The 144,179-nt window shown below is 42.5% G+C and overlaps 1 protein-coding gene across 4 annotated transcripts; it reads left to right on the forward strand.

Moving 5' to 3' along the window:
* The first annotated feature begins 36,951 nt into the window (after positions 1-36,951).
* Tnc (tenascin C) lies at positions 36,952-120,887 on the forward strand. 4 transcript variants are annotated; one of them, XM_032902931.1, is made up of 27 exons: positions 36,952-37,014; positions 60,967-61,548; positions 62,717-64,126; positions 65,880-66,143; positions 66,990-67,105; positions 67,794-67,950; positions 71,279-71,548; positions 72,333-72,518; positions 72,797-72,886; positions 74,566-74,829; positions 81,221-81,493; positions 82,005-82,277; positions 88,802-89,074; positions 92,950-93,225; positions 97,001-97,273; positions 98,789-99,061; positions 104,151-104,273; positions 105,392-105,535; positions 107,736-107,855; positions 109,756-109,899; positions 110,621-110,751; positions 113,512-113,644; positions 114,173-114,324; positions 115,149-115,245; positions 116,053-116,214; positions 118,620-118,783; positions 120,134-120,887. In XM_032902931.1, the coding sequence occupies exons 2-27, from the start codon at positions 61,092-61,094 to the stop codon at positions 120,242-120,244; spliced, it is 6,336 nt and encodes a 2,111-aa protein (XP_032758822.1). In that variant the 5' UTR covers positions 36,952-37,014; positions 60,967-61,091; the 3' UTR covers positions 120,245-120,887. The 4 variants fall into 4 exon arrangements, with proteins under 4 accessions (XP_032758822.1, XP_032758830.1, XP_032758839.1 ...); XM_032902939.1 differs by lacking the exons at positions 81,221-81,493; positions 82,005-82,277; XM_032902948.1 differs by lacking the exons at positions 81,221-81,493; positions 82,005-82,277; positions 88,802-89,074; positions 92,950-93,225; positions 97,001-97,273.
* Positions 120,888-144,179: the final 23,292 nt, after the last annotated feature.

Consider the following 144,179-nt stretch of genomic DNA (forward strand, 5'->3'; position numbering starts at 1 on the left):
CAAGAAGACCAGAAATTCAAGGTTATCCTCATCTGTATAGTAGGTAATGAGGATAGCCTGTGCCACATGAGAGTCTGTTTCAAAAAAATAAAGGAAGGAAGGAAGGAAGGAAGGAAGGAAGGAAGGAAGGAAGGAAGGAAGGAAGGAAGGAAGGAATTCTTACCTCCTGGTACTTACTATTTCTTTGTAGGATGAGTGCAATGGATGCTACATTTTAGGATTGTAATCCATCTGTTTCTGTTTTTTTGTTTTCCTTTTTTTCTTTTTCTTAAGTAGCCTTAGGCATGCCACATTGTCCTCTGAATCTCTTCACCACAAACTCACAGACAATATAATAGCTGTAAACAGCTTAAAAGTCTGTGCCCAGACTTTACCTTTCTGTGAAAAGACATACACACTTCCTATTTCTGCAGGTGCCTGAATTTTCTTGGTGTCTGATGATTGAGAATCCTTAGAATCAAGCATTGCATCTTACTGATCTCTTATAAAAAAAAAAAAGGAAAGAGGAGGGAAATCATGAATGTTTAGGGGCAGAATGCTCATGAAATGACGAGTGTCAACTTGGTCTTCTTTTCAGCTTCAACTGATTTGATTAAAGGAGAAGTTAAGAATCCCTCTCACCCCCAGGACTGGAGTTGGCATCTTAATGCTATGTAGGCAGACGGAAGGAATTTAAACTTTCCTCCGGCTTAGGAATTCTCTCAAGGTTGAAAGAGCTAAATCAAGTCAAACCGTGTCACCATCAAATATTTAAAAGAAATAATTCCCATCATGTAACTCGTAAGAGAACACTGCTTCTCTGCCATCTTAAGAAAATATCTACAAGAAGGAATGAAGTCAAGAGGAAACAGCAGACATAACTATAATGGGAATAAGATATATCGAGGATCACTTTAAAGCTTATTATTCAGCTAGAAGTGGAAGTTGAGACTTAACATTTGATGCCTATAGGCAGAAGCTAGCTATTGAATCTACTCAGGACAACAGACATCAGCAGTTATGAAAAGCAAAGTCCAAGAGTGGATGAGAATACAGTGGTGATCTCAAGAGGCAAGTGCAAAGACGCAGCTTGCAAAACATGACAAATATAAGGAGCAGGGGATGAAGCATCAGAGTGGTTCAAGCAGGAGAGTGGTTCAAACACATGCAGAGTTTCAGCCAGGACCAACAGCCCATTTTAGTGAGGACAACTGTAAAGGAAGAATCAGAAACATGGGCTCTGGCTTAACTTCAGTGAGTATAAGCATAAGAGAGGGGAAAGGGTAGGAAGAAACCTTAGGCTAGAAAGTGACAGTGAAGGAAATGAGATGAGAAGGTAAATATAGACTTTGAGGTAAGTTTAACAGAGCCTGGAGCTGGATAAGTGATCAGAAACAGAGAAAAGTGAAAAAGAAAAAGCCAGAGAAAATGGAGAAACATACATACAAGGGTGAGAAGAAAGTGTCATGCAGGGTTGAACAGACCATAAAGAAGCTCAGGTTTCAGGGGTCGGGGGAGGTGTCTTTTAGGTGAACTAATGGTTACGCCTTATTCCGGGATGCATATTCATGAATCCAGACAGGAGCCGGAAGGGAACAGCTCACAGGAAGGTCTCCTTTCCTTCTGGCCATAGTCTTTGTATCTTTGGCACATTTTCTCTTCAGTCTAAATATTTATGGAGACAGCTTTGTTTGCAGTTGGATGCACCCCTGCCTTGACAGGATATTAGCAACAATGATGAAGGATTAGAGAGATGATGACGACTGCAGGATGTGTGGTAGAGGGAGTAGGAATGCTGAGGTCAGGGGTGAAGGGGTGAAGGGGACTCCATTGTCTGCAGAGGTGATTGAAGGAATCTGATTTAAGACCAGGAATATATACATCGTAACTTGTCACGGCATCTCCAGATGTGCAATCAGAATAGTTCACACCCAGCTTGGTTTTCTTCTGGGCTTTGGTGTCACCGGATTGCCAGTGATGCTGACCAAGGAGAAAGTGGGGAAGTTTTTCTCCATTTTACACTAAATGTGTGGGATACAGTGTGAGACCTGGCCTCTTTTATATGTCTTTCTTCATTGGTTACCTTGGAAGCCCTTGAACACTCTATCCAGACATACTTTAATAAAGTTTTAATTAATTGTCTCTGTAGGTATTTTTCCTCTATGTATGCCTGTACATCATATGCATTATAGGTGCACAGAGAAGCCAGAAAAGGTCACTAAGTCCTCTAGCATTAGAGTTAGATGGTTGTGAGCCAACATGTAGATGCTGAGAATCAAACACAGGTCTTGTAGATGAGCATTAGGTGCTCCTAACAGTTGAGCCATGTCTTCAACCCCAATGATTTAATTATTTAAATTCTACATGCTGGGTCCTGATTTAAGACATTGGATCAATCTTTCTCTCTACCAGGGAACAGTATCAAAAATTTTTCTTCTTTGCCACCTTCTTTAGTTTTCATATCAGAAGCCATTTCCTGAAGTAGGCTTCCCCGGACACTCCTGTAAATAAATCCTCAGCCAGATAGAGCACATATCTGAAATCCTAGCATGTAGGAGGCTGCGGTGGGATTCTGAGTTCCACTCCCTCCCCCTCTTCTTCTCCTTTTCCTTCTATCTCTCCTTCTCCCTATCTTTTTCACACCCAAACACCACAAAATAACCTTCCAGCTCCATACCACTTTCTAGATACTTTCCTTACTATATGCTCCATCACTATTACTACTTTGAATAAGATTCTGTTATGAATACTGTATCTCTCAAATACAGTGAAAAGAGCTTTTGATTTCCAAGTGGATTATCTCTAGCTTATAGAAGAATTCTAAAAGTTCACAACCCAGGAGTGATCTGTTTGCATCCCTCATACCGTACTGTTCTATGAACTGGCTGTAGAGGTCGAATTCTGATAGATACAAGCCAAAAAAAGTGTCAATTAAAAAGTGGATTCCTAAGAGAGAGAAATGATTCTTCTAGAAAAAAAGAAAGTGCAGTAATATATTACATTTTTAAATGAAAATTTATTTGTCTTGAAAATTTATATATCAGAACTGCATTTGCATCATTTTCTTCCTCACTTGCTCCAACTTCTCTTATGTCATCCTTCTCAAATTCATGATTTCTTCTTCTTTAATTGTTATTTATACCCACAGGTACATACTATGGAGTACATATACTGTTACTCGGATGCACATGTATTTAGTGCTGACTACTTGGGACTGGACAACCCATCAAGGAGCTTGTTTCTTGGGGAAAAAAGAACCATCCCTCCTTTCTCAGCAGTTATTAGTTGCCTGTAGCTCTTCAAGTGGAGGTACAGCTTTGCTTTTGATCAACTTCTCTTGGTATCCACTCAGAGTTACAGACCCAATTAGGAATATTATAAACCGGTTTCAGTCAAGCTCTACTCTGGGACTGGCCTTTGTATGTATCTTCTCTTGGTCTATTCCAAATAGTACAGACAAAAGTTCTGACAACCCTGGGATGCTTAAAGTTTCTTCCAATCTTCATGTACCAGGATTCTACACATCTAGACGTAGATAATGCAATGGAAGAGGGAAGTGTATACACAGACTATCCCTATCCTTCAGAGAAACAACTGTGTATGAGTTGGGGTCACATACAGTTGAATGTCCACTTAAACTGTAACTTAAATTTTAATAGCTTGAAAAAAATCTCATGCTCTATGAAAGACTCTATAAAATATTAATAATAATTCCTAGTCATGTGCTTAGAAAGAATTCCTCCCTTGTGTATCTCACATCTAGTCTTTTCAGCCAAGCCAACTCAAGCTTCAGAAAATAGTCTTACAAACACCATCCTAGCAATTTGGGTATCCCAAATGCTGTTGCTGCTTCAGCTGCCCTCAACACAGGAGTGGACAGCCTCTCTCTCTAGACAGAAGTTTTCCAGTACTCTGCTTTGGTGTCTCTGAGCAAAGATATGTGTCATCCAGGAAGTCTCTCAAGCCTTTTCTTTTTGCTAGAACTCCACAGTAAACATTCTTAGAGATGACTTACTGCCTGTCACAACTTTCTCTTGCTGCCTTTCCAGAAAGAATTCCTACAGAATGAGGTCAGTAACTTACTAACCATGAGTTCCATTTTTTTCACCCCCATTTGGTCTTTCTGATCAGATGCTGAGCAACTGTTGCCAACGGCATCAATGGGTTGCTTCCAAGAGCTATGAGAGCAACATCTTCCAGCAGTCCGAGACAAAGCCCAGAAGATCACAGGAAGAAGCATGGACTCCAAATCTAGTCAGAAGGCCAATGGGGAAATTTCAATCTGGTAGATCCTATAACTGTGTGGTGGAGTAATTGAAAATTTAGATGTGATTCTAAATGGTTTCAAGTAGACAGTATACAAAGGTCAATGTGCTCCCACTGTTTTAGTTAAGGTTTTACTGCTGTCAACAGACACCATGACCAAGGCAAGTCTTATAAGAACAACATTTAATTGGGGCTGGCTTACAGGTTCAGGGGTTCTGTACATTATCATCAAGGCAGGAGCATGGCAGAGTAGAGGCAGGTGTGTAGAAGGAGCTGAGAGTTCTGTATCTTTTTCTAAAAACAAACAGAACACTGGCTTCCATGTGGTTGGGAGGAGGATCATAAAGCCCACACCCTCAGTGACACACTTCCTCCAACAAGGCCACACCTCCAGATAATGCCACCCCTGAAGCAAGCATAATCATTCCACTCCTTTGCTCCCATAGGTTTATTCAAACATATGAGTCTATAGGGGTCATACCTAAACATAGCATAATGAAAAATACCTTTAGTCCAACTTTAAAATTCTCCATTGTCTATAGTAGTCTCAACAACACTAAAACTCCAAAGTTCAAAGTCCCTTCTGAGATACATCCAGCCACTTAACTATAATCCTCAAAACTAGACAGGAAAACAGCTGGGCAAACTCCAAACTCAGTATCTACACGTCTGATATCAAAGAAGTCTTCAGATGTCCAACTCTTTTTTGGTCTCTGTTGACTACAGCAAATCTCTTTCTCCTGGGTTGTTTTCACTCCCTGTTAGCAGCTTTCCTCAGCGGATATTCTATGGCTCTGGCATCTCAAACATCTTGGAGTCTCCATAGCAACTTAAACATCACAACTTTTTTCCCCAGTGTCTGGAATCCACATAATGATCTTCTAGGATCCTCCAAAGGGCTTGTGTCAGTTCTCCAGCTCTGCCCTCTGTAGCACTCTAAGCCCTTGTTGAATCCACTTCACTGCTACTGCTGTTCTTGGTGGTTATCCCATAGTATTGGAATTTCCAATACACTGTGGTCTTTCACTGCAACTTGGCTTCACCAATGTCCTCTGATAGGCTCTCTTCATGGTTCCAAGCCTTGACTTCTTTGCATGACCCCTTCATTCCTGAGCAGTCAACTGTAATCGAGACTGCACGTTTAACAATGGCCTTCCCTGGCCTTTCACAGGGCAAAGCCTCCATGACCCCTTCATACCTTCAAAACCAGTACCACCTGAATGATTCCTGCACATTACCAAATCCAGCTCTAACTTAAGATTCAACTTTGGCTACCTCTGGGACTCAGCTTCTTTCTGCTCTCAGAAAACACTTCCCAAATTTTACCTCAATAATGCTGGTCTCTTCTTAATTGCTGCTAATTTCTTAGTTCCAACTACCCAGCATTAATTGTCCCAGTAGTCTATTCTATTCTTGACTCTGAAGCCAGAGCCACATGGCCATAGCTGCCAAATTCTGCTGCTTGCTAGGGCTGGAACATAGCCCCCCTTATTCTATCACCAGCTTTCTATTTGCCAACTCCCTCACTGCCTAAGCTTGGCTGTACTGAAACTTGCTCTGTAGACTGACCTTGAACTCAGAGATCTGCATGGCTCTATCTCCTGGATGCTAAGATCAAAGGCATGCACCACCATGCCTGGACTTCAGGTTTTCCCTATTTGGAATTTGTTCTATACCAAGCTGACCTTGAACTCAGGAATCTGCTTACTGTGTCTCCTGAAATTAAAAGTGTGTACCAGGAACCTTGGACCTAAGCTTTCATGTCCACTTTTTCTCAAGATTCAGATCAAAAGCCCGTGTCTTCCAGCCACAATATCTAGATCACAAGTGTATCCTCCATTTCTAGGTTGCAGTTCATTCCAGATTAAAAGTCCAAACTATTTCTTGTTCAACTGCAAAGACTAACAATAAGCTTATCTAGGTGAGATCCTGTCCTGAGATCACCAATCCATTAACCTCTTTATCTCCTTGACCACAGGATTCAGCTCTATTTCACTTCCTGTTGCCCCTTTATTACTTTAACCATACATTTTATATTTTTCCTTTCTCAGTTTCCTCCTTTCTATTAAAACACTCTTTATAAGACTGAACCAGAGAACACAGTCTCTACTGAGCTTTATTGAGAATTCCTTTGTCAATGTAACAAATATAAATCTCTTTACCTTAGCCTCTCCCAACAAGGGCAAAAATCAGCCACATTCTTCACCAAAATACCACAAGAGTCTCTAGGCCACAGACTGAAATTCTTCTCCACTGAAACCTCTTGGGCCAGATCTGAACAGTTCAAGTCACTCTCAGCAACAGTCTTCCATATTCCTACTAGGATGGCCCAATAAGCCCCACTTAAAGCATTCCATTGCTTTCTAAATCCAAACTCCCCAAATTGATACTGATCCAAAGTATGGTCTGGCCTATCACAGCAATACCCAAGTTCCTGGTACTGCTGTGAACATATACAATGACCAAGGCAACACTTATAAGGACAACATTGAATTGGAGCTGGCTTGTAGGTTCAGAGGTTAAGTCCATTATCATCAAGGCGCGAACAGCAGAGTCCAAGGCAGGCATAGTGCAGGAGGAACTAAGAGTTCTACATCTTCTTCCAAAAGCAAACAGTAGAAGACTAGTTCTGAAATGGTTAGCCCATGCCCACAGTGACACACTTCCTCCAGTGAAGCCACACCAACTCCAACAAGGCCAAACCTCCAAAAGTAATTTCCTCTCCCTGTCCATAGGCCATGTAAACACCCTTACTGTCCTTAGGACTATGGCAGGTCTCAAAGGATTTCGCAGTGAGCACCCAGGCATTTACTCACCTTCATGGCAGTCTCAAGTTGCTGAACTATAAAAAGTTCACTAAGCCACTTTATCTTTCCTCTTTCATAGCTGAACTGGGTGAATAATGGTTAAGAAAATAAGGGTTTCTACATTGATAGAAATAGACTGTTGGATAACCCTGATTTATATTGCCACACTTATTCCCATCTTCAGTATTCACCTCCCTATGATTTCCTATCAAAATGACACTTCAAAAAGAGTCACATTTTATTCAATCAACCAATCTTCTATTCATGTATCTCATATATCTCCACAAGGGCCCTAGGAGAAATATAAGTTCTTCAGTTACAGCATTAGAATTCCAGCCTCAGTCTTTTAAGCAGGTTGCATAAGCTCTCTAATGCTCAGTTTCCTAAAGAATAAAATGGCAAAAATAACAGAAACTATACCCCAGTGGACAAGGTGATTAATGGTCTATGTACACAAAATTTTGTCTAGAATCAGAAGCTCTCTGGTTACAGGTGGTATAAATGAAAAATGCGCAAGTAATAACAGAACTAGTGGAGTAATGGTAGAGATATAATACTACTAGTATGGTGATAGTGATGTTCATACAATTGTACTAATAGCACAGGCATTCAGTTGTAACAGTGGGAAGAACAATAGAAACCCAGTAATAGCAACAATGTAGTGGTTACTATGGTGAGGATAACAGAAGTTGAGTGTCTGTGCTAGTATAAGTATCACGTTAGTATAGATACAAACTGTATTCTACAGAATTCTAATTAGAGAAATAGGGTTAGAACAATATTCAAGTAGAGTTAGATTATTTGGAACAGATGTTGTAGCATGATATCAATGGTAATAATGCTTGTCAGACACCATGTACAAGACATCCTTCAAACTCATGACACTCCTAGACCCACCCTTCAGATTTTTTGACTATATCAAGTAAAAGGAGGCTTCAGAACTCAGAGAATATGAGATCCATGTTATACAGATAAGGTGACAAATATGAAAAAAGTGAGAAACATTACCCATAGACCTACCCTGATCTTCTCTCCTCTAATCATATAAGATAGTAAAATCCCCAAACCTACTATGCCCTCTTAACCTGCCTACTTTTGCTTATTTATTCTTTCTACTCTTATCTTGAAACTTCACTCATTTTTCAAGACTAGTCCTCCTTTTAAATGTCTTTTGAGGGTTGGGACAGTAGTTAATAGTGTGGTAAGGTTTTTGCAGAGGACCCATGTCGATCACAAGCTGCTGCTCAGGTAGTCTAGTACTTTAATCACCCAAGGGCACTTGCAGTCACATAGCCCTAACACACACACAAACACACACACACACACACACACACACACACACACACACACACTCACTCACACTGCATGGGAGGAAGATGTCTTGGTGATTGTATGTCCTGTTTGGGCTGGAAGCATGGAATGGTTGGATAGAGAAAGAGTTGGAAGTTGTGTAGGGTAGAAGTGTAAAGAAGAACATAGTTAAACCTGGGAGAAGTACACAGGCAGAAGCACAGGAGATCACAGAATGAGACGAACATCAGTAATTGGAAGAAAGAACACAATGATGATACCCCAAGAGGGAAGCACAATCATCTGACAGAGAGGTCTGAAAGACGTGTGCCTCAGCCAACCAGTGCAGTGACCCAGGAGCTCTCTGAGAATGGGGTTTTATGGGACCTTCCAGTACCTTCCTCACATCCACCACCATGTCCAACACGGAGAAAATATTTAGCAAGCATCTGCTAAATAAGGGCATGCATATTATTTACCCAATACCTTTGGGGAAATCCTTTCCCTTGCTTTCTCACTTTTTCATTTTTTAGGAATCAGGGCTGTAGGGGTAGCTACAATTACAGAAGATATTTTCATCCCCATATACCACAAATGCCACCTCTTTTTTGCCCAAATGGCAATCTGTTTGGGATCTTTCTAGAACCAATTGCTTCAAATTTTCAGTTTTCTTTTTATTTATTTATTTATTTATTTATTTATTTATGTTATAAAATGACATCCTTAGACATCAGGAAAATGCAAATCAAAACAACCCTGAGATTCTCCTTCACACCAGTCAGAATGGCTAAGATCAAAAACTCAGGTGACAACTGATGCTGGCAAGGATGTGGAGAAAGAGGAACTCCTCCATTGTTGGTGGGATTGCAAACTGGTATAACCACTCTGGAAATCAGTCTGAAATTTCCTCAGAAATTGGACATTCCACTGCCTGAGGACCCAACTATACTGCTCCTGGGCATATACCCAAAAGATGCTCCAACATACAGCAAGGACACATGCTCCACTATGTTCATAGCAGCCTTATTTATAATAGCCAGAAGCTGGAAAGAACACAGATGTCCTTCCACAGAGGAATGGATACAGAAAATGCGGTACATCTACACAATGGAGTACAACTCAGCTATTAAAAAAAATGACTACATGAAATTCTTAGGCAAATGGATGGAACTAGAAAATATCATCCAGAATGAGGTGACCCAGTCACAAAAGAACATACATGGTATGCACTCACTGATAAGTGGATACTAGCTCAAAAGCTCAGAATATCCAAGGTATGATTAAAGACCATATGAAGCTCAAGAGGAAGAAATACAAAAGTGTGAATGCTTCAGTACTTCTCAGAAGGAGAAACAAAATAGTCACAGGAGGAAAAATGGAGACAAAGTATAGAGCAGAGACTGATGGAAAAGCCATCCAGAGACTGCCACACATGAGGATCCATCCCACATGCAATCACCAAACCTATCCACTATTGGGGACGCCAAAAGGTGCATGCTGACAGGAGCCTCACATAGCTGTCTCCTGGGAAGCTCTGCCAGAGCATGACAAATACAGAGGTGAATGCTCACAGCCAACCATTGGACTGAGAACTGGGTCCTCAGCAGAGAGTGGATATTAGCCCAAAAGCTTGGAATACCTAAGAAAAAATTCACAGATTATATGAAGCTCAAGAAGAAGAGAGACCAAAATGTGGATGCTTCATTCCTTCTTTCTAAGAAGGGAGAACAAAATATCAGGGACAAAGAGTGGAGCGGGAACTGAAGAAAAGGTCATCCAGAGAATTTTCAGTTTTCTGATTTCAGATTCAAGACACGTGTTTGGTGTTCCACTGATGACAGAGGAACAAGCAGATTCCAGAGAGGTGTCAAGCTGAGTCCAAATGATAAGAGAAATGCTTAGGGAAGGAAGAGCAATGAAACATTTTAAAATTCTCAAAATGCATAAATCATCCTGTAACCATACTGTCCTGATTAGAAACCCAAAATAGAAAAAGAAAGCTCTTCTGTGCTAATATTTCATCATAACCAGCAGCTCAATGCCCAGGGGAGCCAGTGTTTGCAATTCTTTTGAGTTGGGACCTGGAAGGACTGACTCAGAACATTACTATGCCGCCAGTTCTCAGTAAAAAAAAAATCCCAGCATGGAGTGTTGGCTTCCAGAATCCTTGTGGTAACTTCTCATTTCAGTTGAATTGCAAAGAAGAGGCAAGCCTTCCTGGGGGGTTGGCCAACAATAGAAAGAAACAACTAAAGGATAGACTCATATCAGGCCTGATGCCAAACCCCAAGCAGTTCTTGAGGTCACTGCCAATGGTCTAGGCTGTCAGGGAGGCTGTCTCTCAGTCATGGTGCAGCACACTCTATGTCTGTGATGATATGAGGTCACTGAGACCACACTCCTACCAACATATGCATTGGGGTAGGAAAAATGAGAAGTTCTTCAGTAATATTGACATAGAGTCAAATGCTGGTGTAATCTAATGTGTAGAGTAACCAAACTGAGCTCCAAAATTCTTATTTCAAATTTAAAAGGACAAGAAAAAAAACAACTGTCTTAAGAACTAAGTAAAATTATTCAAGTAAAATAATCTGTAGACACAACGTAACCATGTTAAATTTTAGTCCCCAATCCTACTATCTCATGGTATAGAATTAAAGTTCTCTTAGATTTTTACTTGTAACTCTATTCAAAGAGCCCCAAATATGGACAAATATATAAATCTTAGCCATACTGACTCTAAGCAGATAGATAAAAAGTTATACATGCTAGTCATTTGGAGGCTTGTTTATTTGGACTAGGGACAGAATGTATACATCTGTTGGTTGTATCATGTTTACCTTGACATGTCAATGATCAGTCTTCATGCTTGGAAAATGTCCCAATATTTTAGACTTTGAATAATCAAGAATTCTGCTCCTTTAGGAGATAAGTTTGGGATCCACCAAGCCAAAATGAAAGTCTCAGATCAACCAATTGTCAGATGAGTGGGTCTAGAAGTACTGCTTGCTCTGTGACTCTCAATGTCCTTATCCATAGATGAATATAATATTTCTTGCAGATTATGCATCGAGTATGCATCTCGAAATTGCCTAAGACAGGCGGTGCTCATTAACTTCATTCATTCTACAATGCACACCAAACCCATCCAAAGTACCAGGAGATACTCCACACTTGATCTTAGCCAAAAGGCCAAGAAGGGATCCCAGGAGATATTCTAAAGACAAATGATACATCATGAAATAAATATCACTGTATTGTGGAGCCTTTGTCATCTAGAAGAGAGAAGCAATTGATCAATAAGCAAACAGAACTTTCTGGTGAAGCAAGTGTTGTAAAGAAATGAATTGAGTAATGGGATGGACAGTAATTTTACATAGTGATGCTAAACAGCTGCCCAAGCTTCTGTCCCCTGGTTTTCACATTTTACCCCAGCAGATCTCCTACCTACTGAGCATGGGCCTCCAGTAAAAAAGAATAGGAGTTGTACTCTGTTAAATTGAGTCATCTGACAAACTTTAAATGACACTGTGGATAGCATAACAACAGTATATGTTTATCAGACAGGATGGACAAAAGTGGGTGTTGCTTTGGAGACCCTTGGAAAAGAATAGCTACACTGTCTCCAGGCTTGTCACAGTTGAAATGACAGAGGCAATTCTTGGGGAATAAGACTTCTTCCCCAAAGAGGGCAAACATCAACAATGCAATCTTTGTTGCAGAAGTACATTGCTGACCTTGTTCTGAGTTTGGTCCAAGCTGAGGAAGAGAGGAGAATGGCCAGCTGTGAAAAGATCAATTTGCTTCCAATCTACTATTCTTATAGTCAGAGAGACTGGCTCCCTACAGTGACTGTGTCTGTCAGGGGCATATGCCAAGTAGGGCACAAACTGAAGAAATACTCCTGTTCCCACTGTGGTGAGAGCATTCAGCCTTGAGTGGAATCTGTTCCCCAGATACAGTGCTTTCTGGAGACCCATATTGAGAGAGCCAATAAGGAGACTTCAAGTCTAAGTCCAATTCAAAGTATGCAAACTCTTCATTCATTCATATGGTACTGAAAGTACCCAGTGTTGTCCAGATGTGGGAAAGCAGGCATTCCCATATATCACAGTTGGGAGGATAAATTGGTATGACCTCTTCAGGGACCCAGCTGGCAGAATCTATGGAAACTGAATGTGCATGGTTCTTTTGTTGTAACTAGCCCTCTTCTAGGAATTTATCCTCCAGAAAAGTTCTCAGAAATGCACAAAGATGAATGTTCAGGAGAGACATTTATTACAGTGTCATTTATGATAGTATAGGTCTAGAATGGCTGAACATTACATGTTATAAATTAAATTTTGAAGCAGATGTATATAAAAAGACAAAAAGAAAAGGGAGATAAATGTTATTTCCTATGCATGGAGAAATCCACTTATATAGGAAAAGTGTGGCATTCTATTTGTATGCATGGCCTACTGTCCTCTGCTTATACTTGTGTACTCCTGTGCCAATCTCAAAGTTTGGTGATAACGAAATGACAAGAGTATGACATAGGCCCCCATAGATTTGCAAGATTCAAAGGCTGAATGGTAAATACAGAAGCCTGGAGCTCATAAGCCCCCATCTGCTCTTCTCTCTCAATCTGTGTTCCTAACCTAGAGTGGAGTAGAAGCAATAGACAGATGTGTACAGAGTTGCTTATGTGACTTGTGGTTTTTCCGGACCTTTATTTGATGGGCATGCTCAGCATTATCCATTTTTCACTGGTTTTATAAAATGGATGACCCATTTCCTCCCTTCATCAAATAGCACAGAGAACAAATGCAAAGAAAGTCGATATGCCCCAAAAGAAATAGCAGTTCATATTTTCACAATAAAATAAAATAAAATAAAACATTTGTTCCTTCCTATCTCTATCTAAAACATCCCCAAATTTTCCATTTTCAAATATTACTAGCAAGTTCAAAATGAATACCAAATGTTGAAGGACAAAAGAAAAGTAATTCTACCCATCCTGCCACTAGTTAGCTGTAGAATTGTGGTCAAGCTTTCTGCTCACACTGGGAATGTTTCCTCGGCAGTCCAGATGATAAGAACTATGTGTCCTTCAGACAGCTTAGGGATAACAAATGCAGAGCACTGAGACCCATTCCTTTCAGCTTCCCGTAATAGGCATAACTAATTAATCACCACATTCCCAAACAGTCTAAGAAGAGTTGTCTGAGTCCTTCATGGCATGATACTCTAAACCGTCACTAACAATTCAAGTTGACATAAAAAGCAACCCTTAATTTCATTCTCTAGATTAGGTAAGATCTGAAGTTTATTTCGTAGTATTCCAAGAATTCAACTGAATTGTAGCTTATTTATAAAGACCATCTAGATCATTAAAATACAGACTGTAGTATCCTGCTTCTGAAGTTTAGAGACTGGTCTACATAAGTCCATTTGAACATGGCTTCTAGATACTCACAGATCTATCTGCATATTGTCTATCTGGGAGAAGTAATTTAATCATAGAAAATTTCAAAGTATGGTTCTGTACTGAAAGTTCTCTCAAATATGGGCCCAGTCGAGAGAAGAATTTTATGGGAATTTTCTTCATTTACATTTACACTCTCTAAGGCTAGAACACATTTTCATAAATGCTTTTCTCCCGTGACAAAACAAAGCCAAGTCTCTCATTTATCTTGAGTTGCCTTGGGGTAAAAAAAAAATCAAACAAAGATAGAGTTTAAACTTCTGTTAAATTTTTGAGAAAGAGAATGAATGTTATATGACCAGAGAACAGATTATTTTGCAAGTCAGATGACTACCAAGCTTTTGTTACAATGAAAATGATCTGAAAACTAGCTAAATATCAATGGAGACATTAATAGGATGTGTTGTGAAATACATAACAACCGTAGAGGATAGCCAGCCTGTGTGCTGCAGAAACTTCCTATGTAACTGCATTCGGGTACCCACTAAGTTTCTGAAGGTTCTCAATTCAGAGAAATGAGAACTATTTGAGATAGAAATACCAGCTTACCATAACTTAATTATCGCAAATTTACACATACCAAGTTATTGTCCCAGACCTCATTAACGTGTTTAAATATGTATAGATTTAAAATATTTTAAAATGGAAATTGACATAAAACTTTTTTCTTGGAAGTTAATTCCGAAAATATAACATTCCACTTCATTTTTTAAATGAGCAGAAGATGGTTTTTGTAATAATCTATCCCTTCTGATTTTTGGCACATGACAAGTTATAACTTGCTATAACAAAGACTCTTCTTTCCCATTGACTTATTTTTGTGGGTAGACTTTATTTTTCAGTGCTTCCAAACAAAAACCAGAAAGTAGGACTAGAATTCAATTACCATAAAATAATTACAGGCATTATATCCCAATTCTAGTTTATTGACTACACTTAAAAACCCAAACAGTTCATTCAGAGAAGCATTACCAAAATAAATTTATGTTTCATTGCATATTTACCAAAATTTAATAAATGCACAGTAGATTAGCCAATTGGGTACAACTAGTAATTCTTGTGATGACTCAGTCTAGAAGAAATTATTTTATATTTGAATGTAATACTTACAGACCATTAGAGATGCATTGATATTGACTTATAAACATGTTTTGTTTCAAAGGAATGCAACAAAGCAATCAGTGAAAGAACATCAAATATGAAAATGAACTATATTAGCGCCATACCTTATGGACATAATATTCTTATTTTCTTTTTACTTAGTTTTTCAAATAAAGCATGCAAGTAAGCAGAAAGGATTGAAATTGATCTCCATAGTCTTCATGAGAAAGTGATGAGTTATTGTAGCCTGTGCTTAGAGATGGAAATGGTGGAGACGGTGACCCCTGGAGAAGTCAGCTTAACCATCTTGGTGAGAAGAATCCAAAGAGAGATCCTATTTCTGAATTTAAAAAAATGGTAGAAGGTGCTCTAGGAGACTGGCATCTGATGCTGTATTCTGATCTCTTCCTCATAATATATATATGTTGATATCTTTTTTCTGGAGAATACAACAGAGGGTTGCCCAGCTTCCTAAGTGATCCTTTTCTTCTTTGATCATTTCCTGAAACATTCCAGATAGATTGCTGAATATCTCTGAAGACAAAAAATGGTGGAAGACAAAAAGCTAAGAGAGAAGAGGATGAAGGCAGAAGATGGAATAGCCTAGATGCCCAAGATGTGCCCACACAATGACACAAAGCTGCTTAAAAGCAAGGTTTGGCAAATGTAATCGTGGAACATTCTATAACATCAGCAAAATTCTATCACACCAATTCACAGAACAATACACATTTCTTATCTTGGGATACATGCTTAGAGGAAGACCCCAATATATTTAAATCTCTGATTCCTAAAATACACCATTGCTAAATTTTTCTAGTACATTTTTCTATTATAAAACTTGGATGGATATTGTACTACTTGAGTCAGAAAAAAGGAAGCCAAAGATTTCAGTGAAAGTTACCCTATTCCTACTGTAACTGAGAAGTTGGTAGAACTTGAGACTAGATAAAGACATACATTTTTAGTACTCCAGGTGCTTAAAATCTACAGTCTGCCATTGACTCATTTTTAATATGGAACCATTAACATCTGTTCTAGTCTTTTAAAGAAGATTCTGTGAAATCCAACATATAAAACAATTATCTCAGTACCTGACACATAAAAGCTTGTAATAAACGTTTTTCTCCTCGTTTTTATAATCACATGAGAGGATGCATATGGAAGCTATTATATAGGATCCAGGCAAAGTGGGGAAATCAAGGAGTAGAACTACAAATAAAGGATGAAGCAAAGAAGCAAAGAAGTGCAGGCCGACAGGAGCCCGATGTAGATCTCTCCTGAGAGACTCAGCCAGAATACAGCAAACACAGAGGCGAATGCCAGAAGCAAACTACTGAATTGAGAATAGGACCCCTGTTGAAGGAATCAGAGAAAGAACTGGAAGAGCTTGAAGGGGCTTTAGACCCCATATGAACAACAATGCCAACCAACCAGAGTTCCAGGGACTAAGCCACTACCTAAAGACTATACATGGACTGACCCTGGACTCTGACCTCATAGGTAGCAATGAATATCCTAGTAAGAGCACCAGTGGAAGGGGAAGCCCTTGGTCCTGCTAAGACTGAACCCCAGTGAACGTGATTGATGGGGGGGAGGAAGCAATGGGGAGGGTGGGGAGGGGAACACCCATAAAGAAGGGAGGGGGAGGACTGGGGATGTTTGCCCGAAACCGAAAGGGAATAACATTCAAATGTAAATAAGAAATACTTAAAAAAAAAAAAAGGAACTACAAATAAAGCATTTGGAGTTGAAGATTGAGGAATGATTTAAAGGGCAGGTGATGCTTGGGTTGTGTACCGGAAGGTGAGGTTGCACTTTAGACAGCATGAGAAGGCGTTCTTCCCAGAATGGTAAGCTACTATGGCGCATCACTGGAGTGTGGAAAGAAGCACTTCCTGGCTCCGCTCACTGCCATTGTGTCATTTGTTAACATTATCAAATCTCTTCCATGTGGCTCTGCTTCCTAGCCAAAAAGGGATTACAGAGGAGCAGCTGCCGCTCTAGTACCCACTGCATCCTTTTCCCGTCCTCGTTCGCTCTCTTCCACAGAAGCCTATAGCTAGAGGGTACCAAGCCTTCAAAGAACGACAATGCCACAATCTAAACTTCTCTGCAAATTAGAGGCAGCCATCAGTCTCCTTGGGGATAGAAGAAGGAAAGACATAAGTGTATCGGAGAGTCCTTAGCAAGTGAGAGAATGGCAGAGAAGTTTTCAGTGTCCATTTGGCATTTATCATAGCGACTGAAGATTAGAATCGGTAGCAGAGAGTGTATGTGGAGTACAACTTTGAGAAACAGATGCTAGTGGAATCCCTTCACATACTGGCAAAAGATGTCACTTATGATGCCAAAATCACTACGAGAGTAACAATTTCTCATCGGGCCCAACTGTGGGCATACACAAAACAATGGAAAAAATGCCCAAAAGGACATTGTTATTTGGAGAAGGTTCCAAATGCCACATAAATGCAAATTACTCCTTATGAAATCTTATAGGCTCCTATGTCCCCCGAGTTCTGAAAAGAACTCCTGATTCTGTCCCACACCTGCCCATCTTTGCGCACTCTAGACTGCCCGCCAGAGCACCCTATCCAAACTGCTTTGCTTTGAGCATTTCTGCAACGTCCACAGATGTAGACCAGCTAATCCTTGTCACAGATTGGGGGTCAGTCCTACCTCTTATCTCCCTAGGCTCTAGGACTTCTCCTGGATTGTTAGAGACCTATTCTGTCTTACATGCTTAACCAAGATTCTGAAGAGTAGCTACTACTGGTGTAGGTCCCAGTAGCTAGCTTTATAACCAGAAACAGAAAGTGACAGCCTCAGGTACGCAATCAGACAGGCATGCACAGATGCCTAGGTGCCATTGGAGACCTTTGAAACTAACTTGTATTTGCTAAGTTAGATGCCAAGAGGACTCACTGAGGGATAGTGGCATTCCTGCAGCTGGGAGCTCTTGCATTACTCATTCTTTCTACAGATTAGTTCTCAGCTCAGTAGAAAAGAAGGAAACCACCTTGTAAGAGGCAGCTTATGGAGTATTAAAAACTAGATCTGGAAGGGAGTGAGACTCAAGTTGGAAAGCTATCTTTTCTACTGGTGCTACGCCTCCGTTATTAAGCCTACTTCACTGAACCTCCATGATATCAACTCTGAAATTATAGCAATCTACAGCTGCTGCTTGTGGGTTACAGAAAAGAGTATGCGGCACACTTAATGCAGTACTGAATGGATTATAGCTGCTCAAAATTTTAAGATTCAGGGCTGGAGAGATGACTCAGTGGTTAAGAGCACTGACTGCACTTTCAGAGGTCCTGAGTTCAAATCCCATCAACCACATAGTAGCTCACAACCGTCTGTAATGAGATCTGATGGCCTCTTCTGGTATGTCCAAAGACAGCAACAGTGTACTCAAAAATAATAAATAAATAAATAAATAAATAAATAAATAAATAAATAAATAAATCTCTTAAAAATTGTAAGATCCAATGTTAGTCTGTACATTTCTGTTGTCCCCTTCTAAGTTTATATCTGAAAACATCATCTCCAGTGTGCTATCAGAATGTGGGGCATGCGAGTGATGCTTAGGTCGTGAGGACAGATCTCTTGTAAATGGGATTAGGAACCTTGTCATTAAAGCCTCAAGGAGCTTATTGGCTCCTTTGGTCACTGTGAAAGCAAATGAAGAGATGACTGTGTGTGAACCAGGAACGGGGATCCTCATCAGACCCTCTGCCAGTGTTTAGAATTTGAACTCTGTAACCTCCAAAAGTTTCAAAAGTAAATCACTCTTTTGCAAAAGCGACCAATTCCCTGGCATTCTCTTGCAGCAAATAGCATTGACTAAGACATGCGTGCCATAAAACTCCGTGGAGATTCCTATCATTCGTATATTTCTTTTAAAAAGTTGCTGAATATGTATTACCTCTAGGGATAAGAACAAAGCATGAGCTCACAACTCTGCTCTCAACCCAGAGTCCCGGCATCCTTTTTGCTTTGTGCATTTCTCAACCTCTTCTTACCTTAGGATAGAAAACTACAAACAAGCCTTGCCCAGTTGCCAATCCACATCTGGAAGGTAAAAAAGCCAACCCAGATCACACCAGTCAACTTTAGTCGCTCAGCACCAGAGCCCTTGGCCATGTAACCGGATCTGGCGGTAGGGAGAGTGACTAAGTGAAACTCCATCTGCAACAAGGTTTCCCTGGCTTCCCAGGAGGGTCCTGAGCAGGATATGAGGAGGCGGTGGTGGTGAGGTGAGAGGTCTGCACGGAAATGGTGAGGATCTTTGCACAGAGAATGTCTCGCCACAGCAGGCGTGGGTCTCCCCAGCATGACATCATCCTGGCGCTCAGTCATGCTCTAATCTCTGTACACTGCTCCTTTCGTGGAAGCAGAGAACTAAAAGTGTGCCTGGCATGTGGATATGTGAGTCATTCATGCTGGTGTGCATCCACACATGAATGTTGTACATGCGAGTGCACATGTATGTCGTGACAGAGAGTATAAGTCAGGGTTGCAAGATCTTGCACTAAGGACATTTTTTCTGCTGGCCAAGTGAGCCTGTTCTGTCAATTGTGGGTAGACGACAGCAACTCTGATCAATCTGTCTAATTGGTATTGGCACCTCTGCTCACTCCTACCTGTTACAGCTTAAAACATTTCCAGTTAACTCTGAATTCTCCTTGTGAGGGAGATAAAAATCGTAGCCAGTTAAGAATCCCCAGGGTGGAACAAATTAGAACACCTTCCTATTAAAGATCAAGGGAAAACTTGAGGACACAGTAGACTACAGTCTACAATCCCTTATACTGTTTTAGACATGAAGTAAAAACAAACTAAGCAGGGGTGAGGCAGACAAGGCAGTTCCTAGAATCTCAGCCCTGGGCAAACTGAGACAAAAGAGTGCCAAAATGTTTGAGGTCAGCCTGCTTTACATAGCAAGTTCCTGGCTAGTCTATAATGCACATAGCAAGACCCTATCTCAATAAACCTAGCTGAGTGACTTTGATTTGAGGGTCAAATGGCATTTGTTAAAAAAGAACAAATCCAGAAGGAATGAGGACAGAGCTCCTAGGTACATCCTGTCCTAAGCTCACAGAAGGAGGGACTGCACACTTATCTCCACTTTATACATGAAGACCAGGGCTCAGCTGGAGGACATTCTTGTCCAGGACATATAGCTGATAAGTCCCTGAGATTTGACTTGGATCATTGTAGATAGTTTATCAAGTAAGACAGTTTGTTCTGCACGTATGAGGACCTGATTTCAAATCCCCAGGTATCTACATAAAGTGTTGGGCATGGCTAGAAGTACCTGCAACACCAGTGTGGTGAGGGTCAGGGATGGTCTTGCTAGCCACCCACAGAGCTCCAGGTTCAATGAGAACCTGATTCAAGAGAATAAGGTAGAGAGGTAACAGAACTGGCCATCCACTATCCCCCTCTGACCTCTGTACATGCATGTATGTTCATGCAACACACACACACATACACACACACACACACACACACACTCACCACAACACAAACAGCACATCACAAATAAACAAGATAAATAAAATATAAATAAACATAAAACCTGATCTTCATGATTTAAGTGGCAGAATTCTGAGCCACTGGATTCTCTTAGTCTTTCACTTTGGTGCCTATAACCAATGCTATAGAAATAGCAAAGTTTATTCAACTAAGTGTTTTATCAAGGACTTTTGCATTTAATGTCATCTTCAACTGAAGTGAATGGGCTTGAGTATGCAAATCAGGGTTTCTAAGTTCTCATCTAGACAGGATTAACCCACACTTATGAATCAACATGAGATAGCACCAAAATTAACCCCTGAATGAATGACACATGTTGGGTGGATAAAAATCATGTGTGTCCAGTATTTTGAGCTTTCCCTGCACGGGGTTAGAGGAGAGCTGTGCACCATGAAATTCAGTACACAGATTTATTGAGCTTGAGGGTATAGACTTGGCTTTGGACAACCCTGGGTTCTAATCCCCAATCTACCACTCTCCCTGTTGTATAACACTGAGAAGACAACTCATAGTAGGGATTCTCAGTTAACTCCTCAGCAAACTGTAGATTAAAACCCTCACTTCTTAGAGTTGATTGGAATAACTAAAACCAGATCCTGAGAATTAACATGGAGTATTCACCACGCTGTTTTGGCTTTTCCTCTTAGGTACTGTCCTCATGGCTATGACCTAATGTTTAACCAAAAGCAACCTCAAAAAGGGTTTACTGTGGCTCACAGTTCTAAGATGCAGCCCATCATGGCAGAGAAGGCATGTCAGCAGGAGAAAGATGTTGCTGACCACAGTGTGTGTGCAGTCAAAAAGCAGAGAGCACACAGAAAGTGGAACCAGGCAAAAGACTTCACGGCCCATCACCCTCCAACTGGGCCCTACCACAAGGCCCAGCACCAACTGGGGACAAAGAAAGTGTTCAAACACATGATCCCATATGGGATATTCTGCATTCAAATAGCAGCACTCCTCGAATAACATTCATCATTCTGCAACTATATGTATGCTTATGTATCTATGTGTATGGGCCTGTGTGTATGTGTGTGTGTGTGTGTGTGTGTGTGTGTTTGCATGCATACGCACACGTGCATGCTTCTGTATTTCACATGCTTCTGTCATGTCACTTCTGAGTCTGAAAGTTCTATGATTGAGAGATCCTATTTCTTTTAATATTCCAAGCTTCTGTGATTCCTGGGTCAGCTAAAATATGCTCAGTGAATATAAAGAAAGTGTTTGAACATACTCTCTTCCCACATTCTCACCTAATATAGTGAGCTTTCAGATAGTAAACCATTTAAGCAAAGAAAAAAAATTAAATTCTCTGTTGCTCTATGCTCCTCTCTGCCTCTATCAATTATTTTTGCTACAACACCTATCACATTGTTTTTGCATTCACTATTTCTATGGTAATAAACTCCTTCATAGCAAAATAGCTCACTTGTCAATCTGTATAATTTGATTTCATTACATGTACTCAGGGTATGATACCTGTCTGTCTCCAATAAATGTTCATAGAATTCAAAACATTGATGCCTTAGGGGGCACCTGTCCACTAAGTTGGAACTCAGACAAAATTACCCTTCTCATATCTCATGACTCATAAATTCTAACTGCTATCAACTCTCCCTGTACCTCTTCTGACCAACAGGAACCAATAGAAGGAAATGGAATTATTTTTGTTATCCCTGAAAAAAATTAATAATCAATAATTCTCTATTAAATTGGATGCTTTTTAAAAGAACTATGAGCCATATTTCCATATCCAATTAGCACCTCAAGACTTATCACTCTCAATCACTCATACATATAAAGAATATCTGCTGGGAGGTTGTTAAGAGTCCTGAGATGCTCAAGATTCTACTTAAAGCTTCCTGGGTCTTTGAAGACTTAAAGAATGAAGCTGGAAAAATGGTTCAGTGATTAAGAGCTGTGGCTAATATTTCAAAGGACCCAGGTTCAATTCCCAGCAACCCCACACCATGGCTCAAAAACCATCTGTAGTTCTAGTCCTACAGTATCCAATGCCCTTTTCTGACTGATGCCCTCTTGTGGCCTCCAAGGAACCTAGACATGCATATGATACACATATGTACATGGAGGCAAAGAATCCATAAACATTAAATAAATTATTTTAAAAATGATTTTTAAAGAGAGAATGTAAGAGCACTATTCTTACTTACCAAAAGGAAATTCCAGCTGCTCATATCAGATTACTTGGTGCAGATAGTCTCCGGAAAAAATTCCTTTTCCACTGTTCTCAGCACCATTGGTGAAGGGAAACTCTGATACACAAAGGAAATCGTCAGTAAGTGAAGTCCAGAATAGAATGCTTAGAGACTGGAAAGTTTGGTACACCTGTGGACATCATCTCCCCAACCAGCAGGAACATCTCTGAAAACAGGAAGAGCCACCACTTCATCTGTCATTGTTCTCCACAGGAAAGAAGAGGAAAGCTAGCTATTGTCTCTGCCAGTCTAGCTGTAGTTAGGAATGTTCTACATGTATCCCTGTCAAAGGTTCATTCCGAGACTAAGGACAAGATGGATCTAGATTCTTTGCTTCTCTCATCAGGCCATTTTTCTGAGTTTCATCCTAAGAGATGCATAGTGAATTCAATCTCATTTTGTGTTGTGAGTTGTTCCTCTTGCCTACTGTTAGTATTAATAAAGTATTACCATTATTTTATTATTATTATTATTATTATTATTACTATTCAAGAAACTTAGATGGTCCAAGACATTTGGGGACCATTTGCTGTCTTCTTTCCTTGCCATGTCAAGAATCCTCATTGCCTGGGCTTTTAAATCTTGAATCAAGCAGTTCTGCCCCCCCCCTTTAAATCCAGCTCTGATGCTAGGACTTTAGCAAGGCCTGGGAACATCAGAATGCATTTCACACTGAAAAAGAATAAGAAAATCTCCTCACCTATCAGAGTAATATATTGCAAGAAGGTCACCTGTTCCACATTTCACAAAACCTACAATTTCTCATGCACAATGTCCCATGGAAAGTCTATAGTTAAATTTTTCCCATGGTCCTGTATGTTGCAATATGAGATTAACTTCAGGTCATTCCAATAAGAGCTATCTGATAATTATCACAATCTTGATCTCGCTGTTTGCTAGATCAGCATTATTCAAATTTGGAACTAGTGACATTTTGTGCCAAATAGTTTTTCATGCTATACCACCGTGTACATTATAAACTTTGCACAGAATCCCTGGCTTTGGTCTACTTGATGCTAATAGCAACTTGAAAGTGTGTCAGCTAAAATATCCTTAGGTATCATGAAACATCACTGGGGATCAAACTCACCCCTTGCAGAGGAATATCCTGGAAGATAACAATCACAAGAAAAGAGATTGTGCCTGTCCTGCCTATAGCTGTATTCTCAACATTTCCTAGGACCTCTGTGTTCCAGCCATGTGTAGAGACTGAACAAGCAAGTAAGTGAAAGAATGAATCAGTGCAAGTATTATCGTGTTCTCTTCTGGTCTCCCTCTCCACTTAAATGTGTGTGTGTGTGTGTGTGTGTGTGTGTGTGTGTGTGTGTGTGTGTGTGTGTGTGTGTGTGTATATAATGAATAAAATGAAAACATACATAATATTTAGGAAGCCATAAGAAATAGAATCCAACGCAAAACTAATAGAGTCTTAAATCCTAATCACACTTCTGACATCAGATATGGCTATTATTTTTGGTCATATAACTTCTCTTCCTCAGGTGTCCAGGAATTTTCTATGAGGATTAAGTTAGTTTTGTATAAGTAGTAAAGTTCAAAAGATAAAACCATAACAAATGATAACTAAAACAGAATATTAGAAATGATAAGGAAAATCTAATTTTCCCTGTGAAAGTCCTTTTCTAAAGCCACTATCCTTCCACATTTTCTAGTGCTTGGTCCAAGGAGACCACACCTTCTTCCTCTTGCTCCAAGCTCATTGCTGTGGCTTCCTATGGCCTATGTTTACCCTTTAATACTCAATATCACCTTTTAGGATCTCCTTGATTCGTGTAGTATTAGTACCATTATAATAAGACATGCCTGACACAGACTAGTGATGAAACAAAAAGAGGTTTAACTTGCTTTATATTTCTAGAAGATTGAGTCCAAGACTAGACAATCTCATTGGTTTGGACCTATACCCAAGGTAGATAAGATGGCAGAAATGTGTGACAGAGAGAGTGCTCAGATCTTAGGCAGGAAGCATAGACAGAAGCCATAGTGTCCCAATTCCTTTTGAGGGCATATCCCCAAGAAATCTAAGGAAATCATACAAGGCTCCATGCCTTAAAGATTCATAGCACCTACTGACACGGCCACACTGAGAGCCAAGCCTTTGCTTACAGGTCATGGAATCCCTTACCTGAAACAGAGCAGCCACCTTTCTGTTCTTCCTGCTTTCTGCAGGCAGTTCAGGCATCAGAGAATACAATCAATTAGTCATGTCTCTCAAAACAGTATGAGCTGAGGCACCTCATTGCCCTTCATGACTTCCATGACAAGACAGACAGTGGGAACAAGTCTTAAAACTTGGTGAAATTCCAAGTGTGGAATTTATCTTTGTCACAGATTTGTAAATACAGATCAGAATGTCCCACATTTAACTGTGTTCTTATGGGTCAAATATACTGTTCAAGAGCAATTTATTACTAGTTATTAGATTGATGTCAATAAGATCACAGCTTCAGTTGTGTTGTATCAAAAGCAGTCATTGACTTCTGACACCAGCACTTTACACCAGGCTCTCAGCAGGTCTTGCCTGGCAATGCTTTTTCACTTAGCTGGGCCCCTGATGGAATCCACTTCAAAGGAAGCTCCTTAGTTGCTCTTACCATGCAGCTGTCTCCCTGACTTATCCTGGCCCCCCTCTCCCCCTATTCACAGGGATTATGGAGGCTTTGGTGTCACTTCCTTATAAAGCATTTCCACAAAGGGAAGCTTCTATCATCTGTCTCAAACAGTGAGTCATCTTTCCATCCCCACTGCAGAGCACTCCCGTGTACTTCTCATCCATAAGTCAAGTCCGATCCTAGCCTAGACAGGTGTTCCCAAGGATCTGGAAAGTCTTTAAACTCCTTGTATGGAGGGTGCTCCACAAGATAGTTTCTGAAAAGCTTACTGGGTGTAAGCAGATCTCCACTCCCCAGATACCGCAGCCACATCTGCCAAGGTTGCTGTTCTCAGTGGAAACCAGAGAGAAACTGAAGAGAAAGATCAGACCTGTGGGCTGTCTTCAGAAGTACTAAGGGAACAGGGAGTCTGGCATGGTTTATATTCACTCCTCTCAATTCCCTTTTGATGTTTACCCTATCTAGTAGAAGCAACCAGATGTGTGAGAGGAGTTTAGAAGCAATATATGAGCAGAGTTTGTATAGTTCTTATGAAAATCTTGGCTAGGTCCTTTCCCCACATGGGATGCTGAGTCAGGATAAGCGGACATGGATGCAGGCTTAGGCTGTTCCACGGTGGGTGGGACCTGCAGACAAAGTTCTATGGCTCTCTTTCTTATCTCCGGCTTGAGTATAATCATCTCTTAGATTTCCAGCTTGACAAAGTGTACTGTGGACGAATCCTTAGAGTTAATTGATGAGCAGCCATTCAGATAAAGCCTGACACTTTCTGGAATCAGGCTGTCCCAGGGATGATAAGGAAGAAATGTGTCAGTCCAGATTTCATCTTTCTTCCTGGCCTAAATCACTCAACACTGCAAAGCTCCCACATCAACAGACCACAGAAAAAACTGTCAGGCTGAGGGTGAGGGTTACAATTCCCAGGCAACATTTCTGTTCCTCCCTGTCCTCTGACCCACCCCATGAAATGCAACAAAAAAGAAATGTCATTCCAAATTTCAAAGAAGACTGATCCCATCTCTCACAGATAATCTGATATATTAAAAAACCTAGAAAGTTTAAAGCTGAGATCATGGCAATATTATGGAGTACAAATGCTCTAGCAGTAGTCTGGGAGGTGATAATCTTAACCTGTTTCCATTAACTTAGAAAGGACATTTACTTTAACTTGGGATTTTATAGGCTGAAAAGTTTAAGAACTAGGAACTTGCATATTTGTTTTGCTTCTTGTGAGAGCTTTGTGATTTTGATACTTCCAACAAGGTGAAAGGCAGGAGGCTAAGCAGCCCTGGGAAAGAGGAAACTGGTTGAATCCCTCCCTGAGTGGCTTACCTATCCCCATGTTAAAAATCAAAATGAATCAATTTATGAAGTTTTTACTGCCATGTCCCAAACACCTGCCAACACTGGCACAGTACAATCAGATTTCAACATGAGTTGTAGGACAGGAGTGAAAAAATCATAGTCAGTATAGGTAAGGATGCTTAGTCAGAACAGAGGGGCCGGTCTAGGGTGCTCCCCACAAGGAAGAGGGGTGATTTGTATAGCTATATGAAGCTAGTCCACCAACCCCAGGTCCCGCTGAGGGTGATTCTATTTTCGAGTTAGCTGAAATCATCTGACTATGAATGGGGGAATCATCCTACTCAGAAAACAATGAAAGAAGAGTGATCTTGGTCTTGAATCTCTGCTATTTCTGTTGCTGTTGGAGGGCAGGCAAAGGGAGTTTTATTTTTCAAAGGCAATTCATAACATTTCTCCCAGATATTAATCTCTCAGAGCAACACTGAACATCTGTACAGGAAAAGTATTCATTTTTATACATTCTTGCCTCTGGTAAATTGCATGAGCGTGTGTGTGTGTGTGTGTGTGTGTGTGTGTGTGTGTGTGTGTGTGTATGTGTGTGCTGTGTAAAAAAGATGGGGAATTCATGAAAGCTGTGTAAGAAAAGTGATTACTACAAATTGGCCATGCAGTGATCTTTGTAGCTTGTCTGAAAAGGAAATATGTATATTTTATTTTCTTGTTTTATTTATTAACCTTTTATACTTGAATGAGCACATTCCTGAAATGTATGTCTAAGATTATCTTTTCCAAGTGCAAATAAGGAAAATAGAAAAGGATAAAAGGAAACCCTCAGAATAGACTAAGTCCCTGGTTTCTAATGGTAAACAACCCCAGAATACAACAAGAAACAGCATAGGCATTTGACAGTGTTGTTTTTTAACTGTAAGAATAATGTCAAGTAACATCAGTTCTTTTTGTTACATTTTACAACCAAGAAATCTAGGAAAATGAATAATTCACCTTGAGTCCCCTTCCTATTCAAGCATAGTAGTTGAAATAGGATTGGAACTGAGATTGTGCTAGATAACCATACAATTTCATAATTAGCAGAGGAAGTCATTTTGCTGTCTCACGTTACTCAAGAGGCCAAAGCAACATAGCCAAATTCCTCTTATTAGATCACCATGCTCAGACTCCAGAATCACTCCACATAAACTACTTGAGTCTAAGAATGCCACCATTTCCTTTGGCTGATTGTCAATTAAGTATTCATTAACATACCCCCAATATTGTTAAAAATTTGTGAACTGGAATCTTCTTGGTGGATTTGAATTCTTTCACATCTTTCCCCTGTACCACAGTATTTTCCTCACAACTTGAATTTGAAATGAGTAGAGTAATGATAGAATCAATCCAATGGGCTCAGAGTAAAGAACTGAAGATTTAGTAAAAACAGTTCAAGTAGTGCCTAAATCATGACAAGAATAACAACTCTATAAATGTTAACCACCATTACCGTTTGCTATTCACAGAAGAAATCTAAGAAAAAAAGTAGGAGAGAGAAAAAGTGACAAATCACATTTCCTCATGTGTATTCCATCCAGCTGTGAGAAATCAAGCGAAGAACTTTGATCCATATTGATTTCAAAGGTGCATTCCTATGACCTACTCTAAGCCCAAGACTCACTTTTGACTCACTTGTACTCATTGCCACAACCCAGGTTTAGACCAATGGACACCACCAAAATCACCTCCCACCTGTCTCTGTAGGTAATACAGAACTCTACAATTTCTGGCTCGATCTTGCCCAACACTGGTCTATTAAAGTCTTACTCTCTATCTCCTTAGACTCTCAAAAAAAAAAAAACTGTCTTAAAGTGTGAACAGGATAGTACAATGGATTTCAACTCCCTTCTCCCCGCTATTAATCCATGCAAAGCTAAAATTGGAGTCGCACATTCTTAACAACACAGCTATGCCCAAGGATGCTTCAACTAAATTTTAACAGGAAGTAAGGGGTCAAATACATCATTCAGCATCAACATCAAAACCCATCATAGGGCACCAGTTTGCAGAGTGTTTTCTCTCATACAGCTTTATGTGATCTTCATACCAACTCTGGGAGGTACTAAAGGTGTGGGGTTTTATTTGATTCTCAAAAATAGAAAGAAAGGGGGTTGGGGATTTAGCTCAGTGGTAGAGTGTTTGCCTAGCAAGCGCAAGGCCCTGGGTTCGGTCCCCAGCTCCAAAAAAGAAAAGAAAAGAAAAAAAATAGAAAGGAAGGAAGGAAGGGAGGGAGGGAAGGAGGGAAGGAGAGAGAGAGAGAGAGAGAGAGAGAGAGAGACAGAGACAGAGACAGAGACAGAGACAGAGACAGAGACAGAGACAGAGAAAGGTAGGTTGAGGGAGGGAACATGTTTTTCCTTGAGATGATTTACCTTCTAAATATTCAAGCTGAATGGAACCCACGACTGACTGTGCCAAACTTATGTCTTTACCATATTTGTTATAATAAAGCCAGCCAATTAGAGTGCCAGCCAATTGGTGTGCCAGTCATTTTTGTGGAAACATGAATGGACTTCCTGTGGTTTGGGCATGTACAATAGGAAAATGCTGCCTGCCTTAGAGGGGCTGTCACAGAATAGTTGAGAAAATGGACAAGGAAATCAGTGATAACATTCAGCACTGTAAGCATCAAGAAAATAATTTAAACAATGGTTTTGTTGTCCACCTCCAAATTATATGATATGTACTATTCTAAACATGGATGAAATGCAAACTTATTAACAAATTATTAATAAATATCAGGACATTGGCCATAAACAGATGCTAGTTATAAACAACACTGTCAGTAAACAGACATCAAGATACAGTGCCTACCATAGGTGTCTGTGGTCTAGCAGAGCAAGAGGCCAAAGGAAAGACTATACATGTAATGTGCTAACAAAGAAAATGGTAGTGTAAATGAGGGTAGAGGAGGAGTCTCCTGTCTGGGCACAAGAGTTCTGAAAATATTGTCAGAAGAAACACTACAAAATAAAACTTAAAAATATAATTTATCATAAGGTAAAATATGGTTCCTTCTAGCAAATTGGATGAACAAAGGTACTCAGACTTCTAAATTATTTCTTCAAATTTTAATTTAAAATATTTGAGTTTCTAATGTCCTTAGCAGGTGCCCATTTAATACCAAGGCATAGAGAGCTGGGAGGTGCAAAGGACATTCATAGAGTCACACAGTCAATAAGCCACCCCCGGAACAAGAACTCAATACCAAACCAAGTTCTTTTTATGCTGTTCCAACCACACAACTGACTTCTTGGTTACCTGTGTACCTGACCTATGCTGTTTTGTCAGGCAAGCTCCCATCTGTCTTGCTTCTCACTCAGGAACATCTTTGAGAGATTGGGAGTTTTGATTTTTTTTGATGAGTGGTTGGTGGTTTCCTTTGTTGTGTGGAAGAGGGAGAAAAGGTAAAATAGAGAATCAATGAAGATGATGTGTAGACAAGATGGGGAAAGTTGATGCTAAGCAATGATTTTAATTGGATAACTAACAGTCCGCATTGGATATAAGTTCTTTCCAATTGTTTGAGAAGACTTTTGGCCACTGTAGAGTTACATGAGGCTTTGAGATGAGTTTTGACATGCAAAATCACCATACTCAGACTACATAACCATTTGGCATAATCCACTTGAGTCTAGAATGTGGACAAGGCTAGGAGCAGCAGAGGGGAATATTACCAGAATTGGAAGCCAGAGATCCTTACAGAGGGTGATCACTTGCCTTCCCCAAGTTAGCTAGTTCCAGCCAATACTCTGCTCACTGTGTAGTCCATCTGGGGAAAATAATGTAATAGACCATTAAGACAATGAGAATGATCTCACCTGGGGCAATCCTCCATACTCCCTTTGGCCTCTAATCATGGCCTCCACCAGCAACTCATGAATGAGAAGAGCAAGCAACAACAAAGTCAGTCCTTGGCAGGAATCGATGTGCAGAGGTGGTGTTTACAAGCCTTCTTTCTACCCTCTCACATGGAAAAAAAATTCTCATAGTACTGAAAAGAATATACCATGCAAGATCAGATGCCAAAGATATGATGTCCTTGCCAAATGAGAAGATTAGTGGCTATTAATTTCCGTAAGCGTCCTCTGCCTTAATGTCTGGTAGATTTTAGAGACTCAGTTCTGACTAAAATGACCATGGACCACAGCCATAGTGACCTATGGCTAGTCATTTCTCCTTGCTGAGTCTCCTTTCTTCATGTGTGCAACAAACGTATTGGACGTTATAATCCAGCACCCCCTTATGTTCTGTGGATAGAAAGAGAAAAAGGCTAATCATAAAATATAGCATGTCAAATATTCATGTGTCCCTTCATCACATCATATAGACAACAACTACTTTCTGAGCTTCTGCAATGTCCAAGTCACTTTACTAGACACAGAGAGAAACAGCCCTGATCACAGACCCACAGGAAGCCTAGGGTCTAGGAAGGAATATTAGGCATACAGGTATATACAGGTAGAGACCTCCACAGTGTGAAAATGATGACTACACTGACAGAGCTGAGCTATGTGTGTGGAAGCATTTTTGCTGTTATTTATATTTTGTCTGTTTGTTTTCAGAACTGTTAGTAGCTGGTTTTTGTCATCTTGACCTAAACCTACACATATCTAAGAGGAAGAAACCTTAATTGAGAAAATGCCTCCATGAGATTGGTCTATAGACAAATCTTTGAAATATTCTCTTAATGATTGATGTGAAAGAGTCCTCACCACTCGAGGCAGTGCCACCCCTGTGCAGTGGGTGCTAGAAGAAAGCAGGTTGCTGCCTGAGGATCCCCATCCCCTAACTGGGCTGCCTGGTTTGCCTAGTTTGGCCTCAGTGGGAGAGGATGCACCTAGTCCTGCAGTGACTTGATGTGCTGGGGGCAGGGAGTCGAGGGTGATGCGGGGGTGGGGGGGGAATCCCCCTTCTCAGAGGAAAAGGGGAGGGGAAAAGAGGGAAGGGCTGTGGGAGTAGGACACTGAGAGGGGAGGGGGACTGCAATAGGAAGGTAAAAGTGAATAGATAAAGAAATTAAGGGTAGAAAAAGAAAGCAGGCTACTAGGCACTGATCAAGACTAGGAGCCTTTCCTGGTTATAGAAGATGTCCAGTTCACATTCAGTATCCCCCATTGCTAGGAGACTTCACTAGGGTCACTCTCACAGTTTCCAGGGATCCACTGTACTAGGTTTCAACATCACCATCCAAATGCCCCCAAATTCCAGTCATGTCTCCCAATACTTTCTCCCTCCATCCCTCCTATACAGCCCACCCGCAGCCTGATCCCTCCTGTTCCCATAACAACCCATTCCCAGTCAACCTGAAAAATCTATTCTATTTCTTCTTCCCAGGGAGAACCATGTGTCTCCCCTTGAGCTACTCTTGTTATTTGGCCTGTCTTTCCTTCCCTTCATATAAAAGAGGGATTATTTGGGTTTGAGGATTGAGGCATGATTATCTTTTACTTAAGAGCTAATGTCCACTTATGAGTACATACCATGGTTTTCTTTCTGGGTTTTGGTTGCCCTACTCAGCATGATATTTTGCCTATTTGTTCTATCCATTTGCCTGCAAATTTCATGATGCCATCGTTTTAAAAAAATGCACAATTTCTTTATCCATTCTTGGGTTGAGGGACATCAGAGGGACATCACCTGACACCTAATGGAAGCAGATGCAGAGACCCACAGTCAAATACTAGACAGAGCCAAAGGAACCCAACAGAAGATGAAGGGGAAGGATTATAGGAACCAGAGGGATAGAGGACTCCATGAGAACAGAATCAACTAAGCGGGATTTATAGGGGCTCACAGGAACTGAAGCAACAAACACAGACCCTGTACAAGTCTGATCTGAGTTCTCTACATATGCCTTAAGGGTGTATAGCTTGGTGTTCTTGTTGGAGTCCCAACAGTGGGAGCTGAGGGTGTCTCTGACCTGCTTGCCTGTGCTTGAGATCCTTTTCCTTCTTCTAGGTTGCCTTGTCCAGCCTTAACATGAGGGTTTGTGCCTAGGATTGCTATAATTTATTAGGCCATGTTTGGTAGATATTCCAAGGAGGCCTGCTCTTTTATATGAAGGAAAACAGAGGAGTGAATCTGGAAGAGATAGGAGGTAGGGGGATGGACTGGGAGGAGGAAAGGGAGGGGAAACTGTGGTTGGGAATGTAATAAATGAGAGAAGAACAAGAGAGAAATAAAAGGCAGGCTGAGCAAGCCAGGGAAAGAAAACCAGTAAGCAGTGTTCATCATGGCCTCTGCTTCAAGTCCTACCTCCAGGTTTCTACTTTGAATTGTGTGACCTGAGAGTTGTAAAATGAAAGAAACCCTTTATTCCTTTTAGCCATGGTATTTTATAAAAGCAAGTGGGGAACTAAGATAGACAAGGTTTTACTACATAGCCCCACTGGCCTGGAACTTGCTATGTAGATGGGCCTCTAACTCTCAGAAGTCTGCATGCTTCTGCCTCCTGAGTGCTGGGTCAAAGGGATAAGATACCACACCTGGCTTGGAAGCATTTTTAATTAAATAAATATTACAGGAAACTTCCAAGTGAAGTTGGATCACAGAAGCAGGTGGTTAATGGTTTCGAGAGGTGGAGATGAGGAGATTAAGTAAATTTCAACAGAAGTCTTATGTCTAGAAGAGCACATAATCTATACGGACCCCTTTGCACAGAACAAAAGCTCCAAAGGGAATTTGAGGGCCATTAAATGACCATGAAGAACTGCAGAGCAAATAGAAGCGTTAGTTACCCAAGGGAAAAAAACAACCTATGGCAAAGGAGAAAATCCTCACTGACTATCTTCTTACAGGAATTAATATCCATAATGTATAAAAATCTTTTAAAAATCCAAAAGAACAAATTCAATCAGCATATGGGCAAAAGAACTAAACAGACAGTTCCCAAAAGAACAAATAACTAGCAATAAATACATGGGAACAGCTTAGCCTACTTCTCCATCAGGGAAGCAAACATCCAAATTGCTCAAAGGATCTATTTGACCCCAGTCAGAATGGCTGTCCTCAAGGAAACAAAACCCAACAGTTGTTGGCAAGGGGGTTTTATGCTGCTGATGGGAATGTGAATTTGATTAATCCAATAACTATGAAAACCTGTCTGGGGAGGTTCAATAGATGGAAACTAAGGCTGACATATGATCCATGTGGTATTTAGCCTAAAATAGCAGAGTCAGCTTACTGTGGAGATTCTGGAATAGCCATGCTGATCATGGAACCATTCACAGTTCATCTCCATGTCATCAACAGAGAGGAGGAGGAGAAAGCTGTAGTGATACACAGAGGAATTTTATTCAGCCATAACGAAAAATACAGCTATGCCATTTGCAGGAAAATGTATGGAACTGGAGATCACTGTGCTAAGTGAAATAAACTAAACTCACACAGGTAGACAAACACTGGATATTTCTCTTACATATGCTAACTAGGAGAGAATAACAGTAAACAGAGGACTCTCAGGGAATGGAGGGCAAGTGTAGAAAAGGCATTAGAAGACTGAATATCAAAATATATTATGCACATTATGGAAATAACACAACAAACATATCACTCAGTATAATTACTAGATGTAGAAGTATAAATAGTCCAGGGGAACAGAACAAGGTCTAGTCTGAGCAGTTGTCCTCACTGCAAGGCCAAGGTATAGCTAGAATTATGATGTTTTGCAGCATTTTTGGAGAAAACTTTTTTTGTTGGTAGTGAAAGGGTTTCTTGCCCTTGTTTGTTCTTGTGGGTTTTGTATGGTGGGTTCTGTTTGTCTTTGAGAAAAGGTTTCAGTCTACAGCGCAGGCTGGCCTCAGACTCATGATGATCCTCACTCCAGGATTACAAAGGACTGAGCCTCTATAACCTGCTGAACATTCATTTTACAAGTAGATTGCAGTAAAGCAGAGACTGAACCATCAGCCAAGGAGATAGCATGGGCTAGACCTAGGGCATAAGTAGCACATATGTACCAGCAGATGTGCAGCATGGTCTTCATGTGCACCCCTCCCCATAACTGGAGCAGAGGCTGCCCCTGAATCTGTTTCTTGTCTGTGGATCCCATTCTTCTAGCTGGGCCACCTTGTCTGTTCTCAGTGGGAGAAAATTCACCTGCAGAGACTTGATGTGCCCAGGGTGGGTTGACACCCAGGGTCTGCCCACCCCTCTTTCCCAGAGGAAGGGAAGGGAGGCATAGGGGTGGGAGCTGTGGGAGGGATATTGGAGGAGAGGGAGACTGGATATTGGGATGAGAAGTGAATAAATAAATTAATGGGAAAAAAAGATGTGTCTACAGTGTCGTTTGACACACTTCTATAACAGCTGATGGCTATATTCTTAAGTGTCAGGATCTCTGGCTGTTTCCCCTCTCAGGGCCTCCCATTTGGCTTTGCTTTCCAGTAATAGATTAAGCAGTTTGTGGTAGCTGTGAATTCATGATTGACTATAGAACACTAAGAATTGTTGGGGACCAGGGATCTCAGGTCTGGAACATTCTTAGAAGAAGCCCTATTAATCACACGGGTTTTTAGCAGACACTCTCAACTTATTTAAATGCCTTGTTCAGGTCTATATAATTAGTTACAAGTAAATTGATCATATATTGTGTATAAGCGTAGCTCATGGGACACAAGGAGTAAATAAGCGCCTGCCTAACACTTTATTTGCTCACTGAGAAGAGGTAACCTGGGTCCACTTAGCAAAGCCTAGAAGCGTGGAAACACTCACTACTGGTAGAAAGGCAGGCTCGTGCCACTGAAATATGTTTTGGCTAACATGCAGAATGAAAAAAATTCCCAAAGCTACCAGCATCTGAATCAGCCCAAATGGTTTAAAAGTTCAAATGAGTCGTTTTATGACATGACTATTTATGGATGTTTTTGATGTCTGAAGGGGGTGGGGTGGGGTCACTTAAGCTGAGAATCTTAGAGTCCTGGAATCAGTGCTACCGTAGGGAGAGCCTAATTTTGACTAGCTTTATTCTACCACAGAAACTGAGACTAAATGTTATGATAACGGCTGAAGGATGGTATCAACTGTAGTGGAGAGTTGAAATTTCCGATACTGGTTGTTAATTAAAATATCGTAAGTCTCTTCTAAATTACAGAACAGAGAGATGTATTTTCCACAGTCCAACAAAGCAGCTGTGCTTGTACTAGTGTGACAGTCTCACTCACTGTTTCTGATCACTAATGTGTCATGGAGCCATGAGCCAATGCTTCCCAGACACAGACCCCTGATGGCTTTTAAACTGCTTCTCTAAATTGCAGGGTACAAGCACTGTCCCAAACAAGCCCAGAAGTACCACGAGTTTAGCCCCAGGTTCCCCGAGGATAATATAACATACTAACGGAGGACTTCAACCTCAAAGATGAAGTTGTTACGGTTTAAAATGTATTAGTGCTTCTCTAAAAGAAATAAAAAGTCACTCAGCACCTAGGTACACTGGGAGCGCAGGAGGTTCAGGAGCCACCGGACTTAGTAGACCCTACTAAGTGGAAGGCACTTAGCATATGGCATAAACAAAGTCAAAAAGTGACTCCTGGGGGACATTGGGATCTGTAATGATTCCCCCAGGCAGCTGGGCACCCCGAAGAGCTCACTCTTCTAAGCTCCCAAGATGGTTCCCACCTGCTGAGAACTAATCTTGGGTTATCTCCAAACTAGCCGAGAGAAACCTGAACTGCCCTGGCTTTGCTCAGCTCTCCTCGAGCTCCTCTTTCCAGGAACTGGGTTCAGCCCTCGGGCTTTCTCTGAGGTGCCACCCCGCAGCTGCTGCCCAGAGCCCAAGGGAGCCCAGGTCGTGTTTCCAGCGTGCTCAAGTCCAGGAGCAGAGCCAGGATCCAGTTCCCTCTCATCCCTGCTCTCAAGGCTTCGGTTTCACAATTAGAATACGCGTTTGTGGAGCAATGCAAAAATCACACTTCACTAACAACTACTCTGCGGGGGCGGAGGGAGCTGAAATTCCTACTTTTTTTTTTCTTCACTATAAATTGTATGCAAATGGTCCGTTAGCTGGCTGAGCGCCTGGAGTGAGTGCGTCTTTCATGAGCTAACCCTGTTCCGCTGGGAGGGCTGTGCCTTTAACTCACCAACTGAAAAAAAAAGTGGGAAAGGATGTCTGGAGGCGAGGCGTCCCATTACAGAGGAAGGAGCTCCCTATATAAGCCTGCCAAAGCTGGCTGCTCCAGCCACAGCCTGCTTACTGTCACGCGTCTCTCCCGCGCGCTGAACACACACCCTAGCCTCTGGTGGGCACAGACAGTGGCTGGGGAGACGCTAGGGACTGCGCGCTTGGGAACTCGCTGTGGCTAGCCCAGGTACTTCTTCTCTGAGCCGGTGCACCCAGAGACCTTGATTTCTCCGACCTGGAATAGGTGAGTCTGTTGATCCCATCTCCCAGGGTTTTTCTAGTGTGCTCCTGGCATTCCCGGTGCCCAGGACAGTGTGGGTTTGTAACTATAAAACTTCTGTTTTATTTCCAAGCTGGGTAAAAGAGTGTTTCCCGGGTGTGATCTGATGCGCCCACCCTGGTATTCCCTACTTTGCTCTCCTGCAGTCTTGTATTTGGTATGGATCTGTCACTAGTTACCATTCAGAGGAACTTTAGGTAAAGTTTTTGTCTCTGCCTTTCTTTGGGGAAAAAGTCTTACTTTTCCTCTTAACCTTTGACCTAGTTGATTCTCACCTGTGGATTTTCCCCTTTATGAGTGTTAGGGAAGTAGCATTTTATAGCGGCATTTGCTCGCAATGGTGCGGTGGGACGAGTATTAAAGCAGGGAGAACACAACTGCACATCCACAGTCTTAGCACTTGACAGCTTTCGTTCCCCTCCCGCTCCATTTGATCCTCAGTGTCCATTCTGGGGAAAGACAAAAACTGGGATACTAGAGCCAGGGGATAAGCTCTGGGCACAGATGAACAACTCACAGGCTGTAAGATGAGACCGGTGGGCACGTCCCTGGGTTCTTGAAGCAGGGTGACAACCTCCTGATTCGCAGACCTCAGGTAGAGCATGGTTAGAAGGTTTGGAGGCACCTGAATCCCATATTGCTCCCAAATCGGGCTCCCTCCTCACACTTTATCCCAGAACCCCAGTAACATCTTCCCCAGCTGGGGGAAGCCACCTTCCCTGGTGAACTTCGGAAAGACCCCAGAGATTCCCCTATGCCATCTGTGTTACAGGGGGATTATGAGGTTGGGGTTTGACCCTAGAAGTGACTTAGGAGGCATTCCCAGGAGCGCCACCACAACATAAATGTGCCAGGAAAATATGTAACCTCTGTGGACCTTAGTTTCCACTTCGCTAAAGAGGGGACAACAGCTCCCCTTATAGTGAGGAGCGAGTGAGGAACAAAAAGATCAAATTAGCAACTGGGCGATCTCTGTCATGGCCCAAAGCTGCCATCACCCTGGAAGTGAAAAGCACCACTTCCCCAGTTTTGGAGTGTGTCTGCTTACCCTCCCCTTTTTATCTTGCCTGATCTCAGAGTGCCTGCTCTGCTAGCCTGGCATGTATTTTACGAGCAAGGGGTTGTGTTGGCACCGTTAGGAGGAAAGGTGGCAGCCTGGGGCTTGGTGTGAGTGTGGAGTTTCTGACTCCAGAAGGTCCTCAGGCATTCACAGGCTCAGGTGCCTGGCTATGGACTGCTGTGTGGCTGGTGGTTCTTTGGAATCCGATTCTTTGCATCAGAGGGTGAACTGGACTGGGAGCTCTCATTAAGAGTGAATGCCTCTTTCTTCTGTTTTTGTGAACCCCCTTTTCTTGGTTTTATAGAGCTTTCCCATATGTACCTTAGAAATGAAAACTGCCCCCCCACCCCACCGCCTGGTCCTGAGATATAACAAAGCTCACCCAGGCTGGTGAGAAGTGTGCTCGCTCTAAAGAAGCTGATGGAAAGCACTCCTGTCCTGTGAACCAAGCCTTTCGCAGGGCATGGGTGGCAGTATGCCTTGGCTTTGTACATTCCAAGAATGTGACCCTATCTGGGGAAAGAAGCTGGTGCAGGGTGCGAATATCCTCTGGGTTACTCAAATGGTGTGAGCAGGAGAAAGAGCGCTGAAAAGGGTGTAGCCAAGCTCCGTAATCACCCACCCCTCCTTTGTTCAAAACACCCAGTTTCATGCTCTTGGCCTCTCTTTACCCTGTCTCAAGAGGTGACAAGATTTCCAGCCATCAGCTTTGTCACTCCTACAAAGAGGGTTAGGAGTTAACCTCTCCTGGGTCTCTGTGGCATGCACCTCATATAGATATGACTGGCTCTTGACACATCATAAGAGGTCAATAGACAGAGACATTTCTGTTTACCTTGTTACTAGATCACAGATACTTTCAAGGTTAGTGTTCTAAACAAATGTTTGTCTGCTTTAACAAGAGAGGCATGTATTAATAAATTACGAACAAAACACAAGTTTCTGATAGGTACGCATGAGGCTGTATGCGATAACATGGGGTTAAAAGGCCCAAAGCCATTATTCATCCCCTGAAACATTTTCACCAGATTTCAAACAACAGGACACACAGCTCCAGGACTCACAGTTAGGCAGTGCCTATTCAGGTCAGAGTTCTGAACTCCAGCAGCTACAGGAGTAAGGACAGTTCCCTAAATGAAACAGGAGACAGAAATTTTAGAGGCTTAAGAAAGGTTGGTTATTTCAATCAAGGTCAGTAACCACCAGGGCCAGCCTAGAGTTAACCAGTGCATATGCTATAGGCTCTTGATGCTTTCTTGGGCGTCATGGTACCAAATGATCATAGTGTGTCCCTGGATCATGGGTGTACTTGTGAGACAAAGAGATGCCCAGAGCAGAGAGATTGGGTCTTAGAACTCAAGTGAGGGGCCAGAATCTAAACCCATGTCTTTGTTTGGAGGCTGTGCTTCTTTTCAGTGTGTCAGCTTCTTGAATAGCCCTCAGAAGGAAAGCACTTCCTTTCTGACAAAATATGCCCCTCTGGGCAGACTGTGGCCACCCATAAATACAGCAATAGCCTGATCGCATAACCCGAATAGAATTTGGTAAGGCAACTCAGGCTGACAGAATGAAAAACATACCCCCTGAATCCTATCCGTTCTCATGTTCGCAGTGAACTAAAAACACCTCTTTTCCAGCATTTCCATGAACTTACAAACTGGCTTGCACAAAGCACAAAGGCTGCTCCATACTGAGGCTATTTAGGTTTGAAAAGTAGAGCTTATGCTACAAACATTTAGTTGGCTCTCCATATACAGTTCCTGAATGGCAGTCAAACACTCACCTAAAATAGCTAACAGTGAGGGCTGACAACAGGACACAGTGATGGCAAAGACTGTCTACACCATCTCACTTAATTTTCTAATACTGCAAATTATGAATTAACAGTTCTACTTAATAGAAGAAACTGAGGCCCAAGGCAGTTGAGTAGCTCAGCCCAGGTCTTCCCACAGAAGAGTCAGAATTGGCTGCAAACCCAAACTTTCTAAGTAAAACCCCACAGTTTTGTCTCTTGTGCCACGCTGCCTCCTGACGTCAGGCTTGGCTAACCCTGCATGGTGTCCTCTGGGGAATGGCCAGAGGAGTACAGAAGACTCCAGCTGGCATCGGAGCCTCTTGATTTCACAGAGGAGCCCGGCAGCTATCGTTTTTCATGGTGCACAGGAAAGGTTAGCTGGTGGTAGTGCTTAGAAACGGAAACATTCCAATTTCAGCTGAGAGACAGGGTCTGGGGATAGAAAGGACAGAGAGATGGGGAGAGAGAAGACAAGTATACACACACACACACACACACACACACACACACACACACACACACACACACACACACACGGGGTTGCAAGGTTGCAGCCATGTCCTTCCCAGTGATTTTCATGACATCAGCACATGCTTCCCCCGGCTGTGTGGGTGGGAGCTACGAAAGGGAGAACAAAGCTATACCTTCGTCTTCTAAGGTATAGAAGAGCTGAATGTGTGCTTTTCAAGGGGGCTGCTAAGGAGATAAAGATGAGGCTATCCCCGGTCTCTAAAGACAGTCAGGGAACAGTTATAGACTCCAAGCTATAGATGCTGCCAAAGTGTCAAAGAGAAAGGTTATGATTCAAACACCTCTCACTGCATGAATATAGCTGGGAATCCCCTTGAATCCCATCCCAGACCAGTCTAAGCATGGTCAGCATGTGGGAAACATTAGATGAAGGCCCCTTTCCAAGAAGGAAAACCCCCTTAATATATAGTGAGACTGGCCTGCAAACTCCAACCCTTTCCAACACAAGACACACTGGTGGCTTTGCCTTCTATGGGATCTGTAAACACCCTATGATGTCTTGTAGAGGAGAGATCACTGCATAGTTACCTGATTCCAACCCCGGTGCTCAGACTTTTGTTCAATTAGACCCTTAAATCTAATCAACTGTGTTCTTTTTCTTTTCTACCATATACACTTCCTAGCTCAGTGGTTCTCAACCATCCTAATGCTGTGATCCTTAAACACGATTCCTCATGTTGTGGTGACTCCCCAAAATAAAATTATTTTTTGTTGTTACTTTATAACTGTAATTCTCTACAGTATTGAATTGCAATGTAAATATCTGTTTTCTGACCGTCTAAGGCAACTCCTGTGAACGAGTCCTTCAGCTCCCAAAGAGGTCACAACCCACCTGTTAAAAAACACTCTCCTAGACTTTAAGAGGCACCTGGAGTTCAGTGCTCTCGTTGCCATTCTTGACTCTCCACCAGGGAACAAAAGCAAAATGCCCACACTCAAAGTAGGTTGTGAATGGAAAATCCTTTCCATGTGTACTTTTACTCTATTTGTGAGTGGAAATTTTTAAAAGATTATTTCATTCCAAGTCGTCTCAGATGTTTGAAATTTCCTGAAGTTCACAGGTCCTGAAATGTGTGCACTTTAACTCAAATAGTTGTGGCTGGTCCTTGAGCCTTCCTCAAACAGACTGCCAAGAGACAAAGGTGTTTCATAAGCCCTGATAGCCTGCTTCAGAATCAGCCAAAGGTCACCTCTCACCCTAAAGGAGGGAAGGCGGCTTCTGCTAACATCTCTAAGGATGTGTCCAAACTATTCTTGATGCAGGCAGATGAAGGATAACTGTAAAATTAATTGCACTAGTTTACTTTGTTCATTGTCATCAAGACAAAATACCTGTCAGGAAGCACCTTAGGAAGGAAGGCTTTCATTTGGGTTACGATCTGCAGGCACACTGTCTGTTCTGGCCGAGAAGGCATGGTGGCAGGAGCCGGAGTTGGCTGGTCGTACTGCATCCATGCTCAGAAGCAAAATGATGAGAGTTTGTACTCAGTCGGCTTTCTCCTTTGTATGGAGTCCAGAACCCCCAGTGCATGGAATGATGCCACCCACACTTAGGGTGAGGCTGCTCACGTCAATTAATGCAATCTAGAAAATGACTCATAGACATGCCCAGAGGTTTGTTTCTAGACCCATTTTCCAACCCTATCAAATCAATGATCAACATTAACCAGCACACTAAATGTAGTCACCTGCTCTAGCAATACTGTGCCATTTTACCATTTCTTATTATTTCCAACATCATTGCCATTCTAATGGTGTGAACCTGAGGTGAATCAATATCAGTAGTTTATTGAATATCATGCAGATAGATGATAGGGGATACCTTAACAGAAACCTAGGTCCAAGTCCCTAGAAGGTGGTAACGGCCTTTAGGCTACACCGGCCATGCTCAGCACCCTGCCTCTGCTCATGCTGCCTTGGGGAGTTCATTATCCCCAGAGTCTGCATGCCTTCTGCAGACATCAGACCCTCAGAATATAATGTCTGTGAAATTCTCTGCTGTTCCCAACACAACAGGGTTTGACTTCTACAGGTGTGCTGTGCAGCCTGTCCATGTTTCCTGACAAGTTTCCCATGTGCAGGACAGACTTCCCAACATGGCATATGCATGATTCAGCACGTTTATGAAATACTCCTAAGCACACTACCTTGATGTACTCCCAGAATGTCTATATAACAGCTTTGTAGGAAGGTAAACTGAGGCCTTTGTTACTTGTAGAAAATAGAAAGAAGTAAAGGCTTTCAGAGCCCCTTCCCAGGATCAATTCCACAAAGTTTGTTTCCCTCACTATGCTAAAGGATTCTAAAAGAATTGACCCAAACTTCTACATACAAAACAGCTTAGAGATGACAGGCTATTTGCTAGATAAATATTAATATTTTAAAGATTCATTTTGTGTTTAATTGTGTATATGGATGTGTGTCTTTGTTGGGGTAGGTGCACAGGAGGACAGTTTCTCTGGGAGGTCAAAGGAGAGCGTCAGATCCCTGGAGCTGGAGTTACAGGCAGTTGTGCACACACTCCTACTTAAATGCTCAGAATCGAACTCATCCCCTCTGAAAGGACAGTATAACCCATCTCTACAGCCTTATATTTACATTTTGAAAAGATAATTAGGTAAATCAGGCAATGCTTAGCTTGATGAGTGAATTGTCGGCGAGAGGCTTTAGACAAGTCTGTGGATTCTGTGCATTGGAAGAATCAAATGTTATCACCCAGCAGGTGTATAAGACAGTTAAGATAACACTTGCTGAGTTAAAAAGTGGAAGAGACTCAAGACTGTTAGGAAAAGTATTGGTTTTCTTCAAAATGTTAAGGCTAGAGATAAGAGATCTCGGAATATTGCATAAAAGGACCGTGTTAAAGGAGTCCAAGCAGTCATGCAACATGACACCACTGCATGTCACCTGAAGAAGCAACAGGTTGTGACCAGAAGAAGATAACCCAAAGCTGCATTAGACCGTATGCCAGCCAGAGCCCCTTGAAAACACCGAGTGTAAGCACAGTATATGGAATGAGGATACCTTAAAAAATAAAAATGTATACATCTAATAATAAAGTCACCTATGGAGGTGGAAGTCTGGTGGAGGTAACTACAGAAGGAACGTTGGCACAGCAGAGGGAGTCTGCTTGCTGGGGAAAACAGGAAGCCACACAGCTTCTGCAGTGGGCAGCAGCATCTTGAATAGCCCATGTCATTGGCAATCATTCAGAAGTAGCTGGAAGCAGGGATGTTACGGGAGAGCGTTCTTGCAGGCAGGTTGCTTTCACTAGAACTTAGAATGTCAACGCTGAAAAGGCTGATTGATGGGCAACCTCAAAGCCAGGAGCTTACAGGCCAGGTTCAAAGAGATCCAGAGATAATCCAGGAGCTGCCATGGAGAGAAGGGTAAGGCAAAAGTCACATTCAACCTCGTTTCAACTAAGGCCCCTCTTCGTTTATGCTTGTGCATGGAACTTCCACATGACACAGAATTTGCTGAAGGACTTCTCTGGCACAAAAAGAAGAAGAAAGGAATAGGAAGAGGAGGAGGAGGATGAAAATGTTTATAGGACTCACTGGCCGACTTTAACATCTTCATTTTAAAGATGGTGAAATTGAGACATGGGGAAGAGAGATTTTTTTCTAAGATGTTATGCCAGCTGGCAGTGGGTCAGGGCAGAAACTTGGGTCTCCTGACTCTGCTCTTAGAATCCAGGGATAACATAAAAGTCTGTAGTTAATATATACTCTTACAAAAGAAAAACAAACTGTCCTATCTTCTGAATAGTATAGCATATGTGGATTTAGCTAACAATTCTAATATTTACTTACCTACCACAAAGCATACTCATTTAAAACATCACAGGTAGTGTCTTCTGGATTCTATAGGTCTGGAATCAAAGCATAGCTGAGCTGAGGGAGTGAAGCTGAACTTTCTATGATCGGTTGTCATTAGCCTGGGTTTAGATCATAGCTGAAGGCTTGACTGGGGACCAGCTCTCTTCCAGGCTATATCTGATGGCTGAATTTCTCAGGAGCTTCTAGACTGAGGCTTTCAGTTCCATGCTGCCTTAATAACTTCCCACATGGGGCATTTCAACAAACCCATTTACCTCCTCCAAGCCAATCACACACACACACACACACACACACACACACACACACACACACACACACACAGAGAGAGAGAGAGAGAGAGAGACTCTTCTATAAATGAATTTTGCTTGACAATGATCACCCAAAGTAGTTTTTTTCTAAATCTTATAACTTTCTCATTTTTTGTCATTTTTTGCAGCACTGGCCTTTATGCATGGCCAACAAGCACTCTGCCAGTTTAGCTACCCCTTCTGTATTCTGAGATCAGGTCCTAGGCAACTGATGTTGATTTTCAACTCTGTCTGTAGCCAAAAATGACCTTGAGATTTCTCCAGCCTCCTGCTTCCTAGCACTGAGATTACTTGCATACACTACCACACATGGTTTCAAAAGTCGTCCATTGACCCAATTTGATCATGATGAATTTGGGGCTATTGAGAGCTAGTATCAATACAGTCATTTTTGAGTCAGCTGGCTACAATCTCTAATAATCCAATATCACTGTTCTCTGGCATCATAGCTGACAAATTCACTTTTGCCACCAGCACTCCAGTCGATGGGTAACCAGTAATTGTGGCAACTACTAAGGCGTGATCTATGTCTTAACTCCTCAATCCATTTATATGATCGTTACCGTAGATCATCTGAGTGGACCTGATTTCTTTCAAATATCACCCCCAAGGCAATATTTTTCAAGACAGTTACTCCAAAGTATCAGCCAAGGTTCTCAAAAAGCAGCAGAACTGATTAAATATCAGGAAGAGTCTTACTGTATTGGCTCACAGGATGCAGTCTGAGTAGTCTAACAATGGCTGCCTCACCCTGGAGAGGCTGAGAATCCGGTAAATGTTGAGAACACAAGACTGACTATCTCAGCAGTCTGATGGGTACTGAAGGCCTGGAGGATTCCTGGAGCTCTGCTGGCCTCCAGGCTGTGCTGGAATCCTTAAGAGGTTGCTTCTATTATTGGTAAAGGGATGCCTCGGCAGCAGAGAAGATGAACATGCCAAGAAAAGTGGACATACATGTGGTATGTGTTTGGGGTCCAGCTGTAGCTCTGTGTCCTCTGATGCTGCACACGGGGCTAGAAGGATGAAGCAGAGTCTGGAGTGGTTGGGGTTCTACAGGACCCCAGTCTGGCTGAGAATGGGTATGTGTGTGGTAGTGGTGGTGGGGATGGTGTGGGGGTCCTAACGTTACAGCTCTTTCAGACAAAGGACTTCTCCAATGGTCTACAATGAAACAGCTCTCTGAGAGGACCTTAGCTTGTGCCCATAAGGTTATTTAGGCTGGGTTTGTATGCATATGCTTTATTCAGGGTGAACCAAGGCTATATATGGACCTTGGAGAGTAGAAAGGAGTTTTCAGGGTAAATGAAAATCATTGGCTGGAGTTTAAAGTTCTGTGAATGCCTCATTTGTATAGAGAGGCATTCCAGGAATCCCAGGTACTTAGGAGGAGGGTTCTTATTGGGGTGGGGAAAGGAAGTTGAATCTGTAGGTCTGCCAAGGACTACTCACCTTCCCCAAGGTAGAGGGTGTGAGAGGCTGGGCTCCCCAGAAGAAGTCAAAGAAAGGGAAGCCCTACTGTTAATGGGAGTCCTCCATTCTCCACTGAGTTCAGATGATTTAATAGGTCATGGTAGATGTTAATTAATAGGATTTCCTCACAGACAAGCAGGCAAAGAAACAAGTTTCCTTGATTAATGGTCTTTCATGTAAGCTGCCATCAGAAGTCGCTATCCATATTTAAGGTGGGTCATCTTGCTTCAAATAATTTGGTCAAGAAAAGCCCTCATGGGAGTGCCCCTTGCTTAAATTCCAGATTCAGTCAAATTGACAAACAAGATTAGCCATCACACCAAATATATTTTACTGAAAGGTAAAGTAGTCAGGGTGGAAACTCAAAGTACTTGTTTTTCTTATCACCACTCTAGCTCTCTCAGCATATGAATTAAACTTTAGAATATCACTTTTTCTTTCTTTCTTCTATACCACATACAGTATGGTGTATCTTCTACTACTGTAATAGTTTCTTAGGAGTTTCCATTGCTATGAAGAGACACCATAACCAAGGCAACTCTTAGAAAGGACAATATTTAATTGGGGCTGGCTTACAGGTTCAGAGGTTCAGTCCATTATCATCAAGGCAAGAGCATGGCAGTTTTTAGGCAGGCATGGCACAGGAGAAGGAGCTGAGAGTTCTACATCTTGTTCCAAAGGGAACCAGGGAAAAACTGGTTAACCCCACCCCTTACAGTGACACACTTCCTCCAACAAGGCCACACCTCCTAGTGGTACCACTCCCGGGGCCAAGCATATTCAAACCACCACATTTGGTTTGAATATAAAATGCTACCCAAGGTTTGTTCTTTCCATGCTTAATTCCCAGCTGGAGGAGGTATTACTCAGGAGACTATACATTCTATAGTCTGATAAAGAATTTTCAAGAGGAGGGTCTGGGTGAAATAAGCGATAGGCCTTAGGTTTCCTATAATCGAGATCCCTGGCCTCCAAGCAGACTCTGAGCCTCACCTAGCACCATGCTTTTGGCACGGACGTAGCTTTTAGACTTTGTTTTTCTTGCAAATGTTATTCCCTCCTACATAAAATGGCATTCTCTATGTTTTACATCTAAATCATCTTCTTTCTTCAGTTGTCAGTTCCAACACCACCTCCTCCAGGTACAATAGATGCTCCCCTACTGTGTCCTTTGGCACCATCCCTTACACCAAACTGTAACTATTCTACAGTAGACCAACCCTTCCAACAAAGCAGTTCTCAAGAGGATCTTTGTACCAGGTTCACCTGAAAATCGGCAAGACTCAAAATTAATCTTAAATACCTGATAAAAGTCCTTATTTCCAAAACTCAAAAATCCATTTCTGGTGAGTCTTGCTTGGAAAACCTAGAGTTAGAAGTTATCTCTGTGTTTCGTTCTCTGGTGTCACAATTACGCAGGGTGATAACACACCTTATGACAGCAGGAAGCTATTCGGGCACTGGGACAAAAAAAACATGTCAGGACACAGACTTCAAGGATTATCTTTGCTTTCAAAACCAGTCCTAAAAATAGCTGCCATCATTTACTTGGGATTTGGGAAAGGCCAGTACCAAGGACAGAGGACATCTGTCTGGAGATTTGAGAATGAGTCAGAGGGGGTTGTTGTAACAAGATTGATCAATCACCGACTAGTGGGAGGAATGACTGGTCTCAGGGAAGAGATGAAGACAAGGATCTCTTTGTCTCTGGATATGGGGGAAATCACAACCCATTGAAAGAAATGAATCATGATTAAGAGTGTGGCTTTGGTATCTGAGGAGTCTGGGTCCAAAATGTTTTTGTTTGCTGTGCAAGCTTGACAAAATATCTGCTCTAACTTTAACTTTCTAAATATATATAAAAGACACAATATAGCAATACACATTTTGGAAGATCACGGTGGTTATTAAATAGTATTGTGTATTACATTTCTTCAAAAAAACTGGCATGTGACACAAATAGTTATGGTCATTCATGCTGACACTGCTTTTGGGGCAGTTGTTGGTGATAAGACTACTTGGTAAGCAGTGCTCAAATTGTCTCCTGTGAAACAGATCCTTACTGAGAGTCACTTAAAAAGGGTTCTATGGCTGGTAAGTCTGGAAACACTTGACAACATCTTGGAAATTCAGGGTTCATATGGTCTTTTTATCTACAGTCCCCAAAGGCTGACAAGTGGTAGAAACAATAAGGTAATATTGTTATATTATATTATAATAATGAATTATAGGATATTACCTTATTGCTATTGCTAAGATTCCTATTTTATTCTATGTGGGCTTCTATGGCAACATTTTGTGTACTAGGTAGTATGGAGACATGAAGACTTTGATCTTAAGAATAAAATACCAGTAGATTCCATGTCTTGAGAGTCCCCATATCCTAGTTCATGGATTGAGATTTACAGCTGTGCCTACACAGGTTGGAAGAGACAGGGAGGTTCCTTGGGGCATCATTTTGAAGAACATTGATCCCACTATAGAGAGTTCTATCCACATGACCAGTTACTTCCCAGCAACTAATAGTATCATATTGTTAGATTTCAATATATGAGTGTTAGGAACAGCCACAAATATCCAGAAAATGCCATGAGGAAAGAGAAGTAGTAAAAAAAAAAAGGGCCAGAAAAGTGCCTAAAACCTTCAGAATGGAATATGAAACTGAGAATGTAGGCAATTCTTAGGACACCAAATATCCCTGTTTGATTAGAAACTCACAGAATGTTTGATGCAATCAAATTCAGAATCTGAGAAATTCTGTCCAGCTCTGGTGAATCCATATCCCTAATCTGATGAGACCGTTGATACTCTTATCCATACGATATCTGCCTTAAAATGTGTTGGACCATGATCTTGGAAATGATACCAGAGCACCGGGCTCCACAAATCCTTAAGGGAACTGTAAATTTGCCCTCACACATTTAAGTTGACAGTTAAAAGGGCAAACATCCCACTTGAGCCAAAACAGGCATGCCCAGGTCAGGAAACCTAGCTGGAGAGGCAGAGACATGCAGAGTGTCATCCCAATTAGCAACTCTTTCTGGCTAGGGAACCCAGTGAGCCCAGCCAGACCCCAGCAGATTCTGGAACCCTGTCTAAGCCAAAGAGAATTTGCCAACATGTACCCAGGAGTTAATAACCACTTGCAAACAGTGCACCTTGGCTTCGGTGCTCTCCAGAGAGAAAGCGTACTAAGTAGGAGAGCCAGCCAGAGCTCAAAGAGGACTGCAGAGGTCAAATACTTCCGGACTTACATGTGGAGACCACTTAGACAGCTGCTAGGGGGTCTGGGAAGCAGAAGATGAAGAAATCGTTTCTGCGTGCCTAATCTCTTCCCTTACTGAGCAGCTCAAATCCTAAGTTTGTACTTTTATCAGAACTGAAGAAAGTTGTTTGAGGAGCCATTCCAGTGTGGCACAATGGGATTAAAGGGGCAGGCTTCAAAAGCTGCATCTGTCTCACGAACTAGTTCTTAAGCTTCCTTGAGTCTTAGTTTAAATTCCAAGTCGGCATAGTAATACTCAGCTCACTTGCTTATTGTGTCATTAGTAAGATTAATGAAAAACCTAAAGCATAACATTTGCCACAAGACAAGTTTGTTTTAAAGTATATGGGTGCGCGCATGCGCATGTGCGTGGGTGAGCATGCACACGATCAGGCAAAGGTATTTGTGGATGTCAGAGGAAAACTTAGGGAAGTCAATTCTCTCTTTCATATTGGTCTCAGGGATTGAACTCGGATCATAAGGATTGGCGACAGGTGCCTTTTTATTCCACAGGCTCACAAAACAGATTTATAGTAAATAACAAAATGTTAGTTTTCCTGCCAATCCAGCTCTATTTGGGTCTAGAACAGCAACTGTAATGGTCCCTATTCTCCGCCAGGGGTCAGCAAACTGTGATGTAGCCGCCCATTTTTGTAAATTCTTTCATTTTAGCACACAACCATGCTCACTTGCGTATTTTCTGACAGTGTCTGCTACAATAGTAAAGTTGGATAGTTACGAACTCTATTGTGTCTATGCAACCAAGATACCGGACAGAAGCACCATAGAGGAAGAAGGGTTTATTTGGGCTTAGAGTTTCAGAGTCTTACTCCAGGATGTCAGGAGAGGGAGCTCAGGACTCAGCCTGAGGTGTCAGAAGCATGCAGCCCGGGCTTGCTTACCTGGATGACAAGGGAGCGTGGGAAATTAGACTGGAAGGAGATTGTATAAACCCACAATGCCCACCACCCACCCTCTGACCTCCTTCTAGCCACCAGGCCCGAATTCCCAAAGGCTCCACAACCTCCAGATTAGTCCCACAGCTGAGGACCAAGTGTTCAAACGCGGAATCCAAGAAGATGATTCAGATTCAAACTCAAGAGTAAGAAGTGATCCTACAACACATTTATCTCAGGTCATTTAAGGAAATATTGACTGACCCTTCCAATCAGTATGCCAAATTTTCATATAGTTTCCAGACACTGTGACCTTGGCAAGCCATATACTATTATACACATAAACCAAGCTAAAAATAAAAGTTTATCTAATAAGTTTTCCCAGCACAGGTAGGGGCACAAGGCTCTAGAGATCTTCAGGAGATTTAGACCTTTACTAGACATTTTACAAGACAGAACTTTAGAAGACTGACAGACACTACTATGGCCCATCCTCCCTTTATCCATTCTGTACTTTCTTACTCTCTTACTCTGTTTGCTCCTTCCCTTCCCCCTCCCTCCCTCATCAGGCCCCTCTCCCTCTCCCAGCATTCTTCTCCCTTTCCTTCATCTATGGTCTTTCCTAATCCCATTCCCTCTGATTAAATATTCTGATTTCCCCACCATATGCTTAAATAAATAGCTGCTCAATTAATGTAATCAAAACAAACAAACCCACACCTCATCTGGACAAGTCCTCGTTGAGATTTTCTTCCCAGGGGACACGGTTGTGTCAAGTTAACAAGTCCAATGTAAAATTCCAAAAGAAAGTTTTAAGTTTCAGGGTCTCTGAAGTCTGAGGCCCAATTTTCCAGGACCTATTGATTTTTAAACTCCCCTGTCTGCCTCTTCTCACTTTACCATCCTCTCATTTATTAGCATTCTCTCTGGGCCAAGCTGAAGGAGAGCAGGCTGTTCTCCACCAGCTCTAGAGATCTGTAGGAGATTTAGACATTTTACTTCACTTGGCTTCATGCCCTCTTCTCAAGTCCGAAATGGTAAATAAAACCGCCATGCATGTACCAGTTTCCCAACTTCATTCTCCCTCCATAACTCCAACAACTGCATTCACAGTAATGACGCCAGCATTTAACTATTACATAAATGTTAATTTCTGAAACCAAACAATACACTTGTTTCAAAAGAAAAAAAATCACTCAATAGAACAAAAGAAGCCTAAACTCCTGCGGAATGAGATGAGAGGCATCACCCTTACTTCAGCTTCCAGTTGCACTGACTGGATAACTTACTGAACTGTCTCCAGCCTGTGCTTCTGATAGCAGGAAAATATGAACAGTGTCCTCCGATTGCCTAAGCTTGGATCACGATGAAAAGGCATCTGCAATGGGCCAAGAACCAAATAAATAATACTGATTTATCTCATTTTAGATTCAAGTTGCTTGAGCTCTTCCATCCCGGGGCTTCACCCTTTTATGACAGACAGGTCCTGGCCAGGGATAGCATCATTGTTAATGTGTAAGGACTGAAAAGAGAAAGAGGGTCAAGGATTTGTCCTGACCTGGTACTTGCTGCCCTTGTGTGCCATCAAACCCAACCTGTGACGTACTTCAAACACAGAAGAATCAAATAAGTTTGGGGAACACACTCTAAACAATCTTCTTCTTGGAGGTTTCTACAAACACATAAAAGACCCTGGAAAATCCTGAAGTAAAGAAAGATGTGTAATTTGTTTGGCTTAAAATAACATTGGCTTTAAAAATAGCCTTTTCCAAACATGATTAACTAGGAAATACTTTTTGCTCCGCATTAATACCTCAACATGCAACACGTTAGGAAATAGCTATGGCTAAATTAAGCCTAATTCTGAGTTAAGGTTTACCTCTATTTTTTGGCTCTTGTGTAACTTCATAAAGACTTTTTACACTGTTGATAGTTTTCTTGGGAGGGGGGACACGGGGGACCCAAACTCAGGCTTTTTTGAAGTTAAGCCTGTGAACTTAGTCATGCAAACCAGCCTTTGGTATCAGTAAATTGCTGGAGGAAAACCTCGGGTTAAGAATGCTGCCTCTAACTGGTGAGTCAGACCACCTAAATTAAACTCTCTTCTCCTCTTCTAGCTATGTGACCTCAGTTTCCCCATCCTCAGGGAGGGGAAAAATAAAGGAAGAAATGTCAGGGATCTTAGAGAAAAAAAAAACCAATGAACTAATCCATATGTGGCACAGAAAGTACAGATGTTTTCAATCAGGACTGGTTATTATTGCAGCTTTGAGGTGATCTCGTTTTGAGAGAAGAAAAGTAGACACTACGTGTCTGCATTTCTTTTCTAGGCACACTAATTAATAGCTGGAGTGGACTTAGTTTTCCATAGTGTCTGGTTTCTTGCTACCAACCTCAGAGATCCATTTTTGTTTCAGGGGTCAGCTCCTATCAAAGTGCATCAAGGCTGGCCGGTCTTGATGCCTCCCGGGTTTGGGAATTGTCAGTGTCTCTATCTGGCTGCATCTAAGAGCAAACCTCAGGCCAGCAGAATTCCACTCATTCGAATACCAAGACTGTTGTTTCAGAAAAGCTTTCCAAACACTCTAGTTTCCAAATGCCAAATATTTAGCACATGCATTCACACCGTCTTGCTCCTGTGTTGCTCTCTATCCATAACCTGTCCCTCCTGAATAAATACCTTTAATTCTTTAACCTTGGCTCCATCATTTGAGGCCTATGAAAGAGCCAGCTGCATTTCTTAAAAAAATCGGATGGAAATACAAAATAGAGGAGGCTATTGTTCCAGGAGAAATGAATTCAAATTTGTTTTTGAAATGATTTTCCAGAATTTTATAGGAATCTATAGTGTTGCCATTTGGTCAAGCCCACTTTTTATTTTCTTTTCTGTCTAGGCAAGGAGCAGAGGAGAGCAAACTACTGCTCTGCAGAAATTTTATTTCAAAAATTGAAACCAGACGATCTCGAGGTAGCTTGTGGTCTGAATGTATCAATGGATCTAGTATTTTTCATCAGAGCTGCTCTTAGGGATACTGAACCACAAATATGAATCTCATTATTGTGTCTAGATGGAAATATTTTATGGATTAAAATTTGGGGATTTAATTTGGCTAGTAATGAAACTTCTGTTCAGGGAAACGGAGGAAAGGAGCCTCAAAATAACACCAGTGATTCATCCAAATACCTGAAAGGAAAAAAAATCAATATAATATCTGGATCCCCTTTGTATTTAACGTTGGCCATTTTCCTTGAGTTTAAGTGGAAGGCTAAATTTGGTTTGACAGGACTATTGGCAGATTAGCAGCAGGTCACAGATCATTACAACCAAGAACATTCTAAAACTGGGCTTCGTTGTATCCTTTGGTACAGTCTTGGTACAGTGTTGGGTAATACCAAGTTAAATGCCTCATATAACTTGCCTTTATGAAGCCCAGATCCCTATATAGTCTAGCTATATATGTGATGCATAACTAAATCAGCCTAGCATAAGTATGAAATAGACCTGTAACATTTCCAGACATCAAAATCGTCCTTAAGCAGTGCTCATTCAGAAGACAGAAAGGAAGATAACCAACTTCCAATAATGGATTGTTCTTTTAGTTTCTCTTGAAGGATAGATTAAGTCTGTCCATTCGAGCGGGGCAAGTGGGCTTTCAAGACACCAAGAAGTCTCTCTAAAAGTAATTTAGATTCTGCAGCATCTCAGAGGTGCCCAAAAACCTGCTTCACTCCACAGAAGCACCATCAGATTCTGATCACATGTAACTGATAGGTTCCCTCGGCCTGCTGTTTGAAGGTCGGATAGACAGAGCAGCCATTGCTCTCAAATACTAACTCCTTCCATTGACTTCCGGTGCAAAAGGCAGTGAACGGTGATGGACTCAGAGAGACTTGGGTTCATATCCTTACTCCTTAAATGACATTCCAATTTGCACATGTGACTTAATAACTTTATGCCTCAGTTTCTTCATCTGCAAAATGAAGATAAAATTTTTTACCTTGTAACTTGGAAAGACTTTAGAATCTTGTGTTTACAATGCTTAGGGCAAGCTGTGGAAAAAACACAGTATCTTTCGTACTTCTATTATCCTTGTTGGTATACTTCTCCTTGAACTTCAGAGAACTATTCAACCAGTACCTGGGCCTTTCCTCCTTCAGTAACACCCCACCACCACCACGAGCTCCTTAGCCAAGAATACCACTTCTTTCCTTATTGTTTACTGAGGCTGTCACTGCTAATACTGTTGTGCGTGCATAGTCTCCACATGCATTTCCACAGTGACCTCTGGGAAAAGGGCACAGCTCTTACTCAGTCCCTCCTCCCCAGTGTCCTGAACACTGTGAAGCCCACAGTGAGTTAGAAGTAATTATCTCTTTAAAGAATCTAAGCCCTTTCTGTTGGGCTAGGACCATGTAACATGTTTCCCAGTTTGTAGAGGCACTTGAGAGGAAGTATGACCATTTAAACCAGTAATAAGTGTTAAAACAGTTACATATGAGACTGTTCGGGAGATCATTTTAAGCCTTCTTATTAGAGGGAACATGTTTGTTTTGGCTACAGTTGTATCATTCATGCTTAACTAGAGGCTTGGCACATGGTGGGTATTTGATAAGGATAGAGGGATAGATAGATGAATGGAGGATGGATGGAGGGCAGGTGAATGGATGAATGGGTGGGTGGATGGATGGATGGAATAAAGACATACAGAATTAAGAATTCTATAAAGTTCTTAGCACAGGAGTCCTCTCAGTTCCTTTCCCTTATACTTCTCTCTGGAGACCATTACAATGGGCTCGAGCTAAGCATTGATGGAAACTTTTCATATGTATTTCTTTTTTATCATTTTTATTTTATTTTTGAGATTATTATATAATTACGACATTTCTTCCACCCACTTCTTTCCTCCAAGCCTTCTCCCTGCTATCCTTCAAATCCATGGCCTCTTTGTTCACTAATTGCTAGTACATGTATACATGTATATGAATATACATGTCTATTCCTAAATATAGCCTGTTCATCCCTTATTACTATATGCTTATATGTACATTTCAGGGTTGATCTTTTAGCACTGGACAACCAATTCTCCAGAGAGGACCATCTCTTCCATTACCAGTCCATTACTCAGTTACCTATAGTTCTTTGTGTAGAGTTGAGGCCTCATAGGCTTTCCATGTCTACTTTCCCATGTGTTGGTGTTATCCTTATTTGGCTCAGATGTGATGAGTCAAGTTGGTGAGACTTTGTGAGTGTAGCTCCTGATACCACCAGGAGACACAGATTCATACCTCCTCAATCATCCTACACTCTTTTTACCCCCTCTTCTACAATACCCCCGAGCCTTATGTGTTTTGCAGACATCTCCATTAGGACTGAGTGCTATAACTCTGCATTTTGATTGGTTGCGGTTTTCTGTAGCGGTCTCCATTTGTTGCAAAGGGACATCTCCTTGGCCTTATTTTTATTTTTTCCAGCTTTACTAAGGCAGAATTGAAAAACATATAATGTGATTATTAGATAGACAGATAGATAGAAATGGCAACCAGATGCAAGATAAGAACCAACATATCTACCACCACACATAGTTGCTTGGTTTGAATAGGGTGAGAATAACAAATATCTACTATCTTAGTAAATCCCAAATATACAATGTAATATTATTGATCCACTTTACCATAATGGCTCCCATAAATAAGTATGTGCTATGATGATTGTATATGGCTATCTGGGGTAATTGATGCAGCATAATCCTACAGTTGGACTTTCTCATAATTGTGTCATTAATTTGCCTGCATGTGCACAGTGCGTGGGTACCACTGATTTACCACCTCTGGACTCAGTGATCCTCTACTGTTGGTTGTAATCCTTGCTCAAGTGGGATTCCGATTTTATAATCTGATTTCTGACTGCATATGGAAAGCACTGTGAGGCTGGGCCAAGTGTTTTCCATTAAGAGAACAGTTTTGAAAGACTAAACCACAGACAGTCTGTTCTGAAGAAATAGCTGGCCTGGTGTCATGGACAATCATCCCAGCAGCAGCTCTCGGCCTCAGAGAAGCCTTGGCCAAAGTTCTGACCTCCCAGAAAAGAACTCCACCCAACTCATTCACTCCCTTGTTCCTGCTACTGAATTAGAGCAAGGCTAAGGGAATCCTAGGTCTGGAGCCATAGCCTTGTCATTTTCCTAAGGATTTCAGAATGTCCCTGATATCAGACTCACTGAAACACTGAGGACTGAGATAATTTATGTAAACCAGTTTCTTAGCTAACACTTAAACAAAATCAGATCATGTGTCTAGTAGGCATGATTGCTTGTGTCTTGTTTGAAGAAGGTGGTTAGCCAAAGACTACTTTGTGACCAAAAATAAATTCTTAAGGTACTGTTGAGAAGACTTTCCTTCTTTCCAAACCTATTCATTTTTCCTTAAGCTCATTGTTTCTTTCTCTTTGCCCCTCTTTCTATTCCCTGAAGCTTCTGGAGATAAAGCCACAGTGGGAACTAGAAAGATAGTTCAGTAGGCAAAGATGTTTACAAAGTAAGTCTGATGACCTGACTTCAGATCGCTGGGATTCATGTAAACAACCAGATGGATTATGACAGTACGTAATCCCAACATCCCTACAGCAGGAAGAGAAGCAGGGACAGAATCACCTAGAAGTGCATGGACCCACCAGTAAACTATGCTCAGTGCAATAGAGAAGAAGCAAAAGAGACCTGCCTCCAACAAGATGGAGGATGATAACCGATTCCCAGCAGTTGGCCTCTACCTGCTATCTGTACACACATGCATGCACACAGACCCACATGCACAATTAAATAAAGCTTAAAAGAAAAAAAGGGGCAGAGTGGGAAAACATGCCTCTACATAAGGTGTAATTTCTTTTAAGCTTAGAAAGTGGTTTACATAAAATATCTCATTTCTCACATGTAGCTGGTATTGATGTTGTCATTGTACAGATGTTAACATAGAGGCCCAGACAAGCAATATTTTACATCCACTGCCATAGTGACAAGAGCTGTGTGGAATTGCTGTCACCCACCATTTTTTATCTAAAGACAGTTTGCAACTCGCTGTGGTTCATACTAATAGGAAGAACAGAGTCAAGCTGTAACAATATTTGACTGCCTCTAGAGCGGATGGTCCCAAACACCACATAGTCTCTTCCAGGGCATTTATCCATTTTAGCATTTATGATTCCTCCCAGTGAAGATCTGTTTCTATTGCTGCCTCCTTGACTGACCTGTGACCTCATTAGTATGAACACAGAGATGTCCATTACTGGTCTCTGAAACTCTCTACTAGCCTATGTCTATCCCAAGGCCATAATCACATCATTCAACTCATCTCTAATGGGAAAGAAAGAACAAATCATTTTTAAGAGACAAGTCTCTGGGACAATCAGCAGTACCACTGACATGTTACTGGACACCAATTAAGAGCCCATGATCCTATCTCAAACCGATAACAACTTGCCAGTGCTGAAATTCAGACCCTCATGGCTCAGAAGGGTCTTTGGCTTGTCAGTTTAAGTTTTCTCTGTGTTTTTTTCACCCAGAGTGTCCTGGACTCACTCAACTGAGGGGATCAGATGTCCTTGGAAAACAAATCTACACTTAAGGCTGTTTCCTGGCTCATGGCTCTTCCTGACACATTCCAAGAAGGAATTTATGGATGTTGGGAGGGACGAGGAGTGAGGAATTTGTAGACCATTTTAGAAGCCTGTGTTAGCAGCCCCATGCTTGACTGACCCAGCACAATAAAATTTTCTTCCCTGTAAGCCAGAAGAAAAATTTGCCGTAATACCTTAGATGCCAAAACGATATGGAAACAAGTTCATCTGCTTTTTAAAAAATGGAATCATTGTTGTCTATCCAAGTCCGGGATATTCCATGTATGTGCCTGAGTCAAAGAGATAAACACATTCCATGAGCTACTAATCATGATGTCACAAGTAACTAACTCAGAAGTGTGCCTCCAACCACATAAGGCTATCCAGACGAAGTTGATACATGTCTACAACTAAAATCATGTTTTGCTTGTTCTCCAGTTACGGCCATGGAAAATATTCAAAGAATAACTCCTTTATCTCATAAGAGTCTCCAGCCTGTGGAGAGGTGACTAAAGATAACCTTTAATATACCCCATGCTTCTTATAGGTGCTGAAGTGTCCAAACTTGTCACCAATCCAGTCATCCATAAAGAACATATACAATAGCACTTGTTCTCTTGGGTACATGAAGACAACCCCGCATCTCCTTCCCTGGGATTGATATATGATAATATTGATACACTCCATGTTAGCTTCCTCAGTTATGAGTGAAGGAACACAAGTCATCAGCTTCCTAGAACACATTCTCCAGACCTTTCTTTCTAGTCACTTCCCATAAATATGAGTCCAGGGCACTGGAGAGAGGAATCTGTGGTTAAGAGCATTTGCTGCACTTCCAGAGGACCCAGATGTGATTCCCAGCACCTACATGATGGCTCACAACCATCTATAACTTGAGTTCTAGGGAGCAGGTTTCACTCTTCTGGCCTCCGCAGGCAGCAGGCATGCATGTAGTACACAGATATACACACAGGCAGCAGGCATACATGTGATATACGTACAGAACACATGTAGGCAAAAACATTCACACATAAAATATGTTTTCTCAGTGATAATCTTTTATCTGTACTTTTTATGGTCTTTGTAAACTAAATTGTTCATCCTAAAATTATAACAGTACAAGCTATCTGAACTTGACTCCCTGTGACCTCAGTCTCCCCTCTCTCTAACTGAAATCTCTCAGCTAATTTCCCCAAAGTCTGCCCTCAGAAGAGACATAAATCAGCCAGTTACCCGCATGCAGCAGAATACTTTGCTTCGCTAGTGTCACTCTTTCTCCCCAGTTCCACCCACTCTAGAGCACATATTTCTCTTTCTAGCAGATCGATCTTCACAAGACTTAGTTTCTCATACACAAATGACTTCTACAGAGTCTCTGATCCAGGTCCAAATTGCCACTGAATTTGGGACTAGATTCAACTAAGGTCAAAGCAAACAAAAATGCTATTGTTGTAGAGTCTTGCTGGGTTGTGATCCTGAGAGTGCAATACAATGTCTTGTCCTGTTGATTGAGTTCCTATAATGTACCAGACAAAGTTCTGAAGCTCTAGTACAGACCTCTAATACTTAATTCCCCCTTGTGTGTGCGCACGTGTGTGTGTGTGTGTGTGTGTGTGTGTGTGTGTGTGTGTGTGTATGGTGTTTGTGTGGGTGGTAGTGGTAGTGGTAGTAGTGGTGTTGCAGAAGTCAGTAGTCAGCATTAAGTGTCTTTCCTCAATTTCCTCCAGAGCTATCAACCTTGTTTTTTGGGGGGGGGTTGGGTTATTCTTTTATTGGGATTGTGAGACTGTGTCTGCAAGTCTGGAACTTGCAGATTACACAGAAGCATGGGAGAGCTATAAGCATGTGCTCCTATGCTCACCCTTTAACATGGATTCAAGGGACCAAACTCAAGTCCTTGTGCTTTCATGGCAAGTACTTTACTGACTGAGCCATCTTTGAAATTGTTTCTGACCCTTACTTTATAAACAAGCCCAGGGCTGTGGATTAAATGATAAATACCTTTCCAAGTTACAGAGCCAGGAAGGGCTTAAATGTTTTATAATACAGAAGATGTGGATGATCAGAGCACCACTCCCAATCCTCAGACACCATGAGCTGATGTGAATGATAACCCTCAAAAATATCATTCCTCTCCTGTGGACCTCTTAACTACACGATGAAGTAGCTTCCCTCCTCCCACATTATCCTTAAGTCTTCCTTTGGGTTCTCGACCAACAGCTCAAGTGTACATCTTAATGAAAGAAGACCGTAGGTAACTTTCTGTCAAGTATTCTGTCAAGTCCCAATAGAGTCCATGCTTGGTCTTATATCTATTTCCACCACCCACAGAACTTTGGTTGCTATAGAACATTCAGTGTGAATTCTGTCAGTACTGGTCAATCTGAGAAGAAACTAGAAACCCGTGGACAACTCTTAATTTGGGTACTTGATTCAGAAGTGCCCTGTCAAGTTCTTCTAAAGCTTAGACTGTGGAATGTTCTGGATAGATAAATCAAGGGGAAGGGACTCTTGAGGTGCAAAGGATGGATGCTATATAAGAGCCTCATGACTAGAAAGGAGCAGTAAAACCTCATTTTCCCCTGAGTTCTTTGTTCCCTCCCCCCCCAGGCTCCTGCAGAGAAACAGCAGGTTTATTTCAGCTTGAAGAATCACTAATTACAGTCAGGAGTCATTAAATATCTCCTGGGGCTACACTTCACATCACCATAAAAACTCCCTCAGAAGGCGTGGCTAGTAAATTCTGAGGGACAATGAATGATCTCATCATATCAGCCTGTCAACCCTGCCATTGGCCAGGATTTTCACTGTACAAAATGAAATAAGGGGGAAAAATAAGTAACTTACCCATGTGCCCAGATCTGAATCTGAGATACAACCCCCTAATGTTTTGCCATGCCTTTCTTTTTCTACTGTCTCCTTACATTTCCAAAAGTTGAATAGTGAGTAATGTCATTTCTTCAAAATTGCAAGATTCTTCTAGAGACCATTTTCTGTCCTTGCTACCGTATATAATGAAGGAATATCCAGAAAGCTTCAGACACAGGGAGCAAGAAGGCAAAAATCATTCCAAATTGTAGCCACTCCACAGTGTGCATTAGTGACAGAGCCTAATAACTATTCTTTTTCTTTACTTATAGATCTTTCTTCCATGAAGACTGGAGACGTCCAACTGTATTCTTTTAAGTACATCTAAATACCAAAATCTACTGGAAGTTCAGGCACCCTACAGATCTAGAGACACCTAGCCAATCCAACCTCTACCATGGGGGCCGTGACCTGGCTATTGCCAGGCATCTTCCTAGCTTTGTTTGCCCTCACTCCTGAAGGTGGGGTCCTCAAGAAAGTCATCAGGCACAAGCGAGAGAGTGGGCTGAACTTGACCTTGCCAGAGGAGAATCAGCCAGTGGTGTTTAACCATGTCTACAACATCAAGTTGCCCATGGGTTCTCAGTGCTCAGTGGATCTAGAGTCAACGAGTGGAGAGAAAGACCTGAGCCCCTTACCAGAGTCCAGCGGAAGCTTCCAGGAGCATACAGTGGATGGGGAAAATCAGATTGTGTTCACACACCGCATCAACATCCCTCGTCGGGCCTGTGGCTGTGCCGCAGCTCCAGATGTGAAGGAGCTCCTGAGCAGACTGGAGGAACTGGAGATGTTGGTATCTTCTCTAAGGGAGCAGTGCACCATGGGTACAGGCTGCTGCCTCCAACCTGCAGAAGGTAGGCTTCCCAGAAGGCATTAGGGTTCGTTACCCCGTCTCTGCATAAATGAGAAAATTATGAGCTTAAAGAGATCCAGGAGTAATTTTTAATTCTGGTTTCCTGGGAAACTAGACAGACAAGGTATTCACTTAAAAAACAGACAAAGGGGGAGGTTTGAAGGTCAAGTAAGGTGGAGAGTGCAGGCATTTCTCTTCTGTTCTGGGAAGTCATGCTAATAATAGTTCTCGCACTCTTTCTAGCATTTGAAAAATCTGCTTCATAAAGCTCTATTTCACTTAATTATATCTGTTAGATTATTGGTCTGAAGAGTTAGCTCAGCAGGTAAGAGCACTTGCTCTCTCAGAGGATACACATTCCATTTCCATCACCTACATGGTCACTCACAACGTCTGTAATTCCACTGCCTGGGTGATTCTAACGTGATGGTACACAGTGTGATAATGGGACGGTGGTCGGTTCAGGGCTGTGCATACAACCACCTGTATGTACCAGACACAGTACCTGTCTTATATGATCCTACCAACAACCCTTTAAGGTAAGATTTAACATCTCTCCGTGAGTCTGAAATCTGAGATTTTAAAAATGGGCCAAATGTCACAAGATGACTCAATGATAAAGAAGGACATACACAGACTTTGGATGTGCCCAGGTACTTCACTCTCTCTGGAGGACACCCTGGACCCTTGCACATCTATTCCAGGAATCCTGTTGCTTAGGAGTTCATTATCTCCATCCCCTGAGTTCCACAGAACTACAGAAGCATTTGCTTCAAATCTGAAATGAGTATCTGTTTCCACCACTTAGAAAATACTACCAGAGAGGGCACTGATGATGATTTCAAGGATGCACCAGAGTACTGTATGTAGGGAGTACTGTGGGACTCAGACTTCTAAGGCAATTTTTGAAAGTTTATCTTTATTAATAAATCAATTCATTTTCTCTCTGTCAACTCCCTTGGGGAAACATGTAGGTGAGAAGACATAGTGGGTTTAGTGTTAGTGTGGCTTGAATACGACTGAATTCCATCTATTTCTCCACTAAGCTCCTGCTCTCCCCAGGCAGTTGATACCTAAGGATGCAGCTGAATTTGGGTCAGGGCTTTTCCATGGGAATAGCAAAAACTGCTCTCATGAATTCAGCTAAATACATGTTCTCTTCACTGCAGGCCGTCTGGACAGCAGGCCCTTCTGCAGCGGCAGGGGTAACTTCAGTGCTGAAGGTTGTGGCTGTGTCTGTGAACCAGGCTGGAAAGGCCCCAACTGCTCTGAGCCTGAATGCCCTGGAAACTGTAATCTCAGAGGCCAGTGCCTTGATGGACAGTGTATCTGTGACCAGGGTTTCACTGGGGAAGACTGCAGCCAGCTAGCCTGTCCCAATGACTGCAATGACCAGGGCAAGTGTGTGAATGGGGTCTGTGTGTGCTTCGAAGGCTATGCCGGCCTCGACTGTGGCCTGGAAGTCTGCCCAGTGCCGTGCAGCGAGGAACACGGGATGTGTGTGGATGGCAGGTGTGTGTGCAAAGATGGCTTTGCTGGTGAAGACTGCAATGAGCCCCTTTGCCTCAACAACTGCAACAACCGTGGGCGGTGTGTGGAGAACGAATGCGTCTGTGATGAGGGCTTCACGGGCGAAGACTGCAGCGAGCTCATTTGCCCCAATGACTGCTTCGACCGAGGTCGCTGCATCAATGGCACCTGCTACTGTGAAGAAGGTTTCACAGGTGAAGACTGTGGTGAGCTCACCTGCCCCAACAACTGTCAGGGCCATGGCCAGTGTGAAGAGGGACAGTGTGTTTGCAACGAGGGCTTTGCAGGGGCAGACTGCAGTGAAAAGCGGTGTCCCGCAGACTGTCACCACCATGGCCGCTGTCTCAACGGACAGTGTGAGTGTGACGATGGGTTCACAGGGGCTGACTGCGGGGAACTCCAGTGCCCCAATGGCTGCAGTGGGCATGGCCGCTGTGTCAATGGGCAGTGTGTGTGTGACGAGGGCTACACCGGAGAAGACTGTAGCCAACGGCGATGCCCCAATGACTGCCACAACCGCGGTCACTGTGTACAGGGCAAATGCATATGTGAGCAAGGCTTCAAAGGCTTTGACTGTAGTGAGATGAGCTGTCCCAATGACTGCCACCAACATGGCCGCTGTGTGAATGGCATGTGCATCTGTGATGATGACTACACTGGGGAAGACTGCAGAGACCGCCGCTGTCCCCGGGACTGTAGCCAGCGGGGGCGCTGTGTGGACGGACAGTGCATTTGTGAGGATGGTTTCACTGGTCCTGACTGTGCTGAGCTCTCCTGCCCTGGTGACTGCCACGGCCATGGCCGCTGTGTGAATGGCCAATGCATCTGCCACGAGGGCTTCACGGGCAAAGACTGCAAAGAGCAAAGGTGCCCCAGTGACTGCCACGGCCAAGGCCGCTGTGAGGACGGCCAATGTATCTGCCATGAGGGCTTCACAGGCCTGGACTGTGGGCAGCGCTCCTGTCCCAATGACTGCAGCAACCAGGGACAATGTGTGGCAGGCCGCTGCATCTGCAATGAAGGCTACACAGGGGTAGATTGCTCTGAGGGTGAGTATCAGCAAGCTGGCAGCAAGTGGTCCTGATGGGTATTCAGCTGATGCCTATCAGAGAATATTTGGATTTATCAATATACCAATTCTTTTCATGTGTTCTGCTAGTGTATTCCTGTTAAATACTCTCTCTCTCTCTCTCTCTCTCTCTCTCTCTCTCTCTCTCTCTCTCTCTCTCTCTCTCTCTCTCCATATATGAAGAAGTTATGTTCCATCTCTTGGTACTGGGCAACTTAGATTCAAAAGCTCAGAGAAGTGATACTGTTGTCCAAAAGACTCAAAGCTGATACTTAAATATTGTCTATCTCAACTCTATTGGATCAGCCATTCATTATCCTTTACTAAGTATCAGCTTCCTTTCCTTCTCTACTCTGGCTTTGAAACAAGGCAAACAAAATCCCTTCATTTGAATGGAAATGATTTCAACTGGACTGAATAGACATTTCTATTAAATAAGAAGAACTTATTAAGGCAGTCAACTAAAGAATAGTTTCTGGTTACCTGGGAACTAGACCTGTCCCTTAAGCTGTCTTTTGGTGCTAACTTTATCCAAGGGCTGTGAGCATCTCCCAGAAGAACACCGTTTCTAGTAGTTATTCAAAGCAGAGGTATAGTCTCCATTCAAGAAACATTGACTAAATGAAAACACAGCAAAGAACAAAAATATTCATGTTCAAGGAGCGTCTTCTCTTTATTTTTCTCACACTCGTGTCATGATAAAGAACATCTTCTGAAGGTAGGCAGGAACAAATAAATAGTCCCAGTGTTTAGTGTGTGTGAATTGTGCAAGATTAGCAGAGAGATGTGGGCTCTAAACCTGATATAGGCAACTGCAGGAAAACTTTTTGCCCTCACTCACATCTAAGGAACAAAAGAGTCTGGTTAGACAAATCCTATAGAACTAACTCAGGGATCCAAGCCGAGATGACACTTTTCTGTACCCTGGTATAACTCTGAGCTAGGCCCCAGAAAGTGGAAAAGTGTCACATATAGTGTTGAAAGCAATACTACTGGCCAGGGACTTCAGTCTGAAGGAAATGGACTAATGGGTTACAAAGCTACTTCTGGTGGCAAAGATCTGTAAACCCAGCTCCTACAGAGGCTGAGGCAAGAAGATCAAGTTCAATGCCTGAGCCACAGGGAACATTCAAGATCAGCCTAGGCCAGATGGTCAAAATAGATTGTATGGCATTCTCAGAGAATTAATGAAATTATTTTTTAAAGTAAAAAGAAATAGAGGAAGAGAATTTTGTTATAAGGAAAGTAAAAGACCTCTTTTTAAATACTTTTTAGACTTATTTATTTTTGTTTTATGTGTATTAGCGTTTACTTTGAATGTATGTGTAGGAACCACCTGTGAGCCTGTACCAGCAGATGTAAAAGGAGGACATGAGAGTGCCTGGAACTGCAGTTTCTGGTGCTTGTGAGACACCATGTGGATCCTGGGAATGTATCCCTGGTGCTCTGCAAGAGCAAAAGTGCTCTTAACCACTGTGTAATCTCTCTAGTCTTGACTGGCAGAACTTGTATTTGGTATGCATAGGACCCTAGCTTCGAACATCACAAAGAAAGAAAAGATGAATCATAGTAGGGCTCCAACTGAGTCCAGAAGGTTAGGAACAATGTGTTTTAAGAACAGACAACTTCAGATCTCTATTGCAAATAGTAGAAGAGAATTATCAAGGAAGTTAAACTTATAGGGTACTACAGGTATATTCTTGACCTCCAATATCCTTTTTTATTCCTCTCAGTGTCCCCTCCCAAAGACCTTATTGTGACAGAAGTAACAGAGGAGACTGTAAATCTGGCATGGGACAATGAGATGCGGGTCACTGAGTACCTCATTATGTACACACCCACCCATGCTGATGGCCTGGAGATGCAGTTCCGTGTGCCTGGGGACCAGACATCTACCACAATCCGGGAGCTGGAGCCAGGAGTGGAGTACTTCATTCGTGTGTTCGCCATCTTGGAGAACAAGAGGAGCATCCCTGTCAGTGCCAGAGTTGCCACCTGTGAGTAGGCAGAGGACTCTGTGTAGACTCACCAGCTGTGTAGCACTCTGCGTACTTTAAGGGCCCAGTATTTATTAACACACTTTGCCCAATGAGACAGAAGCAATTGTTAACCCCATGTATAGATAAAGAAACTGAGACCAGATAGTTCATCATCTCCTCTCAATCCCCACAGCTAACAAAGATGGATTAGGGCTTTGACCTGGGAAGTCTTAGGAGATTAGATTTTAACCCTATTACCACCATTGTATGGAGTTCTAGTCTATTGAATTCACTGTCTGTTTCAGGTTGTTCCTTTAAGATTTAGTATAATTACCTTCGTGCCTGAAAAGCAAGCTGTGGCTAGAAACTGGCCCTTACTTGCTTAATAACAGCAACATTGGCCTCTCCTTACTGAGTGTGCACTACATGCCAAGAGTTAGGCCAGCAGACTTCATGGAATGTATCACTCAGTACTTGGTGCATTCCCAAGGGCAGACACAGTTACCACTTTCTCCCAGGAAAAGTAATGATCTCAGGGCTTTGTGTAAACCTTGCCCAAAGTCACAGTGTAATGGGTGATGAGTTAGATGGTGATCTGGGTCCTTCTGAATTCAAATCCTGTGCCTACTTTGCTTTGTTAGTTCAACCATATGAAATCGTAAGTAGGTAGTCATATGATTGGTCATAATAGGGGCTTTCATATTTTCTCACAGCAGACTGCATGCCAGAAGAGCCTCTAAGTAGACCCCAGATATGGTTACCAGCCTCAAAGACAGCTGCCCATCACAGCTTTAGTGTATCGCTAGCTGTGTGGCTGCCCAGGATCTTGCCTTTCCTTACGTCCTGTTGTGCTGTTCCTTACAGACTTGCCTGCACCTGAAGGCCTAAAATTCAAGTCTATCAAGGAGACATCTGTGGAAGTAGAGTGGGATCCTCTGGACATTGCTTTTGAAACGTGGGAGATCATTTTCAGAAATATGGTAAGGGACTCCCTAGAGGAGACATCCTTGACATAGGGGATTCTCAAGGTGATCAGAAGACCCTGCAGCTTCTTATGTCACTTGGTTTTGCTAGCTTTGGGTGGTAGACTGGGCACTATCACTTTGTGTGGTCACTTATGTATTTAAGTGATGTCGAATTCTTTCCTGCTATTAATAAGTGGAAAAGTATAGTATTAAGGGAGGAGAGTCCAGAAAACACAAGTTAAGTCATCTATAGGTACCAACTTGCAAATCTCTATTTGGGGTAACAGTAACCAGTCTGCCCTATACAGTATTTCCTGGCACATTTCAAATATGAGTGGATCTTCCTAGGACCCAAAGATTAGGTAAATTAGTTTTCTGGTTGTAACCCAGGCCCTGTTCCCAATTATCTGGGAGAGCATGGGATAACCCACAACTGATGTCGACTGCTGCCTTACAGAAGGAAGGGTTGATTTGTGGCTCTATTTGACAGGGATAGGGTAAGTATAGGTGTTTACAGGAAGAACAAATGAACTCAAGAAGCTGCTTTCTTGTCTCTGTACTCTCAGCATCTAATCTCCCAATCTGCTATGCTACATAGGAAGTAGATAATGGATAAACCAAACAAGAAGCAGAAACAAATGAAGCATGAAGGTGCATGGCTATCCCTGCCTCTGAATCTTAGCCCTGTGTTCCCATCTTACAGAACAAAGAAGATGAGGGAGAGATCACAAAAAGCTTGAGGAGGCCAGAGACCTCCTACCGCCAAACTGGCCTGGCTCCTGGCCAAGAATATGAAATATCTCTTCACATTGTGAAAAACAACACCCGAGGCCCTGGCTTGAAGAAAGTGACCACAACTCGTGAGTAGCAGCCAACACCTGTGATAGACCTAATTGTGTCTCTTTGCACCGTCTGGTTTATAGCACGCCCTCTGACACAGCATCTGTATCAGTGAGAGTTTGCTTACTTCAGTGAGAATTCTGCAGGTTTGTGATTTGGACTTGGGCTCAGCTGTGTGAGGATTGTCCTTGACTGGGGTCACTTGGGCCTCTTTTGTGAACAGACTGCTTGGCCTAGAATGGCCCCAGTCAAGTAATCCTTGCACTCTAGAAGCTGAGATGGAAGTATTAGCATGAGTCAAGGCCATCCTGGGCTCTGTAGTGAATTCTAGGATAATATAAGCTATGCAAGGAGACACTGTCTCAATAAAATGAAAGCAAAGCATAACCGGATGGCGATTTTCTATCTGTGGGACCCCATCATCGGCCTGGGCCTGGTGGCATGGCTATTGAGTAGACTCATAACTGACATTTCCATCACTGCTGTCGGAGCAAATTCTCAGGCCAGGCCCCATGGGAGAGACAGAGAAACAGATGTGTCCCCTCCCTGAAGTTTCTCAAAGGCACATGCTCAGGATGGTAGATGTAGAAAAAGTAATCATGGAAACTATCACAAGTCATCTACCACATCAGCTCATATCATACTGACACCGTCTCCCATGACAGAGACGAGGTGTATATGCATGGTACTGTGTGTAAAGACTAATGAATAAGCCTTGGAGAAACTGAGTCACTTTAACATAATGTAGGCCAGACAGTCCTGGTCATGACTCTAAGCACAGCTGACGGATGGAGATAAGAGGATCCCAAGGCTTGCTGGCCAGGTCAAGGCTAGCCAGAGACCCGGGCCCAAGGAGTAAGGTGAGCAGTCCAAGAATGATGCCTAAGGTTGACCTCTGACCTACAGATACACTCACATATACATACACTCACACACAACCTTTTGCACATATACATATATCCAAACACACACTCTCATACATGCACACATAAATGTATACTCACATATAAATGCATGCTCACGTACACACTCACACATGCTGTTCCAGCCACACACACCCACAAACAAACATGTACAACTTTCAAAAACACACACACACTCATACAAAGTCTCACACACACACTTTCAAACACAAACAGACATACTCATATACCTTTCACTTGACACTAATGTCCTTAGCAATTCTCAGGGTACAGTAGGATTTAATAAGCTAGCAACTTCTGTGGGATATAACTGAACTTAGAATTGTTCTAACAGCAAATATTTTTACAAAAGAAGATACTGGAGAATTGGAGCAAGTGATCCTACGTTGGCCTTTAGTAGAGAAATGTCTTATTTTCTTTAAGAGAACAGATGTGCTGGCTCTTTAAGAAGTCAACTCTTGCTGGCAGGGGCTTCCTGGGAAAGTTGGATCTATTGACACATGACAAGAAGGAACATCTTGCACTTAGATGCTTGCACAGTTTGCATAGCTTAGGGCCAGTACGTAGGACTGTCTCCTTCATAAGCAAATGTTTTCCATCATCCTGACAACAGCACTCTGTGGTAGGTGTGAGGCAGGTACTGACAGGAAAAATCATTAGATCACCAGTAAGGCAGAGAAAAGATCAAGGAAATGCTTATTCACTGTAGGCAAAGCACAGAAGAGAAAATGACATTTCTTTACTTGCTCTTTGCTCTTTAATTCAAATTATTTGAGGCTTGGCTGCTTTGTAGTCTGCTTAGTAAGAGATAAACACCCAGCCTCTGAAGGGCCATAGTGTGTAAATACCAACACTGATGGATGCACGCTTTGCTGTTCCTTTTGTCACTATTTCTGAGAATTTTTGCAGAATTCAAGGACCTTAGCTTTTTGGTGCAAAACATGTTTGATTCCTTCTCTCTGGCACCTCATCAAGGTTTATTGTGCTCATTCTAGACGCTTAAATGATGACAAGATTCATCATTCTATGATGGTGAAAGGGTGTGGTAGTCCTGGGTTTAAATCCCTTCTTTGCCATTCTCTACTTTGGAATATCCTACTTCTTTAAGGCTTGGGTCCAACGTTTGGGAAACTGGGTCCATAGCATCTTTCTCACCAAGTTGTCTTAAGCACGAGGCACAGATGACACAATACCATGGGATGTGATCAGTAGAGAGTAATGTCAGTCTTTACCATTCGAGCAATGCAAAGTCGGGGCTACCAGTATCCCTGACCACACCCCAACCTCCTTGGCAGTTTAACTGGCTTTATGGCTGACAGCTGTGAGAATGTAAGGCAGTGCCACTGTTCAGGAAATAGCATCATTTTCATGATGTATTTCGTGGATTCATTAAATACAAACTGATACATAACCACTTAGACTTTAAAAATGGACCACGAAGCATCCCACAATCTATCCAAAAAAAATGGTCCTTTTTCCATACTCTGCATGAATCCCAGCTACTTCCCTTTAAAAGTACTTACTGGACAGATGCTGAAGGCATAGACTAAACTGCCTTTAAAGATAAACTATATTTAATGTACAGGATGACCTGAGGAGCTTGAAGGCCAAACATTTATTTTGTGAATGGATGAATGAATAAATGACCCAATGTAACCTGTAAAGGTTCATGACTCGCCAAAGAATGACACCCCAGACCCAAACAGTTTGTAAAGCAAAGAGTGTTTTATTCTGCAGAAGTCCAGCATGTTGGGGTCTCTCCCATTACCAGAATAGAGAGACAACCAAGTAAGCTTGCAGGCTCAATTAAAACACATTTGACTTCTGGGGAAGATGAGCTTTATCTTTATCTCTAGGCATTCCAGAACCATTATGGGGCATGAAGGGTGGACTCTGTGGGGTTTTTTTGTTTGTTTGTTTGGTTGGTTGGTTGGTGTTTGTTTGTTTGTTTGTTTGTTTCCTCTTAGTAATTTACTTGCCTGGGCTTGCCCAGACTTGCCCAATTCTTAGCTTAACTGACAATTTGAAGCCTGTCATGGAATCTCCAAAGCCTTCACAAACAAACTATAAAAACATCTGTGACAAGATCGTGAGACAAGTGTTCTGTCACAAAACTCTCTCAGGGCAGCAGCAGCTACAGGGAGGAGGATGTACGTACCTGTTTGACATGAAAGGCTTAGAGGAGAAGGGAAATCTCAGTAGATGAAGCAAAGGAATAGGCTTTGGTAAGGAAGTGTGAAATCCAGGTGTATGGGGCAGGAAGTGAGTTTAACAGGATGGCACAGGGACTCCCAGAATGAAAACAAAACAAGCACTGTGCTTGAAACAGAAATGACTCTAGTCCTACCTCTTTTGTCAAAAACTACTTTGAGGCTGGCCCCTTCTGCTGGCCTTGACCCTTTTCTCTTCTCTTTGTTGGTCACAGGCCTAGATGCCCCCAGCCAAATTGAGGTGAGAGACATCACAGACACTACAGCACTGATCACCTGGTCCAAGCCCTTGGCTGAAATTGATAGCATTGAGCTCTCCTATGGCATCAAGGATGTGCCTGGAGACCGGACCACCATCGACCTCACACATGAAGACAACCAGTACTCCATCGGGAACCTGAAACCTGACACGGAGTATGAGGTGTCCCTCATCTCCCGCAGAGTGGACATGGCAAGCAACCCTGCCAAGGAGACCTTCATCACAGGTGAGGCATGCTCTACTGTCAAATGAGGAAAAGACAGAGTACCAGTTCTGTCCCACTCCATGCATGAGTCTTCCAGGCTCTTTTAACACCAAAGATGGTCAAGGGCTTTTCCAACTCTGCATATTCATTTTAGATAGTAATTGGTGACTTGTTTAAAGAAAACGGGTCTAAATAACTTCCAAAACATACCCAGGCACACACATACATGTGTGCCTATGTGCCTATATGTGTGCATGTATGGGGGAGAGAGAAATGGGGGAAAGGGGAGAGAAGAGGAAAGAGAAAAGGGGGAGGGGGCTGGTCTGATCTTCTCAGACAAAATTTCTGGTTAAAATTTAATGGCTCCATGGGTAAAAGCATTTGTCTGACACCTTAGCAAATGGCATTACCTCAAAGGTATGCAAATGTCGATTATCTATCCCAAAAATACTTTACAGGAGTTTGATAAGCACCAGGTGATCAGCAATTAGCTATCAAAAATACATGATTCAACAGAACACTTTTCATATCCACAGTCTTATCTTGGGGGCTTTGTAGTGTTCTTTAGACACAGAAAATGAACTAAATGCAGCCAATTGAAATGCTGCCTATCAATCAATCATCAAGAAAGGAGCCAGGCCTGTGCTCTTTAACTCTGTGTATCAGTTACCAAGACCAGCTTCGGGGAAATTCTGACATTTCTGTCCATTGGCAGGTGCCTTTTGAATCTCTGATCGAAATGCCAAGTTTTCCTACTCTCTTCAAACCAGGCCTAATGCCAATCTTCCCTTTCCCTCCTAAACAGGCCTGGATGCTCCCAGGAATCTCCGTCGCGTCTCACAGACAGACAACAGCATCACCTTGGAGTGGAGGAATGTCAAGGCAGACATTGATAGTTACAGAATTAAGTATGCACCTATCTCTGGAGGTGACCATGCTGAGATAGATGTTCCAAAGAGCCAGCAAGCCACAACCAAAACCACACTCACAGGTGAGCCCTGACCCAGCAGTGCTGTGCCACAGGGGCCCTCTAAAGGACAGGAGCCTGCTGCCACATATTCCTACTTTGCAACCCTGCAGAGAGAATGAAATAAGCCCAGTTTCCTCCTATCTACCCCTCTCACTGTAACTGCATCAAGTTAGTAACAAGTGATGGGCACACAAAAATCAAAAATCACATTAGCCAGGGACCAGTCTGGGATCACCTTTAAACTCTTCTGAGAGCCCACCTTCTGCTAGGCAGATCTCAACCTGCACATTCTCTTTCAGGTCTAAGGCCAGGAACTGAATATGGAGTAGGCGTCTCTGCTGTTAAGGGAGACAAGGAGGGCGATCCAGCAACCATCAATGCAGCCACAGGTGAGGTGCATGGCAATCCTGCCATGGCTGAAGTAGACTCAACAGAAAAGGCAGGACGGATGGGAAACGTTTACTTACAAATTAAAAGCATGAGATCAGAGGAGAAACAGTTCTCTAGTTCCATGGGGGTCTAGATGTCTACATTTAAAAGAACTAAAGCAGAAAATATAAGTTTACTCCTAAGGGAGCTACCCTAGCAAAACTCTACAGAGGAAAGAGAATAAAGGAATTTGAAAGAAAAATTGGAAGCAGACTTTAGAGTATGCCTGTTTTTATTTCTCAACCTATTCTTTTAAAATAAGCCTGTTTAATTGGTACATATATGAAGGCTTTCCCTTGAGAAAATACCACCATAGGGCAGATAGTTAAATAACCACATAGATACGGAAGCCCCATGGCTCCCATAGCATCCTGTAGTGCTAGCCTTGGGTGGAAACTACCTAGGGCTAAGGGTTTGGAACTGTTGCTTCCTTCCTAAAGTGTCTTTCCTGAAAAACCCATATTTCACAAAGGAAACATCCCCTATGCCTCCCAGCAGCTTCCGCTGAATCTCTCCAGGCACTGTGGAGAGAGGAGAAACAGGGTGTGTGTGAGACATAGGTCAGACTTGATTGGGTTTCCTTGGGATGCAAAAATCGCACACTGTGATTTTGAGATAAGTGTAGATTTGCATGCAGTTAATGGGAGATCAGTCAGAGGCAATACTGTACCCTTCGCTTCATTTCCTCCAAGTAACAGACACTTCACTACTGGATACAATCTCACAGCTTTAGATCTCAGTAGTGTTGCAGATTTTGTGTGTGTGTGTGTGTGTGTGTGAGAGAGAGAGAGAGAGAGAGAGAGAGAGAGAGAGAGAGAGAGAGTGTTCTGGGCATTTCATCACATGTAGGTTTGTAAAGCATGGATAACAAAGACTCAAAATCATCACACTGCATCCTGGGTACCCACGTTGGAATATCCCACAACAGCCCTGCCCTTTATGTAGAACGCTGGGCATTTATTTATCATCCTTCCTCACGCTGTCATTTTCCATTTTACAGACATTAACTAAGGAGAGTGTATCAATATTTCAGTTGCTGCAACAAAATGCCTTATGTCAGGTAGCTTTATGAAGAAAAAAAAATCTCTTTACAGTCTTAGGGCTGAGAATGAGGTTTAAAGGACCAGGAAATAGAGTGATTATTTAGGACACTCTATTTTGTCTACTGAGATGTCTGTCTTTGCCATGTCTTCAGGGGACATAGGGACCAGTGTCTTTCTGGGATCTCTGTTGTTAAGCACTGAACCTAACCACAGGGCCTGCCAATAATCCTCACATCTGAATAGCATCCTTTGGGGCATTAGGATTCAATATATTGGTTTTAAGGGGCTACAGTGTACAGTCCATAGCAAAACAGCCTATCATGTTTTGAAAGTGGCTTTTGTCCTTTAGCAATATGGAGACTAATAGTCTGTCTCTTGGAAGTGCTTTGTTAAGTAGCATTTTATAGTTTGGATAAACCACTGCACATTATTTTTAATTTTCCCCAAATCCCAAAAGGTAGTGTGTAACATCATCTGTCTATACAGGGTGGAGTCAGTCAGGTAACTGTCCTGTGGTACAGGACTCCCCAGGACACACTGAGCTCCAGGAGTCCCTGTGCTCGCAGCCTAAAGATGTCTCATCATTCTCTCTCCAGAAATTGATGCACCCAGGGACTTACAGGTGTCTGAGACCACACAAGACAGTCTGACTTTATTCTGGAAGACACCGCTGGCCAAGTTTGATCGTTACCGCCTCAACTACAGCCTCCCCACAGGCCAGTCAATAGAGACTCAGCTGCCAAAGGATGCCACCTCCCATGTCCTGACAGACCTGGAACCAGGGCAAGAATACACTGTTCTCCTCACCGCTGAGAAGGGCAGACATAAGAGCAAGCCTGCGCGTGTGAAGGCATCCACAGGTAAGTCATCCTGAGCTCCCGCAAGCCCTCTGCTAACTCTGGGTGGCAGCTTTGAGTCAGCCAGGCTTGTTACCACAGGCATGTGGTGCTCAGAGGAGAAACATACTCCTTTCTCTCCTCACAAGGCTCTCTCTGCCACAATGAAATGGCAGCTTCCTCTTCTTCTTTTTCTTTTATGAAGATTGATGCTTCTTCCTCTATGTCAATGGATTGAACCAAGTTCTCTCATGGAGAGATGCTGACTTCTAAGCAATCCTGACTAGGAAAATGTAAACTGGGAGCTGTGTTTGTCTGTCCAGTCTCTTGTTGCTGTTTAATTTGTGCTCCATGGTAGTCTTTAAATTTTTTTATTTCTGTTCTTTAATCTAATGACAGCTTTACCTTTCATTGTTTTAAAGATGCTCAGGATGTTGGATGTCATTATTTAACCTCTCTTGCCCTCCTCAGCATCAACCAGAGAACTGCATTTGGTCCGGAGCCTGCCTCAGTGCCTTCTCACTTTTCTTTCTTTCTAGTCATGAAGAGTCTCTTGTTCTCATTGGTTGATCCCAGGTCCCTTCTAGTCCTATTAGCCTGCTCACACACCAATCTTCTTTCCTGTCACTTTAATTCAGGGGCTGAACTGAACAGAGAATCTGGGGCTAAAAATGGTTCTTCCTATATGAAAAATGACACATTCAATTTTAGCCATTAAGTTTTCAAGATCGCTTGAATTTTTGAAAGTGACAGGCTTAGCTTCCATTTTCATTAGCATACATGTATGCAACTACGGCATATACTACACTGTGCTGGTGCTGGAAGAAAAGTGTGTCACGTGATCGTCGTAGCCTGGTTGATCCCTCTCTCCTTCTCAGAGTCCTTGAAGAAAACTAGAAGCTAGGAATATCAGCGATCAGGATGCTCAGAGGTCACTAGCACTGGTCACACAACACAAATGGCACGCAGCTGACCCTCAGTAGTCTGAAAGAGAATGACGAGGCAATTTAGAAATGTCTTGCAGGGCCCAAGTTATCTATTACTACTTCAACTAAATACAACAGAATTTTCAAATGTCAGTCTCCTTCATTAAATTGATCTGCCACCAGGTAGTACAAGAGAAAACATAATTGTTTCAAGTTGTTGAGAATCCAGGCTGCTTCACTTGTTCTTTCCCACCATGTTTAGGGTTCAGCTCCTGTTCCCGAAACGAGGTCAATGTCACAACATTGCTGCTACAATACCACCATCACATTCATATTCTAGGCAGTTGAATTGAGGTAGAGCCAGAACTCCGAACCATTGTTCTTTCTAGAGATTTTATCAATCGTTTCTCTCTACATTTCATTGGCTATTCTTAGGTAACATGAGAAGGCTAGTCTCCTATAAGAACATGCCACTGTAAAGTCATAGACCTTTTTAAGGAACATAGAGAAATTCGTGAGACAGAAGGACAGTCTCTAATCGGAAATGAGTGCAGTGGTTAGTTCTGGGAACAGTACACACTGCTCCCCACTGAGCTATGGGATGCTGAGACTGTCAGAGATGCTTGGAAGGAAAAGTTAATCAAAGATAGGGAAATAGAATCAAAGGGAGCTAGCTTTTATAGCCCAAGTTCAATAGTCTACCCTTACACGAGGAAGCAGAAATAGAAGAAGGAAGCAAACTCCTTGCTTTTCCTCTCCTTCTACTCTTTCCTCTTTAATGAAGTCATTAATTAGTTCAACACCCAGAAGGAGAGAACTCCCCCTGCATCTCTAGAGTCAAAGGCAGATGTTGTAAGATTAATATTTCTTACCTGTAGATGTTATGGGAAAGTGGAGAGCTGATGGTCCTTGTGCGTTTTCTCCAAGGAATCCCCATGTTCCAGCCACAGTAGTAGTCCAAGTCCAGACCTCTTCTATGAGGTGGCACCATATTGAAAGTATAGTTAATCTTCCCACCTTTTATACCTTAACCTGTACTCCACAGAAAATCAAACTTGTACATAACAGCACCTTTCCATGGGCTGGGTGGCCCTTTAGAGTCTGACTTCTCTGGCCTAGCTTCCACTATTCATGTCCTTGGCCATCACATGGCTGTCCCCTTATATGCTTGCTGAACCTGACTCTGTCACCAGGCCTGCATTCCTTTTGTTATATTCTTATTCTGCTCCCTGTTTTCCACTTATCATTCTTTTCAGTCTCATCCATTTCAAGTGTTATTCAAGGGCATCCTCTAGCAAGCTGTGAAAGGTACTCCCCTCCCCAACCCATCCCTGATGCTGCTCCAAGGTTCTGTGGCCACTTAACTGACTTGAGAATGGGCACTAACCACCTTACTGTCCCTGACCTCCTCCCACCCGTGAGCAGATTGTGGGGACAATCTCCTTTGTCTCCTGCTGCCTGCAGTACCTGGAATACATCCAAAGCCAGGGTGAGCGTCATGAACATCTGCAGAGATCCAGCTGCTCTGGGGCCAGCATTACCACATTTTATTTTCTCCTTTTTGTCCTTCTCTGCTTTAGCAGCTGTTTAGCACCCTTCTGGAGTAAGGAACGGGGTACTTATTCCCTGGGAATTTTTTAAGTTTGTGTAATATGAATGACAAAAGGAGAGCAGGATGACAAGAAAGGGGGAGAATGAGAGGGAGAAACATAAGCGGGAGGGAGAGTAGAAAAGGGGGCACGTTCTCTTCCAGAACAGAAGGAAACAAGTATGGTTTAGCCTCATTCTCTCCTTCTGCTCCCTCCTCCCAACTCTCCCATACTCTCCTCTTCTGTTCTTTCAGTTTTTCTCTTTCTGCTTTTATATTTCCATTAACTGAACACTACCTAAAGCCAAGGCTATGAATTCACTGCGAGCAATAAGAGACATAAAGGCGGACAATAGGTAGGAGCCAAGGACCATGAGGCATATTTTCACAGCAACCTAAGAACTCAATAGTGTCTCACATGAATTTGGGAAGTAGAAAAATGAAATTTTATCCCTTTCCACAGCTTCGGGAATTAAAGAACATTTTGCTCCAATTTGCCATTTTGATTTTCTATCAAGGAAACTGAAGCTTGTCCAAATATTTATCCTTTCAATGTACATTTACTTAATATACTACGATTACATGCTGTGAGTCAGACAGAATAGGTGGGATAGTCAGGCAAAAGAGAAACTAGAAATAGCGCACTGCAGTGGAGAAGATGGAAACAACATGCGAGTGATGTAGTTCTGCTGTTAGAGGCATAAGGAGCCACAGGAGAATAGAGGCTCGTCCTCATCACAGCTGACAAAGGGGACGAAAAGCTCAGTGGAGTCTCAGAAGAGGAACTACCTAGGTGAGTCCTTGAAGAGCAAAGGGAGGCGTTCAGGGAGAGTGCAGTGTCCTTTCCAGCAGGGGGACGAGCATCTGAGAGGCTTAAAGTCAAGGGATATTCTGTAGTCATCAAACAAGCTTAGCCCTGCCGTGTGTCCAAGTGGAAGAACAGCATTTCTAAGGCTTCGGGACTTAGGAAACAGCTGCAAAGCACAGATGTTCACGGGCTTTAGCTTTATTCTCGGTAGCTGCTGAGAACCACCAGAAAGCTTCGAGGCAGCCAAGACTTAATATTTCGAGTGTTTATTCCTAGAAAATGAGTTCAGCGCCATTTGAAGCATCATTATAGTCTTCTGACTTTATTGAATCTTCCCCTTGCTGTGAGAGAATCACTCTCTCACGTACAAAGCATACAAAGAGGTATCTGCCTCCTGCCAGTCTATGGTAACCACCATCTATATACAATGGTGGGAATCTGAAAGGCTGACGACATGGCCAGAAATTCCTTCCTGCAGCTGCTCAGCCCACCACGAGCACAGATGACAGGAGATTTGGAAATTCTGATTTCCTAGGCCCACTGACATTACTCAGAGGGTAGATTCCGAAGCACAGCTGGGAGAGAATGACAATCGCCTTTTCATTGTGGCCTGTAGGAAATCGAGAGGGTGCAAGTAGACAATGGGAACCCTTGGCTGCTGATGCAGTGAGCCCACAAGTATGTCATTCACCCCCAAAATGAAGAGTCAGCACTTACGCACAGCTTCCCAGGCTCCACTTCAACAATCGCCTGCTCTGTCTTTATTCAGAGCACCTCTCCACCCTTCTAAGTTTATTGGTGGAAGTTACCACCTTTCGCATACCTGAGCATGTGTTGGGGGTCAGCTTAGTGCGGTGTGCCAACAGCATCCATTGTAGATACGAGCACACATCACCCACATGAAACAAAGGCCATTCTATATCTTTCTTGATCTGCCTGTGGAAGAGGGAAAGGTGGGGGAGTTAGATACCCAAACAGGACGGAAGCGGAGCACCAGTGGCGACAGCACTGTGGGATCTGTGAGTTCTTTCAACTGTGGGAAGAGGTGTGACGCCGGGGAGCCTCAGGGACACAGACAGAAACGGAAGTGCGGAGATGAAATGAGTCTCCAAAGCGCCTCCGTCTAATGTGCTCTCCCCGCTCTCTGTATCTGTGAGCACTTTAACAGCTTTGCCTGTGATGGTCTATAACCTCCTCCTCCCTCCTCCAAATTAGGCCATTCGCCCTACACTTCATGCAGCCTCTCATCTGAAATCCAGTTCAAGGGAAACAATTTGATTACTGTCACGATTAGCGATAAGGCTTAAATTCCTGGAGAGGAAAGATAGTTTCTTCTTCCTCACCACCGCACAAATTCTCAATGCCAGCAAAGTCTCTGATTGGTGGTTTTAGATAGCAGGAGAAGAGAAAAAATTTCTTTTGGTGGAGGGTCTTGTTTTTGTTTGTTTGCTTGCACAAATGTCAATTTCCCTTACATGTCTTTACACATAAGGACTTTTAGAATACTTGAGAAAGGAAGACAGGCTGAGGGCTGAGCTTACTGAATTCCCAACGTGAATGGTTTAGTCATGATTGGAGGCCCTGATCCTGGCCTCACCAGAGCCCACAGTTTTCAGGGTAACTTACCTCTTAATGTCTCCCAAATCCACACACATCACCTTGAGTTTGAAGTCTCCCTCCACCCGCATGGATAGTTGAGAACTTAGAGATGTGCTCCAAAAGCATGAATTTGGATTAAAAGAGGAATCAATGGCTGCAGTGCAGGATCAAGTGTTATAAATAAAGGTTTTCTATACAAAGGCAGATGATAAAGCCTCTAGACTTTGAAGGCCAGCCCCAGCCTCTCCAACAGCTACTTAGCCATGTTATCTCAATACAAAAGCAGCCATCAGCCATGTAGAATGGGGGAAGGTATAGCTCTGCTCCACTAAAATTTCATTTATAACACAAAAATATGAATTTCGTTTGATTTCCATGAACCATGAAATATCATGGTTCTTGGGATTTTTTTTCAACCAATGCTTTCCAAATGTAAAAACTGTATCAGCCTTCTTACTCTTAGACATGGCCCACTAATTTTTCCTAGTTTATGTACCCATGTTCTAGGTCAAAATACATTTTAAAAAGTTGAAACATTGGAACTTTGTGAATGTGGGGTAATCTAAAAATCCTGAATGAAACAGATTTTATAAAAGCACTACTTGGACAATTTGCAAGATAGCGTTTTAAAAGAATGTTTTCATGGTCATATAGGGATCACTTAAAATTGCCAGCCAAGTAAACAGAAAAATGACTTGTTTTTTTTCCAAAGGAGCAAAGGCAGTTCATGCCCTTCCATTTTAAGGAACAGTTTCCAGAGAGATCCTTTGTCTGTAGGTCATGCAGAGTCCACTTAAACTCAGCCCAGGCAAATGGCCCCCTTTCAGACAAGGGAGACTGTACCGTGTTTCTGTGTTCTGGAGGCAAAGATGATGCATCCAATTTTAATAGAGCCTAATAAATTCTTCTCCCAGGTTTCAATTAGCTTCTTTCCAATTCTCAAGAATGCTATTTCGAAAGCTTGTCAGCTGTCTCAATTCATTCAGTCTTACCAGTAATTTCCACTTATCCCTACTGAAGTGGTTTGTAAAAACTGACCTGAAACTCAGGAACTGAAAAGTCCAAATTGATCTATACTGACCTTCTAGGAGAGGCCAAGGCAGCACAAAGAGAAAGGAAGTCTAAGCAGATCTAGGGATCTGCAAAATTGAGAGTTCTGGAAAAAGACCCAAGACCAGCTGAGGCTAATTCCTTGTAATGAAAACTACTTTGCCAACTGGAAACTGAGGCATGGAACTTCATTAGCAGATGAGTAGTTTTCTCTAGAACACTTGTAAACAAGAAAACATATTTCCAAAAGAAATTTCAACTGTTCAAAGGCAAATCAATGCTATACTAACCTATTTATTGCATTTTGTGGGGACAGCACCGCTGGGCATACGGGGACAATGTCTTGGTTCAGATTCTACAGGCCTTGGCCAATGGATTTGCCTCGTTCTTAAAGGCAAGCATTTGATGAATAGTATAACTGACCTTGTCTCTGTCATTGTTCAGAAGAAGTACCTTCTCTGGAAAATCTCACCGTGACCGAGGCCGGCTGGGATGGCCTCAGACTCAACTGGACTGCAGATGACCTGGCCTATGAGTACTTTGTTATTCAGGTACAGGAAGCCAACAAGGTGGAGACTGCTCACAACTTCACAGTACCTGGTAACCTCCGGACTGCATACATCCCAGGCCTCAGGGCTGCCACTCCTTATAGAGTCTCCATTTATGGGGTAGCTCGGGGCTATAAAACACCAGTGCTCTCTGCTGAGACCTTCACAGGTACTTTCCTCCTTCATTTCTAAAGCTTCTGTTTTTCCCAACAGGAAACTGACTGAGGATAATCATACTTCATTGATTTTAGAACGGCCTTGTTCAGCCACAACCTATAATGCCATGAGGTCTAATGCTGGATAGCCAGGCCATCGCGTGACATAGTTCCAAGGCCATGTTAACACTTCACATAAACAACACAATGCTGCTGTATGGAATCCATCATTGGGGACAGTCCAAATAAACCAAGGATGGTGACCCCACACTAAGGGCTGCTTATGTGCTAGAGTCAAAAGGAAATTAGCCACAGAATGAATTCCTGAATTCTCTGAAATGGATAAACTAAGAAAGCAAATATTTCCCTACACCCGTCTTCTGCTCTTTCCAAGGTTTAAAATGTTACATGAAGCATGTTTATCTAACAAATGTCATGTTTTCAGGGGATATAAAGACTGTCCTTATGTTCATGATTTCTTATATCTTACAATGACTTTTAAATGCATTCTTTGTCCTTCTCTAGGGAAAACTCCCAGTTTGGGAGAGGTGACTGTGGCTGAGGTGGGCTGGGATGCCCTCAAGCTCAACTGGACTGCTCCAGAAGGAGCCTATAAGAACTTTTTCATTCAGGTGCTAGAGGCTGACATGACCCAGACAGTCCAGAACCTCACAGTCCCAGGGGGACTGAGGTCAGTGGACCTACCTGGGCTCAAAGCAGCCACCCGCTATTACATCACCGTTCAAGGGGTCACCCAGGACTTCAGCACAGCCCCTCTCTCTGTTGAGGTCTTGACAGGTATTTTAGACCCATTCACTTCTTTTCTCCAATCCCTGTCTCTGCTTAAGAGGAATCTCATCTCTCAATGGGACTTAGACTCTTCCGTGTTGGGGCAATACTGGTGAATCACTTCTGCTTCTTTTCAAATATCTTATCCCTTATTTGGCCACGTCCTGCTCTTAGTCTAGTAGACAGTTCATACAAAACCCTGCCTACTCTTCTTTTTCAAAAGTAAGAGGTGACTTCTCTCGAAAAGTATGTTTCAATTAGAATATCCAAGAAGCTTGAAGGCAAAATTTGTAAATGAAAAATAAAATCACTCAGTTCATTTTAATACTCAAGAGCTTCCCATAAACCTAGTGGTTTATCAAGAATGGAAGTTTTGAGCAATTCTAAAAACTACCTTCCATTCCCAAAGGCTGAGAGAAAAACTTGGCTTTAATTCAAAGGATTAGAGTGCGTTCAGTACTGCAGTAAATCACGCATCCGTAGTCTACACAAACTAAAGAGCTCATCCCAATTTCAGCCAAACCCTGTCTCACCTGAACCCCAGAGTGCAGTTCCCTTTATAGCAACTTCGTCCCTGTGTATTCTCATGCAGAGAAGGTTCCAGGTCTGGGAAACTTCACAGTGACTGGGCTTAGATAGGATGTTCTTACACTGAACTGGGCCACACCAGACAGGATTTATGACCAGTTCATCCACTTGAATCCAGTAGACTAGCCAGGCAGAATGGGCCTACCACCTTACCATTCCTGGTTGACTGTGCTCCATGGAAATCCTAGGCCTCAGGACTGGTACTCCCTACACAGTCACCCTGCACGGCAAAGTCAGGGCCCATCACTCTAAATCACTTGCTGTAGAGGGCATCACAGGTACACAACCATCTTGGACCAGAGATATGATATATGCCAATCTGGCTGCTCCTAGAATAGCAAAAATCCATCATAGGTAAGTCTTACCTGATGGTTTATGGGTAGCATGAGTCTGTGACTTAGCATATCTGGACTAGAATTTTGTATTACTGGCTAGACATATTGCTTTGCATCTCTGAGCCTTTTTTTTTTACTTGCCATTGAATTAAAACTAACTCCCCTGCTTTAGAACCTTTCCATGAACAATGGATGGACTAAGAAATGAAAGCACTTGACAAAATGTTCATCATCTAGCCAGTGTTGAACAGCTAAGTGAGTAGTTGTATTATTCAGGATCCTCTAGAGAAACGGAAATTATAGAATATATATAGAATATATGAGATTTATTATGGAGTACATATGGGAGTTATTATGAGAATATATATGTGATTCATTAAAATGGCTTAAGGCTGTAGTCTAGCTAATCCAACAATGGCTGTCCACCAACAGGAAGTTTAAGAATCCAGTAATTGTTCAGTCCATGAGGCTGGGTGTCTCACCTGGTCCTTAGCATGCATGGCAATCCTGAATAAGCAGGCCCTCACATCAGAAAACGAATGGACTTACCAGCAAGAGTGAAAGCAGGCAGGCAGAGAGGAAGCCTCATTCTTCTGTGTGTTTTGTAAAGTTCCCAGTTTCATAAAGACTACCAGCAGAAGGTGTGGCCCAGCTAAAAAGCAGTTCTTCCTACCTCAAAAGATCTGGATTACAAGTGGGTCTTCCCAGTTCAAATAATTTAATTAAGAAAAAAAATTCCCCACAAGCAGGACCAGCTGCTTGGGTTTTAGTTAATTCCAAATGTAGTCAAGTTGACAACCAAGAATAGACTTCACAGTGGTAAACCCAACATTGGTTAGACAAAGCACAGGCAGTAGGTTTATGGTGCAGGAGAATAGAATTTTCTAGAGAAATCTTTTCATTACTGCTCTCAGAGACATTAAGTAATATCCAATTCCTAGTCAAATCTATTCAGGTCTGGAAACAAATCTAGACATCTTATGCCAAATTCATCTAAGCCCATTTCTGAAGTGTACTCAGAGTAAGAACCTATCCAAGAAAGGACAATACATTTAAGTTCCATGTTTTCCATTTAAGTTGAAGAGAAAAAGAACTTCATCTCAGTCTTTGAAATACTCTTGACATAAGCTGTCCCATCTATCACAAAAAGCTTTATGCTCTTCATAAGAGGTCCAGACTAGCTTCCAAGGAGGATGAAATGAATGGTAAAATTTGTGGTGATAAACTTTTGATGCTGTGCCCCTCTCCATGTGCCTTGTATTTTGATAATGACATCAAATTACCTAATTCAAATGACCAATTTTCCTGCTTATATATATACCAAGTAAACTTGCCCATTGTTGTTAAGTATATATATATATATATATATCCAATATAAAAAAATTGTTTTGATCATCTTTTTGACCCAAGTTGGCCAGGTTATCATTTTGCCTTATTCCTGGACTGGGTTGAGATAAAACAAAGGTTGTCTTGGATGTGTGGTCTAGGCTAGGGATGCTGATGAGTTCCATTTGTAGTCTACAGGCCTTGCTGCAGCTGCCAGCTCCTTTAGTAAATGGAATTTTCTGGTGAAGTCGTCTGCGCAGCAGATAAACAGTTCTCAGCAAGTGCACCTGTGTCCCTGGGCCTCCCAGAAACCCCGGGTCAGGGTTGGGACATCTTCCTCAAAGGATCCTGGGACATGTAGGAACAAGGATTATATGCTTTAGAAAGCTAGGATTTCTACAACTTCTAATCCATGGTGACTTCTGCTTTAAGAAGATGGATAAGGGTATATTTCAGTTTTTAAGGGGCTTGCCTCTTATGCTTGAGGACCCGAGTTTGATCCTCAGATCCTCATAAGTGCACAGAGGTAGAAATACTTATAATCTTAACTGAGGAAATGGGAATGAGAGGATTTTTGGAGAGCCATTCCAGTTGAATTGGTGTGTTCCAGATTCAGTGAGAGACCCTATCTGAAGCTAAGGTTGGGAGTGATTGAGAAAGATTTAATGCCAGCCTCTGGCCTCCTGCACACAACTGCATACATAGAAATTCTCTCTCTCTCTCTCTCTCTCTCTCTCTCACACACACACACACACAATTAGAGCCAAGACTGTATTGAATCCCAAGCAGTGAATTTTTCCATACCACAAAGTCAGAGTTCCTTAATCAGCAATAACTGACCACACTGAAGATCCTTCTTACATAGTAAAACAAAACTAATAATGGGACCTTCTTTGCACGTCTACTAAGCTACACAGATTCACTCTTAATTGAAAGTAAGCATGTTGATTTCACATAGCCTTGCTTTGTGATGCTGCCATCCTTCATGCCAAGGGTTAAAACGGTGGGGGAGTTTGAGCTAAGCCAGGACTCTATTGTGTAACATCATAAAGTTGAGAGAAGCTCAGAGATAAACCAGACCACCTGTCAGAACTTGGGAACATGAATTCTTCGGAAGCCCAAATACAGAGTAGGTAGCCTGTCCCAAGATGATTCTTAACCACAAGGAATAAAATGAGGCATGACTTCCCACATGACTAGGATGTTCCAAAACACATCAACAGGCTCTATCTTTTATGTTGCCATTTATCAGACAGTTTCTGTGCCTTGTCTATGATATTAAAATGTTGATAAATATCAAGTAATCATAGAACCTTACAAGATGGTACTGTCAGTTCTATTTAAAACTGAGGCTCAGAAAGAAAGCAAGATGCCCAAGATGATGCAGCTTGTCAATATCTGTGGCAGAATTCGAACCCAGGTCTGTGGACCTCCAAACCCTGCACTTTTGACTACTCCTACTTCCTTACCCTCCTCTACAATCCCACATTTTTTTGGTTGCCTTAAGCCACTGACTGTGCATTCCCAGAGATTTCCATGCTTCTGCCTTTCAAGGAGGCATGATGCAAATTTTCCTTTTCTTACTGTTTCAATTCTTCAACAAAACTATAACCAGAGTAGCAAAAATCTGAATACAAAAATACCCAGAGATTGGGAGCTACCAAAACCAAACAAAACATTCTTTCTCTTCCCTTTTGCTTTTCTGGAGTAGGGTTGTGGGGCATTTTGTCTGTCTTACTTGGTTTGTAGCACTAACAGAAAGTTCTCTGCCTTCTTCAGAGGAGATCCCTCAACTGGGAGGCTTGTCCGTGACTGAGGTCAGCTGGGACAGCCTTACACTCAACTGGACCACAGATGATCTGGCCTATAAGCACTTTATCATTCAGGTGCAGGAGGCCAACAATGTAGAGGCTGCTCAGAACCTCACAGTACCTGGGAGCCTCAGAGCTGTGGACATCCCAGGCCTCAAGGCTGATACCCCTTATAGAGTCTCCATCTATGGGTGATCCAGGGCTAGAACACCAATGCTCTGCTGATGTCTCCACAGGTATCATCTCCACTGCTCATGCTTAGTCCTCATGGTTTTCATATCTCTCTCTCTCTCTCTCTCTCTCTCTCTCTCTCTCTCTCTCTCTCTCTCTCCCCGATGACAAGGGAACTAGCTTTTTCATAGCTGATTCCTTTCTATGCATGATGCATGCTCAGAGCCCTCTCTGTGAGTAGGTCCATCATTCCAATGCCTTGGTCACAGCAGCGATGAGCCACGTAAGATACTGACACTTCGGGCCTCCAACACCCACGCTCTTGGTTTACCTGGTCAACCCCACAATGACATCTTTACATGGTGGCCTCTATTCGAAGAACCAGCCTGTTGGTTTTAACTCCCATCTGTAAGTCTGGCAGAGAATCAAAAGCCCATCTTCCCCACTTGTGAGTTTTGATGGCACACAGACCACTTATTTTAGAGACTCTTTTACTGTTTGAAAATGATGCTGCATTATTTCAAAATTTCTTGTGGAGATGTGTCCTACAGCGCTTACACTTAACTGGTGATTCTTTGAAATGAAGCGAGCACAACAGGAGAACAGAATTACGCTCCTGTAGGCAATTCTCTCAGATTTCTCTCAGTCATGGTTAGAACATCAAACTATCAAATTGTCTATCAAAGAGAGGAAACATCATACAATTCTGAATGGATGATATACCAAAGATAGTGTTGTTCTTTAGCAGGACACCCAGGAGCCCTCAGAGCAAGAAATATCCCAGGTTATAAATGTAACAGAGTTAACACCCCCCTTTTGCTCTGTGAATCAAGAGTTATTCCCTGAAGCAAGCTGCCAATCCCAATACTGGGGATGCATTCTGGTTTACTCATTACACTACTGCCGTTATAAAGCATTCAATGGGAGTCTGCCGGAGTGACCAGCTTTCCCTAACCCTGTTTTCTGTAGCTCGTCTTTACGGTGTGCCCTGATGCGTTTTTCTCATGAGACTGCTCCCCTTTTTTAGATAGTCAACTGTGACTAAAGTCTCATACCAAACCATTCCATCTCTTGATTCAAAAGGACAACTGCAATTTTTGCCTCACTTGTTACGGGAACTGTCACTGCTCTACCCATAAAACATAGGCAACCACAGTGTGGACAGCGACCTCAGGTTGCCCAGAGATTACAGTGGAGGCTCTTCTGAATTTTCCCCAGGATGTTCTTGTCTAACATCCACAAACTATTCCGTCCCAGAAGGCAGAGCAATCAATCACCCACCACTTCGGATCTTTCCTGCAGATCTCATGGTTTGGATGCCATCTGTATTCTTTTTTTTTTATGGTAGCAACATTCTTGTCTCCGACAAAGTTGGCCCATGGAGGGGAAGGGCTATAATTCATCTGTGAATCTGGGATTAGGGGTCTTTCCCCTCGCTACATAGATTGTACTAGCCTCACAAACCCCTCGCACATGCACACACTGCATGCTATATCACTACCTCTCAGAAAAGCAAAAGCACTGGCCGGACATCTCTCAAGCCAAATATTATTTCTTAGGGTTGTCTGAACTGTTTGGCTCAGCTGTCTTGGCTGCCATTGCAGGACTGGCCTTCTTGGCCCACACAGACATAAGAGAGAACATGCTATTTTAACAGATGATGAGAACAGCTGGCTGTTCCTTATCTAAAGTATGGAAAAAAATAAGAGTTACCCTGAGAGGTGGGTGGATCCTTTCAAGTGACAAAATCAGAAGCCTAGCGGTCCCACCCAGGGAGGCCCATGCTGTCAGAATTATTTAGCGCTCATTTAGATAGATAGGCACTCTCTCAAAGCAAAGGGCTCTCTCAAAGCTGATGTAGGAATCCACATAATCTTGGTCCCTGAATGCAGCTCAAGAGCCTAAAAGCTGTCAACCCTCATATCTTTTGACTGATTGCCAATGACCCTGAGGCATGGCTCTCAGAGGCAGGTCCAGCTAAGATAAAGCCAATTCCACTGAGGCCAGGCAGCCCATCTGCTGTCCTGAGGTATCTTGCCAGGCTTGATCATGAGTGGCAAATGCAATGGAGAAAAAATCTAACAGCCATACCTTCCTTTGTTCATTTCTGTCTTAACAAAACCATTTTCTCTTTCCTTGGCATCAACTGGTAGTGACAGCATTACTTTGTCTCACTGTAACCCTGAACTATCAGACCTTCCTCCTCAGGCATGGCTCTTAACCACCTCATCCTTGAAACACAGCCAAATAACTAAATAATTTGATTTGTTTCTTTTTTCTCTCCTTCCCTCTCATCTTTCAGCCAAAGAACCTGAAATTGGAAACTTAAATGTTTCTGATGTAACTCCTGAGAGCTTCAATCTCTCCTGGACAGCTACCGACGGGATCTTCGACATGTTTACTATCGAAATTATTGATTCTAATAGGTTGCTGCAGACAGCAGAACATAATATATCTGGTGCTGAACGAACTGCCCACATCTCGGGCCTTCCACCTAGTACTGATTTCATTGTCTACCTCTCTGGAATTGCTCCCAGCATCCGTACCAAAACCATCAGTACCACAGCCACCACAGGTACATGAGCATTCTCTAGTTTCTGACTCTCTCTCTCTCTCTCCACAGTCTCTCTCAGCAGGATGAAGCAGCTTGATTTCAGGGTATAAGTCATTGACTATCATCTTTCCTAGGTTGCTGGGTTGCAGTATCATCTAACAAAATTTTCTTCCGACAGCCACCTACATGGTATACTTGCATGAAGCCATATTTCTGATTATCATAAGCAGACCATTCTAAGTGTCACATGAAATTTTATCCAGATTGTCATAAATAATTTGAAGAAAGGAACTCCCTCCCTCAAAATCATCATGATAATTGCTCTGGGCTTGCAAAGATGTCTCTTCCAATCAAAATTTATGTTTTTGATTATCCTAATAGCTATCTCTCAATAGAGTCTTGAACATCCTCATACCCAAATAGCCTAGCAATTTAAGAAAAGACATGTTTTGCTTTGTTTTTTTTCTCCAGCTAAAAAAATGAAAAGAAAGAGCAAAGCTAGTTAACTCATCAGATAAGCAAAGGTACTCACACCATCCACATTACTTCAACCTCAACACCAGCTGTAGAAGAAAAGATGTGCCCTGCCTAGAATGCTGAGAGGGACATAGCAAAAAAGGAAATAATAGTCCTTCTCAGATAAGAAACATGTGATTCCAAAGGCAGCAAGCTGTTCTTGCTCTGCATATGTGATCCTGTGACATGTGTTCTATGCCAGATGACTTCTGTTGTGACTTGAGAAGGACTCAACTAGGGAGGAGTGCTTTGTCCACTCAAGCAACACTCTTAGCACATCTAAGGCAATGCCTTCTCTTTTCAGATGAATTAGCATGCTTCAGATTAGAAAAATATGTAAGGAATGTAGTTTTTCCTTAAAGTTCACATTAGAAGGTCCATGTTCTGGGGAAGCCAAGAAAAGGTTTGGTATTATAGCATCAAAATTACCTTCTGCTTCTACCAATGGTTGATGGAGACCCCCATTTATATGCTGTTTTAGATTGTTATCAGGATAATCTCTAGAAAAAGAGAGCCAGGAATATTTGGTTCCTAGTCCATTAGTGTTAAAGTATAATAGCACAGAGGGGACAAAAGTAAGTTGACCATATGTAATTGGTTTGAATTGGTTTTCAACAAAGAATAATTTTCTGCCTGAAAGGCAGAGTCTAAAACCTTATGGACTTAGTCTTCTGTGTTTTAATTTTGAGTTATAATGGTGAATTTGATGAAGATACTTTCATATGTAATCTTATTACTTAATAGACAACCCTCTTCTTAGCCACATCTCTGCTACAAATATGAACTTGGGAACTTGCCCTTAATAGCTTTCTTATAGAAGTTAGTTGTCTTGATCATCACCAAACAAGATTGGTACACTCTATCCTCAGTCATCCTGAAACTCTGCCATCTCCAGCCTCAAAAAAGGCTTCTAATCACAGCACTTACCTGCCCAGGCTGATGGGCAGACAGCATGCTCAGACCCTGATGGTCCATGCAGCCACAAATGCTTTGGGGTTCTTTAGTCTCCATTGAGGCCCCTTTGAACAACATTTTTAAAAATCAGCTACTGCCCATTTTTCATCCTTTTGCTTCTACCAGATCCATCTCAATTTAATGTAGCCATCGAATCAAAGCTCTAAAGCTTTAAAATACACTTCATCCCAAATAAAAGACCTTCATAGTCTCAATGTTCTTCCCATATACTCATTTCAGTCTGGAGTTGCTCTGTCTTGAGTTAACATGACTTGCTTTTGTTTGAGTTCCTAAACCATCTTTTCCTCCACTCTTCAACAATCTTTCCTCATAGCACCCATTCTCATCTGCCTGTGGTACTTCTAATCAAAGCCTGCCTGTGTCCCATTCAAAGGAATGTCTGCATGCTGTTTTAGGTCAAAATGATCTGTAGTCTCTTTTCATTTGCCTGGGTTTTATACATTAGTTGCTGCCCTTAGAATGCTAAGAAGGGACCTTATATTACAACCAAAATCTCACGAGAAGACCCAGTAGGGTCCATCTTGTTTCTGAGATTTTCGTTTGTCTAGATTCCTGACAGGCTGCTCTCTTTTGACATCTACTCTGTCGAGCATGCACTGTCACCCGCTGTTGTCTGTTTCAAAGCACCAGAACTTTCTTCCCATCCATCATCTTGTCAAAATTCCAATGCATGTGGTGAATACTCAGAGCATTAAATCTTTAAACATGTCTATCTTTCTTGGAAGCAGACAGCATGTCAAAGAAATGTTCATGAGAGAAGTGGTGGGAGAAAAATGTCCCTTACCTGCATGGAACACTGATCAAACCCTAACTAGCATTCTCTTTCTGGGATTTGTCTTATATCTCACCATGCACTGTGGTTATATCCTCTGAGAGTTGGCTGAAGATAATGCTAACCTCAGAAATCAGGGCCTCCCTTCTTCCCTCCCTCCATTTGCATGATGAATGTGTTGGCACTGCCAGTCTTCTTACGGTAGCATGAGAATAATTATAGACTGCATCTTTAATTCAAGAGATGCCTTCCACAGCAGAGGACGGTGAAGAGCTGAGTTCCATCTGGAGGACTTTATCCTCTGTGTGGTTGTAAAAACACTGCCAAAGTGGGAGCAAAAACTACAGCCTTATCAGCACCTCAGAATGACAGGAAAGAAAAAGCATGTCATTGCTCTGACTGTAAGCTGCTTCTGAGCCAGATCGGGTTGCATCCTCAGAGACTTTAGAGCCTCTCTGCCATGGAGTCTTACAGTTAAATCTTACTCAGAGGAGCCTATTCTTATCTCTAAATATTGGAACTGAAACAAAACAACTCCCAGGTTAGAAAAAGAGTTTGCCTCTTTCCAACCCTAAATCCTATCAATAGCTCAGTCTTCTAGGGCTACTGGTTCCCTTTAAAATCAACCTGGTTTCACTCACTTCACATTCATATTACTTAATAAATGACTAGGAATCTGGCCCCACATATGTCTCAGTTAACACTAGCTATGAAGGCCTATTATGTTAAATGAATTTTTCATATTACTGACTATTTAAGAAACAAGATAAATTCTACCTCAGCAGAATTTTCTCTTTATAAAGGCTCCATTAAGCAAACTCCCTAATCAAAGAATTTGGTGTTTAACTTCAAGTTTTCCTACAGCTTTTGCATCTACTAAACGTTTATTAATGTAATCCATCTTCACTTGTATAGCATTTGGGGTGAGGTATGGATTTTCCTATTATGCATGCATTTAAGTTTCCAATATCCTTGAAGAAATCCCACATAGATATGAATACTAGCCTTTAGTTGTGCATCCATATAGGTCAAAAGAACACTAGGAAAACCCCCTAGAAGCACTTTCTAAAGAATGCTCAGTGGGATAGCATCTCACTGAGGCATTTAGAGACATTCCTAAGATATGGCTCCAAATCTTAGCAAAGCTGTGGTGAACAAGACTGCACATATTTATTTACAGAACAAGATTTTCAAGGCCATTGAAGGGAAGTATGCTCTGTGAATCTTATTGGTAAAAGGAAATGGTTGCTGTTTATGATGGATGTCTCTACATGAAGATGTCTTTCCCTGGGATAGCTTGACCTCAGAGATTCTGGAAAATGTAGCCGCAATATCTTTTTATATGAGTCCTATCTGTACTTCTGATGACTGGTTAACTCTCCTTTACAAATGGCTCTAAAAAGCTTTTACACTTTAAAGGAACATAAACAAATGATTGCAGAAAAAATCAGTAACTTCTTTGTCACATAGTAAATGCAGGCATAAGTATTGCCTGACATTCCTTTTTTTCTGCAAGTATTTGCTTAAATACAGACATTCAAATTCTATGGAAAATGCTGACAAAAATCTGTTTCCTCCAATAACATCTCTCTCTCTTTCTCTCTCTGTTTCTTCCCATGTTCCTTTCCTTCAGAGCCAGAACCACAGTTGGGCATGCTAATCTTTAGCAATATTACTCCTGACAGCTTCCATGTGTCATGGACCACACAAGCTGGGCTTTTTGCAAAGATTGTTATCAATGTGAGCGATGCTCATTCACTGCACGAGTCTCGGCAGCTCACAGTCCCGGGAGATGCACAGCAAGCTCACATCACAGGCTTGGTAGAGAACACTGCCTATGATGTCAGTGTGACAGGCACCACCTGGGCTGGTGACCCCACCAGACCCCTCACTGCCTTTGTCATTACAGGTACTCAAAGGTTCTCTTTGTCAGTTTAGGATTCTGAGAAAAGGAGTTAGGCATTCTAAAGAAAAATCCAATCCCAAACATCGTCTTGACTCCAAATGTAAAGGTCTTTATTTTTAACCTACAGGAAATGAATATATTAGAATATATATGGTACGAAGTGATATTTTAGCATACGTATTTATTGAAGAATGACCAAATCAAATCAATTAATATATCAATCATGTCATCTACCTTTTGTGATAATATTTAAAATCTAATCTTTCAGCAAATTGGAACATCTGTCATTATTATTAATTGTAGCAACTGTTTTGTGAACTAGCTCACTGAAGCTTATTCCTACTGGCCAGTTGAACTTTGTGCCCTTTGAACAATGGCAAGTGGCCAGCCCCACCTCTGGTAACTGGTATTTTCCTTGCTACTTCTATCAGTTCAATTTGTCAAGATTCTCCATAAAAGGGGGATTATAACGTGATTTCTCTTCCTATGCTTGGCTTATTTCACTGAATGTTCTCCAGGCTTACCTAGGAAGTCAAGAATGACACAATTCCCTTCTTTTATGGCTAGATAGTAGTCTCCTATGTGTACTTAGCAGATGTTCTTACTGACGTAGCCACTGAAGGTAACGGATTGCTATGCAACGTTATTCACAATAGCAGAGATGGCAAATGTAAATTTCTAACCACTAAAAGCAATGCCACCCCTGAGAAGAGTTACAGCCCCTTTTGGAAGCGCTTCACGCTTGTATAGAGCTTTGGGTATCTTTTTGCCAGTTTTGTAGGATACTTTATCCATGGCTCAGAGAGTGAAATCTAAATTAGCAAAGATCTAGAGCAGGGATTATGTCCATAAATTGTGGTATGTAGGATGTAAAGAAACTAATGTCCTAAGCCAACCCCAAGCCAACCTCCCCCCAAACACTTATTCTTAAAACAGTTGAACCCAGAAACTGACAAGTTCAACCTAGGACGATAGATGAATGCTAAACTTTACACACTTACTAAATTTGAACTGTGATGTTTCTATGGACCATATAAGGAGATGCTTCCTACTCTGTCCTGATCTTAAGTTGATGAGAAAGGCTGTCAATGGTTTTAGAAAAGTAAATCTCTAGCTTGACAAACCTCTCTTTAAAATGCTTAGAAATTCTCTTCTACTAAACTCTCAGGAGATAGATGTAGTCGTCTGACTCTTAAACTAAGCTATCCACCCCACCCTTTGAAGTCTAAATTATTATAAATGAGCTATGTTAATAAATACAGCTAACTAATTGTAGTGGCTGATTTCTAAACCTCTCCCATATCATCTTACCTATTTTGCTTACCTAATTTGCTCTGGCAAATTGCAAATTTGTTTGTACCCTAAGTTCCTTCTGCTAGGAAAGAAGGTACCCACTGGTGCTGCTGGCCATCTATACTAGAACCATAGCAGACACAGTGAAAAGTAACTGCCTAGCCTCTACTGGATCCTCTACCAATGTTATATACCCCTGTCACTTCCCAACAGTATGAGGAGAATGGGCTTGTTAAAAGTAAATAAGGCGGGGCTGTAGATCAAAGTTAAATTCACTTTACAGCATGAGTAAGGCCTTAGATTTGCTTCTCATTCCTGTATATAAATAGCTAAAAGAACCAACAAGCCCAGAGGAAACAATAGAAACATGCCTTATAACTTCCTCTTAGTAGAAAGTTGGGTATATTGTAGTGTAAGATTTAAAATACTTTTTTCTTTTCAATTATCAAATGTAAATTTAAGCTGGTTTATTTTTTTTTTAAGTTCAGCAGAAAGAATAGAGTGAGAAGCCTCTTCTTACTCTAAGCAATCAGACCCCATCAGGCCCTTACATGTCACCTTCTGAAGGACCTCCCACAGAACAGAGAAGCCAGGGAGGCTCAAAGAGCAGCCCTCAGGAAGGAAACATAGATCCAGTTACAGCATTGTTTCTGCTAATCCATAAAGTGAAAAGACTCTACATTTTGAAAGAGGCACACCAAAAAAGAAACAAAAAATGAAAAGGAAAGACTGTAGGGGAGACCAAGCCCTTGATTGACTAATTAGCCCAAAAGTACCTGTTTTCACTGGAATTCGCTGCTTTAATAGCATGGAGTTACAGAGGCCAGCTATCAAAGAAGGGCACCACTTATCTAAACAAAACCAACATTTGAGATCCTTGTTTTACAAACCAAGAATGTTTGCTTGGTAAAAACAATTTCATATTTGCTTTGAGAGAGTTACGACTCTTAGGAAATCTTATGAGAAAAAAAAATCTCTCAAAATAAACATCAACTGTTTCAAAATCAACACAGGAAGTCCAAACCACAGCCAAGTTTAAATCTCTGCTTGTGGATGAAGGCACTCATTCACTTATTCATTCAGATGTCAATTACTTCTTTTTAAACATTGTCTTAGTATCCTAAGGGGACTTGACCGTAGGCATTAGTGTAAGGCCATTTATCACTCTGAAACGTCTGTTAGCTGCAACAACAACAAGAGAGAGGAGAGAGAGGGGGGGGATTCTAAATCACATGCTGCTAAAGCAGACTTGAGCATGGAATTTCCACCCCTCACCCCTTTGATATTAATTAAGTACATTCAGCATTGCTAAGTGCTGGATGAGGGTGCACTGGCCTTCTCTCATCTTTTTTATTAGAGCTGTGTCCCCACTGATATGTCAGAGCACTTGATAGCATTTACTAATTTAAGCATTGGCTTTGGATGTGCAAAGAAAACTGAGCTTGGAGCAAGAGGGCCTTGGAAAAGTTGAGACTTTCTTTTCCCATTGATGTCCTGGAGGCCAGCAGACAAAGAGCAACACCTATCTTACAGCATTGTTGTGTTAGACTGGATCAACGATCCGTAGCCTCCTCAACTGGGACTTGTTTTCAGAAACTTGACTACCATGAGGTGACTCTTTAGAAAGCTTAGATGTGCGAAAAGGCCCCTCAGCAAATAGGGAATGAGCGCGTCTAGGACACAGATGTTTGGTGAATAGACAAAGAATGAAACCAAGATGACAGAATATGTTCTTGCTTTCTAACTTAACCCAGAAAAAACAAACAACATAAGAATTGCCAAACCTTAGGATCCCTTCCTGGTTTGTGAATATAAATTGTTAATTTGGATGAATAACAACACAACAAACCTTATTGCTCCTGTGATCTCAGTTTATGAAACACTCTCACTCACTACTTAGCCCAAATGATTGTATTCAAAGTATGAACCAGATTGAGATGTGAAATAATACAAAAAAAAATGCTTGCAACAACCAATTTTTAAAAAAAAATCTGATTTGCTTCAAAACAAAAAACAGCAGGAAGTAGATAAAGGTCCCAAAGTGACACAGGGTGTCCTATTTGTATAGGGAGGCATGGATGGCCCAAGTTAGACTGAAGGCCTTGCTCTATCACACCTCGCTAGGTTAAGACTTGGGCCAAATCAGCCAACCATTATAGAAACTTTTCTTTTGACCTATGATTGGGAATGACGGTTACTGTACAGTCTTGTTAAGAAAGCTACAGTATAAGGCACCCAAGATATTATCACTAAATGTTCCTTTTCTGAGCATTTAACTCCAGGGATACTTGACTAGAATCTAAAAGTAATCTTAAACATTTAACTCGTGAGACAATTGACTGGGAATCTATCTGTGTTCTTGGTGTCTTTAGCTTTTAACTCACGGGATGGTTGACTGGTAATCTATCTGTTCTTGGGGCTGCACTCTGCCCTAGCCAAATCAGTGCTGCTAACCTGAGTCATTTTCACTCCTCCCTTCTTTCAGAGGCCTTGCCCCTTCTGGAAAATTTAACCATTTCCGACACTAATCCCTACGGGTTCACAGTTTCCTGGATGGCATCGGAGAATGCCTTTGACAGCTTTCTAGTAACGGTGGTGGATTCTGGGAAGCTGCTGGACCCCCAGGAATTCACACTTTCAGGAACCCAGAGGAAGCTGGAGCTTAGAGGCCTCATAACTGGCATTGGCTATGAGGTCCTGGTCTCCGGCTTCACCCAAGGGCACCAAACAAAGCCCTTGAGGGCTGAGACCATTACAGGTATTTCAATTCAAGAGAGCCATCGACTCCTCTTCCTGGTCCCTTTCTGTGTAGTCTGTCTACAGATCCCTGTGATTTTAACATTGTCTGTGTTTTCCACTTAATGCACAGATGTCCCTTGTTCTCTCATGTCCTCCACATGTTTTCCCTTTTTTTTTCATTCTATTGAGTACTGACATCCCCCATCTTAGAAAGGAGAAGGTCGAAATGTTTCTCTTCAGTGTTCCAAATCCTTTAGTGTCCATGTCTTGCCTGTAGCTCTCACATGCTTACTACAATTACTTTCATTTGTGTTCATCCTGGCTGGTTCTCAGCTACATTTCAGCCTTCTCAAAAGAAATATACCAGTGAGTATATTTTGAAAAAGTATTTTAAAATCCTTTCTATTTCAAATTCTCAACCTGTGATCTTAACCAACTTACCCAATGGTCTTATCATTGGGAACTAAATGAAATGTATTATACCCACCTTAAAAAAAAAACTAATATCAGAGAGATTCTTCAACACAGACTAAATCCATAATGTTCTCAAGACTAATATTTCCTACAGAGATATATTAATAATTTTAACACTTGAAAAACTGTGTTTCCCAAAGTATTTCTAGAGAAAACAAGCACTAATGACTGTTTAAAGATCTCATTTGATAACATTTCCTGTTCAGTTAAGTTTGGAAATAGGATCTTCAACCACACAGGCTTCTCAGAATCTCTTACTGTCCATCTCACAGAGGACAGCATTTCCCAAACTTGTTTGACAAAGGAATGCCTTGTAAAGGATAAGGAGAAAACAGGAATAGTTTGCTTTGAGCACACTTTGGGAAACTCAGCTTCAGATTTATTTTGACTGAGTTTTGTCTAGTTACCAGAATGAAACTCTGGGTACAAAACATATATAATTATATCTCAGGGGCTTCTAAGCCTCATCCTACCATCTAAATGGTAAACCAGCAAGGAAAGAAAATTCAACGGAAAATAATAGGAGTCTTCTTCCGGAGAGCAGCTTCCAAGAACAAAGCCAAAAGACCATAACATTTTAAGTCATTTTGCTTAGGCTTGGGGGAAATATAATCATCAGAATCATCGTGGACAGCTCCACAGATCATTAAAGTTGGTTTATTTGTCTTTTCAAAAGGAAAAGAAACAGAGCTCACAGCGGATGGGCACTCAGCCACTGGAAGACAAAAAGCAAATGTAAACAAGTTACGGCTTTGAACTTGTTTAATAATGTATGGGAGGGGCCAATGCTGAGTCCAGATGTGGACCGATGCAGTTACTTTTAGACAAAACTCACAGATGCAGGCGTATGCTTGGCTTGTATTGAATGTGTCAACTCCATGTTCTCCCTCTCCTCCCCCTACTAGACTTTTTCATGTAGAATGGTTTTCTTCCCGGGTATCTCAGGACACTCTGTCTCTGAGGCAGCACTGCATTCTGATACTCCACCAGAAGGAAGACTTCGTGAATGGCTAAGTAATGCTCTGTCTCCTCCTTCTTCCACCATCTTCTCTCCCTCTAGAAGCTGAACCGGAAGTTGACAACCTTCTAGTTTCAGATGCTACTCCAGACGGTTTCCGTCTGTCCTGGACTGCTGATGAAGGGATATTCGACAGTTTTGTTATCAGGATCAGAGATACCAAAAAGCAATCTGAACCACAAGAAATAACCCTCCCTTCCCCCGACCGTACCAGGGACATAACAGGTCTCAGAGAGGCCACTGAGTACGAAATTGAACTCTATGGAATAAGCCGTGGAAGGCGATCCCAGCCAGTCAGTGCCATAGCAACAACAGGTACTGTAAACAAACAGGTGCATAGCAACAGTGGGACCTATAAACAGAGGAAAATGGACTCTTCTTCCTGTAGGGCTGCATAATCACAAGAGCTCTGGAGTGAACCAGACAGATCCTGGTTCCTTTAACCATAGAATGTGTTCTCCTAGACTTTTTTTTGTGCCAAAAAAAAAGTGTATGAGTCCAATTATTTAGCAAGGTGGAGAAGATTCAGTGCGTTAATTCATGTAAAACCCACAACACGGGACCTAGAATGTAGCAAGGGCATCATGGTGTCTCTCCTATATCATCATCTTGACAACTACTGGACATTCAAACACTTCCTCCTATCTCATAGTATCCAAGAATACAATCCCTTGTTCTTTGGTCAGATGTTCCAGTTGCACTGGATGAGTGAGGGTTGGTGGAGACGTGGAACCGAGGCCTGTGAGGATTATAACAGGCTTATAAAATGTCCCACATGAACTATCAATACAGTGGTTAGCCAAACTGAAGGATGGAGCTGGTAAGGCTAGCACAACAGTCTTCCTGGGGCTCACAAATAAGAGCAGACAGTGCATGTAAGAGCCCTGTACATGGGAAATAAGACCCTTTTTCCTATTGGCTATGTTAAGGAGAAAGGAAAAGATGGCTAGAACACCATTACTATGGTCATAAAACTTATGTGACTCTTTAGAGGGAGAAACAAAGACTTGAGACTCTGGTACTTTTAGAAACTGAGGGAATAGTCAAGATGGCATTACATAGAGACAGCGCCTGCAAAGGAATCTGAGGAAGGAATCAGAAAATCCCAAGGAAAGGATTATCACCGAGAAATGACATGCTACACACAAAGGATGTGTCTTCTGATGCATCAAGAATCTGAGGCCCAGAAAGCTGAAGTGCTGTGCCTAAGGTCATGCTGCTATAATGAGCTTACTGTGACAATGTGACTAGTTATTTTAATAAGCAAGATGACAGGTAACCCGTGAATGTATACACTGGCTGTGTCTAACAGACACAGGGAATATTAGTTCCAACTTGCTATGTTATGAAATGTTTTATTGTATGAATATGTAGGAGATGGTTTGGGTGTGTGTGTGTGTGTGTGTGTGTGTGTGTGTCTGTGTGTGTGTGTTTGTGTCTGTGTGTGTCTGTGTGTGTATCTGTACATTTCTGTATCTGTTTGTGTGTGTTTACTTGCATGTAGAAGCCAGAAATCAAGTTAACCTTAGGTATCATTCTCAAAGGCCATCTACTCTCTCTCTCTCTCTCTCTCTCTCTCTCTCTCTCTCTCTCTCTCTCTCTCTCTTTCTCCCCCCCGCATGTGTGTGTGAGTGTACATGTAATAAAGACAAAGAAACAGATATATTGGGTGTGTCATATATATATATATATGTATATGTATGTGCAAACATCTGAGTATGCAGGTGCTCATGCCTACATGTGCACAGAGGCCAGGGAAGAAAGCAGGGTGACCTGCTCTATCACTATCTACCTTGTTCTATTTAGACAAGGCACTTTACTGACCTTGGAGCTGGGCTTTTGACCAGCAAGCTCCAGGGATTTCCCTGCATATATGTGCACATAGTATCAGACTCATAAACTCATGGCCACTGTGCCTGGCTTTTTATGCAGGTGCAAGAGACTTCTACCCAGCACCTCACACTTCCCATGGAGCCAACTCCCCAACCCACCTTACTCTTTTACACTGTACCCCTGACTAAGACCCAGGGCTTACCAATCCAGCTAGATTGACAGGCCAGCAAGTTCCAAGGATCCTGTCACTGTCTCCCCCAGTCATTAGATTGCAAGTGTGACACCATGTCCAGTATTTTGCATAGCTGCTTTGCATTTGCTACACACAAAGGATCTCAGTCTTGTCTATTGGTGCATCAAGATGCTCACTTATGCAGTAAGCAAGCTGCAGACTGAGCTACTGTCTCAGCACCACAACAAAATACCGTATTGTAACAAGAGACAGGATCTACCCACAGAAACTACAGCCAGTGCTTGTAGACAAGGAGCTGGTACATTAATGTAGCTGGAGGAAGGCACTGCTCTTTCTGTGTACAGTAGCCCCAGTTCACATAGAGTGGTTAAGTGTGGCTGTGCTCCAGAGTATCCCACCCTAACGTTGATCTCCATCTCTCTATGGCTGCCACAGAACGGCTCCAGATTAGAAGCAGGGACAATCTTGGTTTATAAGCAACTGCTCCTCAAAGTTCCAATCACTGATTTTGTTTTGCCGATTTTTTTTCTATAAGCCCTGTAGTTCTAAAGAAAAAAACAAAAAAGAATAATCATGAGTTGATTTGCTTTTATAAGAACAAAAGAAAAACCAGAGCCTGCTTTGTTAGGAAGATCCCTTCTTGGGGTCTTAAATTCACAAAGAGAAAAACACATATGTGCATGTGCACCATATGTAAACAATGTGTTCATGGGTGCCTGCACACTCAAGCTCCAGGACCAGGAGAGTCCAGAAGACATGATATAAGCACAGCAAAGACATGCCTAACTTCACCTTCAGTCCCCAGCTTCAAGTGTGCCTTTTATCTGTTCATTCCCCTGTTCTCTCTCTTCCCTCAAACCACCATGAGCCCTCCTCAACAGCGACCTGTCCCTCTTACCTTCTGATAATTGTCTGCTGTGATTCCTCCTCGTAAGCTATTTCTGTCTGGCTATAAGCTGTTCACCATTGAGTAACCAGAGCATCAAGGAAGGCAGTACAAGCTAGTGGTTAGCCTAATTCATATTAAATGACCAATGCAAATTTGTAGAAAGAGAACTAAGTTTTAAATGGTGGATTATTGCCAATAACAAAAGGCATTCATTATAGATTTTGAAAGGCAAGGTTTTATAGGAAAGCAAGCAAAATCATTTTAAGGGTTTTTAATCAAGTCCATGTATTTAACTACTGGAAGTTCTTTCTTTATTGAGTCTAATTGTGAAGAAATCATTATTACATAGGTCTCTCTAACTCTTGCATATGTATGTGTGCATGGCATGCATGTGTGTCCACACCTGTGGAACCGTAGAGTTTGAGAGCTTCAAGTGCGTGTGTGTTCAGGCTTACAGAGGTATGTCTTGCTCTAGCACCCTCCACCTTATATACTGAGGCAAGATCTCTCACTAAAACCCAGAGTTTGATAATTCACTGGGTCTAAATACCTGAAGTTCATAGGAGGGGAGGAGATCTCTTTCCTCTGCTTCCTGAGAACTGGGGTTACAGACAAGTCATTGTGTCTACCCCACTTGTATGTGGATACTGGACGTCTAAACTCAGACCATTATGTTTGTGAAGTTAGACTTGTACCTCTTATGCCATACCCCAGCTCCCTTCCAACTTTTGAATAGGTGTGAGTCTAGTGTTCTGTGCTTAGCTATCTCTTATAGGGCTCAGGACTTGAGGACCCCATGGCAGAAAGTTACATACTGAAGTAGCATATACCTAGGAAGCTTTTTAGTGTAAAATTATTAGGTCCACTGCTCCTGGAATTCCACCACTATTGTGACTTTGCTACAGATGATGCCTGGTGGCTTTCCTAACTACCTCTTGCAAACACATGCCCCTGAGTAAGTAGTGGATGTTGCTACTCATTCTTACAGCATATAAGACAGTGTAGATATTATTGCCATTGTTCAGATGAGAATACTGTGATCTAAAGAAGAAAGCTTTGTTTATAAGACACAGATTGTAAAATGTAGCATAACCGATGTCAGTCAGAGGGTTTCCAGTTAGAACAAGTCAGTGAATTGAGTAAGCAGAGGAAAATTGTCCAAGGCAGAGTTTATGTACATCAGTAGGGTTCCACTCTCAGCTAGACTCATCTAGTTCTTTCCTGGGAGATGCCTTAAGGTTCATGGTAGCCCTGCAGGAAAAGGTCACACAAGGAAGAAAACAGAGGACAGTTGCATCTAGTGAATTCTCGGCATGCCAGAGTCTATACTAAGGGTTTTACATCCATTATCTCCACTAATCCTCAAACATTCCTGTGGGTACCACTTTCCCCATTGGAGGGATGTAGCAACTGAAGCTCATAGAAGGGAAAAGACTTGTCCCAGGCTGCCCAGCCTCTCAGTGGTATTTGAACAATTAAGATCTTTTAAGTTGCTCAGACTCTGTGGCTTAAAAAAAGAAAAGATTTTCCATGGACAGGAAGAATAATTAAGAAAGGAGAAGTAGCCAGGTAGTTTCTAGGTCACCAAAAAAAAAATTCTCTCTGAAAAACTCTACATGCTTCCAGGTTTAATGACCAACATGGGCTGAAGCAGGGAAGTGACGAGGAAGCAGGCTCCCTAGAGACTAGAAATTGTTTCCTGAGCTGGTATGGTCAGCTGAAGCAGGCAGAATTCTAAGCCAAAAAATACACAAAGAAAAGCCAAAGGAAACCAGATTTGGGCAGGAGAAGTGAAGGTCACAGAGCTGTCCTCTGGTCACGGGCTTCTCACTGGTGGACCCAATGTCCACTGGTATAAGTTTAGTTATGAACTGACCTTGCTTCTTGGCTTTGGATCTCCTTGAAGATACATGAGTGGACTGTCCAAATTAATTTCCAAATGAGCTTAATTTCCAGAGTCCAGGTTGCCCAGTGCAGTGCTCCAGAAAGGTCCCATGAGAAGAATGTTAGAGAACGGAGTCTTACTTTGGTCCTTTGTATAATGGCTACAACTGAATTTTCATCTCATGGTGTCCATATGAGGAATAAGCCTTATAATCTGGAAAGAACCATAACCTTTTTCATCTTACCATTATTATATATATATATATATGTATATATATATATATGAAAAATGCTAAGAATGAAATCAAAGAAAACTATTTGGATCTGTGAAGTTACTGTCCTCTGCGGAAGCAGGCCAACATACTACACCCATCTCCAGTAAAGCCAAATGACCACAGTCACCTGGTCTGCACGGTCACTGTACCTGCTGTGAGTTTTCTTTCATGCACAGTGTAACTATGTATCACACATTCTCTATTCCTGAGGCTTGGTTCAGTCATCAACTCTAGATACTAAAGGCTCCTGGGCAAGGAATCCAGGCAAAAACTACTGATGGACAATATAGGTAATGCTTCAGGGTTTCTGTTTTGTTTTCTCCTTGACAGCCATGGGTTCTCCGAAGGAAATCATGTTCTCAGACATCACTGAAAATGCAGCCACAGTCAGCTGGAGGGCACCGACTGCTCAAGTGGAGAGTTTCCGGATTACTTATGTGCCTGTAACAGGAGGTAGGGGACCTGGAGATGAAAGAGGGTGGGAAGAACATGCAAAATTAGGGCTAAATCAAAAATGAGACCCTGCTCGTTCTTATCATACCCCCTCCAAGCATCATGGCTAATGAAAAACCACTTCCCTCCTTCTGAGATCATCTAGAAAGATGCCCTTCGTAAAGACATTTTGGGAAAAAAAAATTCTTGGGAAAAGTTACCTTATTAACACTCTTTGTGGCCTTCAAATTGTAAAAAACTTTCGAGGAAATGGTTCCCTAGTATTTTTGAACACAGTAACAAGGGAATTTATATAAACAATCCTTTTTCCCTTTGATTACAGTCATCTGGAGAGCTAGTGTGAGATATGGGTAAGGTTTTGCCCTTAGGAGCTATATCTTCTGTCTCCCTACAGGATAGAAAACTGAGTCTTAGCAATGCTAGAACTAACTTGGAACACACAGTCTGTAATGACGACCTCAGGGAAGCATAGTCTGAATACAACCTAGCTGGTAGTGGCTGTCTCTTGTTGGAAGTTTGTAAAGACAGAGTGGTTGGTAACAGCGACACTAGCATCTCCACTGGGCATTTGGCCAGCTATATCGCAAACTCTTCATCAGTTCTAAAATTCTAAGAAATATAAATTCCAGACTTCCCAATAAATCTAAGAGCACAAATTTAACTGGAACCATCTTTTTTTTTTATCATGACTAAAATCTCTCCAAGTAATGGGTCTGTCTGTAGCAGCTTAGGTGAACCCAATGAGTTTAGTAGCTTGGATCTATGCTGTATTGTGAGCTTCCCATATAGTTCATAGAGGGAAAAGAATAAAGAAAATAAAATTTGTGCAACATGCCAACTCCTTCCCGAAAGGAAACTTGCCATTTTTAGTACGCTGTGACTTCATGATTTTTTCCTTTCCTGACTGGGTTTTTGGCATCTGCACCAATGGAAAAAGCATTATACAAAAAGTAAGGTCTTTTCCTTCATGCCAGAGGGTGGGATGAAAGGAGAGGAACTCAAGAGAATGAAATTGAATAAAGATATAACTTCATTTCCAAGTTGGGAGGCCTGGTTTGGAGGCCATGACAAGGAACTGTGGAAAAGGCTACCCTGATCTTGCTTTTGATAATCTCCAGGTCCCCCATCCATGGTGACCGTGGATGGAACGGATACTGAGACCCGACTGGTGAAGCTCACCCCTGGAGTGGAGTACCACGTCAGTGTGATTGCCATGAAGGGATTTGAAGAAAGTGATCCAGTCTCAGGGTCTCTAATCACAGGTGTGTACCCCCTGATCAGTGTTTCATCCTTGCCCTCAGCATGATGACTCATAACTGAGAATTGCAAAAAGCTTGCTTCTGGAGTCCCAGTGGAAAATAAGCTGGAATTAGAGCATCCAGTCCCTCCCTCTTGCTCATCCTTAGCCACTAAAAACCTGGGTTGCCCCAGAGACATCCCGAATGCCCTCTAGCCTCCATTTTTTCTGCTACTGTGGAAAGGAGTGAAGTATAGGAATCATATTGAGCTGAGACCCTAAATCTCCCATGTGTTAGCCATGTGAGCTCTCAGTTAATTTCTCTAAGGTCTGATGGACTTCTCTGCAAAATGGGCACGATTCTGCTTCCTGCATCAGTGTTGCAAGGTGTCAGTAAGCATAAAGACATCTTTAACTGTCACCTCACTCCTTCTCCTTATTGCCTGGAAGCATTGTGAACACCCCCAGAACACGTGCTTCCGCAGATACGGGATGATGAGAACTATGGCCGCATTGTCCTCTGTTTGTCAGCTGCTACAATTAAGGCACTGTTGACAAATCCAACGCAGCTTATCCTCACTGCTGTATTCATTCCCAGCCTGTAGAAGAGGCACCTGAGATATGAGGAAATTACAAAGCAACATGACTAGAAATGTGGAAACAAACAAGGGTTACTCGGACCAACCCTATCAACCATTTAAAATGAAGGTTGTTTTCCTATTTAAATCTAATTTAAGAATAATGGTTGTTATTGTGAGAGAATGAAGTGGAAAATTTTGCTTCAGAAGTCTCTGTCCCTAAACAATTTATCCTTTGAGATATGACAAATTGTCCAACCCAGTCTATTCAGTGATCCGAAGAATAGGCCTCCCAGAAAATTTCAAAAATATACTACTTCCATACAAGAGTTGGTAATGTACAATTAAAACATCCCATCTGGACTCAAAGTCCTGTCTACTCTCCGCTTGGGCTTCTGTTTACCCTAAGAAGTCTTGCATTGATGATTCTCCACAGCAGAAGATACAAAAGCTGGCTGTGTCTCCTCCCAAGGCCTCATTGTCACGACCAGTTAAAGAAGGATCTGTACACATGAAAGAATCAGGAAGACACTTTGGAGGGAATAATTTTGACTCCCTGATACTGGTTTGTTACTTCCTGACTCTTCAGCCAGTTCCCTGAGGCGTAGGTACCAGTCTGTGGGCTGATCTACTTCTGATGGCTGCCCTGTCTCCTAGACTCCTGAGGGAGTAATTAAATTATTGTTACAAAAAGTAAGAGGGACGACGTCCCACATTCAGGTCAACTTTTAAGGAAGAAACTGAGCAAGCAATATTCTCCCTTAAAAGAAGCCAGAGATTAAGACCCCTGGATTATCCTTTGACAATACAGGTCATTTGAAAAACAAACCCCAAAGGCCAGAGAAGTGGTTTATATTTTTATTTTAAGAGCATACACTGCTCATATTTGAGGCTTCAAATTTAATTCCTAGAATCTGTAACCAAAGCCTTGAACAGCTGCACTTAAATGTACACACCCTATACAGATATATACATATCTTGTATTAATACACATTTGTCATTGTTGTCCGAGACACTCTTTCTGTGTGCCTCTGGATGGCCAACAACTCATGATCCTCCTGCTTCCTCATCCCAAGGATTGAAATAACAGACTAAAAACTTTTACAGGTATATCATTAATAACAAACGCTGAGTGCTTCCCCTATCATGTCTTTCAGATATACTTCAGTGAAGTGGCCTTTCCAAAGTCATAGAGGCACAGGAAAATAAGGCACAGTAGAATCTGAGCCTAGAGATCTCCACATTATTACCTATAAGATCCCCTTAAATAAAGATATCAACCAAAGTCCAGAAAAGTCTTAGGCAGTAGTGACCATACAAGTCTCCTCTATATATGTTTGTTTATGTTCCTTTCCTGGACAAAAGAGCAACATGAATCCTGACAATAACCCTTGCCACACGTTAAGCACTGTTCAGGAACTGCCTACCTATAGCACCACTTACAAGTCAAAAAGAAAAAGCCAGCCAGTACTATCATGCCCATTTTACAGGTAGGGAAGAGACCTAAAATGACACAATGACAAGGAAAGGAGTCGTGATATAAGCCAGGTTAGCCTGTTCCACGAGCCTGACTCTGAACCCATAAAAGCAAGTGTCCTCTGATATTATCCTCTAACATGATGAACTCTTCTCCTGTATTTCTTCCAGCTCTCGATGGTCCATCTGGCCTTCTGACAGCCAACATCACAGACTCAGAAGCCTTGGCCATGTGGCAGCCGGCCATTGCCACTGTGGACAGTTATGTCATCTCCTACACAGGGGAGAGAGGTAAGGTCCTGTCCCATATTCTCTACACTATGATGAAGGTTTGTCTTGCTGCAAACTCCTCCCATTCCCCCTTCAATATGGCAGGGGTTGACAAAACTGTACTGTAAGAGACAATAATGTCTTTGCCTAGCTCCACTATATCCTCAAAAGACTTAGCTAAGCCATTCACGTGAAAAGAAAAATGAAAACCAGACACATTTGGAGCTTTGCATGTTTTGCTGACCCGTCCCACCTTGCTAGACTCTTGAGTTACTTTTCTCATTGCTGAGACCTGACAACCAACTTGAGAGGGAAAGGGTTTACTCTGGACTCTAATGCAAGGAGATAACTCCAGGCATATCAAGAAAGTACTGGCAGCAGTAACAGGAAGCTACTGGTCACAAAGTATCCACAGTCAGGAAGCAGGAAATGGGGCCAGGAATAAAACCTTAAAGTCCACCTCAAGTGGCTCACTTCCTTAATTAGGCTTTACCTCCTCACTAGACCGAAACCTTCTTAAACAAGGCCACCAACTAGGAACAAAGTTTTCAAACACTTGAGCCTGTGAGGACATTTCATATTCAAAGCACATCAGGGAAGGACGGACTCTCAAGAAAGTAGCGCTAATCTTTACAAAGAAGGTTTCCAGAATCTCAGGTTTTAACCAGATGGTGTCAAGAGGTCCTGGGCTGTCTAGCCTTCTCAGAAGCCATGGGAGGGCCTTACAGAAACGAACTTGATTGAAAGACTTTGCTTTCTCCCCCTCTTTTTTGCAACCATCTGTACCAATTTACCCAGCAGGCAAATTAAAGTCTTGCTGAGACCATCAACCAAACACAGCCACCAGGAAGTAAATCAAATGCAAATCAAATGAAGAAAAAGACTCTCTTTCTCTAATCCTGTTCATATATTTATGAACAGAAAGGACTCTGTTATTTCATTTTTCAAGTTTCACATTTTATGGCTCAAGACTGCTTGGCTTTCACTGACAATGTTACAGGACACCATAACACATGGTAGGGGTAGGGGTGGGGCTCTGAAAAATCTTACTTTAGCTCTGGCAATACCCTGAGTTTCATGAGAAAAGAGGTGAGGCAGGAAGAGAAAATTCAGTTCACCCACTCTCTTCTGTGTTATTCCCTGTAAGGAAATTCTTCTGAGACAGGGAGGATGGTATCATCTTCCCCCAGGTATCAGCTTATGGTTGTAGAGAATGATGGAAATTTTAGATCAGGACTATTCAAGGCCTGGCTAAAGAGGGGATGGCAGGGCTTGTTGAGAATGAGGCAAAGTGACCCAACTTGGACAGTTTGCCAGGGACTCCTCCTGTTTTTACAGGTAAAGTTCTCTGCCTGTGAACTACCAATCTTAACAAAGCAGGATGGGCTTCTCCTATGATTATAAATTCATTGCCGAGGCAATGAATCCAATAGGCCTGAAAGCCATTGGTGGGCTCCATTGTTCATCACTGTCACCCCTCAGCGGAGACAATTTGGTAATCCTTGATTGGGCAGCATTTGGTGCTTTGTAAGAGGAATGATGCACAGAGAGAAAGGGATGGGGCTAGAAGTGGCATAAACTGAATTTGAGCCTGAGTACCCAAGACTTGGAGATGCTGCCTGCAACTCTCCCAGAGCTCATTCCTGTGCCTCAAGCACACTCTTCAGCCAGTTTACCACACCGCATGGGACAATGAGACAACATCTTCCCATCTTTCCAATCTGTTGCCTGAAAAAACAAAAGTCATTCTCTATATGACCCACCTTTTGTCATGCAAGTGCTCAAAAGAGAGAAAGGTGTATGAGTCACCTCAGAATCCCAACCTTCTTTGCTGTGGGGTCACTGAAAGGTTGTGTCTTAGAAGGAGGTGTATGTGCTGTTTGTCAAGGGGTAACTGCCACATGTGTGTGTTTCATACTAGTGCCAGAAATTACCCGCACAGTGTCTGGGAATACAGTGGAGTTTGAACTACATGACCTGGAGCCTGCCACAGAGTACACACTGAGTGTCTTTGCAGAGAAAGGTCACCAGAAGAGTTCTACCACCGCTACGAAATTTACCACAGGTACCAAATTACCCAGGGTAGAAGTCCTCCTTTCTGAATTGCCCACCCACAGCCTGCATCTTAAACCACATCCCCTCCCCTGCTCTTCCTCCCTAAGTGGCCCTTGCAATGTAATGACATCAGTATGAGTTAAATTCACCAGTGCCCACTCAATCAAGACCCAAAGAAGCATACCATTTCCCCTTGAACTGAAATGACCCAATGGATGAGAAAAGGATATTTAAAGGAAGGTTTTGTAAGTGGAAAAACACTCCCTTCTGGCTTTATACCCAGCATTTAATGATCCATGCTCCAGGCCGGGAAATCGTTTTTGAGAATTTTTCAGGGTAGTTTTCTTAGACGTTCATTGGGGTTTTATGTATTGAGATCTTTTTACAAGTTCAGCATTTGGGGAAGTAAAGGATTGTCCCTTCTGTTGGGATGAGGGCCAACATTGGCACTCCTCAGTCCTCTCAGTGAGAAACAATGGTTCAGTAATGATCTTCACAGCTCTGTCTTTCTCCTCAAGTCTAATAGAAACCACCCAGGAATGTGTGAGTCTTTCAGATTCTTGAGGTGATAAGACTCATATAAACTTTGACTTTGGAGGTTGATGGTTCAACTTCCCAATCTATAGTCAGGAGGGATTCTTGCCTAAGGTCATGATCAATGTTAGGGAACAGGCCTTTTTGCTCTGTGCTCTACACCTGCTAGCTCACTTGCTACATACTGTCTTCTCCAGACCTGGATTCCCCAAGAGAATTGACTGCTACTGAGGTTCAGTCAGAAACTGCCCTCCTCACCTGGAGACCTCCCCGGGCGTCGGTCACTGGATACCTCCTGGTCTATGAGTCTGTGGACGGTACAGTCAAGGTATCTATCTGTAAATCACACACTGCTGTGCAAAACATCTGCATAAGCATCAAAGTGGGAAAGGAGTAGCTGATACTGTTTCTTCACTCCAATACAACTAGAAGACAGAGAGAGAGAGAGAGAGAGAGAGAGAGAGAGAGAGAGAGAGAGAGAGAGAGAAAGAAACTGTAGAGACTGGATGTAGTACCAGATCGTGTGAGTCACGAACCGCATGTTTGCCTTTCTCCCATTAACTAGGCGCGAGCTATCTGAGAGACAGCCAAGATCAACAGCAGTGTTTTTATAAGACTTGACATTTTAGGAGTTGAGCTCATGGCCATCTAATGTTTCATTGAGAAAGTACCAACAGCTTCTTCTGCATCTTTGCCACGTACAGTGTCACCACCTGACCTACCATGATGGAGCTCACCACATCCTTGCAGTGTCACTTGATAAGACCGACTACATCTATCATTAATATTACCTGTGTTCTCCCCTCCCTGAGCTTTTCTGTATGTCTAAGCTAGGTCACTTATTCTCTTCATAGTAAACTTTTTGCTGCATCTCCCTTGTAATCTGTGGATCTGCTTCACTTGAGCTAAGGAATACATGTCTCTACCCATATTACCTTTCTCCTAGATTTCATTAGTTTTGTTTCTGTGGTCTGGTCTCCCCTGTTCACGCTAGGAACTTCTTCCCAATGTCTCCTGGCCCTAACTTATCCTTTCATACTTAAGTCAAGAACAAAGAATCTAATGAGGAGTTCAGCTGTACATAAGGGTTTGTTGATGCTGGGCTTTGATGTAGAGATCAGCTGCTGTGTACCTGGCTTGTGGAGGCACCCCGTGGTGCTTAGGCTCTTACTGTGCAAGTTTTGCTTGCTCTCACACTCCCAGTGTGGTACCTTGATCTCCTCACCAGCTGTTCCTGGTGGACGTGAATCCAGAGGCTCTACTCTAACTCAGATGCTCTAGAGAGTGAACCTCAGCCCTGCATCTGTTCTTGGAGGAGACAAGGAGAGTAGTGAATCAAGCTATTCCTCATGCAAAGCTTCTAAAGTAACTGAACCTCTCTTGAGCCACACACCACATTGCTTGCAAAGGCAGCTGAGCTGTTATACCCAATGCATCAGAAACTTGCTGGATGCTTCCCTGTATGTCAGCCAGCCTGGGGTGGTTCTGCTCATTCCAATAAGTTCCTAGCACTTCCTCCTTCCTCCCGTTCACTTTTCTAGCATATTCCTTATACTTGACTCCTATTTTATAAGATATGAAAATCACATAGAAGAATATTGGTATTTCTGGTCTGCCATGTTTACACAAGTTAGACACATTTCTAGCTTTTCTGGAGTTGAGGCACAGTGAATGAATTCACAGTCTGAACTGAAGCTGGTCCTTTATCTTCAGGGTGTCAGTGCCCATACCTTTAAGACAAGTGCATTGCACTTCTAGACCCTCAAAGTCTTCTGCAGGTTTGGGGGTCTAGAATTGTGCTTCTCTGGATCATGAGCCTCATTTCAGACTATTCACGCTTAGACAACTGAACACAGAAGCAGAGAGCTGAATGCAAGACTATGCTCAGACAATTAGATAAAACTTGCTTTGTCCCCTGAGAGTTGATCCTTCCCCAGCAACCAGAGCTGATGGCTACACAAAGGTCACTAGATCACTGGCATTAAGTGAACACACATAAATCATGGATAAGGTGGTAGGAGACTTAGAGGATATGATACCATCCTCTGCCGTCAACAAATTATGGATTGGGAACAGGTATCTCAGTTTCTGGGAAATTCAGTTCCCACACTGTACAAATATACATAACATAACACAACTCAAGGAAGTCCTCAGGAAGGGAAAGAACCTTCTAGTGGCTTCCACACTGACTTATGGACTAAACAAAATCAACTTTGCCCAATGAGTTGTAGAGATCAGAATTGTGTTTGTGTTGCCATGATGGAGGAGGAATTCCAGTCTCAAACACCAAGGTCATTTACTAATAAGAATGGGAACCTAGTGAAGATCTAAGACACAGTGAACCTTCTAGGAACTGAGCCCAAACACCAGTCTAGAACCCAGGAACCAGCCATATACATAGTTAGTGTGGGCCACACATCTGCCCCTCCTGGGTCATCAGCTCAAGCTTTTATCCTGCCCCACCTACTGGTTTATTAACATCATCTTTTGACTCAATAGTTCCTCAGCCTGAGTCCTAGTTTCCCTAGATATAAGCCTGCCTCCCCAGCATGTGATAATTCAGTTACTCTACGCTGAGGCCTAGGTTATCAAATTGTTTTAAATGCTGTGATAAAGCTAAGCCCTCTTCCAGAACTGCTGACATAAATGGCCTCAATGTCTCTTGTGCAACTCACCTTACCATCAGCTTAAGCTTCTTAAGAGTCAACAGCTTAAGCCAGTTCAAAACCTCTCAGACCTCCCAACTCCTTATTGTTGATACCTGCCAAACTGCATAATATCCCATTAAAGGTGTTCTGTGATCTCTCTTTGCCCACTTCCATTACCCACCCCCACCTAAAATTAGGGATAATTGATGCAAAGCAGTGATTCTGTGTTATTTTAACTTCCTCTGCCTTTCTGATCCCAGAACTTTTATTTACACAGCACTCTTGCTATCTCAGACATTCCAGATGTACACTGGAATCTGGCATGCAGTAGGTTCTGGGAGGGTTTTTGTTAAGTGAATATATGATTGCATGAGCCAGGGAAAGGGAGCATCTCTACTGAGTCTATCTGGGACAAAACTGATTCTTTTTCCTGCCCACAGGAAGTCATTGTGGGGCCTGACACCACCTCCTACAGCCTGGCAGACCTGAGCCCATCCACCCACTACACAGCAAGAATCCAGGCATTGAGTGGATCCCTGAGGAGCAAACTGATCCAAACCATCTTCACCACAAGTAAGGGGTTCAGGGAGGAGCACAGTCTTAAGATCTGACCCCGTGACAGCGAATCAACCTTCCACTTCCCCTTCAACTTCTAGTTTACATTTTTCAAACAAAAATCTCTTAAACAAATCAATTCCCTTTTAGTGTTTGGAAGCTTGGGGAATAAGCATCCTTGTGAAAGGGACATAGAACTAATGAGAACTCATCTAGATCCAGTCCACACCTCTATATCCTACTGGATACAGCTTAGAAGTCATCTACACTCCATGGGCCTTAGTTTCTTCATCTTTACAATGTGAATTAAAAAAAAAGATAACCCTCCTTCACAAGTATCTCATGTGAAAAGTTGACATATTATGTTTGAATTCCTAGCTCTGTCTGTGGCTCTTATACTATTAAGTTTAATATAAGCTCTGTTGTGAGGAGTAAAGACTTAAACAAGCAGGGGCTGTTTACCTGCACAGATGAGCTAATGTCTGTTCTGAAAGTACCCACCTCCTCCCTCCACTCTAAGAGACACTCTTTCTCTTCACCCTGCAGTTGGACTCCTATATCCATTCCCTAGGGATTGCTCTCAAGCAATGTTGAATGGCGACACCACCTCTGGCCTCTATACCATCTATATAAATGGTGACAAGACTCAAGCCCTGGAAGTCTACTGTGATATGACCTCTGATGGAGGTGGATGGATCGTGAGTACCACTATAGATCATGAGTGGTTTATAGAGCTCTGGGACAGGGGCTTTGATGAGGGGAAATGTGTACTCTCAAATACACATGCGTAAGGTAATCCTTGTCACATAGAAGCCTTTCACAATTGTCTATTTAAATAGAAAGTAGAAAGCAAGAACTGGAGATGTAGTTCAGTTAGTAGAGCACTTGCTTGAAATGTACAAGGTTTTGAGTTCACTCCCTAGCACTACAGAAAACCAAGAATAAAGCTGGTAAATGCCTACTTGCATTTGGAAGGTGGAGGCAGAAGGATCAGGAGTTCAAGGTCATTGTAAAATATCAGCTTTGAGCCATTCTGGGATAACAGAAAAAGAGGCAAGGGAGAAATTCTGCTATGAATGGTAGTGACAATCAAACCTCTTAATTATAATAGCCAGTACTGGCTGAGTAGTTACTCTTTACCAGACATATGTTAAGAATTTCAGGACTTATTTTAATCCCATGACCATATTAAATGTATAGGATAATTTTTTATCAATAAAATTTTTTTGTAGTTCATCCCCTCCCTCTCCCGAACTTTTCCTCCACTGTCAGCTTCAGTGTGATGCATTATGAAGAGTGATGAGAGGCTGACGTGCATCGATGTCACCAGAACTAAGAAGCATTATCCTTCCCTAGTTTTCAGAGCACCAAGATTTGGGGAGGGGAGGGGCATCACAAGGCAAATAAATAAGCAATGGTGGATGCTGGGGATGGATGGGAGTTCTTCCCTCAGTTTTGTGTTCTCCTTCCAAAAAGACATCGTCTCTTCCCTTCTATTACTTAAGTAGCCATGTTGTCGTAGGTTTTCCTGAGACGCAAAAATGGACGTGAGGACTTCTATCGAAACTGGAAGGCCTATGCTGCTGGGTTTGGAGACCACAGAGAAGAATTCTGGCTTGGTAATTCAATTCTGAAAGTTTGTGATAGATATGCTTATTTCTGTTTTCCTGGTCACTTGCCCTCCTGAAGTGAGCAATGGGGAGAGGAAAGGTTTAGAGTGAAAGAAGTTTGGTAGGAGCCAAAGAATGTTGGAATAATTAAATGTTCCAGGTCATAAAAATAAAACATTATCAAACCAGGCCTGTGGACCACCCTTGCATTAAGTCAGACACTAAACCAATTATGGAACCAACCTCAGTGCTGGTCTGAACTGCTTTCCTCGAGCTCCAAACACTGAGATGGGTCTTGTGGTCACAATCTCTCACCCAGAACATCCATGCAAAGAGCACAATTCTCATCCTACTCATTACAAAACAGATCCTCAAGGACATTGCATGGTTTACTCTATGACAGTCTAGCTAATGGATAACCACACTGTCATTCAAAATTTCCAAAGTTAGTACTACAGGGCCATCCATCATGGACACTTCAAAGCAAGCCACGTGAACAGAGCATTGTTCTCTGCACCACTGTCTGAGCCTGAGACATCCCATCCCAAAGTTCTCCATTGCTTCATGTTGATTAGGAATGTTAGAATGTACGGGTCATGTCCTGGGCTTATCATCTTTGATCTTCAGACTATAATAGAAAGTTGATAAGCAAAGGTATTTTCTTCTGAGGCTCAGAAAGATGAGATTTCTTTTGTCTGCCATCATACCAGCAAACAGAGAATGTTTCAAGTTTGCACAATATGTCCCACTGTTGAGTGTTCCCCTGCTTCCTCGGTCACCTGCAATTACTTACCAGACATTGCCTGACATCCACAGGACTGGATAACCTGAGCAAAATCACAGCCCAAGGGCAGTATGAGCTCCGGGTGGACCTACAAGACCATGGGGAGTCGGCCTATGCTGTGTATGACAGGTTCAGTGTTGGAGATGCCAAGAGTCGCTACAAGCTGAAGGTAGAAGGATACAGTGGAACAGCAGGTATGGGGCAGTTACACTGTGAGTCTGGAGTCATGAACTTCCTGTGGATTCTCTCATTCATCACTCCTGTTTCTGAATCAACAGATATCTGAATGTCTTCTGGATGCTAATCCAGAAGAGCTATCATGAAAAGGGTCTGGGCTAACATCTGCAACATCTGGTCTCTGAGATGTAGAGTAGTCAAGAATCATGTCAACTGTGGTTGAATTATAATGACTCTCATTTTAAAAAACATTTTTCTTGTTCTTTGGTAGTAAATAGTTGTAGAGTGGTGGTAGAAAAACGGTCTTTCAAAAGTCTCCATCTTCACCAGATGCTTCCTTGTAATGGGCATATGATGTCTCTGAGAATCTGCTAATGTGTCAATTCTGATATATTGGGGTGTCACAAGGAGAGGTTAAGATGTGTTTCTTCTAGTTCTATGGTGATGCACACATTCCTGGCATGGTTAGTCTCTTGATTGTCAAGCAACCTTTTGTTCTTCACCTAAATTATATCCCTAGTGTGCTAGATTATGATTATGTGATACCCAGGCTATCTGAAAATATTTAATGACTAGAGGTCTTACTTATGATTGGAGCCAGATACCTTTGTACACGAGAAACACACCCACTTATACTATTTGGGAGGGGATAGAGGTTTTTGTCTTTGACTTAAAGTGGCCTTTGTACAGCCTTTTGGGTCCACATTAAAGGAGAAACTAATAACAAAGCCATTCTTTTCAAGTCTATGAGGTAGTATCCTTCTCTGTAGGTATTTTTCAACTATAAGAACCATCACAAATGTCTTTTAGGAAATGGTATAAAGATGAGAAAATGACTTGGGAAAATTCAAGAAATTTCAGCTCACAGAAGGAGTGTGTGTGTGTGTGTGTGTGTGTGTGTGTGTGTGTGTGTGTGTGTGTGTATTTCGGGAGAGCAGTGGAAACAAGGAGGGGCTGGGTCAAGAATGCAGACTACCTCGTGTAAGCCATGGCCTCTTTGGGTGGCCTGATTTTATGATTATTTAAACAGGAGACAGATTTGTGACCCCTGTGGGAGTCCCTCCAGAAAGGAAAAAGTCTTCACCTTTGACTAATAGGTGCCAAAGCCAGGTTGCAGTGAAAAGGACACAAAGCTCCTTTGAGAGGCAATTTGGTATGATGGAAGAGAGAGAACCAGGGGTGGAAATTATTTTAGCGCTTACATGCCTCAAAAAAAATCTGACACTTTATCACCTGACAATGAATACCTCTTTAGCTGAGATCATGTCAAGAAGGAAGGATCTTGTTACATGGCAAGAAAATCTACCAACCAACAAGGATGTAACTTATGTTCACTTTATATCTCTGGTGAAGGAGTACACTGTGGTCTTTCCCTTCCCTCAGAATAATTCTTTCTAGCTTGTAGCTTCCTGCATGCTTTGGTGATAGTGCCTCACAGGAAAGTTTCATCAATGTCTGCCCACTCTCCTGTATGTTATGAGTATCAATGTTGGTTAAAAAGACTCTGGAGGACCTTTGATAGCTTGCTCTAAGATCTCAGCATCAAATACTTGGATGTCTTAAATTGTTTGCACACAGCCCTATGGCTTGGGAGTAAGAAGGACCCAGACAATATTCTTAAGTAGCACTATATGAAAACCAAGTTCTTAGGTAAGAATCAGACAGCACCAGCCTGGTAAACACTCTTTTTAAATAATTACAAGATACCCAAGCTAACTGACAATATTTAGTGACTAAAGGTCTTAATTATGACTGTAGTCAGATACCTTTGTATATGAGGGACATGCCCACTGGTATTATTTTTTTTTGTTTGTAAGTTTACAGGGTCTTATTATGAAGCCTATGGTGGCCTCAAACATGTGCACTCCCTGCCTTAGCCCATCCTACCACATGCTGGGATTACAGATGTTCACCACCAAGCCTGACTCACACATCGCTATTAAATGCAAATTTCTCACCTTATCCTCATAGGTCTTTTATGCAAAGCAAATATAGACAAATCATAAACAACAACCTTAGCTCTTTGTATGCCACTCCTACCTGTCCAGAAAAAAAAATACATAGCTGGTATCAGAATAGTGCTGTGGGACAAACAGAATCCACAGGACGGCTGCAATTTTCAGAGGAGAAAATGAAGGTTTAGAGGAAGCTCAGCCTGTGCCAGGTCACAGTAAGAAAGGCAAAGAGATGGACTTGAATGGAACTTTCCAGAACCACCTGCAGCCTTCTTTCTTAGCATATAACAGTGCTTCTGTCAGAGATAAGTCTTGGAGGCAGCTTTGATCTTCAGTCTAGTCTGAGGTTCAGTGCCAGCATTCCTAAGGATCTTTCAGTTCTAGCCTTTGATTCTGCCCTTGCCAACCTCACAAGGCTTTGATTTGGGGGGAGTCTTTATTCTCTCTTCTCTTTTTTTCTCAATCAGGTGACTCCATGAACTATCACAATGGTAGATCCTTCTCTACCTATGACAAGGACACAGACTCAGCCATCACCAACTGTGCCCTGTCCTACAAAGGAGCTTTCTGGTATAAGAACTGTCATCGTGTCAACCTGATGGGCAGATATGGGGACAATAATCACAGTCAGGTGAGTAGTCTGACAAGGCTGGGGAAGCAAGATATGCATAAGGAAAGGACACTTGAAGTAGAAAATGTGTTATCTTCCAAAACAGTGAGAAATCTCAATGACATGGAAGATGAGCTAAGATAAAAAACAACACAGAGTAACTCTTAAAGAGTCTAAGGGGAATCACTGTCCAAATAGGTCACAAATTTAGAACTTTCCCCACAGAGAAAATTGCTGTTAGAACTCTGTAAAGCTGATGAAAGTGGATGCTATTCAAGGGAAACAGGGATGATATAGACCCTGGCAGAGCACAGGCCCACAAGCAACTTCATAGTCCCAAGAAGGACCTAGGTGGAAGGCATGACCTTCAAATCCCCTTTGCTTTGCAAAGATACTCATGCCCTGTGAAAGCTGACCTTCCTGAGGTCCCAGAATAATATTGGAAGCATACCCAAGGCTTCATATGCTTAGACCTCCACCCTCTGTTTTTTCCAAAAACCCCATCCAAGTCTAGTACAACTCCCATCATAGCATATTTCTGAGCTCAAGAAAATACAAATTACATGCAGTGAAATTGAGGTCCACAGGAGTTGTTGTTCAAGACCCTTTATCTCTTTCACAGTGTGTGTGTGTGTGTGAGTGTGTGTGTGTGTGTGTGTGTACATGGTATATGTACAGAGACACACACATTTAGACAGCAATGTAGTCTGCTCCCTCCTCTCACCTTTTTGTGGGTTCTCGGGATGTAACTCAGGTTTGAGAGACAAACTCCTTTCCTTGCTGAGTCATCCCCTCAGCCCTCACATGGAAGTATTGCTATGCAACCCTAACACTGCATGTCAGTTTGCAAAGCTTTTATTCTACCCACATTCATTTTTGCTGTTCTATGCTAAACCCTTAGTAAAATACCCCTATCAGTATCCTGTGAATTAACACACACACACACACACACACACACACATACAAACATACAAACACACACACACACACACACACACACACACACACACACACACACACTGCACCCAGCTGCTCAGTAACCTCATCATGACCTGAATTCTTACACCCTTTTTCTTAAAAACAGAAATTAATGTCAGTTACCATTTTATTTCAAGATGGCCGTTCAAGGCTCTGCCTAAATTGTGATGACTCCTAACGATGGGTAAAGAATTAATTTAGATTCAGCTGGCCCTTTTGAAAGGTTTTACACACAGGCCAGCAAATACAGAGTCAAGAGACAGTTGCCTGTGAAATGCCAAGTGGTTATAAGTTGGAACAAACCCCTTTGTGTTTTGATGACTAAATGGTGATGGTCCATGAACATGTGTCCAAATGGAAACTGGAGGGCTCTGGTTTTTTTTTTTTTCACAGGGTGTTAACTGGTTCCACTGGAAGGGCCATGAGTACTCAATCCAGTTTGCTGAGATGAAACTAAGACCCAGCAACTTCCGAAATCTGGAAGGCAGACGTAAGCGGGCATAAATCCCAGGGACAATTTGGTGAGAGAGGAATGGGGCCCAGAGAAAACAGGATTTTTACCAAAGCATCAATACAACCAGTCCAACGGTGAAGCTATCCTTGGGCATTTGATGGGCATCCAAGCAGACCATGGATCACTGAGGCACTGACGTAGGCCCCTCTGCAATTACTTCCTTTGCACCAAAGACAACAGTCTGCAACTAGTTTCTGCTTTTTTGTTTGATTGAGCAAAGTCTCCTAGGGACAGCAACACCGTGATTTTTACTTCTATTGGGTGGTTCTGGGAATGGGAGAGGGGCGAGCTGGCTATCCAGCGGACATAGTTATTTTCAGAGCCAGCTATATTCTACACAAAGCTGTTCAATTGTTATTGGTTGGGTCGCAAAGATAAAACATACGTCGTTGGAGGTTACCCCTTGCCCTGCGCCCCACTGATGTTTTGTACATTTCTTACAACTGAAGCCAGAAAAATGATATTGTTTAAATTTCAAGGACATTAATATTATTAATATAATAATGGTGATGGTGATGATGATGTTGAAAACTGAGGACTTTTAAAGAGACATTCCCTTCCCAAATGTGTCTGGACAGTACCTGATTGTATTTTTTTGTTGTTGTTTTTTAATAAAAAGCACAGTACTTTTCAGTCTGGCTGTCATTTTGATTTTCATTGTCAAGTCTGAATTTGGCTAAAACCAGTCTATCAGAACAAAGGGAGGGATGCTGGAAAGGAGAGGGAAGGGGTCACAGGGCTCAATTCCAGGGAAGAAAAGAAGAGAGAGAAAACAGGAGGCAGAAAGGGAAATAAACCAGAACTTATTTCAACTAGAAAGTTGAAAGAACTTACATCCTAAGAAGGAACTTCGTGCTTGTCATTTTCATGATTGGTGTTTTTCATTCTTCATGATTTATGTTTTAAAGATGCCTTGATGTCTATTTTCTAGTGAAGTCTGAAAGTTTTTCTCATGAGAAAAAGATTGGGAACATAGGCAGACCTCCCAAACTCAACCAAACTGCCTAACTTCTACGAGCCTCAATTCTCTGTTCTGTAAAGGAAATGCCCATTTCTTCTTTATAGTATTTCCATGAAGAGTTAGCTGTGCAGCCAGGAGAGCATCTAGCACAGTGCTTGGCAAGCGTGAAGACACTGACTGTGACAGTAGAGATACACTATCAGTTCCTATGGAATGACTCTCGGGCTTGACTCTGGCTATTTACCCATAGTAAACAGAGCTGCTTAAACCTGCACTATTGACCCCAATGTCTCTGTTCCCTCTCTAGTCAGCCCCTGATGAAAATCTCTCCCTTTTGGTTTTTTGATGTGCCACAGTAACAAGGTTCTAATTACAAATTAGAATTGGCAAAATTCAACTGTCTGGTGTGTGGGGGGCACTCTTGAATTATTAACTCTAGAAAATACACCACATGTCTCCCCGCACCCCTATATCAAAGGACTTAAGCAGAAGAGAAGCTCTAAACTGAGCCCAGATACTTAAAGGTACCATGTACTCCTTACCCAGCCCAGCAGGTATGAGCCTGTCCAGCAACACAGTGAGTCAGAATCCTGGGCTGTAGCCTTTCCCTTCAAACCAAGCACAAGGCAATCCCCAGCTCATAGTCTTAAAGATTCTCAGCAAATTGACTTATTTAACGAAAGTGGTTAGGCCTCTGGGACCTCATTCAAATGGAATGTAGTGGTTAAGAAGCCAGGATGAGAGGAATTCATGGCTCCAGCCAGATCCTCTGCTGCTGGGTTTATCTTGCTTTAATAAATGCTGTCACGTTACATACACAATTTGCTGTTCCAGATCATAAGACCCATAACCTGCAACTCAGCCATAGCAACGTTGTCCGGGCTGCACAAACCCAAACAACTGGCTCTCTGTAACAACTAGACCTTAAGATCGAGGCTTAACTCTCCACTGGCCACTGACTTGGAAGTGCCTAAACCCAAATCCCTTCTCTCTTCAGAGCTGTAGATAGGCCTAGCTGCTAAGAGGCCTCCTAGGACCCACACAAGAATCAAGTGCTCATTAGAAAGGGGGCTATATCAGACAAGGGTCCTTAATTAGAGCCTTGGGAAGAATTTATATGCCCTTTTAAAACAGCAGTTCTTAACCTATGGGTCATGAGCCCCTTAGGGGTCACATATCAGTTATTTACATTATGATTCACAACAGTAGCAAACTTACAGCTATGAAATAATTTTATGTTTGGGAGGCCCTACAACATGAGGAGCTTGTATTAAAGGGTCACAATATTAGGAAGGTTGGGAACCATTGCCATAAATGGAGGCTGGGTAACAGAGGGGTCTGAGACTACAGTGTTCAAAGCTCAACACATCTTTCAGTCTCTGACCCTATGACTTTTCCAAGCAGTTGCCTCTAACTAAGAAAGTCTCTTCAAGCTATAGGCCACACACAATTTGTCCCCTGACATGAGCCAAGCAAAGTCACCCCTGAGATTAATATCCAAGATGTTCAGTGACTCCTAAGATCCTTTGGTTATCCACACTCCTCCTTTCTTCCTGTTCTGAGGTCCACTCCAAGGTTATTCCTGTAAATTATACCAAAGTCCTCCAGAATCTGGTAGAGTATGATAAACGGGAGGCACCAGCAGTACACTGAAGGGAGATGGAGGGTGGGGGTGAGTCAAGAGACCTATTTTTCACTCTATCTCTGTGCCACAACTGTAGGATTAGGATGATATATTCCTTCCTGAGGTTCAGCCATAGCAGTTGACTGTGTATACATCTCTTCCTCCCTGGGGTTCAGAGAGCTGACTTTCACATTTACTCCTTCAGACCTACCGAGTTGCTGCCCCAGACACAGACTTGGGGACCTGTGCCAGCCCTCTGGTTCTGCTCCATTGGGAGACACTTCTCAAAGATTCTGAGAAGTGGCTCACTCTTAGGACTGCCTAGATGCTTAGAGCCATTTTGTTTGTTTGTTTGTGTTTTGTTTTTTATTGGAAATTTTTTATTTATATTTCAAATGTTATTCCCTTTGCTGGTTTCCCTTCCATAAGCCTCCTATCCTAACCCCCCCTTCTTCTATAAGGGTGTTCCCCCTCCCCAAACACTCCCCCTTCCCACCTCCCCACCCTGATAATCCCCTACACTGGGTTATTGAGCCTTGGCAGGACCAAGGGCTTTTCCTTCTTTTGATGCCTGACAAGGCATCCTCTGCTACATATGGATCTGGAGTCATGGATCTGTCAATGTGTAGTCTTTGGATTGTAGTTTAGTCCCTGGAAACTCTGGTTGGTTGGTATTGTTGTTCTTATGGGGTTACAAACCCCTTCAGCTCCTTCAATCCTTTCTCTAATTCCTCTAGTGGGGACCCTGCTCTCTCTCAGTTCAATGGTTCACTGCTAGCATTTGTCTCTGTATTTGTCATGCTCTGAATGAGCCTCTCAGGAGATAGCTATATCAGGCTGCTTGGAACCATTGTTAAACCTATGTTTCTCCTATACATTCGTATTCTTGTCTCTTTTCCTTTACTCTAGTGACCATTGCTCATTTAACAAATTCCCAGCATCCAGATTCCTATCTATATCTAGAAGACTTTCCAGTGAATAAGGACCCTAGAGTCCACCACAAAGGCCAGGAGGAATTGGATACTCATAGAGAGCTTTATTATTGACTAAGGAATATATTAATAAATCAAGGGGCCCCTGAGATTGGCTTCCCTATAGTGTTTAGCTGAGGGGTTTCTGCAACCACCATCCATGGCTGGCTATTCCACCGGAAGGGCCCCGTCCAGCTGAGTTGAAGCTGAGGCCCAAAAGCTTCTTACATATGGAGGGTAGATGCCATCACCTTTAGAGGCAGACACAACCCTGTGTGTCTGCGTACACTCGGAAGCTATTCTTTGGGAGAACTGAAGGAGAAAACTCCCATGCTCCTCTCTATACTCAACCCTGACAGACATGACTGGGTTTACAAAGCCTAGAAAAGGGTCCTAAGTCATCAATAATTTGTCTTTTGATGTATTCAGACTTTAAAGAGAGTGTTAGGAGGTAGTACAACAGAGGAAGGTGAGATGTGACTGGAAAAGGTCATCCTCCAGGTATGTATGCCTTTGAAGGATCTATCTTAGCCCCAACTCCTTCTTCTTCACGTCCACCACAATGCTTTTCCTTGCCACAGATGGAAAAAATTATTTTTAATGTAAATGCAAATAATGAATTAATCCAGCAGCTGCATTTCTTTACCTTTGTAGTGGGTTACCCCAATAACCACTCAGAGAAACCAAAGGTCCTGAGTGCCAGAATCTTTGCTTCTCAGGTAGGTTAAGAAACCCTCTCTTAGTGACTGTGCTTATGACAAGCCTAGTAATGAGGTACAGGTGAGGCCTGTTCTGGATGACATGGGTGGAGGTAGTGAGGAACAGAGGTGAAGGTGTTGGTAGGACCTTGACTCAAAGACTTAATGTCCACAGACTATGGCTGAGACTATTGAAGATATTGAACCCAGGCCTGGCATGGTTAGCCTTGTTCTCTAAGAAGAACAACTGTTCACTAGAAAGATGTGGATCCTACCCATTCATATCCTTCTGGTTCAGGAGCATCAGGAACACCAGTGTGTGCTGACTGCCTGGGTTTGTGTCAGTGTCTGGTACCAGCATCCAGCAGATGGCTCACTTTCCTGGTCCTCCTGTCACCCCAAGAACCCCACAGATGAATTCAGTCTCTACAAAGGAAGCCCAGTGAGGCTCACTTGGGATTTTCCCCAATCCCACCAGGACCAGAAAGGAAAGCTTAATAATTCACAGTAAACACTCATGGGGTAGGGTGGGGAACCCCAAACTAAGTAGCTCCCATATGCACATGCCACATTTGCAACTACAGGTTGGAAAGTGAGCAAAATGACTTCCTGCAAGTTCACCTAGCCCCTAAGTGCCAGAGTCCATGAATGCTTACAACCCTTTTGGCGTAGGTCCCATGAAGAATGCCAGTAACCATCTTTAGCCCTTTATCCACTCTGCTGTCCTGAGTATTCATGTACCTATTCCCTCAGCTCACAGGTTGCAAAGAGAGCGCAAGTTGGTGCTATGGCGCCCTCTGGAAAGTGCTGATAATCTAATCCTATGCACATCCTGGTTTGCATCTCAGGCTCTCCTAATATCAAGTCATTTTTGAATGCCCACCTAATATTTCTGAATATCTTATATAAAGAATGTCTATCTTAATGGCTGAGTGGGGATGGTGAACAGTGAAAGACATAGAGAAAACTCTCCACACAGGTTTCTCATCGTCCAATTGAAAGACCGAGCAAGTGCCTTGGGTAAGTACTTAAAGGAACCAGCAGGTGGCAGCCTCTTCCCATCTTAGGAGGGCAATGACCCTGGGTGTTCCTAATAGAGATGATTGATGTGATTGGGGTTCAAGGCTGGAGATCTGCTGACACCTCTGGGCAAACAATTTCTTCTCCTTCCCATTAACCCATTAACAGGAGTCTCCAATACTTCCCAGCGACTTATAAGAAGCCTGACTGACCCCCAATTCTTTCCTAATTCCTTACCTGCTTTTACCAGCAGATGCAACCTAGTGTGAGAACAGGAGCATTGCAAGCAAGAGGGTATTTCTGTTCCAGTGACCAGTTCCCATTCCGATTTGACATAGACCCTGGCAATAATCACCACCCTTACAACTTGCTGAGCAACTGACTCCTTCGTACCCTAAGCCCATTTCTGGTTTCCTTCTGTTTGCTAGTCCCCTCTTGTTAGTTCCAAGGACAGCCTGTACTGTCTCCCATTGTCCTGGTCTGTCTCTAACCTCTTAGCAGTGATACTTCTAGCCCTCTTCACTCGCTTTGATTTCCAGCATGGAGACAGGTGGGGAAACGTGGGTCTGACTTCTCCTGATGGCTTTTGCTATGCCTATTGCTGTTGGCTTTCTCTCTGTCTATAAAGCCCTGTTTAGATGTTGGTTCCTGCATATCATCTTGAGTAAAATGAGCAGCAGTTGGCATAAAGTCAAGAACCCCAGGTCCTTAGCATCCCGGAGCCAATTTCTATCCGAAAGTATCGAAAAGTGTTCTCTTCAGTCACGTTGTGTTGCTGTGTAGCTCAAATCTCCTGATGCTTGTCTTCTGGGTCAAAGAAAAACTCACAACACAGCTGGGCCCTGAAGACACCTACTTGCCTATTATGTGATGGTCTGGGATACTGGTTTCCCACTAAGCTACTCAGCAGGCACAGCCACTAGAAGCACTTGACCGAGAATGCTTTTCCCAGGTAGACAGTGGTGGCATAGACCTTTAATCCAGCACTTGGGAGACAGAGGTAGGTGGATCTCTGTGATTTTGAGACTAGCCTGGTCTACAGAGCAAGTTTCAGGACAGACAGGGCTACATAGAGAAACCCTATCTCCAGCCCCACCTCACAATCAAAAAACATTCTCCCCTTGGTGCGGGTGTGGCTTATTTCATCCTTGAGTCATATCCCAGTGTCATTATCTCTCTGAGATGAGATATTTTCCCCACCTCTCTCTGTCTCTCTCTCTCTCTCTCTCTCTCTCTCTCTCTCTCTCTCACACACACACACACACACACACACACACACACACACACACACACCATCCCCAATACTCTTTTTTCCCCCATAGCATGTACTTCCACCCTTCTGCTTATTTGCGTTTATTGTCTCTGGAAATCAGTTCCTGGCCATGTTTCCTTTACCTTGTCTCCAGAACCAAGAACAGAACCATCCTAGTATTTCCTAGCTGTTACCTATTTCTTCACTGAACACATGAGCAGATCAGGGGAGAGGGCTCGGCAGTCCCCTTAGCTCCACTTGCTAAAGGAGTTGGTGCTCCACTTGCACCAACCCCAACAGCATCAATCATCTCTATTAGGGATGCCCAGGGTTCCTACAGAGTGCTGACTGTATACCCGTATCTCCTGTTCATCGTTGTACAGCTGAAACAGATGGAAAGCGAGCTCGATGCCACCTATAATCAGCCCGGATCTGAATTCAGTTCATGCTTGCCCTTACCATGAGCTTAACAAAATGGAATGGAAGAGTGTGGTTTAGAGAAACAGTCACAGAATTGCTCTATGAGAGCATGTAGAAATAGCCTTTCCTGCAGGGAACTAGATTGTCCTCCAGTTGACACATCTAGCAGAAAACTAGGAGTGACCTAGGGGGCCAAACACTATGGATTTCAGTGTTTTTAAGGACAGAGTCCATTACACGCCTAACCAAAGTAAAGGTACTGCTCCCAGGATTCTGCCCTCAGGAGCACTCCCCCGCCCCCCAGTTTCAGATCCAAGAAGAAACACTTCCCAAGAATCAGAGGGAGAGAAGGCACCTTCACTAACCTCTCAAAGCATAACCGATGCTGAAGGCCCATAAGCACAAGGGAAAGGATAGGGAATTTCCGAGGCACAGTGGGGGCAGCACCAGCATGGCTTCCCTTGTCGTGTGCTCAAGAGTCGCTCAAAAGGACCAAGGGAGGCCTTGGTTGTCCCCAGACGCATTCATCTTTGCTCTGTAGATTTCTTTCTTGCTAAGTGCTTAGCAGAGGAGGGGAAGAATAGGCCCTCCATCCATGAAAATAGCCTCAGAATCAGAAAGAGAGAGAGTAGAGCCAACTTCAAAGAAGCCTAGGACTATGCTCTACTGGGTGCCTTTCAGATGAGCAAGAGATCCAGGTGTGGACAGATGTGTCAATCCAAAAGCCCAAGTGAAGCCTTCCACTCAGTGTGACTGATGAGACCTCAGAGCAGACTGCAGAGTCTTGAGTACGCCGATTGCTGGGCTTTGATGGAGACAAGCACCACATCACTGTCATGTCTGCAGGACTGCCACTTCTCCATTGTCGGGTCTCAAATATCCGTACCCACCATTGCAGCACCCTACTCGAGTACCGAATCCTCAGTGCTGCATCTACCATTAGATGTATCAGGCATCCCATTACAAACTCTTCATTAATAAATCAATTTATAACAACTGCCTGGGGAATATGTGGAAGAATTCAGAGGTCACATCAGACCTTGTGGAAAAGAGGTTTTCACTCAGTGGACATTGTTAGAATCTATGTAGACCTCCAGGAGAGTGGGGAGACTAGAAACTACCTCTTGAGAAAAAGATCAATGGGACAGGACAGAGATGTGATGTTTGTTTTAAAACAACCCCTGTCATAGAAAAAAATGACTTATCTGATGAGTGACAGGGAGAAACAGAATCTAATAATGAATTCCACAAGAAAACAAACTGCGCTATGCGAGGAAGACTTGGAAAGACCAAAGTCTTCCCAAGAAAGAGATTCTCATAGCAACAGCATGCCCTGGCACTGCAAAGGCCGTAGGGACTGGTGATGACTTGGAGAGTGGAGCAGGTGAACTGCAATCCCACCTCACGCCCAGCCCTACAGGATACTCCTTCTAGGCCTCTGACTTGGCTCCTTGCTCACAAAGTATTGAAGATGTTTCCTCTCCGAGTTTTCAGTCTCCAGGCTGCACCCCAAGTGCAATGCACTGAAAGACACACATGAAGATTTGAGACACTGGGAAATGCGAATGTTCTTCTTTGGAGAACAAATGAAGTCCTAAAGAACACTCCCCGCCAAGGACCACATCCACAGGAGCCACTCTTACAAAGTGATAAACCCTAACACTTCTGGGTTTAATCCATGTTCCCCAAAATATGCTTCTTACCTAAAGTAAAAAAAAAAAAAAAAAAAAAAAAAAAAAAGGTCAGCCCCAGACACTGGCAAATGTCTCTGCCTCTTGGGTTGGAATCACTTCTAGAAGAAATTGTTCTTGGGCAAATTTTTCTGTTACATGAGCCTTTCCAGAGCTGGTGACTATAAAGAAGATCTTTACCATAAAGAGATCGTATCCCTCTCTTCCCTGCCTTGGTCACACATAATCCTTTTTTCTTCCCCTAACCAATGCACAGAGTATTCAAGTAGAACTGGAGTTGCTTGATGTGCATCTTATAACAGATGCTTTCCATGCTAAGACGAGAGTTTGGGTAAAGTAGGACTCCTGACCATGGAGTCAGGAAACTGCCTCACCTGCCAGACAGGGAGTGTGTTGGAAGGAGGAATTCTTTCATGAAGTCTTTGCGGCAGCCATCGCTGGTGAGAAAAGTAGCAGTGCTCATAAATGAGTGGAGCCTCTGTGTGTTTCAAATCCTGGCTCTACAACAGAACTAGCCATGTACATACTATATCATATGACTACAATAAATGCAGCTCTCTGCCTACAATATCCCATGTGCTCTTGCAGAGTTGTGCTGTAGTCAATGGCAAACACTATCTTGGCTATACTCCCTGCAATCATCCTTTACACAGACTAAATGATCAATACCCATTTGGCTGGCTGGTCAATAGGTGGAGCTAATGTGAATGCTTTCGGTTCATTTAAGCAGAAGCCTGAACAGGCCAAGTCAAGTGCCTCATGCCTTTTAGCTGCTTTACAGAAGAGCAGAGGCAGGCAAAGAGACACAAATATTAACTCTAAATATACCCAGCTAAGTGTGAGAAGCAGCCAAAATTATAGGTCCCTTCCATTATGACTTCTGGTTGATATTCTAGTCTCATGAAGCAACAGCTCAGATCCTCTAGAGAACCACATAAGATGTCCTCCTCTAATGGCTGGTCATAATAAAGCTGATTATGAAAAACTATACTCAATGTCATATGTCCTTAAGGGAGTCACAAGAGATATTCCTACAGCATCCAGTTCCTGCATCTGTCCCTCCACAAATATACTCCTGCAGATAAATATGCACTCACTGCTGGCCAGGATGTCAACTGTTTATCAGCTGACAGTTTTCAGGTTCCTTTGCTACAAGGAAGCAAGGGACAGAGAGAAGCCTTGGCTGTGCCTCTCAGTCTTCATGGCTCAGGTCTGTGCTGTGGTCTGTTTGTTCTAGTTCCTTCCACCAGTCTCTCTTCTCCTTTTCACCCCAATGATGCAATTTGCTCCCTGCTTTATCCATGAGCCCGTAAAAATTCTTCCACAAAGACAGAAGAATATTAAGGTGTGAAATTGTAGATTCTCGTTTTGTAAAGGCTCCTTGGTATTTCTTGTTTAGGTTCTCCATACTGACACGAAAGGTGGAGTTAAAAATAAAACAGGGCCTGGTTGACAGCAGCTCCTGTTGCAGCTGCTTTCCATGCCGAAGCTCATTTAACCTTCGCCACCATCCCATCCCCTCTGTTCTACAGAGCTGGGAACTGAGGGAGGTCAGGCCAGTGTCACTGAGGTGGTCCTCTGCTTCCTGCAACCAGAATTAAACTGCTGACTTAGACACTTACTCCCCAAGTAGTGGTAATGGCTGTGAACATGATTAGCAAACCTCTATTGGTGGAAACAGCCTTAGACTGTGCATCAGAGATGATGACTCCTTGCCCATAACTAACACCTCCTCTACTATGAGGAGGTACAGACTCTAAAAGCATCGGTGATGGAAACCAAGGGGTTACTTGTTGTTGTGAGTCTATTTGGAGGAGAAAAAAGTCCTTAAGGCAAAAAGACAGATGCCTTAATGATTTTTCTGCCTGCAGAGTGGCCGCAACACTCTGTAGCCTCCCCTGTGGAGTGGAGATGGTTTCCTGCAGAGCAGAGAATTGAGACAAGATCACGAGGTCAGTATCCAGTGGAACCTGCATCTTCAGCTCTGGGAACACGAGACACTGCGTTCAGAGAAGCTGGCCGTGCTGTAGAAGCATGGTTGTCTACTTGCAGCCCAGAGAGTCCGTCTTGGTAGAAGATGCTTTCACCTGGCTTTCCACTCCAGCCTCTCCAGAACGCCCAGGGCCACTTCGGGCTGCATAAATGTGTCTACAGAGGCTGTAGGGATGAGATTCCAAAAGCCCTGTTTCCAGTCCTAGATTCCCACTATATTTAGGTTTGGAGAACAGGCTGACTGTAACCACACAAACCGGAATCTGCATTAAGGCTATAAGGAAGTAATCACTTTCCCCAGCCTCCAATGACATCATGCACCTGGCTGCACTGAAGGAGAGGAAACAGATACAAACAAACACTCAGTCTGCTCTAAAAACCTCCATGCTAGCCCACCTCCACCTGTGCATGGAAGCCTCAGCCTGTCCTATCTCTGAGTGACCCATTCCTGCCCTCACTGAATCTCTGCTAGTTGGTCTCCATGTTTTCTATGTTTAGCTCTGCAGAATTCCTTTCCCTCACCTCCTGATGTCCTCCACCCCACACATAATAATCATCTAAGCCATAGCATGCCTTATTAATTACACCTGCTCCTTACCCTGGAATCTGACCTCTCTATATATATAATTACCCAAGCCAAATCTGGCATCGCTCTTGCTTGAACCTCTGCCACGACCTGGACATATTGTGAGCTCATAGGTTTGAAAACACTCTGACCCAGATACTAGAAAAGGGTCATAGGGAAAAACTGGCATTGGAACCACAGTAGCCTCCTTCGGACAAATGTCACTGGGACATTGGAATCTAAATATGTATGACTGAAGGCACAGTTCTTGCAAGAGGTCTGGAGTGGGAAACAGCTTGGTAATAAGCTAGCATCTGCGGACACATTTTTGTATTTGTCCCGCATCACATGTGAGCATGCTCTCCCTCTAAGCAAGTGTCTACATCTCTCCACTTCTCTGCCTCGGGGCTTTCTCAAGGACCTGGGAGTCCACTGAGATCTAAGCCAGAGTCATTTTCGGAGTGTAAAATTAATGCGGACTCTAATCCAGTTGGGGAAGGAAGGGTGGAGGAGTATCACAGGTTTCTGTCCTGTAACAAGACAGTTGGGAGGCTTTGCCAACCTGCCCTTGGGGGAAGAGAGTCAAGGCTACCCAGAACAGGAAGCAATTGATTGTGTAACCCATATCAGCCTGTTTTCCTTCCCTGTCTCATTCTGCCTACTCCCTCACCCTGATCTTGGGACCATCTCCCATGCCCCGGTCTCAGGCTCTAATGAACTCAGAAGGAAGAACGCTGTGGTTGGAACATATGAGACTCAAGATCAAATCAGAGAGGCCATTAAGGGCTAAACAGTAAACAGCCCCTGGAAAAGCTTCACACTTTAAACATCAGTGTTCGGTTGGCCACCATGACAGAGTCTTCCATGGACTCAGACAGGATCTTAGGTAAAATTGGTGGCAAGAGAAGAAACAGAATTTGTCAGCACCACTGGGGCTAGATAGAGTTTAGACCTCAGACAAGCTGATCAAAGTTCAAGGCCAAGACTTGGAACCAACAGGGATAAGACACTGAGCTGCAGGCTACTCAGACAAACAGGGCCAGCAGGGAAGCCACAGGATGAAGGTCTGACTCAATTGTTATGCAAGTGCCCAGAACTCGTTTCTAGCACATTGGATTGCTATGAGAATAACCGCAGCTTTCCTGAGTGCTGCCTCCTTACAGTCAGCATACTAAGCAGTTTTCACAATGAGCTCACGTAGACCTCAAAACAGCCATATGTGTTATTCTCCCCCATTTTATGGATGGAAAAGCTGAGGCCCGGAAGTGTTAGAACCAAAAGTTACTGCATTCCAAGTGCCATTCTCTGACCATCAACAACCCAGCAGGATCTGAAGGTTGTGGTCCCAATTTAAGGTCAAGGATTGACTGAACTTGTAAGCATGACCGTAATAGAGAGGACAGCCTGGTAGAAGCTGGATTCAACAGGGATCTGAGTATCTTCGCTGTTGTGGAGGTTCTCACAATGGGTGACTGCTGATGAGCCATTTGACAGTTGTCCTTCTGTTCACAAGGAATATTCTCAGGTTTGTTTTATCTGTCACCCATTTTCACAAGAGGAGGCTGGATGCTCAGCTTTTAGTAATACTGAATAGAAATTGCACTATCCTTCCATTTGTGGACACACACCCATTTATAAAACACATTCCAGTGCCTGAATTCATGATCCTGGGTGGGAGCAGAGCAGTCTGTTAGATTCCCATTTCCCAGTGTTGTAAAACTGAGAACCAGAGACGTTGAGTGCCTGGGCAAGTGGTAGAAGTAATGGCTATACGAAATACAGCCAAACCCAAGCATTTCAGTGGTAATCTGCTGCCATTTTGACTCACCTTAGGCCCCTGTTCTTCCTGAAGTACTTAATTTGCAGAGGAAGGGAAGGAAGAAAGTCTATCTCTCTGACCAACTGCCCAAAACAGAGATAGAACACAAAAGCAGTGTCCCTAGTACCATGGCACCCCATTACTGTGTGTGTAGAGCTGTGAGTTTCAGCAGCTAGCCTACTCTGTCTAGTACAGTCCTTCTATATTCAGTCGGTCTTCTCCTCTGGTCAAGAAAATTCAGCACCATTTAGATCATCCAACCAGCACTTTCTAAGCTAGACCTAATCGTCAGCATGTTCTTAGCTCTGTATGCTTCCAATCCCGTCTTTGCCTAATGTGTTCCTTCCTTACTCCTAAAATTATAGAATAATAAGGCACACACAACCCAGTTTTCTTTCCTGCTAAAGAAGTGGACCCTATCAGAAAACCCAGTGTCTAACAGGAGACCTGGTACTGACCTTTAGCATGGTTTTCTCTTACATGACATCATTCTGAGAACATGGCCTCGGCTCCATCTCTAAAATTAAGAGTTTGGCCTCACTAACATCAAAGAATCCCTGCTAGCATTTTAGAACTCTGACAGGTAGGCACAGAGTACAAGACAGAGGATGTGCGTCAAGCCACTGAAGCTGTGGGATCATCAACAAAGGTGATTTCCCCAGATTCAGATGGGGAAAATGGCTTGCTAAAGGGCTGAGAGTGCTAGAGCTGATGTCAGGTCCATTTAGGCAAAAATCAGCCCAGTTCCGTGGATCAGAAAGAAAGCGCTGACTAAGTGCTGGAAAAACAGAAGAATGAGGATTTGAACACACTTCTTTTCATGTGTCACCTGCTGTGCAATGGAAGGACTTAGTGATAGTACTTGTAAGACAAACTCACAGTAAGTGACAGAGAACCCATAAGTGACACTCATGGCAGAGTCCCAGAGTCATGCAGGGGATTCCCTTGATTCTTATCATGTCAGACTGAGGAATGAAGCTAGTTGGGAAAATCAAGGTGAGAGACAGAGACGTCTCATTTGTTCATTTATCTCAGCATCATGTGTCAGACACTGACTATACAGAGACGAATAAAATGCAGCCTTTAAGCTCAGGAACTAGGTAGCTAGGTTTGGAGACCAGCATATACCCAACTTCCTGATCCCCTAGTGTGATAACCTCTCCAGACGAATGAGAAGGCAGCTCAGCTCCTCTATCCTGGAATCATGAAGAGATAAACACAGCCATCTATGAAAACAAACACAAGGATGCCTCCTGCACTTCTGAATAAATTTAAAAAAAAATAGAAAAATTTTTATAAGAGAATAAATGAAATACGGCATTTGACTATCTAATGTTATCCATATATAGTTTCCAAACTAAGACTATAGGGCATATTCAATAATCAGATATATGTACAATTAGGTATCGCAACTTTAATTACTTGTGTTTTACATGGATATATGCATTTGAACACAAAAAGAATTTTTTTTGGACTAGAAAACTGCAAGTCAGGTTCATGAACCTGCAGCATCTGAGAGAAGAAGAAAAGTAGGTCCAGAGGTTTTGGATAAAGAGAAGAGGAATGTAATCTACAGTATTCAACTGAGGCTGACAGAGGCTAGTAGAAAACAGGATCAACCCCTGTTGGTCTGAATGGTGGTGTGACCTGTGACACCATTGTTTGCCCTTTCCTCTGCTTTTTATCATTCCCACACTTAAGCAGCAGTGGCTTGCCCCAAGAATTGATGGATGGTGCCCTTTATTTATTAGCCTAGGCTGATCAGGGAAGACTTTCTAAGCCTCAGTGTAGAGTAGGAAAAAGATGAGGGAACTAACCAGAATGGAAGGGGGTAATGGGACCATGGACCAGTGGGCTGACAAGGTCTGGGAGGCAGCACCAATGTTTGTTGTGAAGCCATGGAGACTAGGGTTTCAACCTTGTGGCTTCACCACATACTTATGGGGAAAAAATGCGCAAATGAGTTCGCTCTTTACCTCTGATGGCTCTATTGTTTGGCTTATCAACCCAGCACTTATCTGAGTTAACTGATTAAAAAAAAACAACTCTAGAATTCTATATAATTGTTAAAGAAGAGAAGGAGAAGGAAGAGAAGGAACAAGATGATGAAAACCAAACTAAAACTCTGATTCTCAGTATTCACCCCTAACTCCTCCCCCACGGCGGCATCTGGTATTCTGGACACATCAGGACACTGGAGCACAAAGCCTGCCGGATACTGGTAGCTATGACCTACTTCACTGCAGACTTTCCTGCTGGTGTTTGTAACTGAAGCTGGTGACAGGTGACATTTGACATCCTCTGCCTTATGCTCTTTCTCTGTCATCTGACAAAGCCAACTCCTTGCCTAACTCTGCCCCACTGTTCTAGACCCATTGCAGGTGTGGCTGAGGATGTGGAGCCTTTGCAGGATTCTCTGCAGAGCCATTGAGGCCACACTCCTGCCTCAGTTCCCAGCTCCTATTCCTAGCCATAGCGCACAGGTTTGAGAAGATGCTTTGAGACTGATGAACCTCCTGGTCATTGACTGTGATGTTGGCTTGGAAGGGCTGATGCTTGTCAAGCATCCTGTACTGTGGCAAACATGAACCACCACCTGTTCTGAATGTCTCCTTTGTTATCTCTCTTTCTTGATCAAATGCCCAGCGATGAGGAACTTAAGGGGATGGGGGGTTTCAATTTTCTATTTTTCCTCTTCAGCATTGCTGTCCCCTTCCCAAAAACCACTATGCTGGTAGGATGGTTCATTTTGTGGATCAACGTGGCTAGATCATAGTACTCAAAGGTACTTAGTTAAACCTGTCTGGATGTTGCTTTGAAGGTATAAACCCACAGCATGGGTTAACATGTAAACCACTTAAGTGAATGAAGCATATTAGCATTGCAGAGTGGGTGGCCTCAGGAAAGTTCATGGCACTAGGAAGAAGATTGACCCTCTCCACAGCAGAAGGAATTCTACCAGCAGATGAGTCTCATGCCCAAAGTGCTCCATTAACAGTTCCAGGCCCTGCAGTCTGCCAGCTTATTCTACAGACTTAGAGCCTGGCAGCCTTCTCACACTTTCTCTAAGGTGGGTCTATCTATCTATCTATCTATCTATCTATCTATCTATCTATCTATCTATCTATCTATCTATCCATCTTCCCTCCCCCTTTCACACAGAGTATCTTACTGGTTTATTTTTCTATGTTTTTATTTAGTATGTATGTGTTTGGGCCTGTGTGTGTGTGTGTGTGTGTGTGTGTGTGTGTGTGTGTGTGTGTGTGTGTGTGTGTAGGCAGATATCAACATTAGGAATCTTCCTTTCTCACTTGCCACATCATTTGTTTGAAACAGGGTATCTCGTTCAATCCTGGCCTCACTAACTCACTAACTGCTTATACTGACTGCCCAACAAACTCTGGGCATTCTTTTGCCTCTGCTCATCAGCAGACGGTTAAAGACAAATACCACCATTCTCAACTTTTATATGGGTGAGAGGGACCAGAATTTGGGGGTCCTCATGTTGTGAGGTGGGCACTTTACCAACTTAGCCATCTCCCCAGCCCATATTTCATTTGGTTCTATTTAATAACTGGTGATTCTGTGTCTCTGAAGGACCCCCACTAATACAACTTAAGCCAGTTTTGGGTTTTAGTACAGAGGTATGTACCCAAGCTTTCAACATGGTAAATGGAAGGTAAAAATATCAGTGCCTCTTAGCAGTCCTGTTCTATATGATCCAGTTTTCAAGGCTTTTATCTTCCGAAGGAGATTTTCATGGTTAGGGTAACTGCTAATTTGCTAAGTCTCGAATTGTCTTAAGCACAGTACCCTGAGCGTGCCTCTGGGTTATATTAAGTGAGGTGGGAAAACCTATCTTAATTGTGAGCAGCAGATCCTGAGCAATATAAAATGAATTGGAAGCAACGCATTAACATGTTTTGCCCCTCTCTGTTTTCTGATCGTGGATGTGGATGACTGGCTGCTTCAAGCTCCCTTTGCCTACATGTCTCCATCGCGATGAACCTTGAACTCTGAGCCAAAACTACATACAAAGAGACAAGCAAAATCCCTTTCTCCACTTGGTTGCTTTTGTCTGGGCCTTTGATCACAGGAACTATGACAGAAGTCAAGTAACTCAATGACCTTGGAAATAATGACCTTGGAGGAGATAGACCTCTGGGAAACCACCACTGACGGGGAGATGTGTGAATTTACAATCAATTGGTACCTCGGTTATGTTTCGTGATCTCAATCTTCTCATACCTCTGAGCTACACAAATCAGAAGAGTTTAATGAACTATGGATGCAAAGGGCTGCCTGATGCATCCTAAATACTGAGTTAATCCCTTCGAGAATTGCTAGCATTTGGAGATTTTACCTTGCAACAATCAGAATGTCAGATTTAATTGTAATCCTAAGTGTGGTGCTGGGTGTTGCTTTCGGTAGGGGTGATGAAGTGCAAGTTCAGTAGTCACAGTTAGGATCAGATAGAATCTATATGTACAGGATAAATGTCAAATGGACAAATCTCAGTTGAGTTTTAAGAGCTAAGTAGGGGTGAGTTTGGAATTAACATGCAGTTCCCTAGGACAGAACAGGTATTTGGGTTCATAGAGGTCACAATAAGGTACAAAATAATGACCATGCTCCTTTGTCCATCTTGTGTCCTAAATGTAGTGATTCCACCTAAGTTTGTCTTTGATCCAATAAGGGTCCTTCTGGAGCCAGCCTCACTCTCTGCTCTGCTGTGTAAGGAGTGAACGAATTGTAAAACAACTTCACTCTTGGACTCCGGGGAGGATGGGGAAATTCCCCTGGAAGCCCAAAGTGAACAGAAGCCAAACACTGGGCTTTTTCTGAACAAATATTTTGAGAGAAACCAAAGTGATGATGATGTGGAAGGCTGCGTGGGGCTGTCCCCTCACACAGACGCAAGTCGATGAAAACAGGGATTCACACAGATGAATCATTACCACTATTCTCCTGCGAGCCTTCGCCAGTGGCAACACCATAAATACCAGCTCAAAAAAAAATGCTGACAACTGTTCTAGAAATTGCTTCTGAAATTGGGGAAAGGAGAGATTGGAGTGTGGAAACTCGGAATTCTTGCCCCCCTGCCTTTGGTGAGAAATGTCTTACTCTTCAGAAGTGTGGGTAGGTAGTTCTAAAGCTTGGATGAACTGTCTGTACAATTCATCACTTCTTCTCTTACTTGGTGGGATGGGGATGATTTGTGTGTGCCCTTTGACAACAAGAAAGAGGATGGTTGTGGAAGAGAGACTTGCCTCTGGTCAGGAGATGGGAGGAAGAGGGAAGCTGTCTGGTGTTGTGTTTTACAGAAAATCAAGTGGTTATAGGACTTTAAAGCACACTGTGAGCTCTTCAGTGTTTTGGTCATGAGAAAGTACACATGAAAATCATATACAGGAGGGAGGACAAAAATCAGGTAAATCTAAGCAATGCATAGCGTCCATTTCAGTGTCCTGGCCTCAAGGAAACTACTGGTAAAACAGCACACATGAGGAACTAGGCAAAGGATGCTTGATTCACTCTGTTAATTCTATTTTGTAAAACAAACATCGGCCCCTAAGAATGCCCATGACCCTTAGCCATTAAAACCCAGTCACCTCAGCCCTTAAGCCTTGGACAACTACTCATCGAATTTTCTGTCTCTACAGATGTAACCATATTGGAAATTTCATACAACCATACAAGTGGGATCATCAAATACACAGTCCTTTATGACTGACTTCTTTTACCTTCTTTTAGCCATGATAGAGTACATCAAATACTTCATTTCTGCACATTACAATGCAGCTATTTATTGTACAAATAAACCACATTCTGTTCATCTGTTTGCCATTTGGTGGGCATTCATGTTTTTCTCTTTGGGGTATATGCTAAATTATGCCACTAAGAACATTCATGAACTGTGTGTGTGTGTGTGTGTGTGTGTGTGTGTGTGTGTGTGTGTGTGTGTGTGTAGTGTGTTACAGGGGGGGAACAGGAGGTGTCTTGGGAGTAGAACCTCTGAGCTCTTGACAGTAACTGTTTAACCCTTGAAAAATGCCATAATGTTTTCTAAACATCTTCACCATTTTATACCCCAACAGTAGTATATTTTTATTTCTTCACATCATCATCAACAGTTAATTTTATCCGCCTTTTTATTATAACCATTTGAGTGAATGCCAAGGGATTTTAATGTGTGCTTCCTACGTGGCTAATGAAGTTGAGCATCTTCCCTTATGCTCATGGGTCATTTTTTATTTTGTGGGAGAAATACTCCAAATAATCCTTGTCCACTTTTACTTGTATTATCCATCTTTTGGTTAATGTCTATTATTTCTTATAATTATATGTGAGCCGAAAATGATCTCAGTGAAGACTTTAATTTGAATTATAACATTATTTTTAAAATACTTGAAGTAGAAGGGAGTCCAGGGAAAAAATACTAAATCATTTTTCACCGAAGAAGATATACCATTGACTCTAAACACATGAAAATGACGTTCAACATCGTTAGCCATAGGAAATTCAAGCTTATCAGCAGTAAAGTATAATTACCCATCAATCAAAACAGCTAAAGTAAAAGTTAATGAAAAAGAAAGGCAAATGGTGGTAGGCCACAGAAAAGCAGGGTCGTTTGCACATTGCTAGCAAAGATGGAAAATAGCGCAGTTACTCTGCAGGATGGTTTATCAGAATATTTTTTAAAAATCAAAATGTACGACTGCCATCCGATGCAGAATTATCCCTTTTGGTCCCTGAGAATTCCATACTTCTGGCTGCACAGGAACCGTTCTGTCATTGTTCAGAGAAGCCTTATTCCCAGGAACCAATGTGTGCCTTTTTTTCTCATCACTGTGACCAAGCACCTGACAGAAGCAACTTAAGGGAAGAGACATTTGTTTGGGCTTGTGATTCCAGCCCATCATGATTGGGAAGGCATGGCAAGATCTAGAGCATGCAGTGGGGACCCCTTGCATCTTGGCAGATGGGAAAAGGGATGCTGCCTTTAAAGACAGCCTCACTATGCACTTCTGCACCAAAATATCCACAACTTTCCAAACAGTACCTCCAGCTGGGGATACAGAACTTACACTCATGAGTATATGGAGGACAATGTGCATGTGAACCATGGCAACCCTGCATCAGAAATCCTCATGTGTTCTTATAGAAATGGTTGTGCGTGGTGGTTGCTAACATCATAGAATACTATATAGAATGAGTAAGTGTAAAAGATTACCACTGCATGCATACCTAAGAAATGAAGCAGAGTTAGAAACAGTGAATCACAAAAGGATATATGCTGTGTGCAGCAAAATTACAGAAAGTGGGTAAGTGCTCGCCAAACTCACACATTTGCCAAAGAGACTGGGAGAAAGAGTTGAGTGTGACTGTCACAGGCAACATAAGGAAACAGAACTATGGCAAAGTCCTGTACCTTGAATGTCAACACCTAGGCTCATAATTTCGTAACATGCTAAAAAGCTATAAATGTAGAGATGTACCAGATCCCTTGTATTATTTCTAAAAGCATACAAATCTACAACTATGTCAAAATAAAAGTTTCAGAGCTTGTGACATGGCTCAGAAAGTAAAGTCATTGCCCCCAAGAATGATGAATCCACGAGGTAGAAGAAAAGATTGCACCCAGGCTCTTATCTGGCCTCCATGGTCTGCCTATACCTCCCAGCTGTACAGAAACAAAGAAACAAATATATGTTAGTTTTGACAGAAAAATAAGTAGTATATTTTTGACTATGTACAGCTCTACCTATTTTTTTTTCTTTTTCCTTATTTTTTCTCATACAATACATCTCAACTACATCCTCCCTCCCCTCTTCTCCTTCCAGTCTCCCATCCTTCTTCCCCTTCATCTCCAGATCCACTATGCCTCCATTTCTCTTCAAAAGAGAGCAGGCCTCCTAGGTATACCCACCAAACATGACATAATAAGATATACTAAGGCTGGGCACAAACTTTAATATCAGAGCCAGACTAGGCAACCGAGTAAAAGGAAAAGGGTCCCAGGAGTAGGCAAAAGAGTTTGAAACACCCCCATTCTCACTGTTAGGAGTCCCCCCAAGAACACCAACCTAAATAACTACAACACATATGCACAAGTTCCAGTGCAGACCCATGCAGGCTCCATGCTTGCTGCTTCAACCTCCGTGAGCCCCTATGAGCTTCACATCACTGATTCTGTCAGCTCTCCCAATGAAGTCATCCTAGAGGTGTGTTAACACGGTCAGTTCTCAACTGTAAAATGGGAATACCCCTATTTCCAGAGTTACACTAGGAGAAATAAAATATGATGCAATCTTAACAAGGAAACCCAACTATTCCTATAACTAATTCTCTGGCATCTTCAGTCTCCCAGTCCCTTAGCAAATTTCCCAAAACCTGAGAGGTACAGTCATCATTTGACTTCACATGGCTGCTCTGTGAAAAGCAGCCAAGCTGCTGTTGAGGAAGCAGATGGCCCCTGTGAAGGGCTCTAGGCTTAGGACAGCCCACCCTGGAAGCACATCAAAAGCTCTGTGGGCTTCTACAGACTAGATGTGGGAGAATCTTCCCTGGCTGTTGAGCTACCCCTTGTCTAAAGCTACATTTCCATGATAAGCAGGACTTCCATCCAACGCTGATATAAGGACCACATATGTCACCACTCTGTTTCCTTATCCTGTCATGCTGATGCGAGTTCCATTAATTCCGCTGATTTCACATAAAGAAGAATTGTCACTTTCTTACCACCCCCTCCCAATAAAATCAGTTCTTTTCTTCATATTTGTTGAAGGAAACAGGCAAAGATAAACATGTCTTCATATCTCAACATCTTTAAAAGCAGCATGCTTCTTACAATCAATGGCGCATGATGACTTGATTAAGTATAATTATTTATCTTTCTTAATGGAATATGCAATCATGATGTTTTTGTAATCAGTGACATTTTAGGTTCTATTAAATATGGAATGTCATTTCTTTAAAAATGAAAAAGCCAGCTTTGCTTATTAGTAATAGAAGGCACCATTTAAATAAGTACCTTTTGTTAAATTACATTTTAATTGAATTTTCAACATAATTAAATTTTAGTAAGACTGTACTGCCTGCAAACAATTTCGCTCAGAGCCCCATTCTTATCTAATGCAAAAAAAAAAAAATTCAGCTAGCAAAACAGGTTGTGGTGGTTTATGAATAACAAGCTGTGAGAGCGTGCGGTTACAGGCACTAAATAACTGCAGGATACTAGCAGTGTTGCCCATGAAGCACATTGAACCTTCTGTGTCCATAGAAAGTGGCTTATTTTAAACCATGGGCAAAGGTCAATGGGGAGCATTCACAGGGAATTCGCTGATCGCTGTTTCCAGTGACAGCGAATGGGAGACAAATATACAGACCACTCCTAGGAGAAGATAAGAATAGGGTAAGGTGACTTCATCTAGAGACAGGTGCGGCAGCAGTTAGAATGTAAACAGTCTTAGGAAGTTGAGTGACGAATAGGAAAATAAACGTAGTATCTATCAATCCATTATCTAGTAATCTAGGTAAACGTAAAGCTTATCCACATTGGACCATGCGCATTGGTTAAAATGTAGACATTGTTTTGATAACATTGCTTTGAGAAGAGACCAAAAGTTTAAGGAAGAAATATTATTTTAAAATGAATATAAAACAAAACTATTTGGACCAATAATAACAACACCCTGTTATGGGGTATATGAATAACACAACTATTTATCCATATAAAATAGAAATACAAGTAGAAACTTCCCAGGAGACTTTCAAGGGTCAGATAATAAGTACTCAATACTGATAATTGTTTGCTTTTCAGAAAATATGAAAGGCTGAATCAGGTATCTTCAAAGTCCCAAGTACTGAATTCCCGGTGGCCTCCCCTGAGAGAATATCACTCTCTTATCCCTTCTCCCCTCTACAAGCATCTCAGGTCACTCACACCCTCAATCATTGGAAACCTAAAAGACTTTCCTGAAACTGATTTGCAGATCCTAGGGCAGAGTTGCTTAGTGACTGAATGATGCCGGCCCATTATATAGATGGGATGGTACAGCCATGGGATCAGAGGCACAGAGACCCAGTGGAAACATATATCTCCATAACTAGAACCAGGCTATTTCCCTTCTGTGTGTGAGTATGCATTCTCCCCCTACCCACTATGGACAATAATGAACCTCATTTGACTTGCCAAATAAATCAATACCAAGCAATATTGAGAGTTTCTATCTTTGATGGGCCAGATACGTGCATCTATAGTGCTATCCAACAGGCACAGAGAGGATGGAGTTATTGAAGGCCTAGAAATTACTATGAAGGCAAGGAGTTTCTTCACTGACAAAGTGAAAACAGAAACATCCCATTATATCATTCCCAGCATGCCTATTCCTGAAGATGTGTTGTTCCCCGAAAGCTTAGTGACAGAAGGTCAAGCCTATGGCTGCCGAGAATCTTAGGATCCTCACAGGGTAGGGCACAGGAGTCAGATGGTGTAACAGAGGTGGTACCCAGGTATAGGCAGGGACAAACACCACCTCTGTGAGAATTATCCCATATTCCCAAAGCATATGCTATTTTTACTTTTATAGAGCTGATGGAACACTGGGCAGGCGCTGTAATGCAGGAAACTCCATCTGCAGTGCATGTAACCTGAGCAGGTCGTCATACTCCACAGGGGTATGAAGGGATAAGTCACCAACGTTGTGTTGAGGTCAAACTGATTTAAGTTTGAGTCCTAATCCTGACAGGAATTAACTAAAATCATGAGGTTGATCCTCTTAGATGGTGCTTAGAATAGCGCAGAATGTATGTAGTTCATGCTCTGTTCTGTGAAAATGAACTATGGCAGGGATAAGGAAAGAGATGAACATGATGATGACCCAATGGTTATGATAACAACAAAGGAGGA

The sequence above is a fragment of the Rattus rattus genome, chromosome 1 (assembly GCF_011064425.1).
Source record: "Rattus rattus isolate New Zealand chromosome 1, Rrattus_CSIRO_v1, whole genome shotgun sequence".
Classification (NCBI taxonomy): Eukaryota; Metazoa; Chordata; class Mammalia; order Rodentia; family Muridae; genus Rattus; species Rattus rattus.

Bases quoted from the DNA above. Each gene is read 5' to 3' on its own strand.
- Tnc (XM_032902931.1), top strand. From the start codon at position 61,092: ATGGGGGCCGTGACCTGGCTATTGCCAGGCATCTTCCTAGCTTTGTTT. The intron at 67,951-71,278 runs GTGAGTAGCAGC...TGTTGGTCACAG, and splicing joins GAAGAAAGTGACCACAACTC to GCCTAGATGCCCCCAGCCAA. The intron at 113,645-114,172 runs GTAAGGGGTTCA...TTCACCCTGCAG, and splicing joins CCAAACCATCTTCACCACAA to TTGGACTCCTATATCCATTC.